This window comes from Schistocerca americana, chromosome X, assembly GCF_021461395.2.
Source record: "Schistocerca americana isolate TAMUIC-IGC-003095 chromosome X, iqSchAmer2.1, whole genome shotgun sequence".
NCBI lineage: Eukaryota > Metazoa > Arthropoda > Insecta > Orthoptera > Acrididae > Schistocerca > Schistocerca americana.
In genome coordinates this window covers 276,124,357-276,268,535 of record NC_060130.1, presented here as the reverse complement: position 1 = coordinate 276,268,535, position 144,179 = coordinate 276,124,357, and the positions used below count along the sequence as shown (strand labels likewise).

General features: G+C 42.0%; 1 protein-coding gene across 1 annotated transcript; it reads left to right on the top strand.

Annotated features, from left to right (window-relative positions):
• The first annotated feature begins 75,993 nt into the window (after nucleotides 1-75,993).
• On the top strand, nucleotides 75,994-133,400 carry LOC124555656 (protein obstructor-E). Its single transcript, XM_047129640.1, has 4 exons — nucleotides 75,994-76,092; nucleotides 114,640-115,053; nucleotides 124,161-124,368; nucleotides 133,089-133,400. The coding sequence occupies exons 1-4, from the start codon at nucleotides 76,041-76,043 to the stop codon at nucleotides 133,108-133,110; spliced, it is 696 nt and encodes a 231-aa protein (XP_046985596.1). The 5' UTR covers nucleotides 75,994-76,040; the 3' UTR covers nucleotides 133,111-133,400.
• The last annotated feature ends 10,779 nt before the right edge of the window (nucleotides 133,401-144,179 follow it).

Sequence of the window (144,179 nt, the reverse complement as noted above, 5' to 3'; positions counted from 1 at the left end):
TCAAATGTATGAGTTTTTAATTAGTTAAACAATATTGACCTACAGGAATTTCTATTGTTTCTTCATCACAATAAAGTTTATTACTTTTTATTGTAACATTTGTCGTTAAAAAGTTGAATAAAACCTAACTAATGAAACATTAGTGTAATTGTCTCATATTGGAACAGTTCATCATTTCCTAAGTATAGACGATTTGTCACTAACTTATAATAATCTATTCGTTTACTAATAATAAAAGAAAAAATTACTGATATGTGAAACAATTATTAATAACCGAAAAGAATAGTAATAAATGAAAAACATTATTATTAGTAAATGTACAAACTGATTGGATACCTAAAGTAAGAATTCCAGAAATTATGTTAAGAAACAAACATGGTACTTCTACCAAATTCTATAAGATGTGCGATAATAGGACTAAGTGGCTGTGCAAAAATAACACCAGTGATAATTATATCTTAGCTACTAGATAGTTAAACTCGAATAAAATTAAACATTTGTATGATAATTCGAATAGTTTAGATAGCAAAAATATCAAAAATTTATAAAACAATGAAAAAATTGAAGATAAAATTATTGAAAACTTTGTTAGTTTTATTGACAATAACAAATAAATTATTCCATTAGATGAATGTAAAGATAATTGAGTTGTTGCATTTGATGAAATATTCTACAAAATCAAGATATTGATACAAATTATTTTGCTAGAGGTAGACACAAAGGTATAGATTGCTATTACTTAGCTCATTCTTATTCAAAAATACCAAAACATTTGGTTACAGACAATTTAAAACTTTTAAAAATTTTAGCAAGATAATACACATTTAAATCATGAGTGTATTAGTGGAGATTTAAGGTCTGGTAATTTTAAAGATTTGTGTAGTAAATGTTGAAATTATAGATTTTGTTTTTTAACAATAGGTATGTCTAGAAAACCAAATTAAGGTAAGTTTAGAAATACAATACAACATTCACTAACAACATAAACATTAAACAAAAACATTAAACAGTAACTTTTATATAAACATTAACTTTAACAATGAACACAAGCATAAGCACATACATAAACATTAAGGGGCTCCGGAAAGGCACAAAATCATGAAAAGTTCAATTTTTACTTTTTTGCGTTTTCTGAATCTGCAGACTATTACCTTTTAACAGATATATAATTTATTGTATTCCGAAGACTACAACTATTTTTAAATTTTTTTTGAAATGTGTTCTACATGGGCATGACCCACTGTGGCGCTGTTAAACTGCTGTCAAATGGTGTTATTATTAACGTCTGTGTTCATCAGGTACATTTTAGTGATGTGAGATAAAGTATGTGTTGTGGCTAACCTGTGATGGTTCAATATATATCGCTGGTGTGATTGTCGATTGTTTCATGTTTATTTACTCTGTCGTTATCTCGAAAATATTCGTAATTAATTCTGTTTCTTGAGTCTCTGTTTTGTTGAAGTATAATAATGAGTAAAGGTAACGTTATTAGAAATCCTCTGAAGGCTTTTAAGAAAAGGAGAAATGTTGGAAAGCCAAAGGTATGTGTTATTACTGTATACAATAAAGACAATAACCAAGTGAGTGAACCTAACCTCTCAAGTATACCTGCCCATAGCAGTCAAAGTGGGAAAGAAAATACTTCACAGAAGAAGCTTGATTCAATGAGTGAAAACTATGAATGTTTTATGGGCGAATCGGATGTGAATGAAATATTTGATATGTCGGTTCTCAAAGGAATTTTTTCAAACTGTGTAAGATGTATTCATTGTAGTGAAGTTGGTCTGGAACTCTCCATAATAAAGCAAGTAGGACTTGCTAGTGAAATACAACTGAAATGTGATAAGTGTTCATACATGACCACCTTTTCGAACAGTGTTGCAGTAACTGCAACTGAAGAAAATGGTAGCAAAATCTACGAACACAACAATGAGCGATGCTTGCTTTAGACAAGGAACGCCTTCGGGCTGCAGACAGGGCTGTGAAGAGTCTAGAAATACAAGCAAGAGTAAACAGGAGGAGGAACAAGAGGAAACTGGAGGAGGAGTTTGCAGAGGATGAATATAATCCATCCTATGGACCTGGAATGCACTAAAAAGTTAATCCAATCTGTGTCGCTCGATTCCCAAAACTTTTAATTTCTCATACTAATTTCATGTTTTCTAAGGATCTTCCAAACATATTTGTTTCAAATTTTCAGTAAATGTTACACAATACCTTCTGCATAATTTAACACAGCCTTTTTCCAAAAAACTGTATATTTTTGAATATATAAACAAAAAATTGCAAAAAAATGTTGTGAATTTTCATTACAATTGAAAAAAAATCATCTTTAATAAGTGAACTAAAATTTTGTAAAATCCCTGTGTTAATTTGTAGCCCATATTCCAATAAATAATCTGTAAAAAGTTCAACTTCCTACCTCAAATACTTTGTGAGGAAAGATGTAATTTATAAGCGTTATTTTAACATTGCAAGTATAGGGCATTCCGGAGCCCCTTAACTTTAACATTAAATGTAAACATAAACTTTTCTGTTAAACATAAACACAATCATTTGCTTAAACACTGTTAATATTTTTCTTCATTAATAAAAGTTTGCAAATTATGATAAAAAAGTTGTTAAATAATCTAAACAAAATAGGAAGAAATTTGTGCAAATAAAAGAACAATTTAAGCTTTGGAAAAAGCAAACAAGAATATAATAAGAGCAATATAAAAGGGAAGATAAACCAGTTATTGATGCAATTGAAAAAGTAAACCAAGGTGTTGAAGGTTTAGGTGATAATGTTTTAAAATCAATTGTAGAAAATGAAGAAGTTGAAAAACAAATGATTCCATATCACCATAATATAGAAGGCTAAGTGGTCGGATGATTATACAGTAAGTGAACCAGGAGTTAAGGATTCATTAAATAAATACGAAGAAGAAGAAGAAAAAGAAGTAAAAAACATAAATGAAACTAAAAACAAAATATTAGTGAAAGAGTGTTAAAATATATTAATCATAGTGAAGATAAATTATTTGGTTCAAAACCTGTTGGTATGTTTAATTATGATGGTAATTTACCTGTAGAATTTAATAGTGATAAATTAACAGTTGGGAAAGAAATGTATGAAGGTACAGATGTATCGATGAGACTTTTAACTGGAATACAAATTACTATAGATGATTTAAATGAATAACTTCATAGTGAATATTTATCAAATGACGCAGACACATTATTAAATTCAGAAGTATTATATTCTGATAATAATCCAAGTAAAATAAATCAAGTAGAGGCAATAAACATAAATATTTAATAAAACCAATTGTTGATGAGAATTTTCCAATCACAAGAAGAAAAACTATAGATTCTACAGAAGTAAGGTTTCCTGAAAATTTTGTTGAAGTTTCAGTTAAAAAATATACAGATAAGTAATTTGAATATGTTAGGTTGAATGTGTTAGACAATTAATTGATAGATTAGCACTTATTCACGCTGAAGAAATAGCTGGAAATAATAATTACCACAATAAAAAGTTAGTATTACACAAATGGTAACAAATAAATTTAGTAACTTTATGATTCATAATGCAAAAGGAATTCTATATTTAATTAGGTTTTAAATAATATTCCACATCTATTTTGGAAAAGTAATAAATATTGAAAAGCATACCTACTTTAGTTACAAATTTCCATTTGAAATGCATCTTCCAAGTATTAACTTTGTGGTCCAGGTACAAAATTAGAAGAAAGATTAGCTAAAGATGATAAAGGTATATATCCATCAGATAAAACTTTGAAAAAACATGATATTGCTTACAGAGATACTAAAGAATTTAAAAAAATACTTATAGCTGATAAAGAACTGCAGATAACTGCAAAAGATAGAATGTGTGGAAATGATACTTCATTTGGTGAAAAAGTTGCAGAAACATCTGTTAGAGGAATAATGTATGGAAAAAGAAAATTATGTATGACAATTAATCTTGATGACAATGGTTGGGGATTATAAAAATCTTAATAAATTTTTAAACTAAATAAAAATCTTTTTATATCTTTTAACTACATAAAAAAGTTTAAAAATTTTAACCTATATAAAAAACGTTATAAATTTTTACCTTAACAGAAATCTAAATTAATATTTAACAATATAAAAAACATCTATATTAAACTTTTAACTATATAAATGAATAATTTAACAATTCTTTATACTTTGGTAACTAGTGCATAGCCTAAACCAAAATCAATTAAATAATAGTTAAATAATAAACAACTAAATGCACTATTGAATGACGACATCTTAAAGATAAAGTATATGATAAAACAAATATTGGAATTTACTTCTATAACAGGTGGTGAATTAAAAATATACAATTTTGAAATGATTTCTTACTTAAAAAGATTACTGTAATTGGTATAAATATAAATAAAGATTTAAACTTTAATGATTTTCATACAACAGTAATAGTAGCTGGTAAGCAATAACAAACACATATTAATAATCAATCAATAATGGTACACAGATCAATTTTTAAAAACATAACATTAATAGATTCTGTTAAAATTGATCCTGTAGATTAAAATATAATCGTATTTGGTGAAATACTTTAAAATTTTATAAATTTTATATCTAAATGAACGAATAATCCCAATTCACACATTTTTCTAAAACAGTCGATCCCATTTTTGTTTGAAATGTACAAAATTTACAAAAGCACTTTATCAACATAGAATAGTAACTGAAAATGGAAGACAAAGAATTCAAGGGATTTGAACCATTTTTATATCTAAAACGAGCAAATTTATTTAAAAAATGTTGTACATGGTGAAGGTTTAACAAATATTCAAGAAAATAAAATTAATTAACTACAAAAAGCAATTATATAAAATTTTAAAGAAGAAATTTTGTTTCTGTTAGTATAGATGATTTATGGCAAGCTGATCTATTTGATATGGATTCAGGTAAATTAAAAGAAATATCAAAAAGAAGGTTATAAATATTTATTAAAAATAATTAATGATTTTCCAAAATTTGCATTTGTTGTTAAACTTAATCGTGAAACAGCTATAAGTATATTTGATGCTTTTTAAACAATTTTTATAATTAGAAAGGCAAATAATTTACAAACAGATAATCATAGTTGACTCTAAACAAAGAATTTAAGAAGGTAATGAAGAAATATGGCATTAATTATTATTCACCTTTTCCAGAATTAAAGAAAAAATATGGAACAAATTTGCTTGAGAAGGAAATTATAAATGGTTAAATTTAGTTAAAAATCCAATTCATGAATACAATGACACAAAGCATTTTACAATAAGACTGAAACCAATAGAAGCTAGTGAATGATATTTAAAAACAAGTAACACTATAGCTACTCAAAATGCTAAATGTGAAACAGGTGATAAGTAAGAATTAGTAAACATAAAGGTCGTTTTGAAAAAGGTTGTACAGCTAATTGATCAACAAAATTATTCGAAATTGAAGATGTTATTTATTCTAATAAAATTACATATAAATTAAAAAGAAAAAAATAGTAATTTTTTATGAACAAGAACTACAGAAAACAAATATCCAGAAGTATATATAGTTGAAAAAGTTTTTAAAAAATTAATAAACTTTCTTTTAAATGGTAACGTTTCACAGTTGGATAAATGAAGATTAAGTAATTTTATATAGAAGTAGCTTTCTATGTGGATTAACAATCAATTAATTTTTAACCAATTTGTTTTTTAAAAGAATTCATTTAATTATTTTCTTTACCACTCAATTACGTGTTAAATAATGTATCACATATTTCCATCAAATTTTTAATTTGCACATCATTTGATTTAATTATTTCATCTTTTACTTTAATTCTTCAATCTCATACTTAAATACCATCATCTTTCATCTTTTATTTTAATTATCTCATTGTTTATTTTATTTAATGTTTGTAGTTTTTGTATAGAAAAATGTTTGTGTTTTATTTGATCTTTGTAAAAAGTATCTATTCAAATAGGAAAATTTTATATATAAAGTATTTTATCAATTTTATATATATATTTTTTTATATATAAAAAAATTTATTTCATTTTTAATGACTTTTAATCATTTTCCAATACATATCTATTATTATCATGAGGGCAGTGCTTTATTGTTTACATAAATGGTATATCTTTCATGTTTTTCACCTTTAGTTAAATTTATTTTTCTGTACTATATTAATAAACAAACAGCCTTGTAATCTTCTAAACTTATATTGTTTTTAACAACGTATTTCTTAATTCCTGTAGACTTTGTTTCTGTATTGTCACCAACTTTATAAGCATACATTTTCGCTCATTTAACATAAACTTCTTCGATTTCTATTCCACTAGATTCATCTTTCGTTCTACTAACATTTTTGTTGTTTATTTATGGATTATTATTTATATTATAACTTGTATCAAAATAATCAATCATTGATTTTATATCTTCAAAAAAGACTTCAGTTTTAAAATTGTAAATAAAAGTATCAGAATCTTGATAACATAATTCAATATTTTCTCCATATATAGGTTTCACAACTCTAAAGTGAAAATCATAAATTAACTCTTTAAATAAATCAAGTATACTTAATCCAACATACACAGCTTTATCAATTGTAAATTTAGTTTTATACTTCTGAATAGCAGCTAGATTTTCATTACATATAGTTCTACATTTAAAGTTTGGTTTAGCTACATGTTTATCAGATACTTTACTATTTGAAACTACGTTTTTATCTTGTTTATTTTTTATTTTCGGTATTGTTTTTCCAAATACAGAATTATTCATACATTTATAGAAACCTCTCCAAAATTGTTTGTAGCTATAATTCTTAACTTTGTGTTTAAATCTACATACTTCTTTAACTAATTAGTTTGTTTAACTTTTAGTACGTAATGTATTTATGTAAGTTGCATTCTGAGAGATAAATATTGTTTAAGATTTCTATAATGATCTACATAATTACTTTTTATCTAAAGTAGTTATTAATTTATTTCATTTGTACCTGGAATAAGTTTTGATTCAGGAGCTAATGGTAAAACTTTATGTAACTCATGTAATTTTTTCAGATATTCTAAATCTACTTCAAATATATATCCATTTTCACAATTGTTTGAAATTTTATATTATTTTACAATTAAAATTACATGTTTCCTTCTATTGAAATCAATCATCTTGAAAATACTATTTTCTAGCATAACCATTTAAGTTATTAGCTTCTCGATATGTTATATGATTATATATTTCTTTATTATTAAAATCTTTAAAATATTTATTATTTAATTTTACATGTCTATTACAACATCGTGGATTACCTCCTCTTATTGCTTTTTCAACCATAAAATGATATCACAATCATATAATAATGGAAGTTGTTGTTCAGTAATTTGTAACATCGCATCCCAAGGTAAACCTGGTGCTGTAAAATACCAAGAAGGATATAGATTATATGTTTCTATAGATGTTTTCCTAAAATTTTCAAAAACATCACTTCACAATTGTACATCAGTTTTAAGATACAAATCGTGACATTCACCACGATTTTTCTTATTGAATATATCGCACACTAATTTTGCATGATCGTAATCTTCATCAGTTATAATAAAATCATTTAATTTACTGTAAACTTTTTCTTTTGTTGTTAGTTGCGTTGCTTCAAAAAATTTTCGAATGGATAAACACCTTTTCTAATCACTAATTTAAACAAAAATGGAGATAAATATTTTTTAATTGATTTTTGTTTAAATTTGTTGAAAGTTTATCAAGTGCAGAAGCCATAACCCCATTTATAAATTTTTTGATTGTGTACCAAAACCAATTTACTTATTTTCATTCTTTGGTATTAGTACTATTTCCTCATTATCATAACCAAGTTTTTCTGCAAAAAGATGAGAATCATAACCAGATAAATTAAGTATATAAGTAGGTTCACAATCATTGTGGTAAAAAATTACAATTATCACCCAATGGAGCGATATATTTTCCAGTTTGATGATCGTGTGACCAACTGTATTATTATTTTTATTATAATAATATTTACACAGTGTACAAAACACAGAATTATTATTTATTTATTTCTTTCAGATGCAAATGGTTTCAGTTACAGATTAATTTTTTTGCAATTTCGTCAACTTCTTGTTTTATACATTCTATAAATTTTTAATGATACTTTTGTCCTCTATAAACAATACAATATAAATTCCATATATGTACTTTATACTATAACAAAACGCGCTTGGTTCACGTTTTTGATATTTCATTGTATATGGTTTTTCGGGATTTGGTTCACACTGTTCCATATTTCAAACTAAAGTTTCAAAAGCAACACAAATAACAATTAGAACTTTTTGTGTACATTTGTAATTTTTAAATTATACAAATGTTCCTTTATTTGGCATTTCTACTTTCTATGGTTTTTTAGTTAAACAATTTGGTGTATGATTATCTAATTTTTCCTTACTATTGGAATGCAGTAGACATAAATCACAAATAAATTTTACTTTTTCATATGTATTGATTTAACCTGATACATGTCTAGATAAATTTTTTATATAACAATAGTATGAATTATTATCGTTCTTGAAATAAAATAGATTTACAATTTTTCCTTTTTTAAATTTTGTAATTTTTAATAGATGCCCCTTATATTTTTCTTCATCATCATCATCAAATGAATACACATTAAAAGATACATTAATTATATTTTCTATTTTTTGGAATATAATTAACTAATACAGGAAATTCGGTATTTACAAATTTTTTTTCATGTTCAAGATCAACATTTTTATATTTTATTATTTTTTCAGAATGTTGATCTACAAGAAACAAAGCTGATTTCATAGACCTAAAATAAATATCATTATCATTTTTTACATTAACACAGGATTCTTTCTTTTTATTACTTTAGGTAAATCAATGTAAGATGATCTTTTTAATGGAATATATTTATTAATTGCTAGTTCCAAACAAATTATTCTATTTAATGACCAACCTGATCTATGTGCTTGAAAATAAGATATATTTTCTAAAATATCTCCTTTACCTTGTTGAAATTTTTTACTATAACCTTTTTTTGTCATATTAGAATAGTTTCGTGCTTGTTGTACAAATTCTTTAACGTTTTTATTTATTTCATTTGTTTGTAGTTTATATTCACAATATAAATTAAGATTTATCTTTAAACCAAGATGTACTTTCAAATAGTCTTAAACAATTTTATATTTTTTTGTTTTTACTGCAGTTATGAAATAATTGGGATCAAGTCTATCATTACTATTTTCAAAATTTATAGTTTGTAATCTGTTTTCAAGTGCATTTTCATACAAAATAATCATTAATTGTGTTTCTGTCTCTTGGTTACAGTTTTACCAATATATTTGTAGAAAATGGAAATTTTTTTATGGTCTATCTTCTTTAGTTAGAAAAACTACATCAATATTATAGTATGCTCGCTTTTTATAAATTACTATCACTTACTTCATATATACACTTTTTAACCATTTTTGTACAATTTTCACTTACTTCAGGTGTAAATTTTTAACAATATTTGGTAACTGTTTGCAAAAATTATAACTTCAAGTGTATTATTTCTAACATTGTTTGTATGATTTTCACTTACTTCTGGTATATAACTTTAACAATATGTTAAAATATTTCAAAAATTATCACTTACATCAGGTGTATTATTTCTAACAATATTTGTCTGATTTTTACCTACTTCAGGTGTATAATTTGTGACAATATTTGGTTAACTTTTTCCAATAATTATCACTTACTTCACGTGTATAATTTACAAAATATTTGTATGATTTCACTTATTTCTGGGATATAAATTTTAACAATATTTGTTTATTTTTTTACTTCAGTTATATTATTTTTAACAATATTTTTTAAATTTCGCTTACTTCAGGTGTATAATTTTTAACAATGTTTTTAAATTACTCACTTACTTTAGTTGCATAATTTTTAACAATATTTGTTTGATTTTCACTCATTTCAGGTATATAAATTTTAACAACATTTGCATATTTTTTTACTTACTTCAATTATACAATTGTTAACAATATTTTTATAAATTTCGCTTACTGCAGGTATATAATTTTTATCAATATTTTTAAATATCTCACTTACTTCAGTTGTATAATTTTTAACAATATTTGCATGATTTTCACTTGCTTCACATCTATAATTTCTAGTAATAATTACACTATTTCTAATAATAAATCTAATTAAATCAACTTTACATAAATTTGAATTTCCTCATAAATTATTTATTCTACAAAATTCACAAAGCATGGCAACTTTTAATTGTTATAGTTGATAAGAAAAGTATGTTTCCATTTCGTTCTTTCATTTGTTACCAAAAAATTCATTAGATTTGTAAAAAATATTTTTTAACAAAATGATAATTATTTAATTGTACCGTAACGATTATTATTTAATAGACAGATAATCAGAAAGAGAATTAGTTTATCATTTACTTTCACAATCAAATTGTTTTTAAACCAAAAGAATCATTTTACTATTTAGTTTAACAATCAATTAGTTTACTACTTAGTTTAACAGTCAATTAGTTTAATTTTTAGTTTAACAATCAGTAAGTTTTAATAATTTATTTTATTAATATAAAAGAATTATTATTTAATATATTATGAATCATAAAGTTAAAGCTTTCTTACTCTAATATATTCTAAAGTACACTTCATACATTTATTATTATGTATCTCTTTATGTGAAGGATTTATATCAAAACAATATAAATTTTTCATTTCTTGACAATGTTTACATATCTTTGTAGATGTAGTAGTTTCTTTAGTTACAACTTGTTCATTATTTATTGTACATGTAGATTTTTCTTCATTATTTATTGTTAATAATATTTTTGAATGTTCTTTACTTGGAAATAATATTAAGAACCACTTCTTCAACATACATATGGATTTCGATTTTTATTGTAATTTTTTACATGATATTTATTTATACATGGTCTGCATATAGTTCTATAACCTTCTTTTGTATATTTCTGTAAAGTAAAGTTATCAATTGATATTTCTGTATTATTATATTTAGAAAATTTCGGTTTCACAAAATATTCTTGTTGAACTTACTCATTTATATGTGAAAAATTTATTAGATTTGTGAAAAAGTAAATCTCTAATTTCTTAAAATTTAATGTAATTATCATATATGATTCAACCATTCTTCAGTTGATGTGATTATAGTTATTGCTGTGACTGTGGTCCTTTATTTTTAATAATTATTCTATAAAGTGGGCTATTTTCTTTTTACTTTAACCATTTATCAATACATTCCTTATGAAAACATGATTGCAGCATGTTTTAACAAACTGATTATTATTTTAATTGCTTAAACGAATAAGACGATCAGTATCTTCAGATTGCTCAATTAGTGCTTAACTATCTTTTAGTTTAGTTTGCATTTCGTTTAGGTTCTTTGTTTATAAGAAACAATTTTTATTAGATTTATAAGAAATATTATTAGAATAATTTTCAATAAATCATTTAGCTCTAGGTTCAAAATCACAATTTTGTTAAAAAAAATGTTGAATACAAACTACAAAGTTATTTTTGTAAAAGTAATAAAAATTTTTCCATTATAAATGGTAACTACTTTAATCAAGAAACTAAACAATGTAAGTATTTCTAAAGAAATTAAAGAATAAATGAGCTAAAAATAAATGCTTTGTATAATATTACGAACAGTGAATATTTAAATACTAAATATGGAGAACAACTTCGTCTAGAACTCAATAACAATTTTAAAGCTCTTTTACCAAATATATTTTCTAAATTAATTGATGATTTTGATTCTGAAATAATTAAAAAAGGACAAATGAAATTGAAATTCAAAGGAATAAGGAAACTTAAAAATAGAAATAATGAATTTCACAATCTAAAATTTTTAAAATAATGTCCTTTTGTTGTAACTATTCCATTTTACTATCTTACAATCATGTTGTAAATGTTTATAATTTTCTTTCTTAATTAATACATTTCAATTAATTTACTCATGTTCACAGTGTGAAATTTTTGAAAATAAGTTACTTTTTTTAGCTAATACATGTAATTGTTCTATAATTGTGTTATAAATCAAATAAATGAAGTTAGAAATCATGTCAATATAGTATTTAGTTGTTTTATTGTAAAATAGGTATTTAGTTAATGTTATAAAATCTGTTTAGTTAATTAAACATACTGAATTTTTGAAAATTAGTTGTTTTATTTATAAAATAGTGAATTAATTTTAAGTTTGTCTTAGTGTCCTAGAACCAGCAAAATATATCTGCTCATGTAATATAAATGTTGTGATTTCCATTCTGTATAAAGGATTTATTCTGTAATATCATGATAATGCTTACTGTTCACACAACTGCATCTGTAAATGAACTGACTTCATTTTTCGACAGACACAAACTTTTTCACACATTTCTTTCTCTTTCGAATAAAAATAAGAGAACTGCAAGGAGACCGTGCTGTCTTATAGTTTTCATATGTATGTGTTGACATTTCTGGGAAGAGTTGCTATCTAACAATTAAATGTAAATGATATCTAAATGTGCATTCTGCCCAGTTTAAGGCATGAATATTTTCAATATTACTCACTTTCATTTTTTGAAGATGTTTGCCATTAATCAACAACTGTGTACAGTACATGCAGTATCCAATTAACCTCCTACTGGAGAATGGTCAGTTATAAATGTGAGAGGGGTGTTGGTTCCCAGAGGTGTGAATGTGTCGAGGATATATTTTGTTTTGTACTTTATGTTCAAGTAGGTTGGCAAGATGTAACTTTCCCTCCCACCCCTCCCACCACCACAGGCAAGTGCTCTTCACTTGCCCACAAAAGGCAAAGGTCCTGAGTTCGAGTCTCGGTCCGGTTCACAGTTTTAATCTGCCAGGAAGTTTCATGTGTTTATGCTGTCTCCCCAATTTCAACTGTATTAATACCAGACTGACTTTGCAAACCTAAAATGTAGTAATTTGCTTATTTAAGTATTGTGGAACGAAAGAGACTAAGCACATGGCTTCAATGATTTTCATCGCCTCCTGCTTGCATTTAAAACAAAATTATTCTGGTGATATGCTTCGTAGAATGTAGTGTGTAATTGACAATCAAATTTACTCCCTAGTCAGTAGTTACCCTGACTGATGGAGCCACTCACAGTACAATGAGCTGAATAATTGGGGTGGGAGGGAAAGTTACATCTTGCCAACCTACTCAAACATAAAGTACAAAACAAAATATATCCTTGACACATTCACACCTCTGGGAACCAACACCCCTCTCACACTTATAACTGACCATTCTCCAGTAGGAGGTTAATTGAATATTACATGTACTGTACACTGTTGTTGATTAATGGCAATCCGCTGCAGAGTGAAAATCTTATTCTAGCATAAAGACATGTTTATATACACTCAAAAGCCAAAGAAACTGGTATACCTGCCTAATATCATGTAGGATCCACGCGAGCATGCAGAAGTGCTGCAACATGACATTGCATGATCTCGAATAATGTATGAAGTAGTGCTGGAGGGAACTGACACCATGAATCCTGCAGGGCAGTCCATAAATCTGTAAGGTACGAGGGGTTGCAGATCTCTTCCGAACAGCATGTTGCAAGGCATCACAGATATGCTCAATAATGTTCATGTCTGGGGAGTTTGGTGGCTAGAAGAATGTTTAAACTTAGATGAGTGTTCCTGGAGCCACTATGTAGCAATTCTGAAAGTGTGGGCTGTCACATTGTCCTGCTGGAATTGCCAAGTCCGTCAGAAAGCTCAATGGACATGAATGGATGCAGGTGTAGTGGATGGGTGCCAGGAGGTGCCGTATAAAACTTGTCTGAGCTTTCCAAGTGATGTATTGTTTTCTTGTTACAGTGCCCTCATTCCTCTTGATCTGTGTCACAGGGCCCTGCAATGTTGAGGAAGCACCCCAGTGGCCTGTGTAATGCAATGCTGTGTCAAGCCTGCCTTGTATGCCAGCAGAGTTGCAGTGTCATCAGGATGTTAGGTGTTGGCTCAGTGGTCTGTGTCAATGCCATCTCAGCGCTTCTTGGTGTGAGCTGCAGGCAGCCAGTTGTGTCCTTCTCACCAGCGTGGTTAAGAATGTGGTGACAATGAGCACTTGTAATCCGGCGTCCGAATCTGTGGCCCTCGCCTCAGGATGTCTCAGGCGTGTGTCGGGAGCCAAGATGACTGCCTGCATCAGCAAGCCGAAGAGTGGCCTGCTGCTGGCTGGCTGCGAACCCCGCATCGGCCTCAGGGGGTTGAACCAATGACCTGCCAGGGAACTGGAAAGGTGGCACCCGATCTGCTGCCGTGCGTAGACAGTGGTGTGACATGCCCCTCCATCCAGGAGAGCTGCCACACTTCAATGAATCTTGTTAGAAAATGGCACCTATTTATACCCGGCTGTGTGCCTCTGTTTTGCCAAGAGCGCCACTTCGCGCCACGTACACATAACACGCTAAGTTGGCCAGTGTCCCCTTCTGCCTGTGACTTGCGCCATGCAAACTGGAGTAGCCCACTGCAATCCAGCCAACACCTGGCTGTAATTTGTGCTCCAAATATTGCACAAAACTAACTTTCCCTATCCTAAACTGTGGTGCCGCTACACAGGTGATCAGACAGGTTGCTTACATATGTGTCACCTGTCAGAGTCGTCTCTAGATGTATCAGGGTTCCCATATCGCACCAACTGCACATGTCGCACACCATTACAGAGCCTCCACCAGCTGGAACAGTCCCCTGCTGATATGCAGGGTCAATGGATTCATGAGGCTGTCTCCATACCCGTACGTATCCATCTGCTTGATACCATTTGAAACGAGAACCGTTCCACCAGGCAACATGTTTCCAGTCATCTGCAGTCCAATTTCTTGACGGGCCCAGGCGAGACATAAAGCTTTGTGTCATGCAGTCATCATGGGTACACAAGGTGCGTTCGGCTCCAAAAGCCCATATCGATGATGTTTTGTTGAATGGTTCACACGCTGACACTTGTTGATGGCCCAACACTGAAATATGCAGCAAATTGCGGAAGGGTTGCACTTCGGTCACGTTGAACGATTCTGTTCAGTCATTGTTGGCCCCAATCTTGCAGGATCTTTTTCCGGCCACAGCGATGTCGGAGATGTGATGTGTTACTAGATTCCTGATATTCACGGTACACTCGTGAAATGGTTGTACGGCAAAATCCCCACTTCATCACTACCTCGTAGATGCTGTGTCCCATTGCTCGTGCACTTACTATAAGACCACGTTCAAACTCACTTACATCTTGATAAGCTGCCATCGTAGCAGCAGTAACCGATCTAACAACTACGCCAGACACTTTCATACATAGGCGTTGCCGACAGCAGCGCCGTATTCTGCCTGTTTACATATATCTGTATTTGAATACGAAGCCTATACCAGTTTCTTTGCCGCTTCAGTGTATATTTCTAATATAGCGATAGAAATGGCACAGGTGATTTCTTTCTCCTTTTTCCATTTCTGCACTTGTCTGTAGACCTCGCATGTGTACTGGGTACAGCTTAAGACGACTTCAGCGAGCTGTGAACACCCCAGATCACTGGACGCTCCAACACGGGGACGTCATATCCCAGCTGCGCTTATCAGGTGGGGGGAAAGCACCAGACTGCAGGTACGGGAGAGACCAGAATCGCCTATGGTGTCACTCTCTTCCTGGAGATATGACGCAGGTTTGGTGTCTCAGGCGTATGTTTTACCGCTCTGGATGTCTACAAAGCGTTTGTTTCAAGGAAGGAAGATTCTTGACCAGCACAGGCAGTTCATCGGACCATTCTTAAGAGAAACTTTCTAGGAGAGACGTACATCTTCGGAACTTTCTATGTGCAGTCTCTGGAAATAATGATCACATTGTACAGCCGTCACTTCGCCGTGTAGGTCAGCAATTTTATTTATTTCTGTCTTCTCACACTGGAAAACGGCGCACGAGAGGCACACAAAAGTAAGACACAGGGACTGGCTGGAACATCGTGGTGCAAAATATTTTAGACATGTGTTTCTGGAAGTGGAGCATCACTACACTTGATTGGGATAGCCACATTTTCTTTGTTGTGGTGGGAGTACAGTACCATCAGCTTCATTTTTTCAGTAGGTGGATGCCAAAGGTAACCTTTCAGATTGGCAACTACTTCTTGAGGAGCCAGAAACTTTTGTAGACCAGACGCACTCAGCGCTTCTTTCGACATTTCAGATTCTACTCTCAGTTGGGACACTTCAGTCAGGAAGCTTCGGATGGAGACTTCGCACAGCAGACTACTTGTTCAGACATCGACTAAGGATGATGCAGCTGCTGCGTCCAAAAGGCGTACTTAACGAGCCATTGATACCACATGCAACCAACACATTCACACTTCAAGCAGTGGATTTAGTGACACACCATCATTTCACGATTAGGTTCAACTCGAACATTGGGGTAGGCACATTTGCATAATACATTCACTTCTATTTCGAGCATGGTAAGCACTCTTGTCGAGTCACGGATCTTATTCAATCATTTTTAATATCTTAGGAAGCTGATTAAACGTTATATACTCTCGTCTTCTAACCGTGTCACCAACAGCTCGTTCCTGTTTTGTTGCTTCGTTTTCTTATTGACGTTCGTCCCATCAAGAGTAGGTTTACTCTCAATTACAAATGGTTCAAATGGCTCTGAGCACTATGGGACTTAACATCTATGGTCATCAGTCCCCTAGAACTTAGAACTACTTAAACCTAACTAACCTAAGGACAGCACACAACACCCAGTCATCAACAGGCAGAGAAAATCCCTGACCCCGCCTGGAATCGAACCCGGGAACCCGGGCGTGGGAAGCGAGAACGCTACCGCACGACCACGAGCTGCGGACTCTCTGAATTACTTGACAACGTTCCCAAAAATCGTTGATTGTTAATAAACTCGGGGATTTATTTTATCTTTGAATTTCGTTTCACAGTTAGTAATTCTGTTCCATCATTAGTCAAAATTAATGTTGCCCCAACCCAATGATCCGTTGCTGGGCCATAACTTAGCGTTTATGAATTCGGTTGCACACAATTTAATTAGCAGTGTTTCATTGGGTAAAGATCTCGGTAGGCGACTAGCAGGCGTCATTAATCTCTCTTTAACAAAGCTGAGGTTTCGCAGCCTCTCTGGACTGAGGGCATGTAATGTTGTTGACAGTCAAAATTCGTTCTATATGTGGTCTTTGGAATATGAGGATGTGTACCATAGATACTCAGTGACCAAGCTGCGTCTTTACAGTCCGGTGACTGAGCATAGGAACTCATTATTTACAACATTTTGTTCGTAATTGGGAGCGATGTAAGTAGTAGGGCAAGGGCGGCATCACTGCACTTTGCGGGTTATCTACATCAGGGGCAAGTTTACATTCAGGGACAAACCTATTATTTATTCTCTTTTGATTGACAGGTCCTTAACATATTGTTCAGCTAAGAGGGTTATGACCCCTTGTGATAATCCATCCTTAACTTATTGTTTGTGTCATTTTCCATGTCTCCCCCACCCCTTTGCCCTCTCACTCTCCCTCCCCCTCCCCTCCCTGGAAAACATGGAAGCACTTCTAATATAATATGAATTGATTCATTAATTAAATTTATAGAAAAAATTGGAGGGAAATACCTCAGTTGTGCCACTTTCAGTATTCACAAGTTGCTTTGGGTTATTTGAATAGACTCCCCCCTACCACTCTATCAATTTGACTGAGTAATTAATTAAATCCATACCTTCACATTTCCTTGAGCCCACTTCTGGAAATATTGATTTGTGGAAATCGATTGCAATGTATGGAATATTGTTTAAAAAATTATGGAATTGTGTGGAACAATTTATGAGATTCAAGGCAGAATATGGAATGTACTTTATTTAAAGAGTCTGTCAGGAAATCTAACGCTCTCTGTGAAATATTTAAAGAATTTCGGCAATTTTTTCATTCTGATTGCATAAGGAAACACGTAATTACACTGTCACAGCCTGCTTCCAACATATCTCAAAAACTTTCTCAAATCGGACAACCTGCGCAAGCTACCCAGAGTGAGAGCACATCGGAGAAACTTTGAAATGCAAATGGCCTCGCTGCACTGCTGTCGGCTTGTCCTCAGCCCTGTGGAGTACTGCGTTAATCCACAAAACAAAACCACAAAACCTGTCAGTATACTATACTCATCTCAAGTGGTCTGTACTCATGAAGCAGCATGTTGGATAACAGCACACACGAGAGACGCCTTCCCTCCAGAGCAAATACACTATGTGATCAGAAGTATCCGGACACCTGGCTAAAAATGACTTACTAGTTCCTGCCGTCCTCCACCAGTAATGGTGGAATTCAATATGTTGTTGGCCCAGCCTTAACCTTATTAACAGCTTCCACTCTCGCAGGCATACGTTCAGTTAGGTGTTGGAAGGTTTCTTGGGGAATGGCAGCCGTTCTTCACAGAGTGCTGCACTGAGAAGAAGTATCGATGTCGGTCCGGATTGTACTGTTGCCACTGCACACGCTGGCAGATGACGTTCACCGGACATTCGCCATATCCACACCCTGCCATCGGATCGCCACATTGTGCACCGTGATTCGTCACTCCGCACAACGTTTTTCCATTGTACAATCGTCCATCGTTTACGCTCCTTATACCAAGAGAGGCGTCGTTTATCATTTACCGGCGTGATGTGTGGCTTATGAGCAGCCGCTCGGCCATGAAATCCAAGTTTTCTGACCTTCCGCCTAACTGTCATAGTACTTGCAGTGCATCCTGATGCACTTTGGAATTCCTGTGTGATGAATGTCTACCTATTACACATTACGGCCCTCTTCAACTGTCGGATTTCTCTGTCAGTCAACAGACGAGGTCGGCCTGTACACTTTTGTGCTGCACGTGTCCCTTCACGTTTCCACTTCACTATCACATTGGAAACAGTGGACGTAAGGATGTTTGGAAGTGTGGAAATCTCGCGTACAGACGTATGACAAGTGACACCCAATCACCTGACCACGTTCGAAGTCCGTGAGTTCCGCAGAGCGCCCCATTCTGCTCTCTCACGATGTCTAATGACTACTGAGGTTGCTGAAGAACCTGGCAGTAGGTGAGACCACAATGCACCTAATATGAAAACCGTATGTTTTGGGGGGTGTCCGGATACTTTTGATCACATGGTGTACTTGGCTGGGAATCGATCCAGAAATACTGCTGAAGTTAATAAGTAATTAATTTCTGGTCACATGATCGTGACGCACGAGGTACAAGGCGGACTCAGACGCTATTTCACACACACACACACACACACACACACACACACACACACACACACAAATTGACAATGTCACAAAACTAGTAGCAGGATAACTTGAAATACAATTTAAAAAGGATCAGAACTAAATGTTGTATGCAAAGAGAGAGCTGTAGATTGCTTTGCAGATGACATAGGAACTAGCATGGGATATTTAAACAATGACACGTTTCCATTCTGCCACTGACTCTAAACTGTTCCTGCCGTATTGGCGCACTTTTCTTTGTGGTACACTTTCCGTTGAATACGAATTGCTTCAGGAGTTATTAAATCTGGTGCGGAATACCACGTATTGAAGTTGTCAGAAATGTTGCTTAAGAAGACGTACTATAGGTAATATTAATTAAATCGTTAATATGGGCGTTCAAACAATTTGCTTCATACACACACACACACACACACACACACACACACACACACACGCACAGTTTAAAAATACTTGAAAAAAAGAAGATCGACACTGCACAGTAGTTTGTGCGCATAAACAATAGTGTTTTGATTTTGATAAGAAATTTCATTAAATAATCCGAACCTATTAATATTATTTGATGTTACAACTGGAAGCAGCTACATATGATCCAATAGTTGAAATTTCAAATTTGTACTTTCATGGTTATGGAGTTCTCGACCACTACAGGCCTGTATTTTCTTTTTTAAAAGTACTACAGAATTCATGAGTTGACTGGTTCTCTCAGGTACCCCAGGACGAAGAAGGAGGAAGGAAAGGATCTACCGCATGATAGGATAGTAACAACAGCAAATACCATTGTGATGTTTTGAGAAACACGGTCCATTCTCAGCTAGATGCCTGAGATGGCTGAAAACACTCTTATATCACGCTTTCCGGACATCCACACGTAGCGCACTGTATTGCACTACAGCGTCAAACCACGAAGACTGGAGAAAACTACCACCGCAAACGGCTGCATATGTGGAAATGCGTATGAGCCAGAGAGAGAGGACCACCAGCCGTGGAGGTCATTCAAAACTCCCAGCTTAGACAGTCGTCATGTTGAATCTCCTCAAATTTCCAAGGACTGTACTCGCAACACGCGCCTTCGCGAAGGCCACCTAAAGCATACTGTGTATGAGTTCACTTTCACCTTTCCAGGGGGAGCTGCAAGACAAATTGACATACGCCGTGGCACACCGGATGCTTTCTCGGACATTCCAAACAGGTGCACAAAGGATGGGCCAGCCCCAGCCCACAACAGAGTCGACCACTCATATACTGTATCTAGCCCCGACCTGTTTGCTTGCTGCTATACTTTCTACGACCATCTCCAGACTCACAAAAATGTTGAGGAGCAGGCACATATTTACCAGTGTACTTACAATAAAATATTACGATTGCTGCTGCAGTCTGACAACCATCGATTTACTGGAACTGTCTGCTCTTGACAGATGTTGTCCTGGAACGAATCTCAGTATCTATGGCGAACATAATTTTCCATGGAAAATCTTTCATCCCCTAACGGCTGTTGATATGTTGAATCTACAACTCTCTTACGACCAGACAAAGGCATATTCTTTGCACGTGCTGGAACATAAGCCCACAGTAACTTTACACTGTAAGATATACACATTTCAGACAAGCTGTGCAGCTATCGTTTATATGTGCACAGCATCCGAAAAATTATCGCCTGCCCACATACACACACCGGCTAGGTATTTCGATTCTCCTCAGTTCTAGGGAATTATTTGACGTTTAAGTCTTCCAGTCAGCACGTCCAGAGGTGCTGAATCCTGCCAACACCCTTTCAAATAAGCATCGTAAAGCACAGGCGTCCGGCACTGTGTGATAATCAACAGCACTGCAGTGGACGAAAGGATTGGAAAGACATCACCAATATGGGTTGGTGTACTGTAATCAACATCACAGTCGATAATGAAACAAAGGAAACGTTAGGATCTGCTTAGGGCAGCCGATCAGGGGACGTTTTGTCTAACCACTTTGTTATTGCTCATACTGTTTGTACACTACGGCAGATCCAGTTGAACATTTCATTGCTTTATTGCGCAGCTATTTACAAAATAAACCTATCACCCATTACTTTCGGATACATTCCTCAACTTGTTGAAATCAAAATTAACCACACCAAATCTATCTTCCCCTTACGACTAGACATACATAATTTTTTTTACATGAATAGTTGTTTGATTACTTCCCAGAAACGTCTGGTGATGTGTCGCAACATAAGTCACATTACCTTTACGTTCAAGCAGCATAAAATTTCTGAAATATCATTTATAGGGGTATAAAAAGACTATGATATGTCCACACTCACACTGGCTGGGCACCGTTTTACACTGCCCAGTAGAAAACAGTCCTCCCACCACCACATATTTGTCGATGAATTAAGGATGTAATTAAAATTTTAAAAATCCTAAGCATCTTGTTTTTTGTTTTATAGATTTCACCACTTCCATGACACCTTTTTGTATTTTTGATACTTGTAAATCCAGGCAACACACACAGGCGTCATACACGTATTCAGACCACCAGATCGGGGTTTGTGTCAGTCCATTCCATGCACACCTAGTGTAGACCTACCACTCAGATCATACAAATTTCCCATGGCCCAATAAATCATTCCAAGTGCAATACATACTAGAGTACGTCCATTTGGAGTCAATTTTCAGGGACAAAGAAAATTGGTCGAGAAACCGCAAAACTGTTCTGTATCGAGTCTAAGCACAATTTAAATTGCTGTTGCTAAGCACCGTACCTGTTTAACACTTTGGAGCAGAAGGAGGATCACCGTCAGATGGATCTGTTGTTGCAGCTGGCAAAATTGAGTTTGTTATGAAGAAAACGAATGAACAGGTTAGAACGTCATACAATCATTTTTTTGTTACATGTGCATGAATTGGCGACTTAATTATACATACTTGATTAGATCGTATAAAATGTGTGTTGGAGCTGAATTTTCAAAAAGGAATACCATGTTATGTAGAAACCCCCTATATGTTTGAATGCAAAGAATGGTTTATTCAAGTTTACAGTAGACCTCAGTTTGTCCCTTTCAGGACACCAGCTGTATGTCACTGAATAATCACTATGAATCCATCGTCATTCAGTTATTCAACTTCACTTGTGGGCAGGATGTCTGTGAATAAGGTAATGCCGTAATTCTAATAGCTACTTTGATGGGTGATAGTGAATGTATTGGTCAAAGTAAGATCATGCTTTAGTTATCGCTAATACATGGGGATAATAGGTGCACAACTCTGCTTATTCAACACAGCTGTACCAACACATTAGAAAAAATATTCTAGAGCTCTTGCTTCCTCAATATATTACGACAATTAGCCTTGAGAATTATAGATTCACTGAGAAAAGGAGAATGTTACTGCTTAAACGTGTTTGAGCGAGTGAGATCAAGAAATGGGTGTAATGTGATCACGGATATTTGTGTGAAGCTTATTAAGAGTAGACGCCACGCGAACGCTCTTGACTCTTACATGTTCCCTACACAACTTGTAGCGGTACTATATGATATATATTACACAGATTTTATTTGATACCTGACGTGTTTAAAAGAGATGAACTCATTTCAGAGAATGAGCCCAGCTTTAAGCACTATGACCCGAATGCACTATGCCAGATTGAGTGACCACCATCAATGTCCCTTATCTCACTTCAGTTTAAGCTTTGCAGCAACGTGAGTCTCTGTTTCTCTGAGTCGTATCGCGGTTAATTTGTTATTATGGTGTTTGATTGTTTCAAGTGCACTCAAAATGCCCTAGAGGAAGAGTTCATTCCAAGACAAATATTCAGATGAATTGTTCTTCATAAAACGAATGAGCCGTGACTATGAAGCAGAATGTGTAATTTCTAAGTGTTATGATATTATTGCGGATGGGGGGAGAGCAGATATTAAGGATCATTTAACTAACGCAAAGCACTAATCAAACGTGCCTCTGGAAGCACTTAATGAAATGGACTCTTACTTTGTTTCAAATTCAGTTAAACAGGATCAATTAGCAACAGCTACGAAATTAACAACGAGCTGTCACTCCGTTAAACATCATTATATCTTTGAAATCAGTGAACTATACTTTCACGCTAAGGTCCAAACTTTTTAATGTTTTCGAAGCCGCAAAAAACTGTGATGTTGGGCTGACCAAAATCAACGGCAATTGTGAAATCATTGTTAGCGCCAGATACCGTCAGACAAATATGCAGTGACCTCTAGATGTTCCGCTGCAGCTGTTCGCAACTAAAAGAGGCATGTACTGCAGTCTTTAACATTTTTAAGCTTAAGAGAAGTAGCACTCTTTGTCCCTTGTCCTGCTTTCTCCTACCCTCCATTTTTAGTAAGTTTGAGAGAAACGTCCAAGTTTGTCAGACAGAAATTATGGCAACACTAGATTCAGAGAAGGCTGAACATAGAGCTATTGCGTAGGGGGGGGGGGGGGTGAGCATTACCTACATTTAATCTCACGTTCGGCTTTGTCGAATAGCAAAAACCCACAACCTGCAGGACACAGGCTGTGCTCGCAGACCGGCACAGCCTTGCCCAGAGTGCTCAGACCGGCGCCGACCAGCCGCCCGAGCTCAGACCAGCATTAATCAGTAGATAAGGTAGAATTCTGCACTCTTATTGGCTTCCTGGGTGAAACGGTGGATGCATGGGGCACCCCACATCCAGTCACCCTCATTCTGTCGTCAACCGCCGTAATCTGAGATCGATTGTCTTGTTCGCTCGTGTACGTTAATCGTTAGTTTGGTTCATCTAACATGAAGCGTTCAGCTACATCATGCCAGTGGCGGCAAACGGCAGAGACCGTTAGAGCAGGATGGAGCATTACCTGGAAAGTACAGATTCAAATCGGTAACTGTAACTTTTCTCTTCCACTAAGAATTTCGTACTACTAAATACATTTCTTCTTATTGTTTCAATGCATATCCACCAACACCAAATCGTGGATGAAATGAATGCTGAGGTGCAACAGCAGAGGCAGCGGCAGCAGCTGCAGTAGCAGCAGCATCGACAGCATTTTAATTATATATTCTATCTTCGTAGTACTGGTGCGACCAGCGAACCTGTAGATGATCTCGAGGGATCAAAATTGATGGCAGTGTACCAAACTGTATCGTCCTATGATTCGAGTATTAACCACTACAAATTTTTTGCTGGGGAATATCCTGTGGTTTGACTGCTCATTGAGCTCGAAAAACTTTCATGGGAGTTCCATAAGCTTTACAGCGACAGCGTTTCCATGACCAAATCGAAGGAGAACGAAGATCGGTACAATAACGCGATTGACTGTCATATTTGTGGCCTGTCGTTAGACAGAAAAGCGGAAACTCCTCGTAGGGACCACTGTCATCTTATGGGGAAGTTCTGTGGCACAGCTCACAATACTTGCAATTTGAAGTGCCAGCTACCAAGGCACACACCCGGTATCTTCCATAATTTAAACACGTATAACGCTCACTTTCTTGTTCAGAACTTGGATGATTTCGGTCAGGTGAAAAATCAGGTCAGTGTCTTACCCGAGAGCATCGAGAAACACATTCCATTCTCGAAACGAATGACGCCGCGAATTACGCTCCGCTTCCTTGGCACGCTGCGTTTTATGCAGGCGCCACTCCAGAAACATGTTGAGACTCTACCTCAGGAGGATATGCATGTCACTCGAGCTGCATTTTCCAAGGACGAAAAGTTTCAGTATGTGTCTAGGAAGGGCGTTTTCCCATACGAATATGTGCATAGTATGGCAAAACTCAACGAAACCAGGCCTCCCGACATAACGCATTCTCCTGTAACCCTACAGGCGATGCCAAAACCGATGCAAAGTATGAACATGCCGTGAATGTCTGGCAGGAATTCAACATCTCCACCTTACGAGTGTGTGTGTACAGCATTACATGGATACAGACGTGCACTTGCTTGCAGACGCTTTCAAGAAATTCCGGAGTCTATGCATGACGACATATTCCCTGGACTCCGTCTTTTATGACACCACACCTGTGTTGTCTTGGAACGCAGTTCTCTAGAAAACGAAGTCCAGCATTGCATTATTGACCGATGCTTATATGTTTCTTTCCTTTGAGTGAGGGATCACTTTGTCAATGTATCCATAGGCATGCGAAGGCAAATAGCCCATGGATGGGTTACAGGTTCAATACATATCTTCATTCGAGTTACATCACATACCTGGTTGTAAATAACTTATACAGGCTCGTCATGCAACAATCACTGCCGATTGGTGAGTTTCGATGGGTGCCCGAAGACAAATGCAAGGGATTAGATGGAAATATAACGGGGGGGGGGGGGGGGCAGTATGTAATGGAGGCAGAACTCACATACCATATTAGTTTGCATGATGAGCACCCCGATTTGCCACTGTGTCCAGAGCGACTAGTTCCACAAGGAGGTTCCACCCTAAAACTGATCACAACGCTGGGGAATAAGTGGAGATACATTATTCACTATCTTAATCTCCAGCAGTGTCTCAGCTTGTGGGTGGAGCTGGTTAGAATCAACCAGGCTATCTCCTTCAAACAGTCCCCCTGGTTGAAGGATAATATTGATCTGAATATCTGACAGAAAGCTTCCGCAACGTGTGATTTCGGAAAGATTTTTATAATTTAATGAAAAATTCAGTTTTTGGATAAAGAATGGAGAATTTGAGGGAACGTTGTGAAATTTTGATTAGAACCGAATTGTATGGGCACTATGGCGTAAGAAAATGCATTGCCAGACCAAATTTTAAGGGGGTCACCGTATTCAATAAGAACTTTGTTGCTGTGAAGATTGCGAAGACTGCAGTATATTTTACGAAACCTATTTACGAGGAGATGTGCATACTAAACCTATCCAAACTCCACTTGTGCCACTTTCATTACAAGTTTGCGAAAATTCATTTTGCAGATCCTAAATTACTTTATATGGGCCGCGCGGAGTGGCCGCCCGGTTTGAAGCGCCATGTCACGGATTGCACGGCCCTTCCCGCCGGAGGTTCGAGTCCCACCTCGGGTATGGGTTTGTGTATTGTTCTTAGCATAAGTTAGCTTAAGTAATATATAAGTCTAGGGACTTATGAATTCAGCAGTTTTATCCCTTAGGAATTCACACACACACTTTATATGGATACAAACAGCTTCTTCTGTTGGGCGCAGAAAAAATGGTTCAAATGGCTCTGAGCACTATGGGACTTAACTTCTGAGGTCATCAGTCCCCTAGAACTTAGAACTACTTAAACTTAACTAACCTAAGGACATCACACACATCCATGCCCGAGGCAGGATTCGAACCTGCGACCGTAGGGGTTGCGCTGTTTCCAGACTGAAGCGCCTAGAACCGCTCGGCCATTCCGGCCGGTGTTGGGCGAAGAACTGCGACCCATATGAAGTAATGAGGTACCGCAATAATGAATTCGACAAGTCTTCATACATGGCCGATAATCCTTATGGTACAATTCGACAGAAGAAGAAGTTTATCGGCATTATGAAAGACGAAGCGAATGGACTGCCGATTGCCTACTTTGTACGTCTGCGATCAAAAATTTATGTGTATTGCACATTGGAAAGTGCTACCCAGAGGCGGGCTAAGGGTTTGCATTGTATGGAATCAAGCGCTGTCTCTATCAAAGACTATTTGCAGTGCCTGTACAGCGGTGTTAGCAGTGCTGCACCACAGCCGCCGCGTATGTAACGGCAAATTAGTATTCGATTGTGAGGACACGAAGTGTACACTGCTGCAGTCTAAAATCGGCCTGTCGCCTCATAACGATAAAAGGGTAATTTGTGATGACGGGACTGAAACTCTCCCATAACCACACTACTCACTTGCAGTGGGAGAAGGAGTGACAGACTCTGATTGAGTGTGAGGGAGAGAATGAGTGAGAGAAAAAGTGTGTGTGTCTGCGGAGTAGTAGTATGACCATTTTATCATTGTGTAAGTAATTATGTGGGCGTATATATATATATATATATATATATATATACTCCTGGAAAATTGAAATAAGAACACCGTGAATTCATTGTCCCAGGAAGGGGAAACTTTATTGACACATTCCTGGGGTCAGATACATCACATGATCACACTGACAGAACCACAGGCACATAGACACAGGCAACAGAGCATGCACAATGTCGGCACTAGTACAGTGTATATCCACCTTTCGCAGCAATGCAGGCTGCTATTCTCTCATGGAGACGATCGTAGAGATGCTGGATGTAGTCCTGTGGAACGGCTTGCCATGCCATTTCCACCTGGCGCCTCAGTTGGACCAGCGTTCGTGCTGGACGTGCAGACCGCGTGAGACGACGCTTCATCCAGTCCCAAACATGCTCAATGGGGGACACATCCGGAGATCTTCCTGGCCAGGGTAGTTGACTTACACCTTCTAGAGCACGTTGGGTGGCACGGGATACATGCGGACGTGCATTGTCCTGTTGGAACAGCAAGTTCCCTTGCCGGTCTAGGAATGGTAGAACGATGGGTTCGATGACGGTTTGGATGTACCGTGCACTATTCAGTGTCCCCTCGACGATCACCAGTGGTGTACGGCCAGTGTAGGAGATCGCTCCCCACACCATGATGCCGGGTGTTGGCCCTGTGTGCCTCGGTCGTATGCAGTCCTGATTGTGGCGCTCACCTGCACGGCGCCAAACACGCATACGACCATCATTGGCACCAAGGCAGAAGCGACTCTCATCGCTGAAGACGACACGTCTCCATTCGTCCCTCCATTCACGCCTGTCGCGACACCACTGGAGGCGGGCTGCACGATGTTGGGGCGTGAGCGGAAGACGGCCTAACGGTGTGCGGGACCGTAGCCCAGCTTCATGGAGACGGTTGCGAATGGTCCTCGCCGATACCCCAGGAGCAACAGTGTCCCTAATTTGCTGGGAAGTGGCGGTGCGGTCCCCTACGGCACTGCGTAGGATCCTACGGTCTTGGCGTGCATCCGTGCGTCGCTGCGGTCCGGTCCCAGGTCGACGGGCACGTGCACCTTCCGCCGACCACTGGCGACAACATCGATGTACTGTGGAGACCTCACGCCCCACGTGTTGAGGAATTCGGCGGTACGTCCACCCGGCCTCCCGCATGCCCACTATACGCCCTCGCTCAAAGTCCGTCAACTGCACATACGGTTCACGTCCACGCTGTCGCGGCATGCTACCAGTGTTAAAGACTGCGATGGAACTCCGTATGCCACGGCAAACTGGCTGACACTGACGGCGGCGGTGCACAAATGCTGCGCAGCTAGCGCCATTCGATGGCCAACACCGCGGTTCCTGGTGTGTCCGCTGTGCCGTGCGTGTGATCATTGCTTGTACAGCCCTCTCGCAGTGTCCGGAGCAAGTATGGTGGGTCTGACACACCGGTGTCAATGTGTTCTTTTTTCCATTTCCAGGAGTGTAGGTTGACCACTTTGCACTCTTCGGTGTTTTAGCACACTTCACATGCTCGAAAGACCTCCTCAAGCAATACTTGCTGAGAATGTCTCAGTTTTACCAGTATCTTCTGTGTATGCAATATCTCTAAATATCAATTGTCTAAGCTCATCATCATAGAAACCATGAAGTAAAGCAATAGCTTATTAAAAAAATAGTAACATCTTACTTGGCTACGGCACAGACATTATTATTTTTGTTATTATTATTAATCTTTTTAGATATAAAACCAACACAATAAATTTTACTTGATGGTGGTCCACCAATCTGGCATCACGAATTCGAGTCATGGTGCTTAAAGCAAAGCTCATCATTTGAAATGAGTTCATCCCTTTTAAACACAACAGGCATCAAATGAAATCTGTGCGTTATATATGATATAGTACCGGTACAAGTTGCGAAGGGAACATGTAATAGTCAAGAGCTTTCGCGTGGTGACTACGCTTAATCAGTTTCATTTCTTACACACATTTCTTAATTTCACTCGCTCAAACAGCTTAGGCAATAACATTCTCTTTTCCCACCGAATCCGTAGTCCTCAAGGCTAATAGTCGTAATATAATGAGGAAGTAAGAGCTCTAGAATATTTTTTCTAATATGTGCGTACAGCTGTGCTCTTCAATAAGCAGAGTTGTGCAGTCACTATCCTCCTTTAATAGCGATAACTAAAACATGAGCATACTTTGCAACACGCACCGGCACTCCTTAGATTCACTATTAGAATTACGGCATTAAATTATTCACAGACATCCTGCACACACTTGAAGTTCAATAACTGAATGACCATGGATTCATAGTGATTATTCAGTGACATACAGCTGATGCGCTGAAATGGACAATCAGAAGTCCACATAACATGGTACTTCTTTTTGAAAATTCAGCTCCCACACTCACATTTTATACGATATAATCAGGCATGTATCATTAAGTCGCCATTTCTCGCACATGTAACAAAAAAAAATCTTTGTATGACGTTCTAAACGGTTCATTCGTTTGTTTCATAACAAACTCAATTTTGTCAGCTGCAACAACAGATCCATCTGACGGTAATTCTCCATTTGCTTCAAAGCATTAAGCAGGTACGGTGCTTAGCAACAGGAATTTAAGATGTGCTTAGACTCTATACACAACATTCTTGCGGTTTCTCATCCAATTTCCTTTGTCCCTGAAAAATAACTCCAAATGGACGTACTCTAGTATGTGTTGCACTTGGAATGATTTCTTGGGCCATGGGAAATTTGTATGGTCTGGGTGGTAGGTCTACACTGGCTGTGCATGCAATGGACTGACATAAACCCCGATCTGGTGGTTTGAATACGTATATGACGCCTGTGTGTGTTGCATGGATTTACAAGAATCAAAAATACAAAAAGGTTTCAGGGAAGTGGTGAAATCGATAAAACAAAAAAAATATGGTTAGGATTTTTAAAATTGTAATTGCATCCTTAATTCATCGACAAATATGTGATGGCGGTAGGAGTGTTTTCTACAGGGCAGAGCAAACGCCGCCCAGCCAGTGTGAGTGTGGTCATATCATAGTCTTTCTGTACACCTATAAATGATATTTCAGAAATGTTATGCTGCTTGAACGTAAAGGTAATGTGACTTATGTTCCGACATATCACCAAACGTTTGTGGGAGGTAATCAAACTACTATTCATGTAAAAAAATTATGTACGTCTAGTCATAAAGGAAGATAGGTTTAATGTGGTTAATTTTGATTTCAACATGTTAAGGAATATATCCGAACGTAAGGGTGATAGATTTATTTCGTAAACTGCTGTTCAATACAGCAATGCCAAGTTTCAACTGGATCTGCTATGGGGTATAAACACGACGAGCAATAACGCTGTAACAATGGTTAGACAAAACGTCCCCTAATGGCTGCTCTAAGCAGATCCTAACGTTTCCTTTGTTGCACTATCGACTGCGATGTTGATTACAGTACACCAACCCATATCGGTGATGTCTTTCCAATCCTTTTGTCCACGGCAGTGAAATTGATTAGACCGCAGCTCGCGGTCGTGCGGTAGCGTTCTCGCTTCCCACGCCCGGGTTCCCGGGTTCGATTCCCGGCGGGGTCAGGGATTTTCTCTGCCTCGTGATGACTGGATGTTGTGTGCTGTCCTTAGGTTGGTTAGGTTTAAGTAGTTCTAAGTTCTAGAGTATGTTAAGTCCCATAGTGCTCAGAGCCATTTTGAAGTTGATTATCACACAGTGCCGGACGCCTGTGCTTTACCATACCTGTTTGAAAGAGTGTTGCCAGGATGCAGCACCTATGGACGTGCTGACTGGAAGACTTAAACGTCAAATAATTTCCTAGAACTGAGGAGATCGAGATACCTAGCCAGTGTGTGTGTGGGCGGACCATAACTTTTTTCGATGCTATACACATATAAACGATAACTACACTGCCTGTTTGAAATGTGTATATGTTGCAGTGTGAAGTTACTGTGGGATTATGTTCCAACACGTGCAAAGAAAATAGCTTTGTCCAGTCAGGAGGGTGGTATAGATTCAACACACCAACAGCCATAAGGATATGAAAGATTTTCCATGAAAAATTATGTGCGAGATAGATATTAAGATTCGTTCCTTAACCTGAGTCGTCAAGAGGAGACATATCCAGTAAATTGCTCGGTGTCAGACTGCAGCAGCAGTAGCAATATTTAATTGTAATTACACTGATTAACATGTGCCTGCTACTCAATATTCTTGTGAGTCTGGAGATGGCCGTAGAAAGCATAGCAGCAAGCAAGCAGGTCGGGGCAAGAAACAGTATCCCACGGACCCCTTTGTTCCGGGTTGGGGCTGCATGTTCTTGTACATCAGTTTGGAGAGTCCGAGAAAGCTTCCGATGTGCCACGGCTTATGACAATTTGGCTTGTGGCTCCTCCTGGACAGGTGAATAGTGGACTAATACACAGTATTCAGTTGGTAGCCTTCGTAAACGTGCTTGCTGCAAATACACTACTGCCCATTAAAATTGCTACACCACGAAGATGACGTGCTACAGACGCGAAATTTAACCGACAGGAAGAAGATGCTAAGATATGCAAATGATTAGCTGTTCAGAGCATACACACAAGGTTGGCGCCGGTGGCGACACCTACAACGTGCTAACATGAGGAAAGTTTCCAATCCGATTTCTCATACAGAAACAGCAGTTGATCGGCGTTGCCTGGTGAAACGTTGTTGTGATGCCTCTTGTAAGGAGGAGAAATGCGTACCATCACGTTTCCGACTTTGATAAAGGTCGGATTGTAGCCCATCGCGATTGCGGTTTATCGTATCGCGACATTGCTGCTCGCATTGGTCGAGATCCAATGACTGTTAGCAGAATATGGAATCGGTGGGTTCAGGAGGTTAACACGGAACGCCGTGCTGGATCCCAACGGCCTCGTATCACTAGCAGTCGAGCCGACAGGCATCTTATCCGCATGGCTGTAACGGATCCTGCAGCCTCGTCTCGATCCCTGAGTCAACAGATGGGAACGTTTGCAAGACAACAACCATCTGCACGAACAGTTCGACGAGACCATGGCTGCGGTTACCCTTGACGCTGCATCACAGACAGGAGCGCCTGCGATGGTGTATTCAACGACGAGCCTGGGTGCACGAATGGCAAAACGTCATTTTTTCGGATGAATCCAGGTTCTGTTTCCAGCATCATGATGGTCGCATCCGTCTTTGGCGACATCGCGGTGAACGCACATTGGAAGCGTGTATTCGTCATCGCCATACTGGCGTATCACCCGGCGTGATGGTATGGGGTGTCAATGGTTACACGTCTCGGTCACATTAACGGCACTTTGAATAGTGGACGTTACATTTCAGATGTATTACGACCCGTGGCTCTACCCTTCATTCGATCCCTGCGAGACCCTACATTTCAGCAGGATAATGCACGACCGCATGTTGCAGGTCCTGTACGGGCCTTTCTGGATGCAGAAAATGTTCGACTGCTGCCCTGGCCAGCACATTCTCCAGATCTCTCACCAATTAAAAACGTCTGGTCAATGGTGGCCGAGCAACTGGCTCAGTCACAGTACGCCAGTCACTACTCTTGATGAACTGTGGTATCGTGTTGAAGCTGCATGGGCAACTGTACCTGTAGACGCCATCCAAGCTCTGTTTGACTCAATGCCCAGGCGTATCAAGGCCGTTATTACGGCCAGAGGTGGTTGTTCTGAGTACCGATTTCTTAGGATCTACGCACCCAAATTGCGTGAAAATGTAATCACCTGTCAGTTCTAGTATAATATATTTGTTCTATGAATACCCGTTTATCATCTGCATTTCTTCTTGGTGTAGCAATTTTAATGGCCAGTAGTGTATATTCCATGGAAATTTCATAAGATTCAGTATGGCAAGTGTTTGCGCTGGGACTATTGATAGTTTTCGAACTCGTACCACTATAATCATCCCCAGATGCCCACAATGGTTGCTGGCCCTCTCTCTTTGGCTGACACGTGCTTACATGGCTGTAACAGCGATGGCCATGAGCCGCGTTTACGGTGGTAGTTTTCTCCAGTCTGTGAGTGTTGGCGCTGCACTTGGGCACGGTATGCTGCGTGTGGACGTCCAGATGGTGAGTACGTATGGTGTAAGAGTGTTTCCAGCGATCTCTGACGAATGAATCATGTTTTTCTTGTTGTCGCTATCTTATCATGCGGTAGACAGATTCCTCCCGCCTTCTTCGTTCTGTTGTAGCAGATAACCATTCAACTCAGGAATTATATAGTACTTTAAAAAAAAGAAAATACACTTAGCAGGCCTCTAATGGTCGGGAACGCCATAACCATGACTGCGTAAATTTGAATTTCCAACTATCAGTTCATACATCGCCGCTTGCAGTTGTGACTTCAAATAATAACAATAGGTTTGGATTATTTAATTAAATTTCTCACAAAAAACTAAACACTATTGTATATGTGCGCAATCTACTGTGCCGTGTCGTCTTTTTTTCAAGTAGTTTTAAACTGTGTGTTTGTTTGTTTGTTTGTGCGTGTGTGTGTGTGTGTGTGTGTGTGTGTGTGTGTGAAATAAATTGTTTAAACGCCGCCGGCCGCAGTGGCCGAGCGGTTCTAGGCGCTTCAGTCCGGAACCGCGCGACTGCTACGCTTGCAGGTTCGAATCCTGCCTCGGACATGGATGTGTGGTATGTTCTTAGGTTAATTAGGTTTAAGTAGTTCTAAGTTCTAGGGGACTGATGACCTCAGATGCTAAGTCCCATAGTGCGCAGAGCCATTTGAACCATGTTTAAAAGCCTATATTCACGATTTAATTAATATTTCCTGTGATACGCCTTCTGAAGCAACATTTGTAACATTTTCAAGATATGATATTCCGCACCAGATTTAATAGCTCCCGAAGCAGTTCACATTCAACGGCAAGTGTACCACAAAGAAAGTGCACCAATAAGGCTGGGGCATTTTAGAGTCCGTGGCAGAATGGAAAGTGTCATTGTTAAAACGTCCCATGCTAGTTCCTATGTCATCTGCAAAGCAAACTACAGTTCTCTCCCTCTCTCTTTGTCTCTTTGCATACAAGTTTTAGTTCAGATCTTCTTTGAAGTGTATTTCGAGGCATCCTGCTATTAGTTTTGAGACATAGCCAAATTGTGTGTGTGTGAAATAGCTACTGCGTCCGCCTTCTATCCAGTGCATCACGATCATGTGACCAGAAACTAATTATTTATCAACTTCAGCAGTACTTCTGGATCGATTCCCACTCGAGTATTTGCTTTGGACGGAAGGCGTCTCTCGTTGTTTCATGCATACAGACCGCTTGAGATGGAAAAGGACGCCGACAGGATGTGTGTTTTTTGTTCGGGGATTTGCGCAGTACCTCAAGGGGCTCTGTAGTAGCCGACAGCCGACAGCAGCGCGTCGAGTCCGCTAGCATTTCCGCGCCATGGCTCCGGGCAGCCTGCGCTGGTGGTGAAATGCGAGAAACTTTTTGATATATGTTTAAGCGGTCTGTGACAGTGTAATTACGTGTTGCTTTACGCGGGCAGAATGAAAAAAGCACCGCAACGTGTGCTGATGCCGCCTTTGCCCAACTATTGATGTAGATTACGTTATTATAATTGAATGTTACGTTGTCGTCTATAATCACACCCCCTTAGATATTTTTCCAAGAAAGGGGAATGTTACTTGAGAATAATCTGAACTGTGCTGGGTATTACTTTTTCCTCAATTATGATCGTCGTTTACTGATAGAATGTGACCTGATGGTGGTAATTGTCGTACTAATGTCGTTGGTGAGTGTGTAGCTATGTGATTACTCAGGAAGGTCTTTGGACAAGAAATCTGTGTATAAAGATCAAACTTTGAAACGCGAATTTCAATGTAGTCGTATTTCCTTCCTTGTCTTCAATGTTTGTCCTAGCTGTGACAGTGTCCTGTAATGATTGATAACCAATCTCAGTTTTTCTCGTTGGATTCTTTCGTCACTGTGTAATTGAACAACTTAATATTTTAAGTTTACTGTGGAACATTCAAAATTTGTGTTTGATCTATGAACTGTCGTTATAATTCCTTGGCCAGATGCCCTTCCTAACGGTGCAGTTATCAGTTACGCTAACGGAGGAACGTCTTGAGTTCTGTCTATCTGTCCATCATGTAAAATCTTTTTTTTTTTTTCATTTTGTCGTCATTGAGACGATAGGACTGAAAAGGAAAAGAGATATTGATTTGTTTCTTTTACGCTAAATTCAGGTCTTATTTCGAATGTCACTTGCCCGGAGCTCAGTTCTCAGCCCTTTCTACTACTAAAGTTATATAGCTACTGTTCCACCACCTCAGAACCACAAGATCAGTTTCACACAGTGATCAGGGAATGTTAAGTTTCACCTTGCATTACCTCGTTGATTACGTGAGGTAATCCTATACAGCAGACACATAACATGAACAGTTACCTCTGGTACAACTTGAGACAAGCTCCAAGGACGGATGACGTGCGATGTTTCCAGGGATTTCGCTGCGTATAATGATTCATGAGAGCCAACAAACAAAATGCTCATTAACAATTTAGTCTATTCGTAATTACAGTAATGTATTCCTGAATAATTAAAAAATAATAATAAGAAAAGAGAACGAAGCTAATGTTCTTGTTCAGGTTCCGATTGCGGTGCTCCAAATGTTCTCATTTACGCCATTCTTCAAGCTGTTTACGTCTATCGCATACAAAAAGGATTTGGTATTGTTTCCTTCACTGTTTGTGTCGATAGCACGTATTTAATGACATTTAAGTAGAATTGACATTTAAGTACATTACAATTTATTCTTCCATGCAGTTAAACAACAAACGTGAAATAACTTATTACACATGCCAAAATCCCTTGTATCAAATCCTTGTAACAAAACGCAGTACGTGGATTACGATGAACTTGCTGTCATTCAGATACAAATATTGTATAGTGATCTATCGTTTATTGTGTATATTTCACGATATAAGTAATTTTTCTGCATGGGACTGTTCTTTATTTGAACCAAACACTTTAATTCATTGGTGATTAACTTGTTTCACCGGCTTGACGGCACCTCACGACCACATAGTCGTGTTGCAGCATCAGCACATATTGTATAATCCAAGATGAAAGTCTCTGTATCCAGAACGAGAAAATGAATGTTTAGTCGCCATACAGTCACACATAGTACATTATGATAGGTCATAACATGTTTTGAAATAAAAATTACGCATAGAGTTGACCATAGCTAGGTTCCTGCTAATTTAAATTTAACAATTAATTCCCTCTTATATTTTTAAGACTGACTTACCGGTAGCTAAATGAGTGCTTTCCCATACGAATTCTCTGATATTCGGCAAATCACAACATCAAAGTTTCTGGAAAAGAGAACTAGCGATTTTTTTTTTTTTTTAGACAGAGGTAGTGACTAAAACATTATACTAAATATTATACTGTTAATGTAATGCCACATTTGCCCTCTTTTTACTTCGTTATTCTTAAGAAAGGCACCAATTAAAATGTGTTCTTGTTAAAATTGCTAAATAGGCTTTAAACAACACTTTACTTCATGAATTATCTCAGAAGATGAACAATAATTGTACAAGACACAACACATTTGATGATTGTTTCCATTAAATAAAGAAAATCTTAATTTCCATATGTAATAAATGTTGGAACAATTTTCAATGCATTAATACACTTCAACTAAAAAGAAACATACACTTCCAAAAAACATATATTTCATCTTTGTTAGATATTTTGTTTGATTGTTATTAGTATTATTATTGTTACGTGAGTCAATTCTCGCCCTTATTTAGCGTCAAAAATTATTGTTCATTGTGAAATGAACAAAATTGCTATGAATGTGTGTAAATTTCTTGGTTTCCAAACTATAGAAAGCAAATAAAATGTAATTAAAGCAGTCTTTTTTAAGGAATTGGCGCTCGATTCTACAAAACATAATTTGCGTTATACGTGACAAAAACGTGACATATTGTTAATAAATTACTACATACAGTCATTCTGTCATGTCATAAGTAGACGAGGATTGCAACTCCGTTACGACTATGAGCTGTCGCTGCGTTTGACACCGACACTGGTAGAGTGAAAAAGGATTTATTAAGGTGCTACGAATGCGGAACGCCCATCCGTGTATATGCTGCTCTGTGCTCGTTGTAGGGAGAACGAATGCAGTGCACACGCAGAAATGTTTACTGATGTGAAGTTCATTGGAAGGTAGTTTTCGGCAATTATGAATCCTTTTATAGCAAAAAAGCCGTCGAATGTGTTTTGATTTGTCAAGAATCGAAAATTAATTATCATCTATCAAGCATTTCTGATAGAAACGCATCGACAAGGGCCATTTGCGTGGACTCTCAAAACATCACGCATTTTCATGTGGTGTTACGACTGTGTAGGTGTACAGACATGATGTCCTTGATGTCTATGTTCGTCCTAACGGCAGTCATGTAGGTAATGATTCATCCTATAAGACCACAAAACTTGAAACTGCATAGGCTCATCTCGTGGATGAATATCTTCTAGCTCGATTTCTCGACATAAATTTCATACAGTAGGTGGGAAATTCCTATTTGGTGATCGCACTCCTCGACCCTCTCTGACGTATGGCAACAGTCCCTATATTCAGTTTATAGTCAACATTTTGAACACCAGCTCGCATCGACGTATGTGAAGTAGTGCTGCTCACAGTAATAAAAATCTGTATTACGGTGTACCTAATTAGTAAATTTTTAAAATGTCGTAAGTTCGAAAACAAATCGATGTCTAGTATCGTGTTTTTATATTTTTTTCAATCTCATGCGTTCTACTTTTGGTTAAATTTTTAGTCATTCAATGCACAGCTTTTCGAATGATCGTTACATTCGCGATTCGTATTTGGGTTATGAAACCTAGTGTATTTACAATTATGAACGAGCGATATTAGTACCTTATAGTGCACAGCCTCGAAAAAATATTAGGAACTCCAATCAAGTCATAAATATCCTGACCAAAGCGGTAAATTAATTATTTTTGCGGTCACTCAGCAGCACCTCACAGTAAAAATTAAAAACACGTAGCACAAGTGTAAGTATGAAGACATATGTATCTCTCTGAAATCTCCTACAATTGTCTTGGTGTACATGTTGCAAAAACTACCTCAACAAGTTATTGTCCATAGAAAAATCAATGTATGCTAAATTAAGAGTGGGTGCTGGAAATACAAGCATTGCATAAATAATGAATCATCATCGTCATCATTATTCATTGCACGTAAACAAACCATTTAGGCCCATGGCAGAAGACAAAAATACACAAATTCATAAGCGTAAAACATAACGAAATGATCAACATATCCAAACAGAATTGTAACATTACAAAAATTTATTACATATGTTTGCCCATTTACTTCTGTTTCGGGTATCCTCAATGCTGGTTGTTGGATGTGCTTCTTCCAGGGTCACTCAAGTTCTGTCTTTCCATCCCGCTCACGAACGACCTATTGGACGTCTACCAGTTGGCTGCTGTACCAATACTTTGCTAGGAAGGAAAGTGCCCCCTGTTCTAAGAACATGTTCTGCCCACCGTACTCTTCTTCTTGCAATCACTCTCTCAATACCACCTTTCTGAAACCACTGATACAGATCTTCATTGTATCTTCTTTCCCATCTTAGATTTTCTGTATTTGTGTACTGCACCACAAATTATCCTTAAAATCTTCCTCTCAGACGAAAGGATGCGCTCTTGAGTGGTGTACTTGCACATATCTCAGAACCATAGAATATCACCGGTCGTACTAGTGACATGTACAGCTGTATCTTGCTTTGCTGAGATGTTATGCGTGGCTTGTGTAGGTTGTCTAAACTGCAGTACACCCGGTTCGAATGTATTATTCTTTGTCGAATTTATTACTCCATCTCACGTTTATTCGACAATATTGACAAAAATTCGACAGTTTACTCACAGTTCAGCATACATTGAGATGTATCTGCCGTCACCTCAACCGGGGTTTCGTCCACAATAATCACATCATCTACAAATGCAAGGATCCTTTCACTTCCAACCATCACCATCACGCTATTACGTCAACTGCACGTCTCACGTTCTCCAACGCAATGTTGAACAGAACTGGCAACCAAGGGTAGCCCTCTCTCAAACCATTCTTCACTGTGAAGGGTGCCGACAGTTGATTTGCAAACGGTAATTGGCAATTTTATCCGTTGTAACAATCTACATCCAGCCTTTTGACTTCATTGGTATAAAGAATGAACTCAAGGGGACATCGTTATTAGGAAAATGAAGAAGCTTGCACAGGATAGGGTAGCATGGAGAGCTGCATCAAACCAGTCTCAGGACTGAAGACCACAACAACAACAGAGTAAAACAATGAGCAGAGTTTAAATTATTGTGGTAAAATAATATATACGTCGCCATAAAAGTCAGAACAACGATTCACTCCAAAAATTCACTCCAAAAACTTTGACGTTGTATATCAGGCTGTGCTAATTCATTGAGCGTATTAGCGCGATAGCCTCGCAAATTCCTTCATTCAGAATTAGCCAACCAGCTGCATTTAAGCATTTACGTTGAATGTTAATCAGCAATGGCTTGGATACAGCCTTTGTCATATTTTGATATCGAGCATCTGGCTAGTTGGAACCCGGACTGAAGAATCCCAATATCACAGGGTGGTCCATATTTCGACCGGCGAATTTCTGAATCCTGCATACTAAACGGTGAGTAAATTTATATCTTACAGGCTAAAACTTCCCAACGACAGCCATTTCACGAGGACACCATACAAAAACAGGAACGGTGTTATTTAATTCGAAACATTAGCTCGTCCGTAACTTTCTGAATAACAACTTGTATACTGAAAGTTCCTCTTGTATCACTTAACCAGATTGACAGAACGGGATATTTTCTAATAACTGAAACACTAATAAGCAACTGTTATTACGAGCTAACGTTCATAAGAAGATGAACAAGATTTAATTAGGCCTGAAGCATAGATACAACTACTACTTAAACTAATGTTTAGCTGCGCGTAAAATGTTGATGGTAAAACTCGTAAAACCACATCGACTGTCTTTTGACTCAACTGCGACCAAATAATTGTATAACTATCAACAGAGCAGGAGGAGGAGATTACTATTTAACGTCCCGTCGACAACGAGGTCATTAGAGACGGAGCACAAGCTCGGATTAGGAAAGGATGGGGAAGGAAATCGGCTGTGCCCTTTCTAAGGAACCATCCCGTCATTTGCCGGAAGCGATTTAGGGAAATCACGGAAAACCTAAATCAGGATGGCCGGACCCGGGATTGAACCGTCGTCCTCCCGAATGCGAGTCCAGTGTGCTAACCACTGCGCCACCTCGCTCGGTTAACTATCAACAGACAGCCATCGTATGTACACGGTTCTGCGTTGGCAGCCACATACATTCAACTAAGCAGTCGATCCTTAGTGGTTCGCATACATTTTAACAGTGAGAATAGAATGCCACATTATTCGTTGAAACTCCAAATAGGCTTATAGCGGGAATTGTCACAATGGCACGAATTTTTGTATGGATAGAGCAGAAAACAGGCCTGCACCATATTTAAAATTTCTGAAAGCGTATGGCTGTGATAGTTTTCTCCGGAAAGGGTATATCTTCAATGTGTGACAGAAAATCGCATTGACTATTTACATAGGCCTACTGACAGAAATCGCTAAAAATTTGTGTTATATATGACGGTTCCAGAAACGATAAAATGTACGGTTCGCAATAAACAACTATGGAAAGGCTTCTAACAACCAGGAGGAAAATATTCAATAGAGGATGAGAAATTTCAAACTAAAATCAAAATCGTTCACATATTATATTTTTCAGATATTATTTTTATTCATGAGGGATGAAATCTTACACAATGACTGCCTTTGAGGAAAACATGACAAACAACTCCACACGACCTACATGCCTCGGTACAGGATTTTCTCTGCGCTTCCATAGCCCTCTTTTCGATGCCCTCCCTTCCCTGCGACTTCGAATTCTCTGTAAAATTTGTCAACAACCTACGTAAAGAATTTCAGTCCTTCACCAGAAAGTGTTATACCTGATTCTTCCCCATGCTCATCGACAGACTGAATGCAGGTCAGACTCATACAACTGTTTACTTAACAATTAATCACTAATTACTGATTCTTATTAATAATTAATAAATAAGTAATAAAAATAATTCCAGATATTAGCAAATATGCTCGAATTACTTTTCTTTTAGTGATACACAGCACTTAAATGATGCGTCACGACATAGTACATACGATTGAATTACTAACAGTATTTCATTAAAACTCTCTCACGCCATAAAACTTGAAAACCGTTTCTGAATTCATCTCTTGTTGAAAGTGTAACGTGTGGAATTTTCCATTTCATATTCTATCCGTGATAATGGAATATGTACAATTTCTACTTCTCGTTTCCATTTTTCTATGTTCTATATAATGCAAGGCCCAGGAGAGTTCTCATTTGTTAAAGCGTAGCGTGAGTTGGCATCGCGTACTCGAACGCCTGTTAGCACGTACACTATGTGACCAAAAGTGTCCGGGAACCTGGCTGAAAATGACTTACAAATTCGTGGCGCCCTCCATCGGTAATGCTGGAGTTCAGTATGGTGTTGGCCCACCCTTAGCCTTGGTGACAGCTTCCACTCTCGCAGGCATACATTCAATCAGGTGCTGGAAGTTTTCTTGGGGAATTGCAGTCCATTCTTCACAGAGAGTTGCACAGAGGAAAGGTATCGATGTCGGTCGGTGAGGCCTGGCACGAATTCGGCGTTCCAAAACATCCCAAAGGTATTCTGCGGCATTCAGGTCACGACTCTGTGCAGGCCAGCCCTTTACTGGGATGTTATTGTCGTGCAGCCACTCCGCGACAGGCCGCGCATTATAAACAGGTGCTCGATCGTGTTGGAAGATTAAAACATCACTGTAGGCCTGTGCTGTGATAGTGCCACGCAAAACAACAAGGGGAGCAAACCCCCTCCATGAAAAACACGACCACATTATAATACCACCGCCTCTGAATTTTACTGTTGGTACTACACACGCTGGCAGACGATGTTCATCGGGCATTCACCACACCCACACCCTGCCATCGAATCGCCACATTATGTACCGTGATTCATCACTCCACACAACGTTTTCGCACCGTTCAATCGTCCAATGTTTACGCTCCTTACACAAAGCAAGGCGTCGTTTGGCATTTACCGACGTGATGTGTGGCTTATGAGGAGCCGCTCCACCATGAAATCCAAGTTTTCTCACCTTCCGCCTAACTGTCATAGTACTTGGAGTAAATCCTGATGCATTTCGGAATTCCAGTTTGATGGTCTGGATAGATGTCTGCCCATTACACATTACCACCCTCTTCAACTGTCGGCGGTTTCTGCCAGTTCACCGAGCGAGGTGGCGCAGTGGTTACCATACTGGACTCGCATTCGGGAGGACGACGGTTCAATCCCGTCTCCAGCCATCCTGATTTAGGTTTTCCGTGATTTCCCTAAATCGCTTCAGGCAAATGCCGGGATGGTTCCTTTGAAAGGGCACGGCCGATTTCCTTCCCAATCCTTCCCTAACCCGAGCATGAGCTCCGTCTCTAATGACCTCGTTGTCGACGGGACGTTAAACTCTAACCACCACCACCACCACCTGCCAGTCAACAGACGAGGTCGGCCTGTACACTTTCGTGCTGTATATGCCCCTCCACGTTTCCACTTCACTATCACATCGGAAAAAGTGGTCCTCGGAATGTTTAGTAGTGTGTTACTCTCGCGTACAGACGTATGACACAAGTGACACCCAATCACGTAATTACGTTCGAAGTCCGTGAGCTCCGCGGAGCGCCCCATTCTGCTCTCTCATGATGTCTAATGATTACTGAGCTCGCTAATATGGAGTACCTGGCAGTAGGTGGCAGCACAATGCACCTAATATGAAAAACGTATGTTTTGGGGGTGTCCGGATACTTTTCATCACATAGTGTATCTACAGTTCTTGAGTGACTGTATACGAACCCTTCCAACTAAACTGTTCAGTCAAGCTGAAATCACTAGGCTCATCAATTGCGATTCAGTAGTTTAAACAATTTAAAAATGCTATTGAAAGTACCTGGTATGAAGGTAAAGGTGTGCTAAGTCGAGGTGACATTTCTATTGGAGGATGCACAACAAAACGTTTTCTCCAGTGTGGAAGTATAACTGCTCACCGTTGCTGTTGCTGGATTTCCCTGAAAACACTTCGGACGGGTAGAAGGGGATAGGTAGATAACTATTTGAATGGGGACCAGTATCCAAAGAGGTTACGTTTCTATATCACGCGAACAAACATGTAAAGCAATATGCTCCACCCTGCTGGGGATTCTGGGCAAAGAAGAGATAGGCATTTACTGTAGCTCTGGTACCCTCGGCCAGCAGTATCCACTACTTTAGCAGTGGATATCGAGTTAATTCGTGATGTGGTAAGTGAGTACCACACATTTCGTGCGTACCTCAGAACTAGTCGCCGTTTCCATAGTAGTTTTTTGCTTACAAATATAGCAATCACCAGAATCGTCGTACACTGCTATCGCTCGTCGCCAAGCAGATGCGCGTGAGTAGAACATATTATTTTACATATTTTTTCCTGTATTATTGAGTCGGGGTGTCTCCGGAAAGGGTATCTAATAAAATAATTTTCTACCCGGGGTCTTCTACACATCGTAAGAATTTCTAAGGATAATTTAGAAATATCCAGTCTAAGCATGATATTTTGGTTGTTCCTACAACACTAACGTTTCCGATAGTTGTAACGGCAGGAAGAATACGTGTGACTAAAATTAATTTCATACTATAAATTAAGTACATAACAACACACAAATAATTACGATTACGGAACTGAGGAGGCTCTGTGATGTTGAAGATGAAGTATGGTGTGAGGCCAGCACAAGTTGCAATATGGAAAATCTCATATCACGCTGTCTGTATGCGAGCCCACAAAGCTTCAACAGTAGTTGCGAGAGGACCGCGACAAACATGTTGCCAGCCAGCCATACCCAGATGTGTTCTTTGGGCAGTATGTGAAGAGCCCACACGGTCCAGGGAAGCAGTATTGCTCGTAGCTCTTCAGAAGACCTTTCTCATTCCTTGTTACACGAGGCCGGGCATTTCGAGTAGCAATGTAGCATATCGAATTTTTTTTGAACGAAGAGCAGTAGCTTGGGCTCCTATACCTCCCTCAAGTACAGGTTGGTGTTCTGGTTTCTCTCAGTACGAAGAAGTCGAAATCACATACCCTATGAAAGAACATCACAATGCTACTTCAGTGGACTGGCTGAACCAATGTGGTATGTAGTGATAACAGGCTATGAATTTTTTGTTATTGAAGTTGTCGATTAGCCTTTATCCAGGAGATATATACAGATATTTAGAAGTGGGATCACCATATGTAACTCTGGAAATTATGATACGTGGAAGAATTGGTACATAAGATTTTCCTTGCTTTGGCACATAATTAAGACACAAATTTGGTTCCTTGTTATGCTACATACATTCCGTGTATTAGACACCTCTTTAGAAGTGACTTGTCTTTATAACTGCAAAAAGTTACGAAACGTTGAATAGATGTTATCATTATTACGTTAGACTATTTTATTTCCAAGAATATTAATTTTTATGTCACATGTGGCAAAGATCGATAGCGTTGCTAATTTCACTAACTGTTGCTAAAATTGAAAACTGGCTAACATCTTGCGGCTGCTATCAATCAACACATCTACCTTCGGTCCCATGACTTCAGCTTTCAAGATAAGTATAGTACAACTTAAATTACTATTTCTTCTTGTTTGTATAAATCACATTTCATCGGATCTTTTATGCAGTAAAGGCTGTCTTGTCTAACTGACCCTTCTGGTCTAGTTCTTATTCGAAAGTTGGTACGTGGATGTCATTTGCTTCGAGCTGACGTGGCTGGTATGTACATCTGCCTTTCTCCCTCTTATTGTTTAATCTGCCTTAGTCGTATTTCAACACAGAGATGGACCACGCTGGAAATGATCGATCTTCACGTCTCTTGTAATCAGTCATATTGCTCAGAGCTTTTCTCACGATCTGACTAAGCGATATGGCGCAATGTTTAAGACTTTTCAATTTCATTGGGAAGAAATGGGGCTTAAAACCCCGTCTGGCCTTCCGCATAAGGCTTTCCATGCTTTCGCTAAAGGCAAGTACTGGGATGGCTTCTTTGAAAAGGATACGAGCTATTTCCTTTCTCATGCTTCCACAGTCCTGTCTTATGCCCTCTCTCTAATGATCTTATTGCAGTGGGGCGTTAAAGCCTAATCTCCTTCCCTCCATCTCATGAGTGACATGTTCAGCTTTATGTAACAATAAATGCATTTACTCAAACTTTTTTAGATGGATCTATTGGCACTTTTCGTCGTACTGCTAAAGACAGTTGTAAACTCAAACTCTCAATTAATTTTACGTCTTTTACCGAATACTCCACATACATGCATTTGCCACAAGTCGTTTGACATATTCCCTTAATGTACCACTACTACGTGAATGCAGTCCTGGAGTTAATAAAGTTGGCCACTTTGCCTTTCTGTGGGTTCGAAGCCTGTAATGCTAAGGGAAACCGTTTCAGAGTCTTGATAAAAAAAAGTCTTCTGCAGGTTTGACAAGCCCTCACATTTGCTTCTTCCTGCATATATTCAATGATTATGGCTGTGTTCATTTGCTTCGACCACAAAGTTAGGAATTCGCTGTGAAACCGTTAAATAAATGCTACAGGATAAATGCAGCATGACTGGTTAAATCGGTGGAACTGTACATTGATCTGGATGATCAAATGGATTTCAGCCTCGCTCCTTGCGAATACGAGTCCAGAGTGTTAACCACTGCACTTCCTTACTTGGTACCAAACTCGAAGAATACATAGGGCAGTGTCCTAGTGATTAAGTTTGCAGAGAAATGTCATACGTACAGGTCCAACATCGTCGTTTTCAGTGTGACCAGGAAGGTCATTGTTACACCACGGGTACGCTAAAGGAGACCATAGTATTTAGAGCCTTGTCCATCCAAACACGTTCCAGTACTAATATAGTCTTACATTTTCTCTTTGCTATGATTTCAGTTTCAGCCCCTCATGATAGCACTATTTCTTTGATTAGTTATGAAAAATATACTAATTGGATTTTCTCGTGGGAGACTTGGTAATGTGGATTTTTCTCAGATAGCATCCATCGGCCTTTAACGTATCTAGGACATGCTTGACCAGCACGTGTGGATGTTTAGTGGGCTCGTATACAAACAGCAATGAGGGAGAGTCCCCTATATATCGAAGCATTCTTTGATTCTCTGCGACAACATTAAGAGGCTCTGGTTGTAGGTTATGGGGGTTTCGTATCGTAGTAAATTGTCAGAGGACGCTTCTGTTATCTTAGCTATACGTGTAATATTGCACGTGACACGGTAACAAAAGTATGTAAGCGGAGCAGACACACACGGGGGATCACCCTAGCGAAGATATGGGCTGCATATGGGAGAAACCATTGGATAAGCGATTTTGACAAAGGACAGGTTGTTATTACCCAGAACCAGTAAACGAGTATCTCGAAAATGGCGAAAGTGGTCGAATGTTTACGTGCTACTGTCGTGAGCATCTACGGAAAGAGATAGGACAGTGAAGCTACCACCAGAAGCTAAATGGATGGACATCCGTGACTCTTCATAGAGCGTGGACTTCTGAGGCTTGTCTGTTCTGTGAAGCAGTATAGATGGCAATCTGTGTCATCGCTGCCGAGGGAGCACAATGCTGGAGCACACCATTCACCATACATTGTTGAACATGGAGCTTCGCAGCAGACCACCAAATCATGTTCACGTGTTGACCCAACGAAATCGTCAATTACGATTGCAGTGGATGCCGGACCATCGGGACTCGACCGTCGATGACCAGAAACGTGTCGGCTCTTCGGGTGAATCACATTTTTTGCTACACTAGGTCGATGATCGTCTCCACAAACGCCGTCATCGAGGTGAACGAGGCTCGAAAGATGCGCCACGGATGCAGGCTCGTGGGAGAAGTATTATGCTATGAGCTTGCATGGGACCTGTGGCTATGACCTAAGACAAGCTGACAGCTACGAACCACCTGCATCCCTTCCTACTCGATGTCTTCCCCAACGGTGATGTCATCTTTCAGCAGTATAACTGTCCGTGTTTCGGAGCCAGAAGTGTATTACAGAGGTTTCAGGAGCATTATAGTGAACTCATGTTGATGGTTCTCCGACCAAATTCCCCTGATGTAAATCCTATGGAACCCATCTGGGTCGTTATCCGGTGCCATCACCGCGTACGCAAATCAGCGGCCCGTCATTTACGCAAATTGCATGACCTGTGCGTAGACATCTAATGCCACATACCTCCACAAGCCTACCAACAAACTGTCAGATCCCTGATACGCAGAATGAGTGATGTGTTTCCGTCGAGAGACGGAAAAATTAGCTATTAAGTATGTGGTCATAATGTTTTGGCTCATCAGAATATATGACGAGGGTATTGGAAAGTTTGTACAATGCTACGACAGATATCTATTCGAAGCGGCGACTATGTAGAGAAGTATCTGGAAGGCGTAGCCAACTGTTGCAAATAAAACAGTTTTGATTTTCACTGTAGTTTCCATTTCGTGACAGATCATTCCTTACTTTCCGAATAGCCCTCGTACGTGTACGACTGAATGCTTTTTGTCGTTTATGCTAGATGAAGATGACCCTCTTGAGGAGTCGAAATTGGTCGCTTAAATAAAAAGCTAAATAAATAACGGCTGTTGGAATACAATTTTTACAATTCATCCGCCAGCCGCAGTCCAATACTCCACAACTGCAAGATAGACTTATGTTTACTATTTTTGTATGTGGATTGGGCAGTATAAAGAATTGTAAGTTTGAAAAATTGGTTTACAGGGAATCTTGATGTAATGAGCTTCAAGTGAGGCTTCACTAACGTATGTTAGCCTGCCATCGTCAGTCTCAGTCGAGCTGGGCGCATCTCTTGAAACATAACAGTTTATTAGTTCCTATCATGACCTAAAATAGCGATTAATGAATCCGAATTTTCAGTGTTTTTAAGTGTATACGTCTATCATTACTCTCTGAGATAGACCCTACTCCTGTATTTATCTTCGTAGCTACTTTTATATGAATTCACGACAACATTTCATTTGATACTATTTGTATACTTTCAATCTTTATGGCTATTTCTTAGCGTTTCTTGATATGATCTGACTCTTTAGGTGTAGTTCTTTCAGCTTCTTAATTTCGATATTAAAACTAAAATGTGATGTCCTGAAAGGAAGTGCCCAGATAATAAGTCACCTGTTCAATAACTCTGGCTGACGTCAGAGTAGTTGTTACACGGGCCAAGAGTTTCATGTTCGCTGTTCGGGAGTAAGTGAGCTCCATTAAAAACTACGTAGGTCATATAAAAAAGGAGAAAATATCTATTGCTGTGGCTGCATACATTTTGAGACGATGTGGGATTAATGCAGTAAATGTTGTTAAGTACCTGATACAAATTCAAAGGCATCTAAGTTGCAAAAATAGTATACCGATAATTTCCACTAAAGAACTTATCATTTCATTCGATATAAATTCAACTTTCATATTAAAAATCTTAGTACATGCTTTTGTATATGCAGTAAATGTTGTTAAGTACCTGATACAAATTCAAAGGCATCTAAGTTGCAAAAATAGTATACCGATAATTTCCACTAAAGAACTTATCATTTCTATCGATATAAATTCAACTTTCATATTAAAAATCTTAGTACATGCTTTTGTATATCGAAACAACGCTACTTACAAACTATAGGGCATCTGGGAATCAGTCTGATGTACTCATGGAAAGGTCTAGTCGGAATACGTGGTTCGCTAACATCCCAGATATCAACATGTCTCAACAGCCTATAGAATATACACTCCTGGAAATGGAAAAAAGAACACATTGACACCGGTGTGTCAGACCCACCATACTTGCTCCGGACACTGCGAGAGGGCTGTACAAGCAATGATCACACGCACGGCACAGCGGACACACCAGGAACCGCGGTGTTGGCCGTCGAATGGCGCTAGCTGCGCAGCATTTGTGCACCGCCGCCGTCAGTGTCAGCCAGTTTGCCGTGGCATACGGAGCTCCATCGCAGTCTTTAACACTGGTAGCATGCCACGACAGCGTGGACGTGAACCGTATGTGCAGTTGACGGACTTTGAGCGAGGGCGTATAGTGTGCATGCGGGAGGCCGGGTGGACGTACCGCCGAATTGCTCAACACGTGGGGTGTGAGGTCTCCACAATACATCGATGTTGTCGCCAGTGGTCGGCGGAAGGTGCACGTGCCCGTCGACCTGGGACCGGACCGCAGCGACGCACGGATGCACGCCAAGACCGTAGGATCCTACGCAGTGCCGTAGGGGACCGCACCGCCACTTCCCAGCAAATTAGGGACACTGTTGCTCCTGGGATATCGGCGAGGACCATTCGCAACCGTCTCCATGAAGCTGGGCTACGGTCCCGCACACCGTTAGGCCGTCTTCCGCTCCCGCCCCAACATCGTGCAGCCCGCCTCCAGTGGTGTCGCGACAGCCGTGAATGGAGGGACGAATGGAGACGTGTCGTCTTCAGCGATGAGAGTCGCTTCTGCCTTGGTGCCAATGATGGTCGTATGCGTGTTTGGCGCCGTGCAGGTGAGCGCCACAATCAGGACTGCATACGACCGAGGCACACAGGGCCAACACCCGGCATCATGGTGTGGGGAGCGATCTCCTACACTGGCCGTACACCACTGGTGATCGTCGAGGGGACACTGAATAGTGCACGGTACATCCAAACCGTCATAGAACCCATCGTTCTACCATTCCTAGACCGGCAAGGGATCTTGCTGTTCCAACAGGACAATGCACGTCCGCATGTATCGCGTGCCACCCAACGTGCTCTAGAAGGTGTAAGTCAACTACCCTGGCCAGCATGATCTCCGGATCTGTCCCCCATTGAGCATGTTTGGGACTGGATGAAGCGTCGTCTCACGCGGTCTGCACGTCCAGCACGAACGCTGGTCCAACTGAGGCGCCAGGTGGAAATGGCATGGCAAGCCGTTCCACAGGACTACATCCAGCATCTCTACGACCGTCTCCATGGGAGAATAGCAGCCTGCATTGCTGCGAAAGGTGGATATACACTGTACTAGTGCCGACATTGTGCATGCTCTGTTGCCTGTGTCTATGTGCCTGTGGTTCTGTCAGTGTGATCATGTGATGTATCTGACCCCAGGAATGTGTCAATAAAGTTTCCCCTTCCTGGGACAATGAATTCACGGTGTTCTTATTTCAATTTCCAGGAGTGTATATAAGGACGGCAAAAAAAAGTATATAGGGGAATGCCATATCACAAGAGTTCGTACGAAGAGTTCTCGAGCAAAAACGCATTACCTGAAGGCACTAACAGTAGAAAATGGTATGAAAAAATTGGTGGAGGCCCATCAAAAGTGATGATTATGTGCTATAATTTTATGGAATTTGGATTCCTACGTGATATACATCATTAGATGGGGGATACAGTAAAATAGTTAAGCAATAATAACAATTAGCTCCTGAGAAGTATATATAAAAGGCATATAGGGCTTAATTTGTGCTACATTGCCTTTCATCAGAACAAAAACAAGTATGTATTAGTCTACCAGTGCATCAGATTACCCTTCGTCGTAAGCGAAATATGTGCCCCTTAAATTACATAAGAGCTCTGTAATCATCTGGGAGTAAACCCGTCTTTGGCTTCTTTCCAACGTCCGCTCGCCACACACGGAAAAATCTCAAGAAATTATGTTCATTTTAACATAGCCCTCAATGGCGGCATTATAAAAGCACAGCCCAGTGCCTGATCATATAGAATTATGAGCTATAAAAATTACCCTGTGATGTACCTTTAATAACAGAGAGGACGGATGCTTTGGAACCTTAGATCACAAAAGAGGCCACGACAATTATTTTGGTAAGTATACAATAGAACAACAAAAATCATCATAAAATCGATTGTCATGGTACTTAATCTTGCAGTTTCTCTTATAAGAATGGAAAAACAAAGAGAGTGATACAATTGAACACAACTTCTGAAGTAACTGCGCTACATACGTTTCGTAATTTTTATCGTCTAGTGTTTTACTGATAGTAGCAACAATACGGCCAACTAGCCCACACGAATACGTGATCAAATCTTTGAATAACACTGTAACCGTAATAAACAGGTAATTGCACAGGCTGTACTGACATGACGCCAGATACTTGCCAGCTCGGGACTCTAACATAACCTCCTCAGTTGTATGGTTCTGGGAAGGTGAGTACAGCGTATCTACCACACGTGTGTCTCGGTTATTCAAGGAGAGGCATTAACATAACATTGCCACAGACAGCGAAGTTGCCTAAGATTTTCCAGCCCAAAATTAAACTACATTATGTTTACTGATGAAAGATCCTGTTCGTTTTTTTTTCTCTAGGACTCATAGTTTCTACGTTGCAGAGGACGTAAAAATGAGAGATTATTAAAAATAGTGTTTTAATGGTGTAAAATTGATGTAAATTGATAAATGAAATGGATTCAGAACAAAAATTAAATGTGTGTACCACATCTAAGTGCAGTAACTCTGTATTGAGGAATAAAGTGTGTTCTGCGGGTGTAACAGTGTAGGAAGGTGGAGTTGGCTATTGGAGGTGTAAGGGAAGGTAGGCCGCCGGATCGTGGTTATGCACTTACTTCCTTCATAGTTATGCAAAATGAAGAGCGAGCAGACAATTCCCCATTCTCTCTACCGCACTAAGTCACAAAATCCAGTAAAACATAAAATCATCGATATCGCTGCGGCCAGAAAGAAATCCTGCAAGAATGAGACTAACGACGACTGAAGAGAATTGTTCGACGTGACAGAAGTGCAACGCTTCCGCAAATTGCTGAGATTTCAATGCCGGGCCATCAGCAACTGTCAGTGTGCGAATCATTCAACGAAACATAATCGATATGGGCTTTCGGAGCCGAACGCCCCACGTGTACCCTTTATGACTGCACGACACAAAGCTTTACGTCTCGCCTGGACCTGTCAACACCGAAATTGGACTGTTAATGGCTGGAAACATGTTGTCTGGCCGGACGAATCTCCTTTCAAATGGTATCGAGCGGATGGACGTGTACGGGTATGGAGACAACCTCATGAATCCATTGACCTTGCATCTCAGCAGGGGACTCTTCAAGCTGGTGGAGGCTCTGTAATGGTGTGCAGCGTGTGCAGTTGGAGTGATATGGGAGCCCTGATACGTCTAGATATGACTCCGACAGGAGACACGTAGTTAAGCATCCTGGCTGATCACCTACATCCATTCATGTCCATTGAGCATTCTGACGGATTTGGTCAATTCCAGCAGGACAATGCCGGCCGCTGGTGGCGGAGCGGTTCTAGGCGCTTTAGTCTGGAACCGCACGACCGCTGTTGCAGGTTCGAATCCTGCCTCGGGCATGGATGTGTGTGACGTCCTTAGGTTAGTTAGGTTTAAGTAGTTCTAACTTCTAGGGGACCGATGACCTGAGATGTTAAGTCCCATAGTGCTCAGAGCCAGCAGGACAATGCACCACCCCACATGTGCAGAATTGCTACAGAGTGGCTCCAGTAACACTCTTATGAGTTTAAACACTTCCACTGTCCACCAAACTCCCTGCTCTTGAACATTATTGAGCGTATCTGGGGTGCCTTGCAACGTGCTGTTCAGAAGACATCTCCACCCGCTGAGAAGTGCTTAATTTGTGTGATGTTTTCAAATACCCATGTAGTGTTTAGGGGAAAGGGATTGGATTGCTAAATGTGGTACTTGTTGCTGTCAGTCGTTGACAGAATATTTTAAAGTCATATAACTGTGTTGTAATCACTTGGTCGTGAATTAATGAATGACGAGAAAGCTACTGCGCTTTTCTCACCATTACTTGTGTCACTGGAAGACTGTATAAGTCTCATCCTTTCATAAACTGTAGGCATCTGTAGAGAACGCTGCACTGAGTGGAGTCACGTACCAAACATTCACAGCATATCTTGCAAGGTGGGTGTCATTATATCTGATGGAACAGGGCTCATCGTGTTAATTCTGTAATACATTCCTTGATTGGTGTTGAAATAACTGAAGTTCCACAACTCCTAGGTGACCTATGTCTCTCACAGAGGGATCGAATTTTAGACTTTGGGTCTCTTAAGATGTTGGGAGAGCTGAGACTGAGGTGATGCACCTGATACCCTCAAGCTGCGATAATAATTTCCAGCCATTGATAGCGGGGACAATGAAATCGACATTGTCGAATACATATAGATAGCAGGTTACACTTGGGGCACGCTGTTCAGTGTGGTAGACAACTAACAGCTACAGCTGTTGAGCTTTTTTTACATAATAGCCTATTTAACAACTACAAATACATACTCACTTAATAAACTGAAAATAGCTCTTCTGTATATTCATGAGCTTAGTGAAGTTATTCTGTTTACTAACGTGAGAGAACTAGACAGGAAACGTTGGGGAGGTATAGTCTGTAGACTGATATGAACGCTACAGCTGCCGTACAGGAAGATGAAAATTCAGTTCCCTCTAGCATTGTACGGCAGTGTGCAGAATCTTACGTAGATGCTGTCCATACATGTTTATTGCGTTAGTATTATTAATAATTCATATCTGTTTTCCACGTAGCGTAAACGCAGTTTGTGGTAAATAAGTAGCCCCAGACATGTCTGTATACTGCGTCGCCAGTGATTCCTCAGGTGAGCTGCGGAAGGGTCGGTGTAACTTTGTGAAACACCCTGTAGTTGCTTCTTGTCACGTAATGAGGTAAATTTGATGCGGAATTATCCGCTCGCTGTTCAGTTTACAGGCTTAAGTAGGAGGGAAGTGCATGACTGCAATTCAGCAACCTACCTTCCTTCACGCTTCTAAGCTCCACCCCTGCCTTTCCTACCTCTTACACCTCCAGAACACAATTTATGCCTCAATACGGTTCAGCTGCTCTTAGACGTGGTACAAACATTTACTGTTTGTTTTTAACCGCCGTTATTTAACATTATACACTAATTTTATAAATTAAACCATTACTTTTAATAATCTATGGTTTTCCATCGTCTGATCCTCTCCAACGCGAAACTATTAGCCCTAGAGAGAAAATGAATAGGACGTTTTTTGTAGGAAATCTAACGTAGTTTAATTTTCTACTGGGAAATATTTTCGAGATATTCAAGAAAAATCTAAAAAAGTGAATTTTGACGCACCCCCCAACCCCTCTCTCACAGTCAACCGGTTAGGATTTTTAGTACGTTATGTATTACACTCCCCCTACAGTGCACAAAAACTTGTGACTACATAATTTTTTTCTTAATTTTCTTTCGTTGACTGGACTAAATACAACTAGGTAACTATGATGTAACGAAGGTTCTGTATGTGTGAAACCCTGATCCGACGCAATAGAAGGCCTGGTAGTCCTAATCAGACCAGGTTAAATAAATAAAATAAAATACAGCTCCTGTGTGGTTTGAAAGCGACTCTTATACCATTCTTCCTGCAGAATAGCGGCAAGCACAAGTAACGATGATGGATGTGGATAGTAATGACGCAACTTCCTCTCCAAAGTAGACCACAAATGCTCAATGAAATTCAAATCTGGTGACTGTGATGACCAGGCGAGATAAGACCAGTGCTCACAAAACCAGCCCTGGACGATGTGGTCAGTGTGAAAAGGGACAGTGTCGTTTTGGAACATAGTACCACCAATGGGGGTCAACCAAAATCATCACATAATCCTTGGCAGTAATGTAGATCTTGCAGAGCACCCATGGCACCAATGGAATACCATGATGCCAGCCGGTGTGGCCGAGCGGTTCTAGGCGCTTCAGTCTGGAACTACGCGACCGCTACGGTCGCAGGTTCGAATCCTGCCTCGGGCATGGATGTGTGTGATGTCCTTAGGTTAGTTAGGTTTAAGTCGTTCTAAGTTCTGGGTGACTGATGACCTCAGAAGTTAAGTCTTTAGTGGACAAGGAAGCTGTGGAAATACAATTACAACACGACCTGCTCAACTGAGATGAGGTTTTCTAGCTCGACAAATCATGGGATCTCCTAATTTCGCGTCTGCGCTCTAAAAGGAAAAATTGGTCTATGTCTTCGCTGTGTGGTAGTCCTACATAGGCCATCTATAATAATCACTCAAATACTTCATAAGCACCGTGGATTCACCAACTCTGCTCCCTCTCTGTTATACTGTTAGACGCGTAAAGTTTTATTTATGTTCAAAATGTTCAAATGTGTGTGAAATCTTATGAGACTTAACTGCTAAGGTCATCAGTCTCTAAGTTTACACACTACCTAACCTAAATTATCCTAAGGACAAACACACACACCCATGCCCGAGGGAGGACTCGAACCTCCGCCGGGACCATCCGCACAGTCCAGGACTGCAGCGCCTGAGACCGCTCGGCTAATCCCGCGCGGCTTTTTATTTATGACTGGCGCTTTTGTCACCAATATGTTACCACTGAAGCACGTGCGATTTTTCCACAGTGTTGTGTAAAATGATTTAAAAATCTTGCGAACAACACACATTGAGAATAGTTGAATGGTTGCCAGCCAAAATATCAGTTTACTCTTTTCCCAGATACACGCCCGAAAAATGATGGAATATTCGATCAGACGGGAGAAGTTCAAGAAACACAACGCCTAGACGAGTATGTTGTTCAGAGCGGTAAAACTGTCATTTTACATCAGAAAACCCCTGTCGGAAATGCATAATTTCACCGCTGTGAGGCGAATACGTTAGAGGACGTTTGCCTCAGATATTCTTCCGACAGTGTTCGGTATCCTAATTATATACACAAGTCATTAGTCACCAATGTAAAGCGGACGTGCGGACTGGGGCTTCGAAGCGCGTAGTATGTTGATCAGAACGGTAAGCAGATCATTTTTCAAGCCGGAAGCCACGTCCAGAAATTCATGGTTAGGACTCTACGGGGCGTCAAAGTTAGTCAGTTTGGATATGGTGAAGGGTCGATGTTCCACATTTCGCTACGGAATCCAACAACAGCGTGACAACCAGCAGTATATTACAAAAGGGGCTCAAGATTTCGACATCAGACATGATTCCATTGTTTACTACGGTGAAGTAGAAACTACTGCATATTGTGAAATATGTCCGGCTGCGCAGTCTCAGCATAGATTTATACAACAAGGCTTTTTGATGACGTTACCGGAGTAGTGTACACCATCATCCTCATAGCGCCTCGCTGTAAATAGTCAAGAGGAGTAAGATCTAGTGATCTGGTGACATTGATGACCCTGCTATCAATCTATCATTCAGCGTATATAGCGTCCAGGTGATGCCGCACATTTTCGTCAAAATGAACTGAAGCTCGCTGCTCCTTTTCTAGCCACATAATCTGACGCGACTTGTAGTGGCATCTCCTCCAGAAAGGCAGATCTCTCGCGCTATAATAATAATAAAAATAATAATGATGATCATATACGGCCCAAAGATTTAATCACAAACTATCCGCGTCCATAGAGTTACGCTGAACCAGTATTGGTTACTTCTAAACACTTGCAAAAGGAGATCTTAGTTTACCCAAATATGAGTGTTGCGCAAGTTCACAGTGCCTTCTCGAGTGAACGCACATTCATTGACAAATAGCAACAATGTCGGATATTGTGTCTGGAGAATGTAGTGCTGTAATTACCGTAGACAACTGTACTTACAGTGGATAGTCGTTCGCTATTAGTGCCTGAACTTACTGCAGATGGTATGGGTGTACCTCTTGTTCACTGACAACTATCCATACAATAGTATGAAATGCACTCAGTTCTTGCACCACTTGGCCAGTGCTGGTTGACAGTTCCTCCGCAAAGTGTTGCGCAACATCCTCCTCAAAGGAAACCATCCGAACCGAGCGTGGACGGTTGGTATTAGTTTTTGACATCTAATACCGGACAGAAATTCAGAACAGTTGATACGAGTAGCCAAAGGTCATCGTAAAACACTGGATGTGGTGCTCACTCGTCGCCTACAAAAGCAACTGTCGTACATTCGTCTCCGTACAGGAGCCCTGACGCCCCACGTTCAAATCGGCGGTGATCTAACTCAAAGTAGACACCCGGAATCACAGTTTGGCTCGGCGAAGGAGACGTGATGTCCGTTCGTGAAACACTTCTGGCCGTCTTGTTCGGTGGTTTACGCGTATAGAACCACTTTTTCAGCGATATTGAAGATCGACCCTAGTCGCTATTGACCTCGTAAACCCAAATTATTGTGTATACTCCAAACGTCATGACCCCTGTACGTCTTTCACCGATTACCATTCCACGTTCAAAGTCTGTTAACTAGCGCCCATGTTTACTACACACCTGTCTGTAAAAGATTGCACAGTTATTGTGTCTACCTGAGCGCATTTAGCCGCAATATTCGGATGTCTTACATAACACACCCTTAAATGAAAGAACCCTTCCTATGCCTTCTAGTCACTCAGTTTTACAAACGCTTACCGTAGGTACAACAAATACCTTAGTGCCACGTAGTACTAGTAGTTGCACAGCAAAATGTAACAAGCAGATATAATACTTTTTTCTGCACACGCACGCAAGACTTTTGGAAAAATTCCAGGCAGAAAATACATTACTACTTGCAACTACTCAGTCACTATCAGTCTTCTGTCAGCTGCTGCGAATGTCGAATAGTTCGGAGTATTTTTGTTGGGCATCCTTACTCCACAGGCACATAACACGACTACCCAATTACGTTGAGAAAAAGGAACTATAAGTAATTATAATATGCATTGTGTAACGATGTTAAATGAGTGTCTTACTCTTTTACTTCGTTGGTATTGTTTATTGCGGGCATTTGCAAATGACCAGTTAAGTAATATAAAGCATCATGTAGTACAGGCTGTAAAATCCCTTATATAACATGATCTGAAATCTATCAGACATTTTTTCTTAAGCTGGTCGAACAAACCCTGTTAAGATATTCATCTATAGACTAGAAGCAGTTGCCTGTCATAAAGTCTTTCATACTCAGTTTAAACTGTGCATTATCTGAAACCAAGTTTTTAATGGTTTCTGGCAATTTATTGTATATACTTGCGGTAAGTTTTACAATTACATCATTGATGATTACAATGTCTGTGTTTGTACAGTGTCTATATCTTCACAACACAGTATCCTTCAGACACTGCAACCATCATTGATGTATCCATGCCTCGACGGGCTACAAAGAAGATATATTTTTCTGCATATGCGAGAATAACGAATTGTAAGGGTTGTGACTACATGATATGCGACTTAGATGAGTTCTCGAGGCGTGCTTGAATAGCCGAAGTGGCCCAGATTCACACAATGGAAGTGGCTTTCTCTCGATACAAATTAGTTAATAGCTTATTACCTGCTAATGAACGTCTTCACCGAATTGGGCTAAGAGACACGGTAGCGTGTCGTCGATGAGGATTCTTGGACATGCTTCCGCATGGATTTACCTGCCGTAGCCAGATGGAGAATTGACTCTGGCTGTGGAATCAGCCTGCATTCCTCAGGACTCATCAGGACTTCTGTCACTGCTTACACCGCCGATATTACCTTACGGCCTGATTCCTCCCTGTTTCCGAAGTCGAAGACTAATTCCGTGATGTGGTTATTTGCTCATTTTGTACACGTTGTTGTTTCTGGTTTGAGTATGATGACTTTTTAACGTTTCAACAGTACATCTACATCTACGTGATTGCTCTGTGATTTAGTCCCTCGAAAGATAAGTGGATTCCTTCTCACAAAGATCATAACATTGATGATTACTTAAAACCTGTACAAACTGTTACAGTCTTTGCATAATCACATTGACCTACATAAATTTTTACTCCTTCTTTCTCAATCTCATCAATTATCAGATACTGAACCAAAACGCTATAACTTTCCAAAACTATTCATTCATTGCTCAAAATTACAAGGCTTTTTATCACTCTTTCTATTGTTTTATACTTTCACCCCAAGTTGTCCACAAATATATCTGATAAAAATGTCGAGCAGCTACAACAAAATCACACGTCTTAGAAAATTGAAGACAATTACACAAAATAAAGTATTTAGACTGCCTTAGTGGTGACATTGTTTAAAACGGAATTAGTGGTGACACAAGACACACTATTTCTCTGAAAACGAACTCCTCCATGTCATGTTCTGCTCATTTGCTTTCCTGTCTTTGCCGAATATTATACATGCCTGGCTGCCTTCCCTCCTGCACTCAGGCTTTCTTTGCCTGTCTTTCACATCTGACAGCCGCACGCAATTATGGAGAAGTATCGGAAGTAGGCGACATCTGTGTAAAGAATAGCGCACTACAACTTAGTACCTGCGGCCTCTTTCACCAGAGTCATGTACACCACCACGAGATACACAATCATCATATGAGGCTGAGCGGCTTTCACAAACTGCACCTCCACCATAGCTTTGCTTGTAGCCACCACCAAACCCATCACTTTGCCGACCGCGTTCGTAACTCTCATTGCACGGTCCAGTAACACATAGCAATGCAGCCCATAGTAAATGCAAGGAATAAAATGACATCTGCTGCCTTAAAATTGTTCTTTTCCAACAAAAAAAGGTTCCCAGTGCTAATAATGTGTTTATTGCCGGCGTTGCTAATTTTCGGAATCAATACAAGAGAGAAATTAATTTCAGAGCCTGCTCATAAGTCACACAGTCCTGTATTCGTATATCAAAGCCTGTCTTGGAAGTCATCGGTGTTTGCGCTGTTCAAAAGGCTATTCATTTCCTCCCAGTAGATTACTGACTATGAAGCTAGCTGCTTCACGTCAGTTTTGGACATAGTTATCATTTTTAAGAGTCTTTACCTCATTTGAAACCGACATAACTTCCCAGGATGGCAATTTTATGTTACTATAGTTAAACACTATATACGTTAAATAGTTTGCCTCTTGGTAATGGTGGAGGAAATATTAGTTTTACTAGCTCACACTCGGGGATGCAACGTAGTCCTATATTTAACAAAGCAAACGATTTTATCTTAGGTCCTATGCTACTGCGTTGTTGTGTAACTTTCTTTTATACTAGATTTGATGGTACTTGCCCACTGTACTGAAGAACGACATGAGTCACCATGGCAAAATACTATTTTCTTCCAGTATGACGCTGTACTCAAAAAGCGTTAAAGTAATATTTTCCAAATAATAGGCAACACCGCTATTTTATTTTTATCTGTCATCCGCTTTATTTCAATTTTCTCCTCAGTTTTTAATGTTCAGACAAGCGCAGTGTAATTTTGTGGTATAAACTACCCACCGAGTAAAGAGCGCAGTCACTGAAGCACTGGATTCTAATTTGGGAGGAGTGGGGTTAAAGGTTGACCACTCCAGTTTGGCTGTCCTGCAACTTTCTAACTTACGTCGAATGTCCTTATGTGTCCTACACCAATGCATAAGCTGTTTCTTCCCCGATTCTTCTCCAACTGATTTAACGCTCCGCCACTAATAACCACAATTACTTTACACGTTGACGGATCTAGTGGTAGGATAGGAGTACTTCTAAAACCTTTTGAGCCTCTTGCTGTCCGATTATACAGGGTGTACATAAAGTCCGAGAACACTTTCAATTATTTATTGCACAAAAAACAAACATTGTAAAGATATCATACATATGTCATTTTGAAGAGAAACCCTGAAAGTTATTTTTTTCATGTATACCGCCACAGCGTAGTTCGGTAATTTGCCGATAGTGAGCGCTAGTCGCAAACATGGCGCGTTTGGGTGCGGGCCGAACTTTCTGTGTGTTGCAGTTCGACAAAAACATGTGTGCTACAGCTGTTCAACGGGTGTTTAGAACTAAGCCTACGATGTCCGACATCTGTAATGAGGGGTGACCGCCCAACCCCACGACGTCTGGACGTGGTTTCACCTTGATTTCGCCACATATTGAAGAGACTCACTCGAACATCCGAGAAGTCGTACAATTTGCACAGTGCTCGTGCCGAACCATCACAGTCTGCCCACGGTCAAATTCATATAGATTCCTCATTCCACACTGACAGCACGCTCACTGCTACTACATGCTCCGTGCGTGTGTCTGACTAGCAGTCATTCCTCGCCAGGTGACGCTGCTATCGAGTGGACGGGCTGATATCGATAGTAGTTCGGTGGCCGTTATGTCCTGCCTGATCAGTGTACACTCACGGTTCTGGGTGGCTTCCTAACGCGTTAGGTGCATGTGGAGTTCATGCCAATACGCTGTCGTCACGTGGGCGAACCAGGTGATACACGACAATGGGTATGCGCTGCTAATTCTGTTATTAAGAAGTATATTTTTGCTCCTTGTTCATCGATCAAACGTTTTATCTCCGAATTTAAGAATAGTCCCGTGCGAGGATACGAACGCTGTAGGAACTGCGATCACAGATTTACTTACGTTATATGACCGAAAACCTCCTAACACGTACTGCTCCTTTTTCCAAAGTCGCCAATTGCGTATTCCTCCGCAAGGCGAACTGGTTATCCGGCCTTAGCGAAAACTGACTTGATCACGTGACTACGTACATTCACGTTCCTGTTCAAAGTAGAGTGCGTTGTTACAATGCGAGCGCAAAAAGTGCGCGTAGAAAATATCTTCGAGGGAAGCAGTCATACCTTACTGTTAACGTTATTAATTTTATTAACAGTGAGAACGAGATGGGTGTGATGGTGTCAGCAGAGATGGCAACGACAGGTGCAAACAGATATTGACAAGCAAAAGATAAGTTATACAGTGCTGAGCAAATAATAGAAGAAGCAACACGAGTGGAGCATAAATCAGGTATCTGCCGTAAAGCAGAATAAGTAAAATGCACACAATAAATTTTTCACCGATGATCTCGATATACCTGTATGTGTTATTAGGCAGTAATTACTGCGATATTTTGAACGATATAAGGAAATATCATTTCTGCAAAAACTTCACAGTTTTTGTAGCACAGAACTAGACGTCCAGGCTTGCAAAGAAGCCCTGAGAAAAATTGTTCCATTCGTGTGCTTTGATTTTGAAAGGTGCCACAATGAACCATTCATTACGCGCAGACGAGAAAACGTACTTACGAAAAAATGAGGCATCAAAATTAAAGTGACCTGTGCATTCATAAACACTACACTGCGAATGTATGTTATAAGATTCAGTATTGTCAAACAACAGTTCCAGACCACGTCTCATTCTTGTGAACGCAAAGTTTATTTTCGTGTTCACTTTCCCTTTATGATTATAACGGCATACTGCAGACTATCGTGTAGAAATGAGCCGAAAAAATTAAAATTAGTCTTTTGGCGCCAACTTAGGACAACCAATCTTCTCTCCTTTATTCCATCGACAACATTTTGCAATAAAATAGTTTCCTTCCTACTACTGTTTGGCCATTTAGAACTAAATCCTATAGAACTGCTCTGGAATCTTGCAAAGTTATAAAAGTCTAGCATCTAGCTCTGTAACCCGAAAAAATAACGGCTGATGCTTTTGCTGGTAATAAATAAACGTCGCGAGTCAGTTAGCCTGGTGGAAGCGTTTCGACGTAACGCTACTTCGGCGACCTGTGCGTCAATTTCACTGCTTTTATATGGAAGCAGCTTTTCAGTGGCCCCATAAGACTGAATGGATCTCCTTCCAGATCTTTGAAACGTAGAAAATTTTGAGTTGGTCATCGGGAATCAAATCTGGGACCTCGAAGTTTCTAGCCAAAACCATTTACTGCTAAACCAAGCAGCCCGTTTGCTTTTACTGCTGGAAGATTAGGAGGCCACAAGGCTACGTTTCATGTAAAAAATACGTGTGATTACTACTGGAGGAGAGATACTGTGACGGTCGAGGAAACGGAAAATATAATAAAATCAGTCGGCATAGCTTCGATCAAAGAATCGGCAGTTTCATCTGCGGCTGAAACACTAGCTGACGATTCAACAGACATAGCTGTGGAAAACAGCGATGTTACTGGGGAAAGTAGTTTTACGGCTACTGCAAGAGAAGTATCGTGAGCAGCCACCGTAAGATATACTTTTTGTTCAGTTTCTGTTCTTTTTCTGAAAGGGAATTTCATTCTGTGGTGCTCACAGAAGTGTAGCATAACAGCACATCACGTGCAAAAGAGAATTGGGATGTACACTACTGCTGCATACCCTATCTGCTGCCGCGCGGGGTAGCCGCACAGTCTCGGGTGTCTTGCCACGGTTCGCGCGGCTGTCCCTCCTCTCAAGTTCGAGTCCTCCCTCGGGCATGGGTGTGTGTGTTGTCCGTAGCGTAAGTTAGTTTAAGTTTGATTCAGTAGTGTGTAAGTCTAGGGACCGATGACCTTTGCAGTTTCGTCCCATAGTAACTTACCACCACCCAATCTGCTACTCGAGCGCAAACGCATCGGTACTGCCACCCTGGCCACGTGACCAGTTCGCCTTCTGAGTAATAACTACTAGCCTGTATGACATTCTTTGCTACGACGAGATACTATAGCTTTTAATTTTGTGGGAAAGCTTTCCACCGAGATCTGATACACTGCAGATTCTGTACAACAAAGTATTTCAAAATCAGTTATCCAATTTCACCAGATTATATCTTAATGAATAAAGGTAGACACTTGTGGTGAATATTTACTACAAACAGTTTTATATTCAGAAGAACTGTCCGATATTACACAGGTATATCTCTTACGTGCACGTGCATACGCAGACGAGCCAAAACATTGTGGCTTCCCATTTAATAGGTGACGGTGCCCCTTTGGGAGGCAGTACAGTCGCGATTTTGCATGGACTCAACAAGTCTTCCGAAGGTTATGTGACACGGGATTTCTGTGCACTGGTCACGGAATTCCCATAAGTTATGGGCCGCTGGGTTGTGGGCGTGGACCTGTGCCCGATAGCATCTGAGATGTGTCCCATCGGGTTCTAATTTGGTGGCCAAGAAATCAACACGAGTTAGTACATTGTTCCTCAACCACTGTAGCACGATTCTGATCTTGTGGCACGGTCAATTATCGTTAAGGAAGATGCCATCGTCGCCGGAGAACGCATCGAAAGTGACGCAATGCTGGTGTCCGCAATAATGTTCACGTAGTACATAGCCGCTATTGTGCATTTGAATACTACCACAGGCTTCATGAAAGGCCAGGTGAATATACCCCATAGCATAATACTGCTCCCAACGGCTTGCTTCCGTGGCGCCGTGCATACTTCGAGTAACCGTTCGCCTGGATGGTGGCGTATCCGGACCGGTCCGTCGATATGGTGTAACAAGAAACGCGATTCGTGCGACGATGTGACGCTTTTCCGTGGTTCAACCGCTGCGCGTGGCTACTTCAGTTGTAATTGACGATGACATTGAGTCAATATGGGAACACGCAAGGGTCATCTGCTGAGGAACTCCATGTTTAACCATGTGCGCGAAAGGTGTCCTCCGAAACACTCGCACCTGCATTAGCATCGTACTCTGTCAACAGATCTGCCGCAGATCGCCGCCTATACTGCTGTATACAGCGGACAAGTCTCCAGCCTCCTCGTTCTGGGGCGAAGCGTTGACGCCCAGCACCTAACTGTGATTTCACCGTCCTGCAACCACTTTTCGTACGTTTTTACGTCAGTAGCACGCGAATAGCCCATCAGCTTCGTCGTTTCCGAGGTGCTCGTTCCTAGTCGCCGGGCCATAACAATCTGCCATTTGTCGCTATCGCTTATGTCAGTGTATTTTCCAGAATGACAGTTTCACTCTGCAACTGTGCGCTGATATGAAACTTCCTGGCAGATTAAAACTGTGTGCCGGACCGAGACTCGAACGCCCCCAGACTATGGCTAATCCATGTCTCCGCGATATCCTTTCCTCCAGGGGTGCTAGTTCTGCAAGGTTCGCAGGAGAGCTTCTGTGAAGTTTGGAAGGTAGGAGACGAGGTACCGGCGGAATTAAAGCTGTGAGGATGGGTCGTGAGTCGTGCTTGGGTAGCTCAGTCGGTAGAGCACTTGCCCGCGAAAGGCAAAGGTCCCGAGTTCAAGTCTCGATCCGGCACACAGTTTTAATCTGCCAGGAAGTTTCAGTGTATTTTCCCATTCCCCTTCGTCGCAGGACTTTTAGATTAGATTATATCAGACTGGATTCAGTTTTCATTCCATAGACCCAAAAATGAGATGATTCTCGTGGGTGTGGAACAACTCAGAAAGTATAACATAAAAAACATAAAACATTTGAATTTAATACTCACTACCCAGACCATCTGTTAAGATATTGTCAAAATAGGTGAGTACATTACACTGTCAGAATGAAAAATGATTATGCACTTTTAATAAATTAATCATACACAAAATACCTAACCTTGACTATTGGGACAAAGTGCTGTCAAAATTTAACCTAACAGACATTTTTACTTGGGCTGGCCTAAGACTCCCTGTTAAGATAATCATCAATAGAGGAGAAGGAGTTGTCTATCAAAAAGTCTTTCAAACTTTGTCTAAACTGTGCTTTAACTGAAACCAAGTTTTTAATGGTTACTGGCGGTTTATTGAAAATGTGTTTTAATTAATGTTGGACCCCTTTTTGGACCAAGGTAAGTGATTTTAGGTCTTTATGTAGATTGTTTTCATTCCTAGTATTGAAACTATGAACTGAGCTACTGGTTGGATATATTAATTGCAACAAAATTAATTAAGGAATAAATATACTGAGAATCAGTGGTTAGAATACGAAGTTTCTCGAACAGGTATTTGCATGATGTTCTTGAATTTACACCACAAATGAGTCTTATTACACCCTTTTGCACGATAAAATCTTTTGCTCGGTTGGACGAGTTACCCCAAAATATGGTTCCATACGACATAATAGAATGAACGTAAGCAAAGTACGTAAATTGTTTTGTATTTATATCTCCTACATCTGACATCATTCTCACTGCAAATACAGAATTGTTCAGGCGTTTCAGCAATTCTGTGGTATGCTCTTCCCAACTGACTTAATTATCGAGTTGTAATCCCATAAATTTAACACTGTCAACCTCTTCGATCTGCATGTCTTCGTACAGTATACACATGCTGGAAGGAAATCTCTTACAGGTTCTGAACTGCATATAGTGGTTCTTTTCAAAGTTTAATGACAGTGAATTAGCTTTAAACCACTTATTAATGTCGGTGAAAGTTTGATTGGCAACCATTTCTAAATCTCTACTTGATTTGCTACTTATTCCAATGTTTGTATCATTTGCAAACAAAACAAACTTAGTATCTGGCAATTTAACAGACGAGAGGTCATTAATGTACACAAGTAAAAGAAATAAAACCATGATGGAACCTTGAGGAACACCACATGTAATTAATTCCCAATAAGATGAAGGCTGACTGCTTACTTCACAGGTATTTCGCAATGAGACCCTTTGTTTCCTATTAATTAGATAAGGCTCAAACCATTTCGCAGGAGTGCTTAAGAGAATGCTGTGATACACACAGTCAAAGGGTTTTGACAGGTCACAAAAATGCCAGTAGCGTGTAATTTGTTATCTAATGAATTAAGTACATTCTCTCTGTACATATAACTTTCCCATTCCATTCCGTTCTGCTCCGCTTACATACTTACCTTTCTGCGTCAAGTAGCCCAAACGCCACCAGTTGGCAATCAGTCTCGCTATGAGCAGTGGTTATAATGTACTGGCTTAGTGTACATACTTGAGGTAAGTTTTACAATTACATCCTTGATGATTACAATGTCTATGTTTCTACAGTGTCTGTATCTTCACAATACAATATCCTTCGACATTGTAACCATCAATGATGTAGCCATGCCTCGACGGGTACAAAGACGATGTACAGGGCTATTACAAATGATTGAAGCGATTTCATAAATTCACTGTAGCTCCATTCATTGACATATGGTCACGACACACTACAGATACGTAGAAAAACTCATAAAGTTTTGTTCGGCTGAAGCCGCACTTCAGGTTTCTGCCGCCAGAGCGCTCGAGAGCGCAGTGAGACAAAATGGCGACAGGAGCCGAGAAAGCGTATGTCGTGCTTGAAATGCACTCACATCAGTCAGTCATAACAGTGCAACGACACTTCAGGACGAAGTTCAACAAAGATCCACCAACTGCTAACTCCATTCGGCGATGGTATGCGCAGTTTAAAGCTTCTGGATGCCTCACGGTTTAAAGTTTACGGCCCCTTTTTCTTCGGCGAAAAAAACGTTACAGGACACGTGTATCTGGTCATGCTGGAAAATTGGCGCATGCCACAACTGGAGAACGACAGTGCCGACTTCATCTTTCAACAGGATGGTGCTCCACCGCACTTCTATCATGATGTTCGGCATTTCTTAAACAGGAGATTGGAAAACCGATGGATCGGGCGTGGTGGAGATCATAATCAGCAATTCATGTCATGGCCTCCACGCTCTCCCGACTTAACCCCATGCGATTTCTTTTTGTGGGGTTATGTGAAAGATTTAGTGTTTAAACCTCCTCTACCAAGAAACGTGCCAGAACTGCGAGCTCGCATCAACGATGTTTTCGAGCTCATTGCTGGGGACATGCTGCGCCGAGTGTGGGAGGAACTTGATTATCGGCTTGATGTCTGCCGAATCACTAAAGGGGCACATTTCGAACATTTGTGAATGCCTAAAAAAACTTTTTGAGTTTTTGTATGTGTGTGCAAAGCATTGTGAAAATATCTCAAATAATAAAGTTATTGTAGAGCTGTCAAATCGCTTCAATCATTTGTAATAACCCTGTATTTGTCTCGCTGTGCGGGAATCACGAATTGTAAGAGTTGTGACTACGTGACGTACGAGTTGGATGCGTTCTCGAGGCGTGCTTGGATAGCCGAAGTGGTTCTGATCCACACAATGGAAGTGGTTTCCTTTTGGTACAAAGTCATTAATAGCTTATTACCTACTAATGAACGTCTACACCGAATTGGTCTCTGAGACACGGCAACATGTTGTCGATGAGGATCTTTGGACATGCTTCCGCATAGATTTACCTACAGTGGTCACGTGGAGAAGTGGCCCTGACTGCGGAATCAGCTTGCTTTCCTAAGGACTCACCAGGACTTCTGTCACTGCTTATACCGCGGACATTATCCTGTGGCCAGAATTCTCCTTCTTTCCGAAATCGAAGACTAATTCCGTGATGTGGTTATTTGCTCGTTTTGTACATTTTGTTTTTGGTGCTGTGAGGAAGATGACTTTTTGACGTTTCGGTTGTACATGGCTACTACACATTGGGAGCCTCGCAATTGCCCCGTTATTGGTACAATTTTCCTAATACGCTAAATCTCACGATTAGCAGGCAGCCTGTTGGTTACGGTGGTCAGCGGGTATAGTCTTAATCTGACAGAGGAGTCGAAGTGCACTGTCAGGGTATATGACCCTCATCATTTCCTATTTCTATCTTTGGCAAGATGTTCGCCGATTGTGTACCCTGTTATATATAGGTGGAAAACCCCACGTTTGGCGTGTGTTCAGTTCTCCAGCTGTTTGCTGTTTCAGTTTAAAAAAAAAAAAAAAGGAGAACAAACCGGTAATGCGCGTGTCAGGAAACCGAGAAAAATAAAACAGCACTAGTGACGTGACTCGCCCCGTGTTTGTGTGTTTAAAAATAGTGGTGATGTGACGCGATAAGTATCGCGATAAGTGAGGAAATCCGGGTTCGAGTACCAAAAAAAAAAAAAAAAAAAAAGAATAAAATAAAAAAAGTAAAAACATAAAAAAGTGAGGTGACCGCTCGCGATAAGCGGGGAATCTTGCTTCGAGTCCTGGTCCTGCACAAATTTTCATGTGTCGCAGACTTCTGACGTCAATGCGTGGTCGCAGAATGCGAATCTATTTCTTAATTTTTACAGTCAGGATAAAAGTTTTCATTTGCGTTTCACAAATGTTCAATGAGTTCTACGACTGGACACACATTAGTCAAACTCGTCCCAAATTTTTACGCCGATGTCTGAAGTTATTGCATTTACTACTGCTGTAACTATGAGTCATCGCAGTTTAGGAGTTTTTACAAACCACCACAAAAATTTGTCACGTAATCAATCTCTGTTTCATTCCAAAGAAGACCGATGAGATTTACCTCCGTATTTTGAGTGCGCTAGTTTCTTTGAACCCTCACGAAATGTTCATTACGTTGTTGGCATCAGAGGTGCTATGATGAATCACACAAGAGACTTCTGTTAGCCGGCCGCTGTGGCTGAGCGGTTCTAGGAGCTTCAGTCCGGAACCACGCTACTGCTACGGTCGCAGGTTCGAATTCTGCCTCGGGCATGGATGTGTGTGATGTCCTTAGGTTAGTTAGGTTTAAGTAGTTGTAAGTCTAGGGGACTGACTACCTCAGATGTTAAGTCCCATAGTGCTCAGAGCCATTTGAACAAGCTCAGATTATGGAAGGAAGTACATAGGGAAGAAACGTACACTCAGATATCAGAAGAAATGTTCACATTCCCACAGTAACTACAGTAAATAAGGAAACTATTGAACGATTAGATAAACATCTCATTTGTGTCAATTACTGAGGAGAACTCGCTTCACAAGGAGCCTTCGGGAAACGCGTAGTTCCAATCTCTGTGTGGCCATCCAGATGGTAGAGCACTTGCCCGCGAAAGGCAAAGGTCCCGAGTTCGAGTCTCGGTCGGGCACACAGTTTTAATCTGCCAGGAAGTTTCATATCAGCGCACACTCCGCTGCAGAGTGAAAATCTCATTCTGGACACTCCTCTGGTGTTTACGCACTGCGCCTGCACACATATGTACAAAGAATGCATCCAGCGAGAGAGCCGGAGGCTTTTGATCTCATAGTCTATGTCGCAATTTCCGACATTACCAGGAACACTGGACCCTCACTGGTACTGCCTCCGATTTTGTAAACGTTGCACAGGCTATACGTGGAGCGAAGCCAGCGGTCCAACCGTTCTCTCCATTCTTCTTCCACGTGAGTATATTCCATTTACCTACCTTTAGTTAGTTGCTCTGTAAGTGACAATTTGTTCAAATGGTTCAAATGGCTCTGAGCACTATGGGACTTAACACCTGAGGTCATCAGTTACCTAGAACTTAGAACTACTTAAACCTAACTAGCCTAAGGACATCACACACATCCATGGCCGAGGCAGGATTCGAAACTGCGACCGTACCGGTCACGTGGTTCCGGACTGAAGCGCCTGGAACTGCTCGGCCACAGCGGCCGGCCTGACAATTTCTAGGAAACGAGACTCGTTTACTTCTTTCTTCATGTAAGGAAGATAATCGTTCTTAAGAATAAAGCTGGGTGACTTGCGCCACGTATTTACTTTTCATCAAGCGATATCTTCGGCATACAAATTTTCGAAATAAATAAATATGCACTTCCGCTTCATGGTCATGTCGACTTTAAGACCACTATGACGGTAAATCATTTCATTAGCGGAAGACTTTATGCACGTTAAACGAACATTCCACCAATCACCTGCCGTGACAGTGCGATGATGCCACGCAGTCGATAAACACTTATTAAACAGGGTGTTCGATAAGAACACTGGTGTCCAAAACTTAGGGACAAAAATCTCTTTCGCATGATGTGTCACTACCAAGTAAGATGGCTGGATAGAACTTGGACAATACACAAAAAGAACTGCTACAGTATAGTACAGAAGGTAACTGAAAAGAATACTCCATGAGAAGAACATAAATGACACTCTCATTTAAAAATAATAATTACACTGAAGTCGCCGAGATTTGTGATAATCCCCTACCCATTACGAAAAAAGAAAGGTTCAAATGGCTCATAGCACTATGGGACTTAACATCAGAGGTCATCAGTCCCCTAAAACTTAGAACTACTTAAACCTAACTAACCTAAGGACATCACACACATCCATGCTCGAGGCAGGATTCGGACATGCGACCGTAGCAGCAGCGCGGTTCCGGACTGAAGCGCCCAGAACCGCTGGGCCACAACGGCCGGCGCCATTACGAAAGACGGGACAATGGTCTTAATAGAGTATGTGATCACCTTGGACGGCAATTCATGCTGTGTAACGTGTTACCTTGGTGGCCAAAAAGTGGGTAACGATTTTTTGTGGTAGAGCATTCCGTTCACCAGCGAGTTGACAGCTGCTGGCTAGTCGTCGGTGCATGTCTTCCCAACGCATCCCACACTTTTACGACGGGATTGAAGTTGGGGAAACGGGGCACGCCAGTCCATTAGCCAAATATCCTCTCGTCCAAGAGCTCCTCTTTCTGTGCAGTTTGCTGCGGTTGCGCATTCTCATCCATAAAAATGAATTCGGAGGCCAATACACATCTAAAAAAAGACGCACTTGAGGAAGGAGCGCAGTGGCACAATAACGTTGACTGGAGAGTGTGTCGTGTTCAAAGATGTGGAGGACAGTACTCCAGTTCAGAATTGTGCCTCCCCACACCATAATAGCTGCGCCAGAAAAACCATTATGTTCGACAACATCCCTACGTGCATTACGTGTTCCCATCTCTCGTTACATGAGGGTATGTCCAGCATTTTCTAACATGATCGTTTTGGTAGTCCGTGTGTAAAGGTGTGAGGAGGCATAATGTAGCATGGGAATACCGACCTCCAGAATTTTGAACACGATACACTCACCACCCAACGTTATTGTGACAAAGTACTCCTTTCCCATGGGCGTCTTTTCAGGGACGTATTCGCCCTTGACTTCATTTTTATGGATGAGAATGCGCGACCACGTCAAACTGCGCAGGTGGAGGGGCTCTTGGACCGAGAGAATATCGGGCGAACTGATTGGCCTGCCCGTCTGCCCAACTTAAATCCCAAGTGCATATATGAGATGCGTTCGGGAGACGTACTGCAGAACGTCCAAATGCAGAAACGACCGTGGAGCATTTGTCAACCGCGCTGGTGGAGGAATAGGACGCCGTAACACAGGAACCGCTTACCAACCTTGTGGCCAGTATAGGGGCACGTTGCAGACCATACTTTGCCGTCCGTGGTGATCACGCACTCTACGTGATCAAAAGTATCCGGACACCTGTTGAAAATGACTTACAAGTTCGTGCCGCCCTCCATCGCTAATACTGGAATTCAATATGGTGTTGGCCCACCCTTAGCCTTGATGACAGCTTCCACTCTCGCAGACACACGTTTAATCAGGTGCTGGGGAATGGCAGCGCATTCTTAACGGAGTGCTGCACTCAGGAAAGGTATCGATGTCGGTCGGTGAGGCCTGGCACGAAGTCAGCGATTCACAACATCCCAAAGGTGTCCTATAGGATTCAGGTCAGGACTCTGTGCAGGCCAGTCTATTATAGGGATGATATTGTCGTGTAACCGCTCCGCCAAAGGCCGCGCATTATGAACAGGAGCTCGATAGTGTTGAAAGATGCAGTCATCATCCCAGAATTGCTCTTTAACAGTGGGAAGCAAGAAGGTGCTTAAAACATCAATGTAGGCTTGTGCTGTGCTAGTGCCACGCAAAACAACAAGGGATGTAAGACCCCTCCATGAAAAATACGGCCAAACTATAACACCACCGCCTCCGAATTTTACTATTGGCATTATACACGCCGGCAGATGACGTTCACCGGGAATTCGCCATACCCACACTCTGCCATCGGATCGCCACATTGTGTACCGTGATTCGTCACTCCACATACCGTTTTTCCACTGTTCAATCGTCCAATGTTTACGCTCCTTACACCAAGCGAGGCGTCGTTTAGCATTTACCGGCGTGATGTGTGGCTTATGTGCAGTCGCTCCACCATGAAATCCAAGTTTTCTCACCTTCCGCCTAGCTGTCATAGTACTTGGAGTGGATCCTGATGCAGGATGGAATTCGAGTGTGATTATCTGGACAGATATGTGCCTATTACACATTACGACCCTCTTCAACTGTCGGCGGTCTCTGTCAGTCAACTGACGAGGTCGGCCTTTCGCTTTTGTGCTGTACGTGTCTCTTCAAGTTTCCACTTCACTATCGTATCTGAAACAGTGGACCTAGGGATGTTCACTATCGTATCTGAAACAGTGGACCTAGGGATGTTTAGGAGTGTGGATATTTCGCGTACAGACGTATTACACATGTGACACACAATCACGTGACCACGTTCGAAGTCCGTGAGTTCTGCGGAGCGCCCCATTCTGCTCTCTCATGATGTCGAATGACTACTGAGGACGCTGATATGTAGTACCTGGCAGTAGGTGGCAGCACAATGCACCTAATATGATGTTTTCTACCATATACTCTGTTCAAACGGCGTATGGAGCAGGCAAGCCTGTGATGGAGGCAACGACGATGACGATGATGAAGACGACGATGACAACGATGATAAATAATGTCATAGTGGTGAACTCCAAAGGCCCCTGCCAAGAAACTTAAATCTGGTTCATAGTTCTACCTCATCGAATAAATTGCCACAGTAATGAGACATTTCGATTGCATACCGAAAGGAGTGTGCTTCAAATATCCATCGAGCCCACTTGGTGTGATTTCTCTGATCCGTTCAGACGTATGATTTATCAGATAAAGTACGACGTTTTCCTTCCTCCGTCTTTGTGTAACTTAACTACCGTTCAGTCTACACTGCGCAAAGAAATGTAGCACTGTTTCGAAAGCTCGTAATTGTCTCCCACAGAGGCACATAAGTTTGACATTTGGCTCAAAGGCGCCTCCATACTTTCTCTGTAATAGTGCAAAAGCGGTGGAGCCCTGCAACGTCACCCTCGGGCTCGGCAAAGCTTCAAACAGCAAAGTGTCGTCCCATTGGAAAAAACGGCCACAGTTCATACGTTTATGTGAGGTTTAAGGTGGCTTAATGATGTCACATTGGCACCCACATTTCATCCCTTCTTTTGACGCATCTGCGATGGACTCCAGAGCCGCGGCACACTGCGTTGAAATCACTCAGTTTTCTTATGGGTCGCCGAGGAAAACATTTCAGACACATTGCTTCTCAGAACTGACACGAAAAGCCCTTAGGAGGTGGCGTAAAGAGCGTCAATGAAACCACTCCTTCCGATTCCCATATATTACGCGGACGAAAATGACAGTTCGCAGTGCGATGGACAACAGGACAACATTCAACACCACTAACACCCCTCGGATGATTCAACCCTACGATGGGGCTGGAACCCCAATGAACATGACCTGACCGCTATGGAGTGTAGTGCGACCGCAGTTTTTGTTCTGGCATACAGTGTGGAATCACTAGGTACCGTTCATAACCGCTCGACGAAATCTGAACCTGATCCGAGGCAGCCAAGGGTGTTAATGCATTGTCAGTCCTCCTGTGGCGTCATCAGAGAGGGGGTGCTGCATTGACAGTTGCGTGAATAAAACAACAAGGGATCACTCTAAGACCCCCTTCCCTACCCCCTCGCCCAGTTCGGTAACGCCCCCAGTGTCACCCATGCAGTTCGTTGAGCACGTTACAAATGTGCCTGTCAGAGGCTTCGACGTCCACTCAGCTGATTGGTGCCTCGCGGCTGCTCTAGCGCCTGTAGGCAGGCAACCCCTCTGACATCGCTTAGGTGGTGTTGCCTGCCTCAGGCACTACAGCAGCCACAAGTTTGGCAGTAAGGCTCTTTGCAATCATAATAACTTTCTTCTAGCATCACCCGCTGGAATGCAGCTGAGCATTTCTGTAAGGCTCTCACGCCCGCCCGGTTGACCGTGCGGTTTAACGCACGGCTTTCCGGGCGGGAAGGAGCGCCTGTTCCCCCGCACGAATCCGCCCGGCGGACTTGTGTCGAGGTCCGGTGAGCCGGTCAGTCTGTCGATGGTTTTTAGACGGTTTTCCATCTGCCACGGCGAATGCGGGCTGATTCCCCTTATTTCGCCTCAGCTACGCTATGTCGGCGATTGCTGCGCAAATAAGTTCTCCACGTACGCGTACACCACCATTACTCTACCACGCAAACATAGGGGTTACACTCGTCTGGTGTGAGACGTTCCCTGGGGGGGTCCACTGGGGGCCGCACCGCACAATACCCTGGGCTCGGTGTGGGGCGGCGGAGGGGTGAAGTGGACTGCGGTAGTCGTCGTGGGGTTGCATACCATTGCTGCTGCGGCGGGGACGGAGCCTCTCCGTCGTTTATAGGCCCCCAGTTAACATACAATACAATGCAAGGCTCTCGCAGTGACTAAACAACCCCGTGACGAATCTTGGATCTCTTCTTGGGTCTTCTCTTCCTCTTTCGACAAGCCAGCCGAAAAAGGACCCCAAACCAACAAACAATACAAAATAACTGGTTGACAGAAAAATTTTTAAACAGCCTTCTTATGATTCTTCCAATAATAAGTTAGTGCGGCTTATGTACTACCCATGGCTCTATTTACGCGGTCGTTCCACTTTAAATCGTTCCACGAAAGCACTCGTCGAGACATAATGACTGTGACAGATTCCAGTAATTCATCACCGATGAACTAGTAAAACGACGACGGACCTTTTTGTCCATTTACTAACATTCTATTGCGTTTCTTTTTAAATGGAGTGTACGCAGCGGGCACGAAATAATTACTCGTGCCGTTGAACTGCAGTAGCCGAGCAGTAAGTTTCTCGGGCGGTACGCATGGAGAACAGGGGAATGAGATCGGAGACATGTAACTGGTGCGGTTACCTTCTGGCCTAGAGACTGCGGTGGCAGTGAAGGGTGCGGGCTTGGCGACAGGCCGCCAGAGGGCAGCAGCGGCGGCCGGCCGCGTAGAAATGTGTGTCGCGGCGGCCGCGGGAGGCTCAGTCTGCCCGCTGCCTCAGCCATGAACGCCGCCGCAGTCTTCGTCGCCGCTGTTGCGCTCGTCCTTGGCTCTGGTAAGCCGCTCTCTCGCTCCACAAATATTTGTCCGTTCCTCAAATCGCATTAGTCGCTGCACCCCGGCGCACGAAAGTATGACGGGTCACCCGCCACTATGTATTTTTCCTCTCTAAGACACAAAAATGAAACTGCCAAATGTGTATGTCTGCATTGTCTCCACCAGATTTTAAGAACAACAGCACCATCCTCTGGACGATATTTGGGTACTTTCTTGCTTCGTAAATGAATCTCCCTCGGACCGGAGATAATCTGTAGTTTCTAGAGAATCACAGGACAGCTTAAGCCGACGTCAGGCTAATGGTATTACTTATTTGGCAGTCTTGTCGAATTACCTGAATTGTAAATGATGTCCCAGGTTGTCGCTAGAATTTGATGACGCGCGAGTCGATAGATCGTGTACCTCCGAGCAAGCGGCAGCAAGTGCGAGCAGTTCTCGAACTTTCACAGTCGGATTGTGAGACTTTCACAGCCTTGGCGCGAAGAAGTTTTAGGAGAAATCCTTCTCAGCTACGGGAAGCGATCACTATCCAACCTGCACGAAAAAAATGATCGCAGGCTCATAGTTTTCAAAGCAGTACATTTCGTGCTCAATAAGAGAACAGCAATCCGGTTTTGTTTCCACTGCGCATTTAAAAGTTCTTAAAGGAATATTTATTCCATAAATATTTTATTTGTGACTTTTGTTGAACGTAGGATACGTATGACAAGCAATATTTCGTGAATTGCACGAGTAACATTTTTTGCTTCGGAACACAAAGTGTAGAGATCAGGGACGTACGTGAAAGTAGCACGTAAAACGGACTGCGCTGGTCCTTTTTTTGTGTCCGAATTGAAAAGTAATCGTTCCGTGGCGGGCGGTTTTGTACGAAAGGTGACAGCGTGTAGCCGAGAACAGGCAGCAGAACTAGGTCACTTTCGATGCTTGTGTAAGTTCCAGAGGTAGAGCACCGATCCAGGAGCCCGAGTCCGTGGAGCACGGTTGCGGTTGCTGACTGCAGCGTCTTGACAACTGGCTGGCCCAGACGCTCGCACCAGCAGTGTTGCATACAGTCTCCCTTAGCCTCGCTGATGCGTTTGTATTCCTAATGACAATATTGAGATAAGGAATCCCGACATTCGATATTGTTATACTTGGACTTTCAGATCATCTTCGTTACTGTTGTGGCCTTGGCAGTGTTGTAATCGCCTACAATGGTCAAACAAGACTTGTAGCTCAGCCGACACAAGTCGTAGTATGCAGCTCTCGAGGGTGGCATAGGATATAACACAATAACTGAGAACTAAAGCTCGCCCATGTCGGCAGGAAGTGCATAGCTGCTGAACGTCATCGAGATGGTGTAACGGGTAAGACGCTGGGACTCCCGTTCCAGAGCATTGCTACCCAAAACGGAGAAAGCAAAATAAGGAAGCGACAAGATACTGTCAGAAAAAGTGCTGTGACCATTATCAATGGGACGTTAGCAGCATCCTACTTGAGTTTTATAGGGAAACCCGAATTTGGATAGCTGGACGTGTATTTGAGCTAAGCTCCTCCCGAATGAAAGTCCAGCGTGCTGACCCGTTGCACCGCCTCACTAGGTGACTAACACTCAAATCCCCGTCCTACCATCCGGCTGAAGCTTCTCCGCGATTTTCCTAAATTGTCTCAGGCGAATACTGGGGTCAAGGGTAATTTTGCCCCCATCGTTAACCAAGTGAACAACTGTTCTTCCTCCAACTACCTATTACACGCCTTACTTCATTATTTCACAATAAAAATTACTGGCTCTGCGCTGCGAGTTTATTTCATTAGACAAATATTTTGCTTTATTTTGAAGTTAGGTAATGCATATATGAAATTTTACGCTCTTAATTGTTGCTAATTAGGAAATTTACTCACAAACCTGTTCTGAGATAAGGTTTGACTGGATGAATCATATCCGACTGCTGTGATCAAGCTCATTACATTTTAACAAAGTATCCTCAATTTTAATGACAATTTTTTACTGCAACATTGACTCGTTCATACCTCCTTGTTACCGTCCACAAACTATGTGTGGGCGCGTGTGTGTTTGCGTGTATGTGTGTGTGTTTAGAATACTTGTACTGGACTGGTGCTTGAATATCTAAAGATATTTCGAAATAACTGTAATTTTTAGGAAAACTGGACAATTTCACGATGCTACTCTCTCTTCTACCCCTTTCCTCTCTCTCTCTCTCTCTCTCTCTCTCTCTCTCTCTCTCTCTCCCTCCCTCCCTCCCTCCCTCTCTCTCTCTCTCTCTCACACACTCTCTCGCACACACACACACACACACACACCCCACACACACACACACACACACACACACACACACACACACACACACACACACTCCAAACACCACATCAGCACTATTTGCATGTAAAGTGGCTTGCGGTATGTAGAGGTAGAAAAAAGTAACAAACAAAGAACCTAACCTTACGTAAGTTAGTGACGATAATATGTTAGATGAGTGGAAGAGACACTAGTGTAAATGACTATAGCACACAACTATCGACCTAGTAGTGAGAGTATTAGTAATTTTCGCTATCAGCGGCCTGAAAATTCTACAAACCATTCAAAGTATTACTCACATTACTGCGCCGTCAGTAGGAGTTTAAGGCCACTCCGCCGTTATATTCTCATCTTAGGTTCTACGCTCAACCCCTCTGATCGTCACATTTTGAATAGACTCAAAGTCGAAGATATCCTAGTGACCTCACATCCTTGTACTCTTAAGGCTAACAAAATTCAGTTAATCTAGAAAAAGAGTCATACCGAGAAAAATTATTACCAATATTTAAAAAAACATCTTCCCGAGGTCTAGTATTTGGCTCTGTTATTTCTGTATGAGTTTCACTATTAAGCCTGGTGATAATATGAAACGGACTGCGTGACGCAAAGAAATGCATAATGACGTCTCACTAGAATATGAAACTCAAGGGGGAAGCTGTAAGTAGCGTTGTCACCATCATTAACGCTGGAGTACTTCAGTTACCTTATCCGCAAACCACACGTCGCGGATGAAGCACGGGTTTATACGTATGGACATGCAGACTTGTGGAAGCTACAGGTTCAGAGCACCAAGCGAGAATGAGAAAGAGTTTCGAGAAATGCCAAATGACACTGAGGTTAGTGTTGGTTGCACCAGTACTCTAGACCTCGCAGGTCAGCCAAAGAAATTTCTGTAACTAAAGCTCAGAACAGTTATGATAACAAAATGATGAAAAATATGGTAATAAGGAATGGAATATGGTCTCGAGGATGGTTACACTTCCTTGCACCATCATTTGCCAAAACAGTAAAAATTTAACGAACACGCCGAAACGATAAAGATATGCCGTTTACGGCCGAATATCTAATGTCCTCTTAAGTCACCTGCCAAAATTATTCTGCGTTTCTTTGTTTAATCTTTCTGCGACTCAAAAGAACATCCAAGTCGGCAGCTACAGCCTGTTCGCAATTGAAAAACACTTCACAAAGAGCAGCAGCGTGCGGCAAGATGCTCGAGAACTTTAAGGACCATCTTCATGTCAACCCTCTGTGAATGACGTAAACAGAATTCAGCGACATTAGCAAACACAGAGTCCACCAAACATCTCGATAGAAACAGCCATAGAGTTCACACACACACACACACACACACACACACACACACACACACATACTAGACTTTCTGGACTGAACTGCTGAATGACTACAGAGCAGTGACGGTACTCTGTCTTGACAAATGCTGAAAAGACTCTGCATTAGTATAATTGAAAAATGCACATTTTCAGATTTTTAAAATTGTCTTCAAAGTATAAAAATCAATTACATGGCATATTGAAATCCCCTTTAGTTGTGTCTGTAAATGTCGCAGTTGAATGCTGGAATAAATCGCTCCGAGGCGGCATGAGAAAGCTTGTCGAAAACCCTAGCGAAAGTTCGTTGACTTCTCCCAAGTCCTTTAGACAGAAAGCACCAGTTTGATATTTGCCACCCAGTACGTGTTTATCTAGCGGGAGCAGACAGGTAAAGAACGTCAGTGGCCCTAATACCTGCATTTTTTGCAGGGGCTGCACAACGATGCGGCTTGACCAGTTGAACGAAACTAGAATATTGAACATACTGCCCTAGATTCCTCAAATGGTGCTACATGTGAACAGCGATTAAGAAAACAGTTGCCTCTACGTGAAACAAACATTAAAAACTGAACTTTGTGACATTAGCTCGGTAAATTGCTCCAGGGTGCCCAATTAAGTTACTAACGATAAATGCGAGAAACGTTTTATTTCTCATAGGTCGAGGAGACTGTTTGCTTTTTTAACATCTTATCTAGTTTAATATATAAGCAGTGTGCGTACTGCCTAAGCAGTAAACGTGTCTTAGGATCACACCATGTCAGTTCTCTTGACGACCATCCTAAAATTGAGGTACCGTGCCCTGTACGTGGAGTAATTTGTAAATCAGTGATGGGCCTTTCAGTAGTTCCATGGTAAAATCTGTCTCACCTCTTCTCTTCCTCTTTGATATTCCTGAGAAAATTCGTTATCTCAGCGACGCGTCAGATAATAGACAGTTAACGCCATTTAGGCAGTGTGTCACGAACTCGCTTCTTCCATAGCATTAATTTGCTGTCTATGGGAATCGACTGCGCATGAATCGCGAAATATTGTGGCATTCGAACAACTAAATCAGAAAATTTAACACCTGGAAACACAAATTTTCCGTTTCCTGAACTCTATATACAGGGAATTGGCAAAATAATGTTAACACCTGTACTTACTTGGGAATAGTTTATTAATAAGGGATTGGGCCGCCATTTGCCCGTAATACAGCTACGTTTCTTCTTGCAATATTGGCATATAATGATTGTATCGTCTCCAGTGGAATGTTATGCCACTCTTCGATCAGAACCTCATCTAACTCCTGTAGTGATGAGGGAGGCCGAAATCTGCTCCGGACTCTGCGTCCAATATTGCCCACAAGGGTTCGTTAACGTTCAAGTCCGAGGATTATCCTGGCCAGGGAGGACGCTGCAGTGGGTTGCATGCCCCGCATGCCACGATTGTACTGTCCGAGCTGCGTGAATGGGTGCTTTATCGTCCTGAAATATGGCATCATTGTTGGGGAATAACATTTGAATCATGGGGTGAACCTGATCACCTAAAATGTTCACATAATCGTTGAGTAATTATGGGACCAGCAGAAAACCATGATATGGCTGCTCACGCCACTACACTTCCACCCCCATGCTTAACCATTGGAATCAAGCCATCAGGATTGGAGGCTCCTTTTGGCGTTCTCCAGATGTAAACACGGCCCGATGTTGGAAATAAAGAAAACGTTGACTCGTCGGATCATATGACGTGTTTCCACTGATCAGCCGTCCAGGATTTATGCTCCTGACACCATGTTTTACGCTCCTTTGCATTGGTTGTCATCACTGATGGTTTCGGTATCGCAACTCATCCATACAAATTCGCTTTCTGGAGTTCTCGGCGGACAGTGTCGATAGATACGAGGTCTCGAAGATGCTACTAAGCTCTGCAGTAACTTCAGCTGCCGTAGTTTTGAGTTGTTTTGACATAATTCGTGTTGGCATACCACGATATCTGTCATTTAGTTTTGATTTGCGCTCACTATTACGTTTATACGATGATGTCTTTCCTTTTGTATAGGCTCTCATGACTATTGAAACAGTTGCTCTTGAAACATTAAATAAGTTGGCTGTCTTGGTTACTGATGCTCTAGGTAATTGGGTCCCCACAATCTGCGCTCTTTGGAACTCTGTTTGGTCTTTCACCGCACGTCGGCCTCGGCCTCTGAATGCAGATACGAAATGTGCGCTACTCGTAAGCAACCTGTACTGGTGTCTAGTCCGCACTGAACACGCACATTCCAGTGCGACAAGTGCCTGACCTGCGTTGTTGATCGTCAAACACAACCATCCCATTACTACCACTGTTCACATCATTTTGCCTATCCCCTGTAGGTATAAGCAAGAAGGCGCTGGAAACCATGGCCCTTATTTCTTAGCAGAATAACTAGAGGTTTCCTGTGAACTAAAGTGTGCCTGGAGTTTTAGAGCATCTACACTAATCTCTAGGCAACGGCCCTGCCGCAGTGGATACACCGGTTCCCGTGATATCACCGACGTTAAGCGCTGCCGGGCGTGGCTGGCACTTGGATGGGTGACCATCCAGGCCGCCATGCACTGTTGCCATTTCTCGGGGTGCATCTGCAATAGACCTATTATAAATGAAACATTTGCTAACTTCAGCTGATATTTCATTCTAGGTTGTATGACGTCGGGAACCGAAATATACGCATCAGTATATACGTTTAGAGCCTAGTCTCGAATGGTACGATGACCTAGAGTTCTCTCCGGGTGAAGTGCAGCCCTAATCGTCTACTTATATAATGCTTCACCAAACTACTCGAGTTGTGAGATTCCTGTTATTGTAGACTAGCAGGAAAAGCGAAGGAACACAAAGTAGGGCTGAGTAGCTCTTCATCTTTGTGTAATTCAGCAGTAAATGAAATACTATGTTGCAAGTAGCTACTTACGACGTTTGAAGAAGCGACTTTTATTGATGGATTTGGTATATTGCATTTTGTAAAAGAAACAAGACCGCTTGCGTTACTATGGAACCAGATCATGAGCAAAATAAAATTCGCCCGAAAATGTTTAGAGTAAGACTGACGCCCGATTGACCCTTGTTAATGAACATCACAGGAGGTACTAGAAATAGCCATCGTTGACGTCGATGCAGCACAATGCTCGATTTATCAAACTGCAAGATACACGTAGCAGCTTTATCTGAGGGACAGAAGCAACAGCGTTTTCAGTGCTCTGCTCTGGCTCTACCAATGAGTGAGAGTTGTTTGAGTACAGCTAAGCCTTCAATTTGCTCCACAGGTAAAAATCACAGGGGGAGAGATGAGGCGATTGAGGTGTCCAGCACAGCCTCTGCTGACTGTCCTCTCCTCACCGAACACCTCATGCACTGATGACAAGCTTGTGAACTCGGTGTGTGCTGTCCCTCCGTCTTGCTGAAAATATCCATGTAGTCGTTCATCTTCTGTGAGCTGACTCACACACTGTTTAAACATTTTCTGGACGTACCGCTTAGCATTAACAGATTGGTGAAAGAAATGTTTTGCGATGTGAACAACAAATACCAATCTTGAAATTGTGCAACGCCTCTTCAGTGTACTGACAGGGATTCTCTGATGCATAATGAAGCATATTCTGTGAGTTCACATACCACGAGCTGAACCAAGCCTCATCTGAAGAAATGAAACCTGAAGATTCCAAAGTCCTTACTACACTCAGAAACCGCCGGCTGAACTCAGCACGTGAAAGGTCGTCTGGACGCTTGAACTTACGCACAACAACATTTTCTTTCATGAGAAGCTCTCCTGCTCATTAAGAAGGGCCACTTCAGGCGTACAAATATTTTTCAGGTCAGTTTTATTTATTTTGCCCACCCTGTATTTGTGGTGGCGTGTTATTACGCGACTATTTTTCGACCTTGAACTGTTTCCTCGTACTGTAATAAGTGACATCATGGTTGATCAACTTAGTCGTAGTGGATGACCAGTTAAACGCAGACGTATTCCTGCTTGCTCATTATATCAACAGATAAGTCGAGCTTATACCACTTTCTTGAGAACTTGCAACGACATAATAGAAAGATACACAGCAGAAAAAGGAAGTATCGATACATACTAAATTAGTCATGAACTCTGGTCATATTCTGGAGACATAAGGATGCATAATGAAGTTGTTTTAAAGGCGCTGCAGTCTGGAACCGCAAGACCGCTACGGTCGCAGGTTCGAATCCTGCCTCGGGCATGGATGTTTGTGATGTCCTTAGGTTAGTTAGGTTTAACTAGTTCTAAGTTCTAGGGGACTAATGACCTCAGCAGTTGAGTCCCATAATGCTCAGAGCCATTTGAACCATTTTTTTGAAGTTGTTTGAGCACAGGAAACACTTCATTCATTACCTTCCTATCATCATTGTGATATTCATAATCTCTAGTTTTGATTAGAAACTGAAATTATTGCTCATATCCTTGACATCTTCCACATTTCACCACCCGAAGTTCTGTTGATGTAGTGAACCAGCTTTCATCTATTATTTTCAGATTTCACAAACATTACTGCAAAAGACCTATAAGTATTATATGGTGCTAAAACACTTTATGTCATTGACCTTTCAGTTGACCAAACCTCAAACCTCAATTAGAAGTAGCCCAAATGTAAAATGACTGGATTAATTTTCAGAAGCGACGTCAGTCACAAAAAGAGACAATTCTCAACATCTGGAGAGAAATCGACAAACGTATCATTACCTTTCACCGCAGTTCACTTTATCCTGTGAATATGAATGAAACAGGTGCTTACCATTCACCAATACGTTGAGTTGATTTTTTGCACAAACTGTTGCTTCAAAACCCGAGCATTGCATGGGTATATCACCAGACAACATATACTTGGTTGCCTCTGTAAATGCAGATACTAAGAACAGACACACAACGTCTAGGACTGGATTTGAACCTGCAATCTACCCCAAGGTAACGAAGGCCAGTGTTGATAGCCCCGATCTGTGAATCACCATATTTGTCACCCCGAAAATGACTAGCAGCATCTTTTTGCTGTAAATCTCCACTGTAGCGACTTGCGAATCGCTTTCAGAGCTGAACACCCCCACGCATCAACTCGGTACATCCAGACGCCGGATTTCTGAAATCTCAGAAGTAACTTTCAAAAGATTTGAACCACTTATCAACAGTGCGCCGTTAGTTCTATGTTCCACAGTAAAAATTGCTTGCTTTGCGCAAATGGCACAAACAAAACTATTCCTATAAGTTTATCTAGTAAAGATGGCAGGTTTTACTCTCATATTTTAATAGAAACAATCTGACTTCTTATATTCACGGCGAATGGTATCCATCATATGTAGGTTGAGCCACTCCGACCCATCACCAAACCAGGAAAAACTATCCATGATCCGCGAATGTGAAGAGTGATGCAGTGACTGACCCAGTATAGAAGGAAATAATGAAAAAAAATGTAAGAGTATATTGTTGGGCTATGCATCAGCAGTGTTTATGGACATATAAAGAAACCATAGGTCATTCTAGAGCTTTCTTCTGTTAATCACTCCCACATGTTACCTTACCTTTTTTCTGTCCAGACGTCTGCGCACTGTCCCAGTAGGTCAAACCAGTATTTTTGATTAGGGATACTCAAATATTGCAACAAATGACAGCGAATAACATTAGCACTACCAGATCTATCATGACTACCAACCACTTTGTCACAAACGTCTTGATCATGATGACATCAATAATGGTATTTAGTTTTGAGGGTGCTCTCTCTCTCTCTCTCTCTCTCTCTCTCTCTCTCTCTCTCTCTATATATATATATATATATATATATATATATATATATATATATTAAGGATAATTGCAGAATGTGATGCCACACAACGTGGCACTACACAAAACTGGCGCTAATGGCATAGTCACATAGGGAACACACACGACACAGATCAGTAAGCCCACGGTGTTGGTGATAAGTTGAGAAAACCGTCCCGAAACACCTGCGCTACAAAACGCCATTGTTTCCTGCGCACGTACCCCGACATCAATATGGGATATGATCACCATGCACACGTACACAGGGCGCACAAGGGTTTGGCATACTCAGGATCAGGTGGTCGAGCAGCTGGGTATAGCCTCCCATCCTTGCACCAGTGCCTGTCGGAACTCCTGAGGTGTCGTAGAGGTTGGAAGATGTGTAGCATCCCAGACGTGCTCGATAGGGTTTAGGTGTGGAGAACAGGCAGGCCACTCCATTCGCCTGATATCTCCTGTTTCAAGGTACTCCTCCACGATGGCAGCTCGGTGGGGCCGTGCGTTATCATCCATCAGGAGGAAGGTCGGACCCACTGCACCCCTGAAAAGGTGGACATACTGGTGCAAAATGACGTCCCGATACACCTGGGCTGTTACAGTTCCTCTCTCAAAGACATGCAGGGCTGTACGTGCACCAATCATAATCCTACCCCACACCATCAAACCACGACCTCCATACAGGTCCATTTCAAGGACATTAAGGGGTTGGTATCTGGTTCCTGGTTCACGCCAGATGAAAACCCGGCGAGAATCACTGTTCAGACTATATCCGGACTCGTCCGTGAATATAACCTGGGACCACAGTTTGAATGACCAAGTACTGTGATCTTGACACGAGGCTTTACGGGCTCTCCTATGACCAGGGGTCAGTGGAATGCACCTTGCAGGTCTCCGGACGAATAAACCATGTCTGTTCAGTCGTCTGTAGACTGTATGACTGGACACAACTGTTCCAGTGGCTGCGGTAAGGTCCCGAGTAAGGCTACATGCGGTACTCCGTGGCCATCTGCGGGCACTGATTGTGAGATATCGGTCTTCTTGTGGTGTTGTACACTGTGGACGTCCCGTACTGTAGCGCCTGGACACGTCTCCTGTCTGCTGTAATCGTTGCCATAACACACGGAGGGCCCGTGCTACGACCTGCTCTGTTTGACCAGCCTGCAGTCGCCCTACTATTCTACCCCTCATAACGTCATCAGTATGTATTCTTTGAGCCTTTTTCAACTCACAGTTACCATAGCACGTCTGAAAACGTCTGCACACTTACTCGCTGAATCGTATTCTGACATGCACCAACACAGCTTTGCTCATGTGGACTGCTGCCAGCCCCACCATGCGACGACCGCAGGTCAAATGCACCGCATGGTCATACCCAGAGGTGATTTAAACCCGCAAACCACCCACCAGAGCGTTGTTTCACCATGTATCAGTGGCCGGGCTAAATATCTCACGAAATAAGCGTCAAACGAAAAAACTACAAAGAACGAAACTTGTCTAGCTGGAAGGTGGAAACCAGATGGCGCTATGGTTGGCCCGCTAGATGACGCTGCTATAGTTCAAATGGATGTCAACTGCGTTTCTTTAAAAATAGGAACCCCCATTTTTTATTACATATTCGTGTAGTACGTAAAGAAATATGAATGTTTTAGTTGGACCACTTTTTTAGCTTTGTGACAGATGGCGCTATAATAGTCACAAACATATGGCTCACAATTTCAGACGAACAGTTGGTAACAGGTAGGTTTTTTAAATTAAAATTCAGAGCGTAGGTACTTTTTGAACATTTTATTTCGGTTCCAATGTGATAGATGTACCTTTGTGAACTTATCATTTCTGAGAACGCATGCTGTTACAGCGTGATTACCTGTAAATACCACATTAATGCAATAAATGCTAAAAATTATGTCCGTCAACCTGAATGCATTTGGCAATACGTGTAACGGCATTCCTCTCAACAGCGAGTAGTTCGCCTTCCGTAATGTTCACACATGCATTGGCAATGCGCTGACGCATGTTGTCAGGCGTTGTCGGTGGATCACGATAGCAAATATCCTTCAACTTTCCCCACAGAAAGAAATCCGGGGACGTCAGATCCGGTGAACGTGCGGGCCAGGGTATGGTGCTTCGACGACCAATCCACCTGTAATGAAATCTGCTATTCAATACCGCTTCAAGCGCACGCGAGCTATGTGCCTGACATCCATCATGTTGGAAGTACATAGCCATTCTGTCATGCAGTGAAACATCTTGTAGTAACATCGGTAGAACATTACGTAGGAAATCAGCGTACATTGCACCATTTAGATTGCCATCGATAAAATGGGGGCTAATTATCCTTCCTCCCATAATGCCGCACCATACATTAACCCGCCAAGGTCGCTGATGTTCCACTTGTCGCAGCCATCGTGGATTTTCCGTTGCTCAATAGTGCATATTATGCCGGTTTACGTTACCGCTGTTGGTGAGTGACGCTTCGTCGCGAAATAGAACGCGCGCAAAAAATTTCTCTTGTGCCCGGTGGCAGAACTGTACACAACGTTCAAAGTCATAGCCATACAATTCCTGATGCATAGAAATATGGTACGGGTGCAATCGATGTTGATGTAGCGTTCTCAACACCGATGTTTTTGAGATTCCCGATTTTCGCGCACTTTTTCTGCTACTGATGTGCGGATTAGCCGCGACAGCAGCTAAAACACCTACTTGGGCATCATAATTTGTTGCAGGTCGTGGTTGACGTTTCATATGTGGCTGAACACTTCCTGTTTCCTTAAATAACGTAACTATCCGGCGAACGGTCCAGACACTGGGATGATATCGTCCAGCATACCGAGCAGCATGCACAGCACACGCCCGTTGGGCATTTTGATCACAATAGCCATACATCAACACGATATCGACCTTTTCCGCAATTGGTAAACGGTCCATTTTAACACGGGTAATGGTTCAAATGGCTCTGAGCACTATGGGACTTAACATCTATGGTCATCAGTCCCCTAAAACTTAGAACTACTTAAACCTAACTAACCTAAGGACATCACACAACACCCAGTCATCACGAGGCAGAGAAAACACGGGTAATGTACCACGAAGCAAATACCAGCCGCACTGGCGGAATGTTACGTGATACCACGTACTTATACGTTTGTGACTATTACAGCGTCATCTATCACAAAGCGAAAAAAACGGTCCAACTAAAACACTCATATTTCTTTACGTACTACACGAATATGTAATAAAAAATGGAGGCTCCTATTTAAAAAAAACGCAATTGATATCCGTTTGACCTATAGCAGCGCCATCTAGCGGGCCAACAATAGCGCCATCTGATTTGCCCCTTCAGGCTAGACAAGTTTCGTTCTTTGTAGTTTTTTTCGTTTGATGCTTATTTCGTGATATATATATATATATATATATATATATATATATATATATATATATATATATAATGTTGTTTTTATCATCAGAAGGCACGTACCATATTTGATCAGTTGGCACTGTTTTACGTATGAAGCATCAAAAAAAAAATGGTTCAAATGGCTCTGAGCACTATGGGACTTAACATCTGAGATCATCAGTCCCCTAGAACTTAGAACTACTTAAACCTAACTAACCTAAGGATATCACACACATCCATACCCGAGGCAGGATTCGAACCTGCGACCGTAGCGGTCACTCGGTTCCAGACTCCCTCGGCCACTTCGGCCGGCTATGAAGCATCCATATTGTCTAACACAGGTAACGAAGTGACAGACGATGTACACCTTTATACCACTTATACTGAAGTGTTCTCAAACTGCTCCTGAGAGATCAATCTCTTTGTTTCCTTCTATGTGTGTTCTACCTATATGCGTGCTCATGATCAGTAGATCGTGGAGTTTTGTAGCCTCAGTGAAATTTTGAGCTTGTAGTGATATCGACTGTGACCACCACTTCCACAGCGGTTTCAATGTCATCAGTTCTCCCCCCCCCCCCCCTCCATTACTGTTTCTTTCTATTTTATTTTTCCTCCCTCTTCTACTTTTAATTGGATAGCTTACTAGAGATTATGCGATTATGCGGGAATCGGGGTGACCTCCAAGCCAGAAACGTCCCACCAATTTGCGACAGCTACCTCGTATGTCTATCTGTCTTTCGATTCTGAGAGACTAGTCTTGCTTACTGCCAGTGGAGTCTTTCTCTCTTTCTCGCTATCAGTATGGCTGATTACGTTGCATATTTTCGTAATACCTGTATTTCGTATTCTGTTAGCTTCACGGATGGGAAAGATGTAGTGTATCTCGTCTAGCATGAGTCTTTGTTTGGCATGAGTCAAGATGTGCTGGTTACACTGCATGTTCCGATATTTCCACATTTATACAGGCCATTTTGGCCCATAGACCACTAATCATTTTTTACCGAACGAGATTCGTATGAGCACGAGCTGTCTTGGCCAGGGTAAATTAGTGAATTTATATATAAGAGAATGTAGACCTGGCTACTATAGCTCCAGCTGGTGTGAATCTGTAACTTTAATTCCCGGCCATGAAGTCTGATCTGCTTCAGCAAAAATATTATCGTTCTGTGGCTGAAATTATACGTCAAAATTACATTTCCTTGTTTCTGCCAAAAACGACTGTTATTATAGTGTCTCCTTGAACAAAGTAAGGTAGTTTTTTGATCATGTGTGCGGAGTGATGCATGAAATTTCGGAAGAGCATCCAGAGAAAACCTTGTTTTCGAGTAGACTTTACCGGCTGTTGAGAATGGATAATTTCCTCTGTCTGAAAATTACAGCCGTCCCTTGTTGCTGTAGCATGGTCACGGAACGTCAGCCATGTCATAATTTTGAAGCGCTCTGGAACTGCAGCTATTAATTTAAGTGGTCTGCATAAGACTATGATTGCCAGTTGCAAGCAGTTTCCTGAACCAAAATAAGCTCGTATTCAAAGCACATTACAACATCAGGGCTCCCACGTCTACAGATACGGCTCAGAAAATTGGCTGCCGTCACGAAAAGACGTGATCTGCAGATCAAAATCTTCTATCTGTGGAATTATAAACATAAAAAGACATAAATGAAGCTGAATATGTACGAAAGGAATTATAGACTGTACTGAAGTACTAGCTAATAAAGTGATGTCGGTAAAGTACATCGGAAGAATGTTAATTTTTTTGTCATCCCATCTCGTTATTCAGTACAGATACATAAGAAATTACACTCACCTTATTTTGACATTGATATTAAAGATTTATATTCGCATTAAGTTTCAAACAAATTACGTGAAATCTCTTACGTCTAACTGCAAAAAAATATATCTTTCAATGAGGCAGCATATAATGACGCAGCGCAAATACACGACGAATGTTAACAAGTTATTAAGCAGTACATTTCAAACTTTACCGGATGACATCGCACACAGAATTAAAATAACAAAATTTACATGAAAACTAATTTACATAGCAAAATTCTTATATGAAGAACTTCCGGATTGACCTCTTGAAAGCTGAACTGATGTCTTGTGGGAACCAAGCATGTACTATTTTCAGCTGCTACGTGAGTCTTTCCCTCGCAACTATATATTTACTTTCTGTGAGAAAGGTATAATTTACATCTCCGACCATTACACTATCACAGTCACAGAAAGTGGTTTTCTTGATGGTAATTCCATACAGATGAGACGGACACCACTCATGACCAAATTTCAATCTGTAAATCCTGTTCCAAATCTTAGGTAGGCTGTAGCGTAATGCCAGCCCTAACGAGTTCTGAAGTGATCCATTGTTCTTGTCATTCAGTGACAATTCCCGATACTAGACAGATACGAGGACCTTCGGAAAAGTAAGGTCCGATCGATCGCGAAATGGAAACGACAGTGAAAATCCGATGAAACTTTGCAGAGATGTGTTTGGAAGTGTTTCTAGTATGCTCGTCGAACGCGTCACGTCGCTCTTTTCAGTTTTGTGTACACAGTGAGCGCGAGAGAGACGATAAAGTGTCTCCCTCCAAGTGTTAGGGTCTGATGAGAGATTTCGTCTGAAGCTATTCAGCCCACGTAACATGACTGTCATGCGTTTCTGTCTTCATGAAAATTCACGCCCGTACTCTACAGGGGCAATGAAGATGCTTCTGGAACGTTTCCGATGGGAATTGTTTGATTACCAACTTACTTCATCAAACATCAGAAGGACAACGCAGAAAATTCCAACATAGAGCCCTTCAGGATCATGCTCACATTACATGAAAGTTTATGAGAGGAGTTCACGTTAACACATACTTTATTATAAAACAGAAATGGAAAGTGATATTAATAGAGTGTGAAAGAGGGCTGCACCATACTGTACATCGGCCTAACAGCTGACATCGCCCAGCTTCATATTCACACCCACAACTGTATTCCGCAAGCCAACGTAAAGTGTTTAGCCTAAACACTCATAAATAAAGAACAAACATTTGCCTCTTTCTTCAGTTATGTTGATGGACGAACAATTATTTTATCATCAAGTGTGGTACCTCAAGACTTGTAGAACATCTAGTTAAAGCTACCATAATACCTTTATTGGACTCTAAACATTTTTCGATGACAAATGTCTTTAGCTGTGAGCATAATAGGAAGACAGAGTGTGCCAAATCTGGTCAGCTGAGTTTCTTCCACTGAGTCGTAATCCCAAAGTTTTTCCTTACCAAACCACCATCCACCATCCTGACGAAAGATTATTTGCTTTTGCGTTGTAGGCTTTTACTGACGTGTTGTATCATGAAGTTGGTCGAGAATATATAAGATATTCGCCAGTAGTTGTTTTCCTTTCACAAAGTAATCAATAAGAATAATCTGTTTTGGATTCCAAAAACATCGACCATAATGTAATTGATTCCTTTTTCAGTGCAGTGCCACTCCTTTCTTACTTATTCTTTACTAGCCTGTAGTACAGGACCAAAGTGCCACCCACATTAACAATTCGCTGCACACAACCTGTTGGGTTCTTTTTGAAACGGCCCAAAAATTGCTGTTGAATTCAGTTTTCTGTTTTCTTCAGATCAGCATTTACGTTTATTTCCCTTAGCTAATTTTCCTTTTGAAAACATACAGCACTGTTTCTTGTGATACGCCTCTGGTGTCAATTACTTCATGCACCTTCCAACGCTGATCTTCCTGTGCCGTATTATGCACTCTCTCGATGTTCTCATCTCTGGTTCCAGATCTGAAACATTAAAAATGGCTCTGAGCACTATGGGACTTAACATCTTAGGTTATCAGTCCCCTAGAACTTAGAAGTACTTAAACCTAACTAACTTAAGGACATCACACATATCCATGGCCGAGGTAGGATTCGAACCTGCGACCGTAGCAGCCCCGCGGTTCCGGACTGCAGCGCCTAGAACCACACGGCTACCGCGGCCGGCCTGAAACATCCTTCACGCGGGTTGTCTGAAGAGACGTAATGCTACATATGTACCCAGCCGCCCATTTCATCAATCTTGTAACGAAAAGAGGCTCATCATAAGCTCAAAATGCGGAAAAATGTAAGTTAACGCTGATGAATAGGAAGGACAAATCTGCACTGTTCGGATTCGGTATCACTAGCTGCTTGACACAGTCAAGTCGTTTAAAAGTCTAGGGATAGCGTTGCAAAGCGATATGAGGAGGAACGAGCATGTGAGAACTGCGGTAGGGGAGGCGAATGGTCTTCTTCGATTTATTGGGAGAATTTTAGGAAAGAGTGGCTCACCTGTAACAGAGTCCGCATTTAGGATGCTGGTGCGACCTGTTCTTGAGTACTGCTCGAATGTTTAGGATCCGTACCAGATCGGTTTGAAGGAAGACACCGAAGCAATTCAGAGACGGGCTGCTAGATTTGTTACTGATATCTTCGAATAATACGTAAGTGTTACGGAGATGCTTCGGGAATTCAAATGGGTATCCCTGGAGGAAAGGCGAGCTCTTTTTGAGAAAGACGGCATTTGAAGCTGACTGCAGAACGATTCCTCTGCCTCCAATATACATTGCGCGTAAGGACCATGAAGATAAGATACGAGAAATTAGGACTCATACGGAGGCTTATAGACAGGAAAGGATATGACTAGTAGTGGTACAAGGTATCCTCCGCCACGCACCGTACGGTGGCTTGCGGATCATCTATGTAGATGTAGATGTAGAAACTTTGGTTAAACTTCCGTTGGCGATAAATTATCTGAAAGACTGACGGCACGCTGTTCTATTTTACCCACTTTAAGAAATCAAGCACAACACAACATGTCTGATTTGTTATTTATGAAAATCTTTATGCCAACAAAACAATGTACTCGTCAACCTCGTAAATCTAAACATGTACTTCGCAAGCCACTGTATTAGCTGGGAATGAAAGTGCTTCGGTCGGCATATCGTGAGTCATAGCGTAACCGGGTTTTCGGAGGGAAGGAAGTACGGTACAACTACTGCTATGTAATGAAAACTGCACTAACTTTTGTGATTAAGAGTTATCTACATCTACATGACTACTCTGTAATTCACATTTAAGTGCTTGGCAGAGGGTTCATCGAACCACAATCATACTATCTCTCTACCATTTCACTCCCGAACAGCGCGCGGGAAAAACGAACACCTAAACCTTTCTGTTCGAGCTCTGATTTCTCTTATTTTAGTTTGATGAACATTCCTGCCTATGTAGGCTGGGCTCAACAAAATATTTTCGTATTCGAAAGAGAAAGTTGGCGACTGAAATTTCGTAAATAGATCTCGCTGCGACGAAAAACGTCTTTGCTTTAATGATTTCCATCCCAACTCGCGTATCATATCTGCCACACTCTCTCCCCTATTACGTGATAACACAAAACGAGCTGCCCTTTTTTGCACCCTTTCAATGTCCTCCGTCAATCCCACCTGGTAAGGATCCCACACCGCGCAGCAATATTCTAACAGAGGGCGAACGAGTGTAGTGTAAGTTGTCTCTTTAGTGGACTTGTTGCATCTTCTAAGTGTCCTGCCAATGAAACGCAACCTTTGGCTCGCCTTCCCCACAATATTATCTATGTGGTCTTTCCAACTGAAGTTGTTCGTAATTTTAACACCCAGGTACTTAGTTGAATTGACAGCCTTGAGTATTGTACTATTTATCGAGTGATCGAATTCCAACGGATTTCTTTTGGAACTGATGTGGATCACCTCACACTTTTCGTTATTTAGCGTCAACTGCCATCTGCCACACCATACAGCAATCTTTTCTAAATCGCTTTGCAACTGATACTGGTCTTCGGATGACCTTACTAGATGGTAAATTACAGCATCATCTGCGAACAACCTAAGAGAACTGCTCAGATTGTCACCCAGGTCATTTATATAGATCAGGAACAGCAGAGCTCCCAGGATGCTTCCCTGGGGAACACCTGATATCACTTCAGTTTTACTCGATGATTTGCCGTCTATTACTACGAACTGCGACCTTCCTGACAGGAAATCACGAATCCAGTCGCACAACTGAGACGATACCCCATAAGCCCACAGCTTGATTAGAAGCCGCTTGTGAGGAACGGTGTCAAAAGCTTTCCGGAAATCCAGAAATACGGAATCAACCTGAGACCCCCTGTCGATAGCGGCCATTACTTCGTGCGAATAAAGAGCTAGCTGCGTTCCACAAGAACGATGATTTCTGAAACCATGCTGATTACGTATCAATAGATCGTTCCCTTGGAGGTGATTCATAATGTTTGAATACAGTATATGCTCCAAAACCCTACTGCAAACCGACGTCAATGATATAGGTCTGTAGTTCGATGGATTACTCCTACTACCCTTCTTAAACACTGGTGCGACCTGCACAATTTTCCAATCTGTAGGTACAGATCTATCGGTGAGCGAGCGGTTGTATATGATTGCTAAGTAGGGAGCTATTGTATCAGCGTAATCTGAAAGGAACCTAATCGGTATACAATCTGGACCTGAAGACTTGACCGTATCAAGCGATTTGAGTTGCTTCGCAACCCCTATGGTATCTACTTCTAAGAAACTCATGCTAGCAGCTGTTCGTGTTTCAAATTCTGGAATATTCCATTCGTCTTCCCTGGTGAAGGAATTTCGGAAAACTGCATTACGAAGTGGATGGCTCATCACACAAGCGTAGAAGGCAAGCTCTTCATCTGCTGTATCCGTTTCACTGGAATCTGCTCCAGTTTCATCCGTTATGTCAGTATCCATACCACTGCCATCGTCATGTTCTGCATATTCATCTTCCCTCTCTAGACCAACATTGAATATTATATTCTCTGTTGCTTCTTCCACTAACCCATTCCCCCGCCAATCTTCATTCTCTGTTCCTTTTATATGTTCGCAAGCTTTTAACCAACCATGTTGGGCAAACTTAGGTGAATACTCAGTGGTTATTTGTTTTATGGTAACTAAATTAATGGTAGAAACAATTTTCCGAAATTTTTTGTTGCATTATATTCATGTTAGGTCTATAGCGTTCAAACCACAGTGGTATAGAGGGAGCCTCAAAACGGTAGACCTATATCCGTTATACTATAAAACTGCATCTACCTCAAAAATAGGTTTTTGGCTTGTTATAACGCACAATTTGTAAAAGGTCATTTCTTGTTAAGTTCAGTTCAAAACTTATTTTGTTCTGAACGAGCTCTTCAGTTATATCCTCCTTGTGAACTACAGTAGTAGGGGCCTTTACTTTCCTGAACAACATTATACGGTGCGTCATCAAAAACAGCAATACTACCAGCTGCAATGTTAGGAATCAGTTTCTCTTCTAACCATTAGTGACAGTTATCCCCATCATCATCATAATGTAGGGACTGGTTTGGAATCACAAATTAAGTCTGCTTACTCTATGAAACCCATTTCTTCTCCAGAATGCAGAACAATAGATCTTTGGTCTACGCTGCTATTAGTCATTGTACCCGGAAATTCGTGCTGCCAGCACTTTTTCGTGGTATAATTAGTATGTAGCCACTTTCATTCGTGAACACCACTGGTTTATTAGGCCCCTTTTCATTATTTCTCATTGCTCTCAGGTGTTCTACACGCTTTTTTACAATGTCGAAATGTTCTGTTGATATGGTTTTCTTATTTTTACGTTTTTGAAATGAAATCCTATCTCTTTAAAAAATTTCCGATGTGTTCCCCTTCCATCCTGAAAATATATCTCATCTTCTTAATATATAAGCATCTTTCTCAACGTCGGCATTGTCTTCCTCTGCTCATAATTCTCCAAAAAGCTTCTTCGAATAACTGGTTTATCGAAGTCATCTGGAGAAACTAGGAGCTTTCTAAAAGTTTTTCAGAATGTATTTTACTGTTCTTTTTGACGACCCTACCATTTTTATAGCTCGCAAGATTGCTTTTTATAGAAGCATCGTAATCTGATTCTGCTTTTCTTGTTCCTGGCAAAACTGTACAACTTTGAATACAAGCTCTTTTTCACCTTTCACGCTTTTGCGACATCTTTCTCTGTTTTCCACTCTCATGATTATGGATAACACCGTACTGCACTACTGACGATATTTTACGAGGACACGCTGTAGCACATTATAGTACAAGCATTGAAAGTGCGATGCGTTTTCCTTAGTCACAACTGTACCAGATTACTGTAACGTCCGTGTTGTTTCCGACGACTGCCACGAGAGTCCAATTGCAGTAATGTCATGGCTGGTTGGTCTAGTGCTCGGTTGAGGGACTCATGAACACAGTATTAAATATTTGCCTATTACTGAAGTTACGCCGTTATACCACCAATTATAGTGCGAAAGGCAAGTTTGGGGTAATTCGGTGATCGCGTTAGCATGCGTATACTTGTAGGCGGGGTCCAGCAAGTGGCGCGGAGAAATCTGGAGCAGGCCGGCTTACTCGTATGCCTTTCACTCGCGGCGGCGGCGGCTGCAACTAGATCTGGTTGCACCATCGGCCAGTCCAGTCCCTGCCATGACATTTGTCCGTGGCCAGCTTACGGCCGCTAATGCAGCCCAACCGGCTGGTTACCACGCGCGCTGCGGCCGGCTGGTGGGGCAGGTTAGAACACAACGCGTGTCGCACCACACACACACACACACACACACACGGCTTCCTGCGCAATACTTCCACTGCCTGCGCGTGCTTGGATTTAAAGATATTGCACCCTCACATAATCAGATGGTCGTCAGCACTTCTACTGTACATAAGTCTGCCGATAGCATTCGAAAGGAATCGATGCTATACAATATACGTTTTCACGCCCAGTGTTTATTTCAATTAAAGCTTCCGGGCTGAGATTCCAGCTCGAGATACAGATTGTTTAGAAACAAGTGCTGCAGGAAGTTTTATTGGTACAAACTAGAGGAAAAGTTTCTGTAATGATATGTCCAGAAACCAATACCTGTTGAGGTATGGGCCAATCGGTCCTCTCATTTCCATCCCTCTTACGTAAAATTAGACACTATAGACAGCGATGCATGTTGTTACCACGCATCTTAACACATACATCAGCCCTTATTCCCGGCAAATCACGCTCTCTTTCAAATACATCAAACTCCATTCGGATTGCGTGGCATGCGTTGGTCACATGCTTACCCTTACGTACATCGTCTGTTGTCTTAAAATGCCCCCCCCTCTCCTCAAGCCATAAACACAAAATACTCAGGTTCGGTATATTGGGAGGCACCCTCGATCTATCCATCGCCCTCGAAACTATGTGGTGAGTTACGTCGCACAATCCGTAGAAAATCGGATTGTGTCCCGTCTTGTATAAACGACAGTAGTCGTCTTTCTACAAAGGTAACGTTCTTGAATGGCGCTGGTAATTCATCGTGCAGTGCCTGTTAATTTGTTTGTTACAGCGTGTGGCCCCATGAGTCTGTCACCACCAATTCCCGCCAATACACATATACTGAAGCGATCCTAATGCCTCACCTCTATGAGTGCTCGAGGAAGTGCATCTGCAAACAAGTGCGTATTATGGTAATTTACTACGACCTACACTACCGAATACTATACATTACTTGTCACAAGTAAAATGACCCTATATCAACAGGTACTGGTCTCCAGACATATAAACATGTGAACTTTTCTTCTATCTGCGACCAATTCAACCTACTGTACAAGTGTGACACTTTATTCAAACATCCTATACAAATATATTGCCTGACGTTTTTTCTCCGACTGCGGCAACAGAATGACGATCGATTACTTTTAATCGAGAATGATGACGTCAGTCAGAAATAATCACGTGATGAATGGTTCTTCCGTCACCACAGTCATGCACAACAGTTAAATACGTGGGGGATATCCATCCTTTGCGATTTGAGAGAGAAGGACAATGTAAATCAGACTGTAGAGAAATCAGATCCACTGGAGGAATCCTAAGGAGATATAATTTATCCACGGAGATGAGCACCGGAAATTTCATTGGGCTGACTCCTGACTTTTGCTCACAAGTCCAAGCCCTTTGCCGCATTAGACTAATAGATGAGATAAAGAACACTCAGAGATGAGCCGTGACATTCTCCACTGTGCGAAACCATCGTAGAAGTATTCAGTGGACTCGAATTAAGAATGATACTAGGAAGAAAAATGAAGACCCTGCAGTACTTGACTATTAAAATTCCGAGAGAAGGCATCTCAGTACACATCAAGAAACATATTACTTCCTGCCACATACCTCTCCCGTTATACCCACAACTGTAAAATAGGAGAAATTCTGGTTTATACAAACGCATAATCTTTCCTCTCGCGTTCCATCCACGATGCTCCCTTCGTTACACGCCACAAAATGTCTTACGGAGTATAAACGTAGATGTAGACGATACTTTTCATCTCTTCTAGCTGGCCTCATATCTAGATAGTTACTGGTATGGCTGAACATTCATATTTCCAATTCAATGTCCACGAAGCACAGCGGCAACGAACGTTGATGAAACGCCAACAGAAATTTTATTTAAATTCTTTGTTAAATTATTTAAAAATATAGTAAAATGAGATAAAATTGCTACATCACCATTGCAGCCTGTGTTATAAACAAAATATTATGGCACATTTAAGAAACCAGTTAATCTGAATGACGTGACCCCGCGTGGTCTAGGCATCTTGTCACGGTCCACGCGGCTCTCCCCGTCGGAGGTTCGAGTCCTCCCTCGGGCATGGGTGTGTGTGCTGCTGTTGGTTTAAGTTAGATTACATAGTGTGTAAGCTTAGGGACCAATGGCCTCAGTAGTTTGGTCCCATAAGACCTTACCACAAATTTCCAAAAACATTTCCTACCGTCATTTCGCGCAATAGACTATCAGAACCTTTGAAAATGTGTCACACGTGACGAAACAGTTGTTCACTACTTTTAACTAACACACGATCAAAGCAGTTAGAGAGCCCATAATGTTGGTTATCAGCTAGAGGTAAGGTCAAGAGAGGGAAAACTCTCAGACTAAACAGGAATGCTGTTCAGAATCCGCGCCCTTACTCTGATGATCATGGAGAGGAAAGATTCCGCTCTTCCCGAATAATATTACACTGTCTTAATTTTTGCCCACTTCATCAGGTAAGAGCTTAATGAAAAATATATGCTAGCATGGAACAAGGACCTTTCCTTGATTAAGGACTGTGCAAGAGACGAGCGTTCGAAAAGCTTTCGACTAGTTTGGTGCAACCTTTTATTGCTTTCTACCTTAATAAAAACTGTTCGTGGCAACATAGTTACTACGAACATTATCTTAAACAATTCTACTTCATAATTATCAGATTAACCAAACCTGTAAGCCTTAGAACACCTACACATCTGATTTTGCTGTTGGTAAAGTGTCTCCACGGTTTTATTGCTTTCTACCTTAATAAAAACTGTTCAGGGCAACATAGTTACTACGAACACTATCTTAAACAACACTACTTCATAACTATCAGATTAACCAAACCTGTAAGCCTTAGAGCACCTACACATCTGATTTTGCTGTTGGTAAAGATTCTCCACGGAATTATTTCTCCACTTCATTCATTTCTGCTTGTGAGATTTCCCCATAGATTTCTTTCCGAATTTCTTACATCTAAAACCGCTTCTTTTCTAGTATCTATAGATCTCTTGCGTAGCATCACATTTCAAACTCTCCTCAAACTTTCTACCGCCGGTGTTTTGCTTCATTGGAGAGTCCTAGATCAGATGTATAATTTCAGAAGCTCCCGTCCTTTTCTTCTACAGGCAGCGGTTGGTATGAGATTTCTTTTGTTGAACGAAGCTTTTTTCGCCCACGATAGGTTGTACTTCACGTTTTCCTTGCTCCTTCCGTCTCATGGAGCTTTCCTTTCTAGACAGCAACAACTATTCAGATCTTGTATTGTGCCACGCCCATTTGACAGATTTAGGATATGTTACTCGTGTCTGCGTTACTAATGTAGCTGACCCTTCGGTATTCGTTCTACGTCCTTTTACAATTTACTTATTTTTTCAGTGCTGCAGTGTCGCTAGCTAGTTAAATACTTTATCATAGTTCTGAAGCTTTATTTCATCAATTATCTCACTACTACAGCGCAAAATTCGAGGAATAGGGTTGATCTTTGTGCGATCCCCCATTTACATTTTCTGAAGTTTTATCATTTCGGTTTTTAATTCTGTTGTTTCGAATTTTCAGATGTCTAAAAATTATCGTCTTCTCTCAATCGCACTCATGCTTAACCAATGAACAGCTACTTGCATCTATCAGAAACAAGTGCAGAGATTTTAATAAGATTTTCACTAACAGATAGATTGATTCACGTGGAAGGTTTATGCATATAATCTATTACCGCTACTGGTGTGAAGCCGAGGCTGGTCGTCAGTTACATCTAACCGCAATATATTTTGTGTGATGTTTTCTCAAACGCCAAAAATAAATATTACAGAACTATTCTAGTTGCTCTTAATCATATTTCCCGTTTCCGTGCTAATACAAGTGCCTCTAGATTATTCTTATTTTCTCTAAAGCGAAACTTAGTATCACAGACTAACAGTCCATAGTCTTTCATTGTAGTTTTGTTTTCAATGTTTACGTCCCGTCACGACACAGTCATGAGCGACGGAGTACAATGAGGATGGGCCCTTCAAAGAAAACATCCTGATATTCTCCATAAGTGATTTAAGGAAATTACGCAAGATCTAAATCTGGATGGCCACACAGGGATTGGAATTACGAGTTTCCCGAAGGCTCCTTCTGAATCGAGTTCTCCTCAGTAATTGACACAAATGAGATGTTTATCTAATCGTTCAATAGTTTCCTTATTTACTGTAGTTACTGTGGGAATGTGAACATTTCTTCTGGATATCTGAGTGTACGTTTCTTTCCCTATGTACTTCCTTCCATGATCTGAGCTTGTTCAAATGGCTCTGAGCACTATGGGACTTAACTGCTGAGGTCATCAGTCCCCTAGAACTTAGAACTACTTAAACCTAACTAACCTAACGACATCACACACATCCATGCCCGAGGCAGGATTCGAACCTGCGACCGTAGCGGTCGCGCGGTTCCAGACTGTAGCGCCTAGAACCGCTCGGTCACTCCGGCCGGCAATCTGAGCTTGTGTTCCGTCTCTATAGACCTCGTTGTCGACGGAACGTTATACACTAATCTCCTCCTCCTCCTCCTCCTTCCTATAACTTATATTCAAACCACATACCCTACAGTAACTCTGGACTTTCGTGGTCTTTTAGCAGCTCAAGCCTTTTATAATCACCTTCAAATTGAGATAACATCACTGGTACACCTTTTTTTCTATATAGGTAAATCCCTTTTTTCCGTTACCAACCGTAATGGCGTGGTGCTTAAGATACTAGATACTTATTAGGGTAAAGTTAAGCTGCCCAGCATCCTAGCTTATGTTTCTGAATATTTCTTTAACCATTTCAGGTGAATACTGTGTGGGTCCATTCAGTTCGGCCGATTACCTCCCCGGTCTTTCCCCAAAAGAGACAGCACACCCTAACTAACGGCTTCGATGTCAAAGAACTATTACACGCTAACTTTTCTTCTTTCTTTCCATCACGTTCTGACAGCGTCTTTTGATCTCGCGCAGCCTCTTGACATGCACTTTGAAACACTTTTACCTGAGCTTGCCGGAGATTTCTTTCTATCTCGCTTTGACGTTGATGTCTTCCGTTCTTTTGATACGGAAAGCAGTCGGTGGTGTCTCCGCATTAAAAATATCAGATCTGTAATATATTCTGTATCGATTAGTACTACTTGGAAGTTTTGTTACTTTCTGCTATACACATTCACAATAGGATGCTTTTCAGTTTCATTTAATTCCTCTTTCGACATTGGATGTGGTTTTATCCGTAATGAGTGCAGTGTGTCTAGCCTTCACTTGACATAATATATTTTCCTTACACAAGGCAAGGATGGAACTATATCCAAACAGGAATAACTGCATCCACCTATTACGATAATTGCTGATTATCAAATACTTTCGACTGCTTAAAGGATTAACTGTATCCACCTGTTACGATAATTACTGATTACCAAATACTTCCAACTGCTACACGTTGTTACTCGGAAGAAAATGTATAGCTTGTTATCGCTACTGTCGCTGATAGAACGGTAAGTACATTTTCCAGCCATAACAGATGTACTGCTGACTTCGGCCTTTTCTGTAGCTGATATCTTCTAGGCTCCGTGGTAGTTATTCACAATTGTACAAATCTTGCAGTGGCTGACCTTTTATTAGGGACGCTTCGGTTTCTATACACCTTCAACGTGCTACCTTTGGTGAAGCACTGTCTTTGTAGTGAAATCTGAATGAATTCACCATCGACGGAGCTGTCGAAGGGGCATTGAACCTTAACGAAAACAGCATTTTTTCTTAAAGACATCGGTTGCTCGCGGATGTGTGTGCTTAAACAGTTCTGGATTCGGAGTGGAGGTCATTATCTGTAATGTACAGTGGCATTAATATATTTGTATTTATAACAACTCCTTGTCCTCTTCTTAACGCGTATTCTGTAAGCATTCGTACATTCATGACATTCTTCTCGAGACAGTAAACAGCTCATTCCCTGCCACTCCATTCCGTACATAGAACTGTACCATCTTCCTCCGCATCAGCTAGCGGTTGTCTCTCTCGTCTACTAGCTACACCCCAGAGAAATTTGTGCTCAACTGACTGGAGCCTTCCGTGGTACTCACATCACTGTAGCATTTTCCTCAGCGGAGACGGAAGTGTAGCCGTTGGAATTAACTTCCAAGTGCTACGTCACTGCTCGACAGAATTAAATTCGCAGAGAAAGCTGTTTTACAGGAAGCTGCCTCTTCTGTTCGTAATCTGAACAAAATCTCGAGTTCAGAGGAAAAAAGTACGGTGAAAATGTTCCACTTTCTAGTTGTAAACGTTCAACCATGACGATCTCTTATAAATACTGCTACACAAGAGTGCACAGCACCCTTCGTAGCACAGCAAAACTTTCACTCAGGCAAAGCTCGATGACGATGGCCATGCGACACCGTTTCGTGGAATTCCTCGAAACGAATTTAATATCCTACTGTAAACCAGAAGTTGATCATCTCGTAGGAGACAGCCGTCATGGAATCATTTCATAAGGAAAATTAGAGCACTCTGAGGCGCATTTTATAGAAATTTTATACACGCGTAGATAAAGGGTACTCATTTATTCTGATCACCTCAAATAACTTTTTGTCCAGAAGGAAAATAAAAAAAGTATCAAGCTAGCGTTTTGACACGACTTTAAACTCCGGCCTTACTTGTGAAGCACTGATGAATGGTTATGGTGTATCACCCATGGTAATGCTTCAATTGACGCCGCATCAGATGCACTGTCCACCATAAATCAAGCAAGAAGTAAGAGTGTAAAACAACATGCAAGAAATTGTGATGTTCAAGTTATGCCTATAACCGAATGAACTTATATACCAGCCTATCGATCAAAACGTTGAAACTAATTTTTTAAACTGTCGTAAGAAAGACAGAGCTGTCATCAGTTCGAAGGTTGAAGGTAGTATGCCCTTGCCTTTTTACGACATTTGAACTGACATATCCAACCAGGTTTTGAGGCCCAACAGTTTTCGTGGACCCCGAAGGACATTGCGGCTTTGCATTTTCCACATTAACAAATCATTGTCAGAGTGAAAGAAGCGACGAATAAGTAACCAGAAAATCTTTAAAAAAAAGTATTTAAACTGTGATAAGAGACTCTTCCAATTTGCTTTATCTCTAAGCCGTCGAATGAAGAGAAAGAAAAAAAAATTCAATCCCTAAGCAAATGGTCATCGTAACAGACTAATAGTTGCGATAGTGTGAAGCGAAGCAGTGGCTACGACATTGGGCTCGCGTTTGGGAGGATCGTGAAACAAATCCCCATTCGGCCATCGTAATTTACGTTTTATGTTGATTACCTCAGTAGATTATAGCAGTTGCCGGGCTGATCCCTGTGAAAAGGACCTGGCCATTTCCTTCCACATCTTTATCGTATCCAACCTTGTGCCAAGTCTCTAATTTCCATATTGCTACCGGCCGCTGTGGTTGATCGGTTCTAGGCGCTTCAGTCCGGAACCACGCGGTTACTACCGTCGCAGGTTCGAAGACTGCCTCGGGCATGGACGTGAGTGATGTCCTTAGGTTAGTTAGGTTTACGTAGTTCTAAGACTAGGGCACTGATGACCTCAGATGTTAAGTCCCATAGTGCTTAGAGCCATTTGAACCATTTGAAACATATTGCTCCTCTTTTCTTCCAATAATTTCGAAATTAGTTAGAGGAAGATGGGAAGACATAGCAGTAGACGGAAGATTCTCATCAGTAACTGCTCATTTGTCGGTTAGGTCACGGAGAAGTTTACTGTTAAAAACCCAAGAGCGAATGTTATATGGGACAATCAAAATGTTCCCGTTCGAAGGCCGTACAGTCCAAAATCGGTATGCCAATCTGTCAAAATTACCGTGAGCATTGAGGCAATCATCCCACTGACGCACCAGGTATAAGACAGCCGCTTAGTAAAATACAGTCTCTTGCTGCGTGAACTGCCTGCTGAACATCCTGGTCGGACAGGAATCGTCGACCACCCATGGCCTTTCTTAATTAACCGAAAGCGCGAAAATCGAATCGAGAGAGATCAGGACTATAGGGTGCGTGCTCGAGTGTCTCCCACTTCGTAGTGGATCAGGCTGCCCTCGCAGATCGACCGGCTTCTTGTATCGAACCGCGACCAGCACGGAACTTGGTACGCCATTCCACAACAGCGGTTCTCGATAGAAATGCTGCCTCATACACAGTATCCGTTCTCCGATAGATGTCCTCCAGTATTTGTCCTTCGGCAGCCAAGAAAAGAATAGAAGCACGTTGTTCCTGTTTGGAAGCCTTTGGTAATAACGTCGCCATAGTTCACGTTACCGCGCTCACCGCGCGCACATGGGAAAGACACGAGTGCCACACTAATCCCTTGCCTACATGTCTGTGCATATACAGGGTGATTCAAAAAGAATACCACAACTTTAGGAATTTAGAACTCTGCAACGACAAAAGGCAGAGCTAAGCACTATCTGTCGGCGAATTAAGGGAGCTATAAAGTTTCATTTAGTTGTACATTTGTTCGCTTGAGGCGCTGTTGACTAGGCGTCAGCGTCAGTTGATGCTAAGATGGCGACCGCTCAACAGAAAGCTTTTTGTGTTATTGAGTACGGCAGAAGTGAATCGACGACAGTTGTTCAGCGTGCATTTCGAATGAAGTATGGTGTTAAACCTCCTGCTAGGTGGTGTATTAAACGTTGGTATAAACAGTGTTGTGGCGTAACAAGACAGCTACACCACACTGAAGTAGCCGAAAGGCACGCGTAATCTCACGTAGGCTAGAGAGAGGTCTGAAACAGGATACGTAATGAATGGTAGCAAGGAAAGTACGTAACTGCTATAATACTTAACTTTTAATCCATCATTTGTATACAGCATTCCTTGATGATACAAGTGAGACTCTATCTTAAAATGGTTAATGGCGCCTTGCTAGGTCGTAGCCATTGACTTAGCTGAAGGCTATTCTAACTGTCTCTCGGCAAATGAGAGAAAGGCTTCGTCAGTGTAGTCGCTAGCAAAGTCGTCGTACAACTGGGGCGAGTGCTCTTCCGTATCTCGAGACCTGCCTTGTGGTGGCGCTCGGTCTGCGATCACACAGTGGCGACACGCGGGTCCGACATGTACTAATGGACCGCGGCCGATTTAAAGCTACCACCTAGCAAGTGTGGTGTCTGGCGGTGACACCACAAACAGTTTACAGAATGGGTGTTTGTGCAAAGGGAAAAGTTCTGGATGGCCGAGAACGAGTGATGAAAATGTAGCACGCATCCAGCAAGCATTTGTTCGCAACCCAGGAAAATCGACTCGCAGAGCTAGCAGAGAGCTGCAAATTCCACAATCAACTGTATGGAGAGTCCTACGAAAACTGTTAGTTATGAAACCTGAACGTTAACTACCCGAGACGATGGATCGGCCGCCAGGCAGCCCGTGACAGAGCACTTCATCACTGGCCTCCAAGAAGCCCTGATCTTACCCCCTGCGATTTTTTCTTACGGGGGTATGTTAAGGATATGGTGTTTCGGCCACCTCTCCCAGCCACCATTGATGATTTGAAACGAGAAATAACAGCAGCTATCCAAACTGTTACGCCTGATATGCTACAGAGAGTGTGGAACGAGTTGGAGTATCGGGTTGATATTGCTTGTGTGTCTGGAGGGGGCCATATTGAACATCTCTGAACTTGTTTTTGAGTGAAAAAAAAAATTTTTTAAATACTCTTTCTAATGATGTATAACAGAAGGTTATATTATGTTTCTTTCATTAAATACACATTTTTAAAGTTGTGGTATTCTTTTTGAATCACCCTGTATACCTGTATCGAAGTCGCGCTACGTTGCACATAAGCGGCAGCAACGCCCTCAAACGGAAACTTTTTGATCGTTCATTGAACAGAAACAGTTAAAAAACATACACAATGCGCAAAATGACCGTGACGGGAAAATTAGAGAAATTCTAGCTGGTAAGAAGGCTTTACAACAGTCGATGTTCCCGTGAAAAACTTGTGTATGGAAAGGAGGGCAATGATACACCCACAATAACGTGAGGGGGTTTGCGGACTATACACTACTGGCCATTAAAATTGCTACACCACGACGAAATGCAGATAATAAACGGGTATTCATTGGACAAATATATTATACTAGAACTGACATGTGATTACATTTTCACGCAATTTGGGTGCATAGATCCCGAGAAATCAGTACCCAGAACAACCACCTCTGGCTGTAATAACGGCCTTGATACACCTGGGCATTGAGTCAAACAGAGCTTGGATGGCGCGTACAGGTACAGCTGCCCATGCAGCTTCAACACGATACCACAGTTCATCAAGAGTAGTGACTGGCGTATTGTGACGAGCCAGTTGCTCGGCCACCATTGACCAGACGTTTTCAATTGGTGAGAGATCTGGAGAATGTGCTGGCCAGGGCAGCAGTCGAACATTTTCTGTATCCAGAAAGGCCCGTACAGGACCTGCAACATGCAAACAAGAGGTGACCGAGACGTGTAATCAACAGCACCCCATACCATCACGCCGGGTGATATGCCAGTATGGCGATGACGAATACACGCTTCCAATGTGCGTTCACCGCGATGTCGCCAAAGACGGATGCGACCATCATGATGCTGGAAACATAACCTGGATTCATCCTTAAAAAATGACGTTTTGCCATTCGTGCACCCAGGTTCGTCGTTGAGTACACCATCGCAGGCGCTCCTGTCTGTGATGCAGCGTCAAGGGTAACCGCAGCCATGGTCTCCGAGCTGATAGTCCAAGCTGCTGCAAACGTCGTCGAAATGTTCGTGCAGATGGTTGTTGCCTTGAAAACGTCCCCATCTGTTGACTCAGGGGTCGAGACGTGGCTGCACGATCCGTTACAGCAATGCGGATAAGAAGCTTGTCACCTCGACTGCTAGTGATTCGAGGCCGTTGGGATCTAGCACGGCGTTCCGTATTACCCTCCCGAACCCACCGTTTCCATATTCTGCTAACAGTCATTGGATCTCGACCAACGCGAGCAGCAATGTCGCGATACGATAAACCGCAATCGCGATAGGCTACAAACCGACCTTTATCAAAGTCGGAAACGTGATGGTAGGCATTTCTCCTCTGTACACGAGGCATCACAACAACGTTTCACCAGGCAACGCCGGTCAACTGCTGTTTGTGTACGAGAAACCGGTTGGAAAGTTTGCTCATGTCAGCACGTTGTAGGTGTCGCCACCGGCGCCAACCTTGTGTAAATACTCTGAAAAGCTAATCATTTGCATATCACAGCATCTTCTTCCTGTCGGTTAAATTTCGCGTCTGTAGACCGTCATCTTCCTGGTGTAGCAATTTTATTGGCCAGTAGTGTAGATGTAGGTGAACTTGCGAAACCAAAGACATGGATTTAAGTCCTCTTCCAGGAAACTGAATTTCTCTAACGGTGCTGCAGTCATTATCAAAAGCTTCGTAAGGAAAATACGAAGCAAGAATATAGTTAAATGTCCCGAAGTCGACTTCATTAAAAATAGACGACTAACTTAGAAGAACAAGGGCGATAGAGTAAATGAGCGGTCGTCCACTTGGAAGAACCATACTGCCATTCATATGATGTACCTCAGAGAAATCCTAGGAATCTAAATTCGGATGGGCAAGTGAACATCAGTCCACCAGAGTACAGTACAATGAATGTTTCAGTTGGTATTCACGTTTTTATTCTAATACGTGCTCCGACGACTATCCACATACACATAGCACCACAACAAGTGTTAAATAACTTCCTACGAAAGGAAAAATCATTAGTATCCTTGAAACATAAACCTGCGTAAGCGTAGGTGGGCTCTCTTCATGACTCTTAGAAAACTGTAGAAATGATGACAAGAGCAAATAATAAACTGATTTAAAGAGTATTTCTTCACACATTAGCTTCTTCTAAGCTCTTCCTTATAGCGTTTTGCGGCAGTGAGCATCAAAATCTGCGTTGTCCACGGGCATCGCGATACGCCGACTTCCTTATAACACAGTGTGACTAGCAGAACACTTGTTTGCTTTCGCCAGGGACTAAACGTAAGGCAGTCAGTGGGCAAACTCACAGGCCAAGTTGCTGTTCATTTCGCAACGTGAAGAAAGTGACAGTGTTTAAGCGAGACGTCGCTTGCGCAGTCGTCGAGAGTTCACCGTATAGAAAGCGCTTAGCTGCCTTGTACATGCTAAAAACCGAAGCTAACCGCCAACATTTTTTCATTCCAGTAATCTCCTCAATACTTCCTGAATGGGAGAAGCTAGAAACATTTCAGTTCAAGTCAATCGAGCTAAAGATGGCTCATTACATATGCGCGTAACTGGTCATCTCTGCACCCCTCCCCCCCCCTCCCCCCACCCCAATACTCTGTCGTGCTTTGGCAGACTTGCATACTGCTTTCTGTGGCTGTCTGAATCAACCATCCTGTCATAGATGACATCAGGTATGATGTTCTTCGAATCCACTCGATTAGAAAGGTATTGACGCTTCATAAGTTCAAGTGGCTCTGAGCACTATGGGACTTAACTTCTGAGGTCATCAGTCCCCTAGAACTTAGAACTACTTAAACCTAACTAACCTAAGGACAGCACACACATCCATGTCCGAGGCAGGATTCGAACCTTCGACCGTGGCGGTCGCGCGGTTCCAGACTAGCGCCTAGAACCGATCGTCCACTCCGGCCGGCGCTTCGTAAGTGCAGATTACTCACGAGGAGATTTTATCTAGAGAAATTACACGAAAGCTATTGCACGACGTAATGTTACACCAACTTCGAAAATGTTCCAGCGCATCCGCCTGTGGTTAGTTGTGCAATAGTATGTTCAAGGTATGGACAAAAAATGGAAACACCAAAAACACAACACTAATACGGCGTAGAAAAATCCGTTGGTATTAAAAACAGATTCCAGTCGTCTTGGAACGCACAAATACAGGTACTGTATGGTTTTCAAGGGAATCTTATACCATTCTTCCTGCAAATTAGTAATGATGATGGAGGTGGATTGCGATCACGCACCCTTCTCTAGCAATTAGAACACAAAGGCTCAATTACATTGAGATATAGTGGCGGTGGTGGCCCGGTGGATGCGGCAATTCATCATGGTGCTCATAGAACAAGTTGTGGACGATGTGAGATGTGTTAACAGAGGGCCTCATCTTGGAACACAGCATCACCATTGCGGAACAAACATTGCATTATGCGATCGAACTGATCAGAAAAAATGGCCACATAAGCCATTGCAGTAATGCGACCTAGCAGAGTAACCATGTGGCCCACCGAATACCGCGATATGGCTGTCCAAACCATCACCGAATCCCCGGCATGTTTCACCCTTGCGACGTTAACTCTGACAGAAATTGGAAACAGTGTAAAACAAGCCTCATCCTGTCAAATGACTTTCTTCCATTGCTCCATGTTACAGGTTTCATGGCTTGGGCACCACGTTTTCTTGTTAGGGGCATTTGCCTCACTAATAAACGGTTTTGAAATTCAAGTTCGCCTTGCAGTTCCCTGCTTCTGGAGTTCGCTTTATGTCTTTTTGTGCTGACAAGGTCCGCGGGTGCGATATTAAATTCTGCAGTTCCATTTGCAGCTGTTGTCCACTTAGTTTTCACAGTCCCCTTCACTGATCGTCTGTCACGATCACTCAACACATACTTTCGTTCGTGGTGTGACATAGCTAGTGATGTTTTTCCGATTTCCCTGTGTGCGGTATAAATCTTCGATCGTTGCCCCTTGAAGTACCACACGCTTCGGCTACCGGTACCACCTATCATACGAACACCAACAATTCGCCCACTTTCGAATTCACTTATGCTTTCACAACTACACAGAACACTGTTCTGGCCATGAGTGACACTTACGACGTACTGAGGACATGGAACAGGTGCCGTTAGTGATCAAACACGACAGCACGACCTGCAAGATTGGCTAGTATCTATATTTAAGTTAAAGCATGCATTTTTCACGCTGTTTCCATTTTTTGTCCAACTCCTGTAAATTTCGCACAATGATGAATAAATATTCTCTGGAAGTACAGTTCCAATGTTTGAGTACTGAGGCATATTACGATATAACATATCCATTACTCAATATTAAAACACCAATTAGAGATACAGAGCAACTTCCCATCAAGTTTCTGTAAACATCATTAATTCATTGAATGAAAGTATCCTGCATCAGAGAATTAAGGTGATACTGACATTTCTACCTTTTTTTATGATCTTGGCAGAGAGAAACACGACAAGTACTCGCAATACATCTAACATTTTTAAGTGTAGCATTTTCTCAGCGTCTAAATGAAACTCAGACTAACGCGCAAGGGAGATCACCGCTGCAGGGAAGTAGAGTATGAAATTCGTGAAAGCGTTCTTTAAGTTCGTCGTACGCTAATAGTTTAGTGGTTTAAAGATATGCAGTCTACAACATAAGTATGCTGACTATCATGATGTCTGAAATTTTTGTGGCTGCTATCGTTCGAAGTGTTTCGCAAGTATACGGATCTCTCTCCACAACGTAACCTTGCATTGGTGTATAGTCATGTAACTGTGTTCCACTAACATCAGTCACTACGCGCCGCTCCCCCCGTCAGAGGTTCTAGTCCTCCCTCGGGAATGCGTGTGTGTGTTGTCCTCAGTGTAAGTTAGTTTAAGTTAGCTTAAGTAAGCTTAGGGACCGATGAACTCAGCAATTTGGTCCCATTCAACTTATCACATATATCCAAATTTCCATGCCCTATCAGTGACAGTCAGTTTCCAACCTGACAGGAATTGCTGCTTTCAGTTAATGAAGGTCCATCTCAACCAGTTTCAGAGCAAACGTTGCAAAGGAAACTGCATAAGAAAGTCATTTGGAGTCTGTTGCCTCCTATTGCTCACCGTGGTGCATAAAGATGCATACTTTCGCTGGGGCAAAAACCATAGAAACTACACATTAGCTAATTGGAGGCGTGTAGTGTGGGCCGACGAATCGCGATATTGCCTCTTCTCAAATGATACTCGACGTTGATTTCACATATGGCCAAATGAGACGCGCAGCCAGTGGAGGGTTTAGTTCAGGCCTGAGAGGGTTCTGTGATGTCTGCGGGCCGTTTTTTGTGCCATGACTTCAGCCCACTCGTTCAGGACATGATGAACACAACCTGGGCGTTTACTTCAATATTCTCGGTGCCGCACGTTTAGCTCTTTGTCCTGTATTTTTCATGATTGATATGTTGTAGACGCTTCCGTCTACCAGGATGACAACCGCTATGTTCACAGGGCTGCATGCATACATTTCCGGTTAGACGAACACTCAGGCACCTGGCTGCACCTCTACTGTCCCGCCAAATCATCCAATATGAGTCTGTACTACAGTATACACTGGTCAGCCAGAACGTAATGACCACCGAACTACTGTCGATATAAACCCGTTCGAGCGACAGCAGCGTCACCTGGCGAGGAAGGACTGCTTGTCAGACACAGCACGCACGGTGCATGTAGGCTCAGCTAGCGTGCTATACGTGTGTAGAATGGGGAAGCTGCGCGATGTATCTGAGTTTGATCGAGGGCATATTGTGATGGCCCGGACGCTCGGCACGAGCATTTCGGAAACTGCACGACTAGTCTGGTTTTGAGGAGTACTGTGATAAATGTCTTCAACACGTGGCGAAACCAAGATGAAACCACGTCCAGACGTCGTGGGGTTGTACAGACACTCCTCATTACAGATGTCGAACGTTGCAGGCTAGGCAGACCGGTAAAATAGGACAGGCGGCTAACTGTGGCAACTCTAATATCAGACTTTAATGCTGGGCAGAGTACAAGTGTGTCTGAACGCACATTGCACCGAATACCCCGAACGATGGGCCTCCGCAGCCGACGACCCATGCATGTACTAATGTTAACACTACGATATCGGCAACTACGAGTAAAATGGGCATGTGACGATCGGCGCAGGACGTTGGCGCAGTGGAAGAGCGTTGCATGGTCTGATGAATCCCGATATATTCTTCATGATACCGATGAGAGGGCGCGAATCCGTCGTCTTCCAGGGCAACAGCTCCTTCACACCTGTACTGTGGGACGGAGACAAGCTGGCGGTGGCTCCATTATGCTCTGGGGAACATTCACGTGGGCCTTCATCGGTCCAGTGGAGCCCGTGCAAGGCACAATGACGGCCAAGAAGTGGTAGCAGACCACATACACCCCTTCATGACGATCATGTTTCCCGACGAAAGTCATATTTTTCAACAAGATAATGCGTCACGTCACAAGGATGGGAGAGTGACGGAGTGGTTCGAAGAACACAATGGCGAGTTCCAATTGACGTGTTGTCCTCCCAAGTCGCCAGATGTGAACCCTGTCGAATACATCTGGGATGTGACTGATCTTAGCGTCAGAGTCCATCGTCCCCCTCCCCAGAATTTACGGGAATTAGGTGACTTGTGTGGTGGACAGATGTGGTGGTATCTCCCTCCCGCGATCTACCAAAGCCTCACTTCTTCCATGCCACGACGCGTCTCCGCTGCTATCCGTGCCAAATATAGACAAAAAAATTGTTCAAATGGCTCTGAGCACTATCGGACTTAACATCTGAGGTCATCAGTCCCCTAGAACTTAGGACTACTTAAACCTAACTGGCCTAAGGACATCACACACACCCATGCCCGATGCAGGATTCGAACCTGCGACCGTAGCGGTAGCGCGGTTGCAGACTGTAGCGCCTAGAACCGCTCGGCAACACAGGCCGGCCAAATATGGACACACCGGCTATTAAGTAGGTGGTCATAATGTTCTGGCTGATCAGTGTAAAATATCCAGCGTTATTTGCAATTGCGGATGAAACATCCCCACAGTTTGGTAGCTCTACGGGATCTAATCATCAAAGAGTGGCTTCAGCTCGATATGGCATACCTGAAGAAACTTTTGAACTCTCTTCCTCAGCAGACTGAGAGCATTATCAAGCTTAGAGGGTGTGTTACACTATATTGGTGTGATATATCCTGGGGCTGACAAAATTTTTTGCGGTGTGGCTATTCCTGCAAGGAACCTCAGTCCAAATCCCCATCGACTCGATAAGCTATAGAGCTAGAGCTTTGCCTCGAATGCCTCGCGATGTTGACAGGAGTTGGAACTGTAAGCTCTTTGCCTGTTGCAGCGGAGGCGGGCGTGCTGCTGCACGTGCCCGCGTGCCCGGAGCCGCTGGGCGTGCAGACGTACCCGCACCCCGACCTGTGCGACCACTTCTTCCTGTGCACCAACGGCACCGTGACGCTGGAGCAGTGCGAGAACGGGCTGCTGTACGACGGCAAGGGCGCAGCGCACAACCACTGCAATTACAACTGGGCCGTGGACTGCGGCACGCGCAAGGCCGACCTCACACCGATCAGCACGCCCGGCTGCCTGTACCAGTTCGGCATCTACCCCGACAGCGCGCAGTGCAGCACCACCTACGTCAAATGCGCCTTCGGCGTGCCGCACCAGACGCCGTGCGAGCCCGGCCTCGTCTACGACGACAAGACCCACAGCTGCAACTGGCCCGACCTGCTGCTCGACCAGTGCAACCCTGAAGGTACGTTCGACACCTTCCACTAATTCTTTTAGTCTCCTGCACCTCTTCTGATCCAAATGCTGACAACAGTAACCCATTAATACAAAAAACTGTGACCAGACACTTTTTAATATACGAGGGTCAATTAAAGAGACAAATTGGTCTGGGAAAGAACTGTTAGCATGGCAAGTTTATTACTTTTATTGCTTTACGTTGGCATTACTGGGATGAGCCCTGATCAGCTGATGTATCAACATTGTTATGTTTATAACATCAAAAATACATTTGAAGATGGCGAATCAGCTTCAAACGTCACATCAGTTGAACAACGTTCTGTTAGTTTTTTGCTTGCTGAAGGCGAGAAACCAGTGAGTGTATACTGTAGAATGTCTAAAGTTTATGGTGAAAGTTGTAAGAATCGTGCACATTTTTACGAGTGGCTAGAGCAGTTAAAAAATGGTCGCGACTCAGCAACTGATGAACACCGTTATGGCCAACCAGTTGCAGTTTCATCACCCTCACTTGAAAGTCGAATTGGTGACACTATTCGTGCCGACTTCCATGTGACTGAGAAAATGATGGTTGATAAGGTTCAAGTTAGTACTTCTACAGTTCATAACATTATCTGTAACAAGCTCAAGTACCGCAAAAGATGTGCAAGATGGGTCCCAAAGGAGTTGATGCGGCTACACAGGCAAACAAGGTTGAGAGTATGCACAGAGCTAAAGGAACGATATTAAAGAGAAGGTGAGCACTTCAACAAAATTTTGACTTGTGATGAAACTTGGGTTCACTGTTACGAACCAGAATTTAAAAAAAAGCATGGAGTGGAAACACACCAACTTACCTGTCAAGAAAAAATTCAAAACCCAAGCACCAGCAGGAAAAGTCATGTTGACGGTGTTTTGGGATGCTGAAGGTCCAGTTTTTTGTGATTATCTCGAAGAGTAGCGTACAATGAACAGCATGTACTACTCGGATTTGCTTTTAAAAAAGGTGAAGCCATCCATGAGAGAGAGACGACGTGGATATCAGAGGACAAGATAACGCACATCCTCATATTGCTCACCTACCCCGTGAAACCAACGAAACAATGGGCTGGGAAGTACTGCCTCATTACCCTTGCAATCCTGATTTAGCACCGAGTGATTTCCATTTGTTTGGTGCAGTGAAGGAGGCATTACGTGGGAAGAGGTTCGAGGACAACGAGGACGTGAAAAAGTTTGTGGGAAATTGGTTCAAACATCAAGATAAAGAGTTCTTTGCAGCCGGAATAAAAAAGGTTATAGCCCATTGGAACAAGTGCATAATTGTTCGATGGTATTATGTTGAAAAGTAGAAAAGGTATTGTTTTGTAAAAATAAACGTTTTTTTCTTGAGAGAAATTTATCTCTTTAATTATTGAGTGACCCTCGTATTTGGTTATTCCCACAAACCGAGGAGATACTTGACTGAGAAGTAGCGGCTTCGGTCTCGTAAACTGACATACGGCCAGGAGAGCGGTGTCCCGACCACATGCCCCTCCATATTCGCATTCAGTGACGCTTCTGAGCTGAGGATGACACGACGGCCGGTCAGTACCGTTGGGCCTTCATGGCCTGTTAGGGCGGAGTTTAGTTTAGTTTATTCTCACAAACCGTTTTTATAACCTTTTCAGGCTCATCTTCAGATGGGACGCATTGAAGTTACATCTTTATTTCCGTAGTGTAATGTTAGGTCCTGCCTTGTGGCAATATTAGAAGTATTTCAGTCACTGTCATCTTGACAGATTCCCTTTCAATTGCCTATTGGCCTTAAATTAATCAATTTTCACTATAAGCATAAATACTGGTTGTTACCGTAAATCGGCCTGCATCCAGCATGTGCTTTGCAACTGATGTGTAGACTGAGCCAAAGTCCTCAACATTGAAAATTCAGTATTTCACGGAATAATGTAGGTAGAGAGGTAAAACCTGACACACATGCTTCAAGTAACATGGGGTTTTACTGAAACAAAGAAAGTGCTCAAAATGACTAACAGATCGCACTTCATGTGATACGAAAACAATAATTATCATAACAACTGATTTTTAGCAAAGACAATGTTCTTCATAGCAAATGATCAACATGTCAGCCGTTAATCACCTGTCGTCGAGGGATAATGTTGTGAACAGCATTGTACAGCGTATCGGTAGGGATGGTGAGAAATTGGCCTCAGATGTTGTCTTTAGCATCCCTAATGAGATCGAACGATCGCAGTAGACTTGCAACTTCAGGTAGCCCCACGACCAATAAGCACACGAATTAAGTTCTGGAGGTCTGGGAGGCCGAGCATAAATGAAGTGGCGACTCAGCAACTAATCCTCACCAAACGTAGTGCGCAAGAGCTCTTTCAAACATGTAGCAACATGGGGTAGAGCGCCATCCAACATAAAAGTCGTACCTTCCTGCAGGTGTTTATCAGCTAGGCTAGGGATGATGCGACTCTGTAACATATGGGCATACCTCGCACCCGTCACTCTGTCAGTCTGAAAATCATCACCCCGCATTTCCTCTAGAAAAAGGGTCCGATCACGGCTGATACGGTAAATCACGCCACACCGAGACTTTTTCTTTATGCAATGGAGTTTCCACGACAGTTCAAGGATTTTCGGTAGCCCAAATTCTGCAGTTGTAGGTGTTGGCAGATCCTCGGATTGTGAAATGGGCATTGTCGGTCCACAACACGTTAAACAAAAAATCGTCATCTTCCCCCATTCTCTGAAGTGCCCACACTGCAAATGCCCTCCGCGTCACAAAGTCGGTGGATAACAGTTTGTGATGACGCTGGATTTTGTACGGATAGCACTGGAGTTTACGCCTTAGTGCTCTCCAAACAGCAGAGCGTCAATTGACAGTGCGACGAGCGACTTCACGAGCGTTGATTTCACCATGCGGAGATGAACCCCCTAAAGTTTCCACTTTTTCCTGAACTCTTCGAGAAGCAGTAGCATTTGTGTTTGGTTACCCATTACGGGGCCGATCGTCTGAAGAACCCATAGCTCCAGACTTCGTGATCATTTTCTTCACAGCGACACGTGTCACTGGACCTTTCCCCGTTCGAATTCCCCCCTTAGGGCGATAGCATCATAAAGCTGCAGTAGCAGATTCTCCATTTTTATAACAAAGCTTTACTAACAGTGCCTTTTCTGGTACCTCAACATGCCGCAACTGCTGGATTATCTAACTCCTTCTCTCATTACAGCTCATTTTATACACGTTTCTCATTAACCGTGACTGAAGATTTGCTGTCCACCGCCATCTGTTGGCCAGTTTTTGCACTCATTGTTGGTTTCAATAAAACCTCTTGACATTTCAGGCATGTGAATCAGTTTTTACCTCTCTACCTGTATTAATCAGTGAATTAGAGCATTTTCAAATGTTAACAGGCTTTTGGGTCACTCTCTGTATAACAAAGATCTTCGCTCAATCCCAACCACTGAAATATTTTTTCAGAATACGGGGACTGCAAAAACGAACTTTGATGTCTTGAATTAAGTATGGATTCTACAACATGACCTAGCATCCCAGCTGCAGGCGGTCGTTTGAAACAATATCTGTAACAGAGTAGACAGAGAGAGAGAAATATACGTAAAATGTAACGCATGTTCGTATCAAATTTTCTCTATAGTTTTTGGTCATTTTTACGCTAGTGCCTTGAGTCTTATGAATTAAAGTACACCCTAATTTTAAGGCGCGTCTGTGTGATTGTCTTGTAACTCAAAATGTCGTGGTAAACTTCCTGTAGACTCTGCTACATAGGGAAACATCTGGCGTTAGCTTGACATAATCTGCGTTTGGAAGAGAGTTTTCATTGACAGTTCGCGACCTTTACTGTCATTTGTTCTTGTCCGACCATCAAGTTTCATGTAAACTATCAAATTGGCGTTACTTTGTTTGGAGTTATTCACTTCGGAAATTGTATTATATAATTTGTAGATTCGGAGGCCCTGGAGAATACACTAATTTTTGTCATAACATTCACGAATGAAAATTTATTTGAGGTGTAAGGTAACAAAAAATCATGATTGCTACTTGGCAAGTCTGTGGCGAGCATAGGAATTCTTACCACACTACAGTTTGTACAGTGTGTCCACAATCAACAACACATTATAACTCTGAGACATTAAGCGTATATATTCCTCATCTCTCTCTATTAGTCCACTAACGGCTCCTGTTGGAAAGCCGATATTAACAGCTGCGGGAGCGGCGTGTCCATCAACGAACACTAATACTGCCTTCCATGGTCGCATTAGCTAGAGCATACAGCACGGAATATTCATTTTTCATGTTAGGGTCCGCCGTCTTTAGAAGTTTATTGAAGTAAAATATTATTTTCTGCTGAGGTTGTTTACTATTTGCAAAAACTGGGATTTATTTCGTCATTACAGACCAGTTTCTGGTTTGGAAACTATTTTGAGGTGAAATTTGCGTGTAGATTGGTGCAAATTTGCGCCATAAATCATTCCAAACATCGGATTTCTTTTTCTTGAGCACATACATTCACCAAAGGCATAACTGACGTATCTAATAGCAAAAAAAAGCCATGCGTCTTTAAGAGTGCAAATACTTACTTTCGTGTAATTGTGACTTGTGAGACGTTCGTCTGCTAATGCATGCACAAAAAACACTTTCGGTGCATATGTTTAAAGGCATTGTACTCCAATAAAGTTTATTTTACTTTCCCTTTCTCTCAATCTGTGAATAAAATCGATCAAATTCCTTGTTATAGAGGAAACCGAGGATATGAACGGCAGATGTCTGAATCGATTGACGTCAGCCTCAGCCTGATTCTTAGTTCTTTACCCCTCAAAGTCACATTTCCTATAATCTATCTTCATAAGTTTTGAAGATTTCGATTTAACCTATTTTTCAGTAGCAAATTTGGTTTTGGCCAACGACCTTGTCGCAGTGGTAACACCTGTTCCTGTCACATCGCTGAAGTTAAGCGCTGTCGGGCTTGATTAACACTTGAATGGGTGGTGACCATCCGGTATGCCGAGCGCTGTTGGCAAACGGGATTCACTCAACACTTGTGAGGCAAATTGGAGAGCTACTTGATAGAGAAGTAGCGGCTCCGGTCTCGAAAACTGACAACAGCTGGGAGAGCGGTGTTTTGACCTCACACCCGTCCATATCCGCATCTAGTGACACCTATAAGCTGAGGATGACACCGCGGTCGGTCAGTACCGTTACGGTCTTCCGACACCTCGCTGTTGCAAACTGACGTTACACCACGACATGGGCATGAATTTCAGTACAGCGAACAGAAACATCAACGACCGGACGAAAAGTTCATAATTTAGTGAAAAAAAATGTGCACGATGGAAATTTGAACACTGTGACCACATAACCCCGACACCATGGCTCTACGGCATCGGTCGATGTTGCACCTTTTGATTTGGACCGTTCATATTTTCTATTTTGCTCCTTTTTTCCTAGTTCGGTACACCTTCCTTTTTTCATGCTTCATCTGTGTTCAGTTTTTGACGGGCAGTACACTGGGCCATGTTACCACTATATCTGAGGGGCTTGCGATGGGAAGTTTCCCTTGTCAATAATGTTTCGAAACGTTCGTGCCAGCTTCCATGTGTCTCAAATTATTTCTTAATGCACTCAAGTCTTATGTTTCAGAGGGCAATAATCTTTGCAACATCTTATGGCCTGATGGTATTGCAATGTTATGCTTCCTCAGTGTGTTGTGTGTGATGTATTTTGAAAACTGTTTTCCCTACTTTACTGTTATTTTCTTTTATGGATTCCCAGTAAGAAACGTACGGAGAAGACAAACACACGGAGACCAATAGCACGACTGCCATCTGCATTTATATAGTTGTGTTTTTAAATTCACTAGTTTACAATTTCATACTTTACAGATTTCTAAAGTCATTTTACACCTAAAATGACTTTAGAAATCTGTAAAGTATTTTGATATGCTTATTTCGGAAATGCCAAGGATGTCTCTCTAGAGTGTAAGATTTTTCACAAAATAATGATGAAGACTCAGAAAATTAATACTAATCACATATATTTAAAAAAGTGTATAAAAACAAGGTAAAATAACACACTTTTAACAATATAATGAAGTATTATGTTCTTCAGTACTAATACAGAGGTATACATCGTAATGTGTCCTCTTTTCCCACTTAACTGTGTTTCGAAATTTTTCTTTCGTGCACTGCATGAGGACACTCCATGTGCAGCGTCTAGCAATAATCAGCTATCATAGTGGCATCCCATCGACCATGATACCCTCGTCCGACCATGATACCCTCGTCCCATTTCTTTACACACTTGATGGAACGTGTCTCCCTATTTCTCACTCACAGCAACTAGATTTTATTGAAGATAAGCTGACATGGGAGCCCAAAAGTGCAGCTTGAAGGTCACCGTGTTATACAGCACGTTTTTACTACATACTTGTAATCAGTGATTTTGAAGTTGCTCAGAAACTTGTTGATAATTTATTTAAAGTATATCCAAGCTGACCTACCAATGTCTTTAATTTTATCTCAAAATATTCCGTCCTGCGTTACATTCCGAATGTCAGATCCGATTTACTTTAACGTTTCCTCATCGTTCGATAGAGTTTTAATACACTGTTTCATAATTTCGAGTGTTGTGTGAAGTGGAGGCAGGATTTTTTTCCATCAAGTAATCGAATAGTAAGTTTTTCCCTCCAACGTAAGGCGTTTTCCTTTGTCAGATTTTCCAGGTCCAGTTCTGTTTCTTTCAGGACCATCCCATAGCGAGGTAGTTGCCTTACAGACTATGAAATGAAACAACTTTTTGTAGCAAATAGCACTGCAAAACATGACAAAACAATACTGGCGTTATTATGATGCTTATGTAGGTAGCTACGTTTTGCGTAACATACCTCACAGAGATTCTCAACTCAAACTGCATGTGACTGAACATTTTACGTACTGTACCTGAAATCAGTATCCACAAATACAACAGACAACAATATTTCATTGTTAACTAGTGATTCACACCCTAAGACAAAAAGAAATAAATTACAACAATTTCATAAAAATTGGATGATTTATTCAAGAGAAAGAGCTTCACATATTGAGCAAGTCAGTAACGCGTTGATCCACCTCTGGCCCTTACGCGAGCAGTTATTCGGCTTGGCATTGACTGACAGAATTGCTGGATGTCCTCCTAAGGGATAACGTGCCAAATTATGTGCGATTTGCACCTTAGATTGTCAAAATCTTGTTGCTGGTAGAAGGGCCCTGCAATTTTCGACCCATTCGGGCAATTCCTTCGTGGTGCGTCTTACAGTGTATATAAAGGACTTCGTAAAGAAATCTTGCGAGGAAATAACAATTTTGATTAATTTTGAAGTTCTTGTTATAATCGGCAGTTGTTAAATACACTCCTGGAAATTGAAATAAGAACACCGTGAATTCATTGTCCCAGGAAGGGGAAACTTTATTGACACATTCCTGGGGTCAGATACATCACATGATCACACTGACAGAACCACAGGCACATAGACACAGGCAACAGAGCATGCACATATGTCGGCACTAGTACAGTGTATATCCACCTTTCGCAGCAATGCAGGCTGCTATTCTCCCATGGAGACGATCGTAGAGATGCTGGATGTAGTCCTGTGGAACGGCTTGCCATGCCATTTCCACCTGGCGCCTCAGTTGGACCAGCGTTCGTGCTGGACGTGCAGACCGCGTGAGACGACGCTTCATCCAGTCCCAAACATGCTCAATGGGGGACAGATCCGTAGATCTTGCTGGCCAGGGTAGTTGACTTACACCTTCTAGAGCACGTTGGGTGGCACGGGATACATGCGGACGTGCATTGTCCTGTTGGAACAGCAAGTTCCCTTGCCGGTCTAGGAATGGTAGAACGATGGGTTCGATGACGGTTTGGATGTACCGTGCACTATTCAGTGTCCCCACGACGATCACCAGTGGTGTACGGCCAGTGTAGGAGATCGCTCCCCACACCATGATGCCGGGTGTTGGCCCTGTGTGCCTCGGTCGTATGCAGTCCTGATTGTGGCGCTCACCTGCACGGCGCCAAACACGCATACGACCATCATTGGCACCAAGGCAGAAGCGACTCTCATCGCTGAAGACGACACGTCTCCATTCGTCCCTCCATTCACGCCTGTCGCGACACCACTGGAGGCGGGCTGCACGATGTTGGGGCGTGAGCGGAAGACGGCCTAACGGTGTGCGGGACCGTAGCCCAGCTTCATGGAGACGGTTGCGAATGGTCCTCGCCGATACCCCAGGAGCAACAGTGTCCCTAATTTGCTGGGAAGTGGCGGTGCGGTCCCCTACGGCACTGCGTAGGATCCTACGGTCTTGGCGTGCATCCGTGCTTCGCTGCGGTCCGGTCCCAGGTCGACGGGCACGTGCACCTTCCGCCGACCACTGGCGACAACATCGATGTACTGTGGAGACCTCACGCCCCACGTGTTGAGCAATTCGGCGGTACGTCCACCCGGCCTCCCGCATGCCCACTATACGCCCTCGCTCAAAGTCCGTCAACTGCACATACAGTTCACGTCCACGCTGTCGCGGCATGCTACCAGTGTTAAAGACTGCGATGGAGCTCCGTATGCCACGCCAAACTGGCTGACACTGACGGCGGCGGTGCACAAATGCTGCGCAGCTAGCGCCATTCGACGGCCAACACCGCGGTTCCTGGTGTGTCCGCTGTGCCGTGCTTGTGATCATTGCTTGTACAGCCCTCTCGCAGTGTCCGGAGCAAGTATGGTGGGTCTGACACACCGGTGTCAATGTGTTCTTTTTTCCATTTCCAGGAGTGTAATTTGGTTTCCATTTATTTGCCCTTAGTGAAACAATGTTCTTTTCTCTAGTTTTTCTTATTAAGATATTTTTGAGTGCCTGTATGTGTCATCGTGTGTGGTTCTAGATTTTGTTTTGTTAATAAGCATAATTTAAGTCTTAGATATAACAGGGAAGCATATTTCAAAACTAGACGATCAGCTGGTGCTCAAATGCATATTACAGCAACAATATACATGCTTTGCGACTGTTGCCGAGACGAATTCAGTGATATTCTGCCACCAGCGTGTCAGCAGACGTAACTGTGTTACGACTCGATTGTTGCAGCTGTCGTGGGCTTCAAGTGCCCGACCAAGGTGCCGTCCAACACGGTGGCGGCCAAGTTCTGGCCGTACCCCCGTTTCCCCATCCCCGGAGACTGCGGTCGCCTCATCACGTGCGTCAACGGCTACCCGCGCCTCATCTCCTGCGGCGAGGGCAAGGTCTTCGACGAGTCCAGCCTCACCTGCGAGGAGCCCGAGCTCGTCCCCAAGTGGTAAGAGAGCAGTCGTTAAAACGACCATCAGTTCAAATTCCTGTCCAGCCGTCCAGATTTAGTTTTTCGTCGTTTCCCTAAATCCCTCGAGGCAAATGCTGGAATGGATCCTTTAAAAACATACGGCCGATTTCCTTCTCTATCCTTCCCCAACTCGAGCTTGTGCTTCGCCTCTTATTTTAGTATCCCCACCTACAGCCGGTATCGACAGCGACTCAGACATGCGACCCCTCGCTACTACAACCGCCGACTACAGCTACAGACCGGTGTCTCACTTGGGCCGCGCCTCTTGCACAGAGCTAGGGCAGAGATGTGGGCAGTCCTCCATTGTTCCGTGCTGTGTGAAGTACTCAGTCTGCCATCACAATGCCACAACACAACTATCCCCTTTTGTTTGTGGGCTGTCTTGTTCAAATGTGTGTGACTTCGTAAGGGACCAAACTACTGAGGTCATCGGTCCCTAGACCTACACACTACGTAAACTAACTTATGTTAAGAACAACACACACCCGTGCCCGAGGGAGGACTCGAACGTCCGGCGGGAGGGGTCTCGCAATCCGTGACATTGCGCCCTAAACCGCGCGGCCACTCCGCGCGGCGGGCTGTCGTGGTTTCACTACTGGTGCAGGAGATGGACAGTAATTTGGAACCCTCAAAAGCACAACACTTTACCATACCTAATTCAGTGCAGGTAAGACGTTGGCTTTCAAAACACCATCCAGTCGTTTCCGAATGAATGGACACAGATCCTGACCGAGCGAGGTGGCGCAGTGGTTAGCACACTGGACTCGCATTCGGGTGGACGACGGTTCAATCCCCCGTCCTGCCATCCTGGTTTAGGTTTCCCGTGATTTCCCTAAATCGCTCCAGGCAAATTCCGGGATGTTTCCTTTGAACGGGCACGGCCGACTTGCCGGCCGGTGTGGTCGTGCGGTTCTAAGCGCTTCAGTTTGGAACCGCGTGACCGCTACGGTCGCAGGTTCGAATCCTGCCTCGGGCATGGATGTGTGTGATGTCCTTAGGTTAGTTAGGTTTAAGTAGTTCTAAGTTCTAGGGGACTGAGGACCTCAGATGTTAAGTCCCATAGTGCTCAGAGCCATTTGAACCATTTGAACGGCCGACTTCCTTCCCCATCCTTCCCTAATCCGATGAGGCCTGTCTGGTCTCCTCCCCCAAAACAATCCCAACCCAGATCCTGTATGGTTTTCAAGAGAATCTTATACCATTCTTCCAGCAAAAGAGGGGCACTTAAGGTAAGTATGATGCGGGTGGACAGTGCTCACGCACCCTTCTGTCCACAATGGACCACAAAGGCTCAATAACATTGATATCTGGTGACTGTGGTGGCAATGGGAGATGTGTAAGTTTGTCTCAGCGCTCACAAAACTAGTCTTGGAGATGCGAGCTATGTGAACAAATGTGTCGTTTTGGAACGCAGCAGCAACAGCATCATTGACCAACAAACATTGTTCCATGGGATCTTCCTGACCAGCCGAAATGGTCACATAATCCTTGTGATTAATGCGGCATCACAGAGTAACCATGGGGACCCTTGGAATACCATGATATGGTTAACCAAATCTTCATCGAACCCCCGCCGTGTTTCACTCTTGGGATGTAAACTCTGACAGAAGCTGAAAACAGGGTAAAACAAGACTCATCAGACCAAATGACTTTCTTCATTGTTCCATACTCCAGGCTTTACGGCTTCGATACTTCGTGTTCCTTTTACGGGCATTTCCTTCACTGATAACTGGTTCTGGATTTCCAGCACGCCCTGCAATTCCCTGCTTCTGGAGCTCCCGTGGTGTTGTTTTGGTGCCGATAGGTTTCGCAAGTGCAGCGTTCAGTTCTGCAGTTGCTTTTGCAGCTATCGTGTTATTTTTCGTCACGATCATCTTCAATGACCGTCTGTCACAATTATTCAACAGACACTTTCTTTCGTGGTGAGGCTGAGCGGATGACGTTTCTCCGCTTTCTCTGTAATCGGTGTCAATCTCCGATACGATGCCTCTTGATACACCAAAAGCTTCTGCTTCCTTTGTTACGGAAGCAGTCAGCATACGAGTACCAACTGTCTGCCCACATTCGAATTCACTTAGCCCCGACATAATGCTCTCACAACAACACTGAATGCTCCTCTGACCACGAATGGCGTTTACAACACGTTGAGGTCAGTGTACAGATGCTACTCGTGGTCAAATATAACAGTACAACTTGCAGGCTTGGCTAGCGTCTGCGATTATGTTTAATCATGCATTTCTCGCGGTGTTTCCACATCTTTGTCCAACCTCCATATACGAGGGCTGTCCAGAAAGTAAGTTACGATCGGTCGCGAAATGGAAACCACTGGGAAAATCCGGTAAAGCTTCGCACAGATGTGTTGGTCAGTGTCCCTAGTATGCCCGTCAATCGTGTCGCGACGCTCTTTTCAGTTTTGAGTAAACAGTGAGCACGTAAAGATGCGTAGGGAATAGCGTCTCCCGCCAAGCATGAGGGCCCGGTTAGAGATTTCGCCTGTGTCATGCAGCCCACATAACACAACTGTCGAGCAGTTCCTTCTTCAAGCCAATTCTCGGCCGCACACTGCAGGGGCAATGAAGACGCTCCTGCAGCGTTTCCGATGAGAAGTGTTTGATCACCCACAATACAGTCCGTAATTGGCTCCCCCTGAGTCTCATTTCTGCTCACAAAAACCGCTGGCCATGAAAACAAAATTTTTCGACGGACAACGAGCTGCAGACCTGGCCGAAAGCACAGGCGGCTGCTTTCTATGACGAGGATATTGGAAAGTTGATACAACGCTACGACAAAACTCGAAGTTGGAGCGGCGACTATGTAGAGAAGTAGGTGGAAGGTGTACCTAACTGTTGCAAATAAAATGTTTCTGGTTTTCACTGTGGTTTCCGTTTCGCAACCGATCGTAACTTACTTTCTGGACAGCCCTCGTACATTCAGTGTGCAACTTACGACGACTATTAACGCTTGCGCGTCGATCGTAGACAGTAAACTTATGACTTCTTCATTGATGGGACATTAAATCCTAATTTCTTCCCTACCAACAAACTTCGATATCAGCCTTTCGTTATCCGTCCAGTAGATTATCAAACATTACTGATAAAGACTCTTAACACACACTATCAGGAAGAAGTGTCACTAGCGAGTTACTGGCAGTGATTGGAGCACATTACTAATAAATCTTAGCTGTGTTTTTGCAGTTTTTGTTAAAAGTGTTCAACGTGTTCCCTCGTGGCTACTATATAGACACTGAAACTGTAATCATGTTTGTCTCTCAATGTACGTAACACATTTGTATCAATCTGCTCGAAGGCATTGCCAATGAGAGTTCATAGTTCTAGCAGGTGTACTGGCAAAAATGCCACAAACAATAAGAAGGGAGAACCGATAGAGGTACTCAAGGTACCCTCCGCCACACACCGTCGGGTGGCTTGCGGGGTATGGATGTAGATGTAGATGTACAATCTTCTTTGCCTTCGTAAAGAAGTCACAAGTAGGGTGAGCGCTGAAGCCTTTATGGAAATCTCTATCCATTGTCCCACCACGAACCACCCATAAGTTTCCCAATGTCGTGTTTAATAACTCATGGTAGTCGAGGTGGACTTGGGTTGAGACGCTGTCCTGTTTACAGATGAAGACCAGACTGTCAGTCTTTAGCTCCGGCTAGAGACAATTTTTCAGTACACACTATCCGATGTGAAGTATCCGGACACCCCTATATGATGTGAAACTGACCACTAACTGTCACACCATTATAAAAGGAAGCGGGAAAAACTGTGTTGTCAGATGAGAATTAGTAACAGCAGAATGGGCCCGTCAGAAGTGCTCAGGGACTTCAAACGTGAAATAGTCGTTGGATGACACCGTAGTAACAAACCTACCAGGGCTATTTCAAAACTTCTCAAGCTGCCCAAGTCGACTGTTGGTGATGTGATTGTGAAGTGGAAGTGCGAGAGAACAGCCACAGCTAAACCGAGACCGTACAGATCTCATGTAGCGAAGTGCAGGGACCATCGAAAACCGCGGAAGTTGGTTGTAAAAAATCGCAAGAACTCAGCGGATTGATTCATTCGTGAGCTCCAAAGTTCTCTCAGCATTCAAAATAGTACTATGTCCATGGGTAGGGAGTTAGCAAGAATGAGTACAATGGTCTAGCAGCTGCTCATAAGCCACACATTTATGTAGTCAATGCTAGCGACGCTTGAGGTGATGTAAAAAGCGACGTCACTGGACAGTAAGAGACTGGAAACAAGTAATGTGGACTATTGATTAATGCTGTATCCTGCGGCAGGCCAGTGGAAGTGTTTCGATTTGACATCCTGGAGAACACTACCTGCAGTAATGTTCAGTGCCAACAGTGAGGTAAGCCGGAGGGGCTACTGCGGTATGGGGCGTTTTTCATGGTTAGGGTGTGGTCTCATTATTGTACTTAAGAAAACGCTTAATGAGGAAGGATATGAACACATTTTACAGCATTGTGTACTGCCTGCAGTAGAGGAACAGTTTGGAGACGATGACTGTATCAGCATGACAACGCTGACTGTCATAAAGCAGAATCTGTGAGGCAGTGGTTTGTGGACAGTAACATTCCTGAAATGGACTGACCTGCCCAAAGTCCCGACCTGAACCTAATGGAATACCTATCGGACGAGCTGAAACGTCGACCACACCAGCCAACAGCGTCGAAGTATGGCTGCGGCTGTTGAGGAAGAACTGACTGCCATTCTTCCATAGACATTCAGGCACCTCATTGAAAGTAACGCCAACAGAGTTCAACTATGGACATACCTTGTGTTACTGTCCACTAATAGGTGTCCAGAGTGGATTTTCTGCGTGCCACATTTACTTATTGTTTCAAACCGCTGTACCATTTACATCCAATGACACATTTCGAACGAAAACTATACTCTTTCATTCTTCTACATTCTGTTGCATTCGTGTAGAAAACTTAAAATGAGTCACTTTGTGCTCGTGCTTTAGTGGTTGTGGTAAATGCGTGCAGTGAGGTTTCTGCTTCATTAGTTTCCTCACGATTTTCCAAACAATCGTTTCTGGATTGTTCAGTCTCAGATTCCTCTATTCATCGACTTCTGTGACAGATCGAAGGACCCTTTTTTAAGGCAACGGATTTAACATTTGGGAAGAGCGAGGTTCAAGCATCCTATGGCTGTCCAGATTTAGAATTACCGTTACTTATAGAAATTGTTTGGAGCAAATACCGGAATGATTCCTTTGTAAAACTTACGCCAATCTCCTTTCCCATTCTTATCCTATCCGAGTCTGAGTTCCGTCTCTTATGATCTCCTCGCCGACATGACACGGAATAGTAATTTTCAATTCTCTCCTCACTTCAGTGGTTTACGGAGAAAACTCGTAAGCACGACTCAGCTGTTTCGATAATCACTGTCAGTTGATCTGTTGATTTCTCCTTAAAGAGGAATTCCGTAAGTGGAAGCCGTGTATGTCATTACTGGATGGCACTCGGTTTATTTTTGTAAAACCTCGTTCTTATTCTTATTGCACTGTTGCTAGAGAATGCTCCTAATTACACTCAGGTATGATGTAAGCTTTCTTAGCACCCTACGTCGTCTTTACTGATTGCTGCGATCTGATGAAAGTAAGGAATAACTTCTGCAGCAGAGCGATTTTTTTTAATGTCTGAGTATGACTACAAAGTTCCACAACATTATGTGAAAACACTAGTAGAGTGAGATAGTTAAACAACTTCAGTCAACTGTAATAATCTTTTGTATTTGTAACAATAAGCATGGAAGAAACGTCCGATGTGCAAGGAGTGATGTCTTAAACAGAATTTCAGAGAAATACACAGGTGGTATTAGTGAGTCAGAAAAATGTGTAGAAATTCAGCTACAATGAAAGAATCAGATTGTCGCAACGAGCAATCCTACGCGAGAGTCACTACGGCGGTTCAAAGAGTTAGATATACAGGGTGTTACAAAAAGGTACGGCCAAACTTTCAGGAAACATCCCTCACACACAAAGAAAGAAAATATGTTATGTGGACATGTGTCCGGAAACGCTTAATTTCCATGTTAGAGCTCATTTTATTCCTTCTCTTCAAATCACATTAATCATGGAATGGAAACACACAGCAACAGAACGTACCAGCGTGACTTCAAACACTTTGTTACAGGAAATGTTCAAAATGTCCTCCGTTAGCGAGGATACATGCATCTATCCTCCGTCACATGGAATCCCTGATGCGCTGATGCAGCCTTGGAGAATGGCGTACTGTATCACAGCCGTCCACAACACGAGCACGAAAAGTGCTACCGGGTGGTACCGGGGTTGCGTAGACAAGAGCTTTCAAATGCCCCCATAAATGAAAGTCAAGAGGGTTGAGGTCAGGAGAGCGTGGAGGCCATGGAATTGGTCCGCCTCTACCAATCCATTGGTCGCCGAATCTGTTGTTGAGAAGCGTACGAACACTTCGACTGAAATGTGCAGGAGCTCCATCGTGCATGAACCACATGTTGTGTCGTACTTGTAAAGGCACGTGTTCTAGCAGCACAGGTAGAGTATCCCGTATGAAATCATGATAACGTGCTCCATTGAACGTAGGCGGAAGAACATACTGACGAAACTAAAATGAGCTCTAACATGGAAATTAAGCGTTTCCGGACACATGTCCACATAACATCTTTTCTTTATTTGTGTGTGAGGAATGTTTCCTGAAAGTTTGGCCGTACCTTTTTGTAACACCCTGTATGTGACAAGCTAGAAATGTAATTTAACACAAGATGTCACAAATAAGCATTAATTCCTGTGTAATACCGTCCGTGAGCAGTACAGTATAATATACTGGAAATTACCGATGTTGGTTCCCTCTAATTTTTGCTTGTAGGATTCAAGACATAACACGGAAATTATGTGTGGATGTAATTGCTCATAAAAAGGGGAATGAGTCATATTTACTGAACCTATTTCGCTTTCTGTTAAAGTAAACATTCTCGGCAATGTAACGAAGAGGTAGTACATATCCAGATCGAAAACAGCTTTTCGCCTTCGTTCAACAAATGCAAATAATTAGCAAATAGGACGAGACGCATTCGTCAGGAGCCATATAAAGTCCGCAGTACTGGGAAGCAGTCAAACTGGAATTACTCAAACTATGGCGTAACTTGTTTCAATAAGTGTTCTTAATTTTAAGCTACACAGCTCACCTTTTTTTAAGTTATGCGTGTAAGTGACCATAACAAGATGTTTAAATTTAATAACGTAGTTAAACAGAATTTGAGGCTGAACATACTATTTCTTTTTAAGGAATTTGAGGATTTTAGATCTCTATAAAGCTCAGCATCTGTTTCGGAATTCCGGGGAGAGAAATTAAATATACGTTTGATGAACATGAAGAAATATTGTGAGATTGAGCTCTAATGTTGCGTGGACAACGAAGTCTAAGAGGCAGCAAAAGCTCGAACTGGAGAGTAAAGAACGAGGACAAAGTGACTCTCTTCTATGCGAAATTTATACGGATTTTTTTTTTTTTTTTTGTATCGTGCTCAAACAGTCATTGATTTTTTTTATTTTTGTATTTTAAAGGAACTCGGATTTTCAATATTAAATAAAACTGTAAAACCTTTTATTTTATCAAATAAGTCTTACCACTTTTCTTTCAGTGTTACGTGGAAAACACGATTTAAATGTTGGCTTTGGCTTAGCTGGAAACAAGATATTGATCTTAGAGTGTTTTGTGGAAGATTATGCATCAGAGGTAGGGTATTACCTCTTCTGCAGTTCTTCATGACGTGAACCATCGAATTCAATAACTGTTGGTCATATGACGTATATTATTGCCCGTAAGATTTACGCGTGTCATAAAATGATCAACGATTTTTATGTTCTCGCGTGATGCAAGGTTCTTACGTTGATCGCATTTAACATCTACCATTTTCAGCATAGCGATATGATGAGCGTATTTTTTCAGTTTACTTAAAATAAAACGTGTCAGTCTGCTCTTTTCTTAATAACTCTGCAATTATGTTGCCAAACAAGCTGACTCTTTCTCATGTTCTAGTTGTGTGGATGTCATATGTTGCAACTTCAACCCTGTGACGTTTCAGCATACAAAGTTCTTATTTTAGGATGGATTGGATTTTGCTGTGGAAGACCAATAAATCAACTGTTTTTACAGCTGTTAGTGACTATTTAATAAATCTGGATGTCTCAGATGTGGAAAAGACACTAGCTCAGGATGTATTACAGTGAAATATAGCGAATTCTCTAAATACAATCGAACTAATTACTACATTTTTAGCTACCAAATTCCAATTGTAGGAGTACTTTGAAATACTTTTGCTCACGTATTCGATGGAATTCAGTTAAATGGTTTTCTACATTCGAAAAAAATATAAGAATCGTTTATCGAAATTACAATAAAAGTTCTATTCCGGCAGACAATTTTTTTCTTTCATTTCTGCTCATTAAGATAGAACTGTACTCAGTATATACATAGAAGGAATATATACGGTTGTTATCTCAAAATTATATATAAGTTACTCTTTTCAGTGAGATAACGTTCAAAATATTGAATTTGAGTTGACTTAAAGAAAGAAACAGCTTCTTTTTAAATCTTTACTGAACAGCTCTCTAGAATGATTATGATGATGAATGTTCTCAATCTTGAGTTATAAACTTTATATCGGTGTGAATGGTACTGATGCAGTTTGTGTTTGTTTCAGCGCCAACTACCTGAGGAAGTAAGGCAACCGTCTGCAAATATTCTGGAGCATGCTGCTGTGCGCCACACCTTACAGTTAATTTCTTAGAAAATGTGAAAATATATTACCACAAAAAATTATTTATGATGTTCAAAATTGTGTATGTAAAGTCCTAACAGATTTTAAGACTGCAAGAAATTCTCCCAGAATAATGTAATTATTGTACAAATGTTGTCGTCTCTGTAGAATAAGTACTGTATATCTGGTTCAGTGGTATACACTAATGTCCACCGAATAAAGTTCTTTACCCAATTAACTACCGTACAGCACCGACTTCTTTGTGTTTTTATTTTTATGAATTTTTGTTTTGATTGTTTGTAAGTACTTATCTGTGGTAACTGTTTTGCCTGACGCATGTTGAATACAATATTTTTCCTCTTCGGAACTTCTGTGCACATAGTCAGTATATAAAATAGTAGTCAGTCGCTAAAGCATTCCCACTGAGCTAGTACCTTCTCAGTAATCTTGTGCAGGAAACCTAATCGTGTAGGGCTCGTTTCAGTTTAGTGACTTCCATGGCACATTACAGCGTTGCTATTTTTGTACTAAACTATAAAAGCACGGAGAATGAGAAATTCCAGTAAATGCTGGGTTTGGCGGGTAGTATACTAATTTTTGAATATCCAATTATTACAATCGTAGACTGCAGAAATAATTTTGAAAATCTCTTAGAAAATTCTCGTTTATTTCTTTCCTGATATGAAATGAAAACCGCAGCTTTCTTTCATGTTATTCTTGATGTAGTATGCATCTTAGAACAACTCGGAGAAACAACGTGTGATGGGCAAACCATAGTCATGTACAGAGAGGTTGCACATGAAATGATGGATTTGGTAATGGAAATGCAAAAAACAGCAATTTAAATGAAATGGATTTGTAAATCAGATTGTACATCATGCAAAGGTAAACGCTCCTCCAAAAATGGCTTTAACTCAGTCGTGACTTCGGTGAAAAAATTCTGCACTTTAGACAAAGCTGTAGCATTGTTGTCTCAGTTACAAAACTCACCCGGTGTTCACATCAGTACCGTAATCTACACACTTTCATTGCCCTCTGAGCAGATGTTTGGTCTGCTGCAAATGTCTACTACCAGTGTCACCAATGGCTAGTTGATACTTGAGCAAGGAAAAACTGCTCCTAGAAAAAGGGAATGGACACTCCGTTTGGAGAACACTTTGCCTTCGGTGGCCAAATACACACCGGTGGGCAGCATCCTCGGGGACGCAGCGTGTATGGGGCCATAGGTACCATGAATACATTACTGCTCGTGTTGGTGTGATTTCTCTCACCATGCTGAACGAGTAGCCCTCGAGGATACTTGCGCGTTACCTCTACCGCTCATCTTTTGCTGTCTGAGAACGTCCATTGCACTATAAACTTACTGACTAGGGATGAGTTGTATCAGAAAGTTTTAGGGGTAACCACCGAGTTGGCTCCCAGGGGTTTACACCGTATCCCAAAAGGGTACTCGGATAGTAATGACTACTATGCGTGGCCCGACATCTCAGACAACTGCCCCAATAGTTACTCCACGATTCCCTTCCCTAGAAGATACGCATATCGCCAAGATCCCGTTCACCACACAGATAACTGTCGAGGATGCTTGCACGCGCCCCTGCCGCAATCTAGTTCTATCAGAAAACGCAGGCAGCGTGGCTACGCATTGGGTGGTTTCTGATAGTTTAGAGGGTAACACCATGCGATCTCAAAAAGGGACTTCGCCGTGACCACAAAGACCCTCGGAAAGTTATAAGTCCCATCGCACCGTGAGACCATACTCCTTTAACTACTGGCCAAGTTAGGTATCTGCGTTCTAGATACCAGAAAATATTCAAATCCGTATTTTGTCAGTTTCCTTATGTAATTTTAATTCATTTATTTGGGCTTAGATTTTTAAGGCACACAGCCATCGACAATTACAATTTTTCTCTCCTAGGTTAAAATTGAAATTAGTGATTAACAATGTTTTAAGACAGGAAAGCCGGCCGCGGTGGTCTAGCGGTCCTAGGCGCTCAGTCCGGAACCGCGCGACCGCTACGGTCGCAGGTTCGAATCCTGCCACGGGCACGCACGGATGTGTGTGATGTCCTTAGGTTAGTTAGGTTTACGTAGTTCTAAGTTCTAGGGGACTGATGACCACAGATGTTATGTCCCATAGTGCTCAGAGCCATTTGAACCATTTAGAAGACAGGAAAAAGATCCTACGTTTCACTTATGTCTACACATTCAGACAACTGAGACAAGGACACGTTCCACATTCAGAAGTCGTAGGTTCTTGTCAAAGGGAGTCCCCTTAGAGGTACGCTTGCTTATCGCTGTTGGGTTTTTCGTAAAACGGTGCTACATTAACGGTCTCTCGAGAAGATAGTCCGTTCAGCTACACTCAGATACCACATCGTTGGGAAATAGTGGGATTGGTTTGAATATTTTTGCATCTTCAGTTGCTAAAAGAGGGCTGACCGTTAAGTTGTCATGACACCCAACTGTATAGCTGCCTCAGGAAATTGTCTCTTTCCTCAGTTGACATCAAAAAACAATATGATTAATGTCGCCCACATTTCCACATTCACAGCTGGGGGCGTCTCTTCTACCAACTCTGTACAAATTCTTTTCATAAAAAGTGATGGTTAAACTTCAGCCGAGTAATTCTTGTATAGATCTTTTTATAATTGCCGTTTTTTGAACCAGTGTTTTTCTCGTAATAGCTATTACAAGACCAGTTAAAGGCACTGCTATATTTGTAACACGAAGGTTACTGGATTGGAGCAGTTTAGGCCTGAAGACGACGTAGTGTAGCGTCGAAACTGGTAGCCTACAAATAAACCTGTCTAACGGCGATTGGTATTGTCTTTATTGAACAATGATCGGTTCAGTTCGACAAGAGGACCCGGTCCATTCCATGCAAAAACAGCCCACACCATTATGAAGTCACCACTAGCTTGCACAGTGCCTTGTTGACAAATTGGTTCCATGACTTCGTGGCGTCTGTGCTACACTCGGAACCCACCATCAGCTTTTACCAACTGAAACGGGAACTCATCTGACCAGGCAACCGTTTTCCAGTCTTCTAGGGTCCAACCGATATGGTTACTAGACCAGGAGAGAAGCTGCAGACGATGTCGTACTGTTAACAGCACTTGCGTCGGTCGTCTGCTGCCATAGCCCATTAACGCCAAATTTCGACGCATTGTACAAACGGATATGTTCCTCGCATGTCCCATATTGATTTCTGCGGTTATTTCGCGCAGTGTTGCTTGTCTGTTAGTACTGACGCCCCTGCGCAAACGCCGCTGCTCTCGGTCGTTAGGCGAAGAGCGTCGCCACTGCGTTGCCCGCGTGGTGAGAAGTAATGTCTGAAGTTTTGAATTCTCGGCACACTTTTGACACTGTTGATCCCGGAATATTAATTTCCCTCAGGATTTCCGAAATGGAAGTTGCATGCATCATGCTCCAATTACCACACAGCGTTCAAAGTATGTTAACTCCCGTAGTGCCACCATTATCACGTCGGAAACCTCTTCACATGAATCACCTGTGTGCAAATGACAGCTCCGCCAATGGACTGCCATTTTACCCCTTGTGTACGCGATAATACCTAGATCTGTACATGTACATCTCGCTATCCCATGCCTTTCGTCATTTCAGAGTACTTTGCTGTGGGCAGATGGATGTTCTGATGAAGGTTGGTTGGTTGGTTGTTTTGGGGAAAGAGACCAGACAGCGTGGTCATCGGTCTCATCGGATTAGGGAAGGACGGGGAAGGAAGTCGGCCGTGCCCTTTCAGAGGAACCATCCCGGCATTTGCCTGGAGTGATTTAGGGAAATCACGGAAAACCTAAATCAGGATGGCCGGACGCGGGATTGAACCGTCGTCCTCCCGAATGCGAGTCCAGTGTCTAACCACTGCGCCACCTCGCTCGGTACTCTGATGAAGGAATGTCGATGTAAGTGAGGTGTTCAAATGTGTACCTGAATACACAACACAGTGCGCCTTCTAACCGACCTGTAGACGGTGTCAAGGAACGACAAGCTTCCTCGATGTGCTGTTAGGTGTCATGTCCGGTTAGACTGGCGACCGTCTCATTACGAGGCCAGATACCCGGCAAGTTCGAAAGCACAAACGAATGGGGTTCAGCGTGCCGCGGATAATGACGTCGAATAAACATGGCAAACACATCCAAGGAGTATGGTGACATGTCAGTGAATGCCGGCACTATGACACTCATGCAGTCATGGCATATGCTGTGAGATACCCTTTGTCGTAAAGCTCCAGCAGCCATTACTTTCTTACGTATTGAAAAACGACTTCGGGAAACAAGTAGTTTGAGAGAGCGCAAGAGTAACAGACGAAGACCAGCAAGAAGTGAGGAGATGGAGACTTTTGTTTTAGCTGCAATAAACCACGATCTTCACGTCAGTTTACGAAACACTGCTTCAGTCACTGGCATCATCATTACATACTTATCAATGACACAGGAGCTACATGGGAACGATTTCAATCGGAGAGTTACTTTCTGCGAATGGGCCATGTGTAACTTCACTCTGGGAGCCTTACGGGGGGTTGTGTTTTCAGATGAATCAACGTAGACAAAATTATGGTGCAGTGAACTGTCATAATATGTTTTACTGGGCTACAGAAAATCTTAGGTGGGTACGACCTGTCAGTTTCCAGTGGAGGTGGTTCATAAACGTATGGTGTGGAATCCTTGGGGATGAAATCTTCGGTCCACTCTGCTTCACGGATACACCAACAGGTGAGATGTATCGAGCTTTTATCGTCGACAGTTTAGGTTTTCTAATTGAAAATGTCCATCTAGACGTTAGATGCCGTATGTGGATGCAGCACGATGGTCACCCAGCCCATTCTGCAAATGATATGCGCAAGAACTCAACAACATATACCTGGAAGTTGGTTGGACGCTGTGGTCCTCAGGAATGGGCCTCGCGGTAGCCCGATGTAACACCAGTATATTTCTTTTTGTGGGGATAGCTAAAGAATCGTGTTTATGTCGCTGAACCCACAATCCTACGTGACCTGAAACGGCACATCGAGAAAGCCTGTCGCTTCATTGCGCTGGCGTCGTTACATTTCGTCCATCGGCTGTTTAGGAGGCTCACTGCGCTGTGCATTCAGGAACTTGGGCACATATTTGAACACCTCACTTAAATCAACATTCCCCCACGTGAATATCCATCTGCACACAACCGTGTACTATTAGCAGAATGTTGCACCCACCCCTAACACTTTGAAGGTTTCTAGCTCCCAAATTAAACGTGATAGAAATGTGACTTAAAATTATTTGTGTTGTGTCTAGACAAGACAGCCTAGACACAATGAGAGGAAGCCGAAAGGCACGCGCTAAGCCAAAGCAGGATGGCGTGAGGTCTGAAACAGGATACGTAATGAATGCTATAAAGAAAAGTACATAGCTTCTGGAATACTTAACTTTAATCCATCCTTTTGGTACATCTGGAGATTGTGGCGATACAAGTGAGACTCTTTAGATACATGCAATGTTACTAATGGCGCCTTGCTAGGTCGTAGCCATTGCCTTAGCTGAAGGCTATTCTAACTATCGGCTCGGCAAAGGAGCGAGGCTTCGTCAGTATAGTCGCTAACTACGTCGTCCGTACAACTGGGGCGAGTGCTAGTCCGTATCTCGAGACCTGCCTTGTGGTGGCGCTCGGTCTGAGATCACACAGTGGCGACACGCGGGTCCGACATGTACTAATGGACCGCGGCCGATTTAAAACTACCACCTAGCAAGTGTGGTGTCTGGCGGTGACACCACATTTTGTACACCGTTAGCTTAAACACACTAGCTACATGATAATGGCTCTGAGCACTATGGGACTCAACATCTTAGGTCATAAGTCCCCTAGAACTTAGAACTACTTAAACCTAACTAACCTAAGGACATCACACACACCCATGCCCGAGGCAGGATTCGAACCTGCGACCGCAGCAGTCCCGCGGCTCCGGACTGCAGCGCCAGAACCGCTAGACCACCGCGGCCGGCAGCTACATGATAGAAAAACTGATTTTCTATTAAAGAAACCGGACATAGTTACTGTAACTCTCTGGAAAATAACTCAATAAACTATGTTCATAACCTTACAGAAAGTGTAATGTTTATTATGTGGTCCTATCTCAATAAATATTCCTGTCACCAATTAGTTTGTAAGTTACAGAGGTAGATACTTCATCTCAAACACCATTTTTAATAGTACAGTCAAGTTAAACACAAAAGAAGAAGCCATAAAACTTAGTGACATGAGGACATTTTGAATCATCAGTCCTCTGACTGGTTTGATGCAGCCCACGACGAATTCCTCTCTTGTGCCAACCTCATCACCTCGGATTAGTACATGCACCCAGCGTTCTCAATTACTCCTTCGTAATATTCCCGTCTCTATCTTCTCCTGCTGTTTATACCATCTTAAGCTCCCTCTAGAAACATAAAAGTTATACCATGATGTCTTAACACTGTCCTGCTACCCCTTCTTCCAGTCAGTGTTTTCCACATTTTCCTTTCTTCGGAGATTCTGCGGAGAACCTCCTCATTCCTTATCTTATCAGTCCACTTAATTGTCAACATTCTTACATAGCAGCCGGCCGGAGTGGCCGAGCGGATCTAGGCGCTTCAGTCTGGAACCGTGCGACCGCTACGGTCACAGGTTCGAATTCTGCCTCGGGCATGGATGTGTGTGATGTCGTTAGGTTAGTTAGGCTTAAGTAGTTCTAAGTTCTAGGGGACTGAAGACATCCGGTGTTAAGTCCCATAGTACTCAGAGCCATTTTTTTCTTACACAGCATCACACCGCAAACACTTTGATTCTCTTCCTTTCCAGTGTCGCCACGGTCCATGATTTATTTCCATACAATTTGTGCCCCAAACGCACATCCTCATAAATTTCTTCCTCAAAATAAGGCCATTGTTTGATACTAGCAGACTTTTGTTGGCCAAAGTCTTCGTTGCTGCAGCACGTGTATCGAAGATCCACTGTGATCAACAATTACGCTATTTAGCTGAAAATTACATATGAAGTCAAGAGATATTATCTCTGCTGAAGACAATTTCAAGAAATGTTGTTTCCGCTGAAATCTGAAGAAATATTGCAAGTAGATTGCACGTGAATATGGTGCTTTAATGAACGAAGTCTTACGTGAACACATCTATGGTTGAGCGTTAAAGATAGAGGATTGAAAAATGACTTATTAAGAAAAAGAATTAACGAGAGAGTGGAATTTAACTACTGTAATCAAAAGTGGATGCAAAACCTAATGAAAATGCATACGAATATCCTCCTAAGCATATGTTCTTATAGAACCACACATTTACAAAAGGCACAGAAATAAACCCAAATTCACAAAAATGCGAATCGAACAAACAACTGCAAATCACGTCTCGTAAATAAACTTGTAAAAGTACAATAGTGCAACGCGAGTAAGCAACCATCACGTCATTAATCTTGGAGGATGTAGCGTCAATATTCCCAACTCAGTACCACAAGACAGCTGTCTGTAATTTGCCAGTCGGCAACAGACAGAAGTTCACAGTTCCAAGCGGAAGTGGAATAGGACTAGCAGTGGCCCTCAAATCACGTACCTGTTGCAAAAGACAGTGATAAAGAAGTCGTAGTTTTCAAAATAATAACTTTACAGTTTCTGGCTGCGATTTCAGTCAGAACTAGTGTGGTGTCACCGCCAGACACCACACTTGCTAGGTGGTAGCCTTTAAATCGGCCGCGGTCCATTAGTATACGTCGGACCTGCGTGTCGCCACTGTCAGTGATTTCAGACCGAGCGCCACCACACGGCAGGTCTAGAGAGACGTCCTAGCACTCGCCCCAGTTGTACAGCCGACTTTGCTAGCGATGCTACACTGACAAATACGCTCTCATTTGCCGAGACGATAGTTAGCATAGCCTTCAGCTACGTCATTTGCTACGACCTAGCAAGGCGCCATTACCAGTTTATATTGAGATTGTTATTAATGTATCAACAAGAGCGATGTACACCAATTATGGATTAAAGTTAAGTATTCCAGCAGCAACGTACCTTATTGGCTATATTAATTACATTGTCCTGTTCCAGACCTCACGCCAGTTAGCGTGAGCTTAAACGCGTGCATTTCGGCCTCCTCTAGCAACACGGTGTTGGCTCTTCTGCCAACACATCAACTAGTAGTCAAAAGGAGCAACTATTAAGTAGCACTTAAGCATTATAACATTAAACGCCATGTGTCATCTGTTGACTGACTTTCGTACTTCGTTCTAAGAAGTTTTTGTCTCATGCTATGGATGTAAAACCTACCTGTGGTCGAAGAAATGAACAAAGAAGCTAATCTTCTGTGAGAAAAATTGTACACTTCATGTTTTACCTGGCAGCAGCACTGATATATTTGGCTAGAATGTGATGCTGTACTCCTGCGACCCTCAAAAATCTTTTTGTATGTTCATCATTTTGACTGGAGGTCTTGGGGACCACAACCGATCACTATCGTGAGCAAATGAAACGTCTACAGTCGTCCTTGTGATCTTATTTATTGTGTAGCTACCAGTTTCGGCGCTTCAATGCGCCATCTTCAGACCTTAGTTGGTGCTGAAGGGGTTATCACGATCCATATATACGCTGCATCAGTGGTCAACATAACCAGTTTACACAGACTATCCGTAACTCCAACCATCAACTGACCTAGTTGCTGAAGCCAGCGAATGTGAATGCCAAATAAATGTCGTGGTAACAGATTGACCCATAGCTTAGCCTGATGTTAACATTCGCACAGTATTTAAACACTCTTAAAGCACTTTTGGTAATAAAAACTAAAACCGCAAGGTAAATTCAGAAAATGTATATTAGATAGTGGACAAGAGACCGAGGAGTATACTGATGCGCACTATACGAGTGTATCGTATAAAAACTACTCAAAATTGGAAGGGAGGTCCACTACGTAACTTTTACCAAATACGTAAGAATAGTTTACTCATAAGTCGGATACTTTTTCAAAATCATAATACACAGGTAGCCTAAACTTTTGTGTGTATCTTCAAGTCTTGCACTTAAAACTACTCCAGATGTCAACCTTTAACCAGAAGATCTGCGCTTTCCATTCCTTTCATTTGCAGATCATCAACTACAAAACACATAATGAACTCTTCATCAATAACTACATGTCAGAAAATTTAGGTATATGGGATGGCTTTAACGAGGAGAGAATGGAATTGTCATTATTCACTCACAATGTCTCCCTCTTTCCAAGCATTAATCCCGACTGGCGGGGTCTGCTGTTATGGTTAACCGGATTTGGTGCGTTAATGTTAAGGGCTGGATGGATGGCCTTCCTTCGCCACCCCGTAGCCCCCAGGACAGAATGTTTGTACCTCAACTGTCTTTGTCTAGTGTAATCCATGGAATAGTGCGAACGTGTTTCAGATGTCTCAAATTAATGTAACTGAGGCGGAACGTAGGGACCAGCCTGGTATTCACCTAGTCGGATGTGGAAAACCGCCTAAAAACCACATCCAGGCTGGCCAGCCCTCGTCGACCTGGGGCCGGTGCGCCTAGCCGAGTACAAGAAGGAGCGCGTTAGCGCTCTCGGCTAACCTGGCAGGTATTATTCAATCACAATGTATTTCCCATTTATTTATTACCCAATTCAAATCGCCTAATGACTTCAGTGACACTATTGAAATACTCAGTTTACACACTTTACGGATGAGAACATATCAATTCCATTGTAGAGACACAGTTCACCTGGCCAGATATACCAGATAGATATACTTTGCCAGTGCCTGTTAGATGTTACTTGTTACTAATTGCAGTGTAAGATCTATGATGATAAATCACAGAAATTGCGTTTTAACATTAGTGGAGTGCGGAGGGATACAAGCTGCGTATTCGTAAAATTTGATTTCAAACTGTGACTAATTGCAACTAAAAATCGCATTTACCCAAAAACAGCATTCATAGAAATCACTGATATGTCTGGGCCCAAGTACCAAAACACCCAGCCTCGCTTCACATTTCCTCCACGCCGCGCTGTCTGAGCGTAAGGAGGGGAAAGAGGGAAAACAGCGAACGCGCCACATTTAAATGGCAGGACAGTCGTACTGTATACGACTTGGCTTTGTATTTCATATTTCCCAACAACACAGATCACAAACAAAATAAGTTTTTGATGCCTCTCGTCCTTCCACCATAACCGAGTCCATCGACATGAGGTAGCAAATATGAGGTAGCCAAGGATGTGGAAACGTGGGTTCTACTATGCCAAGACTGCTTGATAGCTACAACAGGAAAACACAATTAATTAGCAGGAGCACAAAATAAGAAAGTATTTATTACTTAACTTTGTTGTAGTCCATGATCTGTTGGTTGACAGTTATAGAAGACGCGAGTTCAAAAATGGTTCAAATGGCTCTGAGCACTATGGGACTTAACATCTGGGGTCATCAGTCCCCTAGAACTTAGAACTACTTAAACCTAACTAACCTAAGGACATCACACACATCCATGCCCGAGGCAGGATTCGAACCTGCGACCTTAGCGGTCGCTCGGTTCCAGACTGAAGCGCCTAGAACCGCTCGACCACACCGGCCGGCAAGACGCGAGTAGACTAAGCGTCTGTAGAATGGCATAATTTACAAGTCACAAATCTTGCAGTGACGAATTAATCTCTCGTAATCTTGAATGTCGAAGCCGGTGAATTTGAAGACTAACTTGGCACTGGGCTACAAAGAGTTGATGGCAGCAATGACTGAGCTGTAGACGATGACTGATTATCATCGGCGCTGGCTGACCACTGAGCGCGGCTACGAATTGTAGACTGGCACAACTGCACTACTCTCCTGCTACACATGAAGTGGCCTAGCGACGCCTCGCGGCGAGCATAAGCACTGCGAGTGGCTGTGTACTCTTTGGCTAGCACAGCCGTTCTTCTGTTCCGTTTATCGAGAGAATCGCATCCAGCGGATCGATCTCTCAGGCGGCGGTGTGGTCGTATGACTGACAACATCACCGTTTTATATTAATTAATTCCTTTTGGTTTG

What these genes read in the sequence shown, in the direction of transcription:
- LOC124555656 (XM_047129640.1), top strand. Translation starts at nt 76,041, where the DNA reads ATGAACGCCGCCGCAGTCTTCGTCGCCGCTGTTGCGCTCGTCCTTGGC. An exon ending in TGCGCTCGTCCTTGGCTCTG is followed by an intron (nt 76,093 to 114,639) that starts GTAAGCCGCTCT and finishes TGCCTGTTGCAG; the next exon opens with CGGAGGCGGGCGTGCTGCTG. An exon ending in CGACCAGTGCAACCCTGAAG is followed by an intron (nt 115,054 to 124,160) that starts GTACGTTCGACA and finishes CGATTGTTGCAG; the next exon opens with CTGTCGTGGGCTTCAAGTGC.